The sequence below is a fragment of the Herpailurus yagouaroundi genome, unplaced genomic scaffold (assembly GCF_014898765.1).
Source record: "Herpailurus yagouaroundi ecotype Mexico unplaced genomic scaffold, PumYag 77, whole genome shotgun sequence".
Classification (NCBI taxonomy): Eukaryota; Metazoa; Chordata; class Mammalia; order Carnivora; family Felidae; genus Herpailurus; species Herpailurus yagouaroundi.
The window spans coordinates 44,336,528-44,473,039 of NW_024412388.1; the positions used below are offsets into that span (position 1 = coordinate 44,336,528).

Genomic DNA, 136,512 nt, shown 5'->3' on the forward strand with positions numbered 1-136,512 from the left:
AGAAAGAAAGAAAGAAAGAAAGAAAGAAAGAAAGAAAGAAAGAAAGAGAAATAAAGAAAAGAAAGAAAGAAAGAAAGAAAGAAAGAAAGAAAATTGTACAAAGAAAAGCAAAATACAACTACCTCAAGATTCTGGAAAGAGATAAAAAGCAGGAAGAGACAAGGGGAAACAACATTTGGAAAGAAGCTACCACATGCAAAAGTATGTGAAATCTCACAAATAGTATTCAACCAAAGAAGCTAGAAACAAAAGGGTATGCACTGTGTAATTCTACTTAATGGAGCACAGAAACAGGCAACTCTAAACAATGGTGTTAGAAGTTGGGACAGTGGGTGCCCTTGGTGGGGGATAGTGACTGGAAGGTCTCTGGGGTCCTGGTAATGTCCCATTTCCAGGTCAGGGTGCTGGTTACATGTGTTCACTCGCTGGACGAAAATTCATCAGAATGGGCATGATGCGTGCAGTTTCCTGTACGTATATTGTGTTCTAGCACGAATTAACAAAATCAAAAGGGAGCAGAAACACATAGGCAGGAGCAGACTGAGAAGGGGCCTCCACGCCAGACCCAAGAGCTTGGACATGACCTTGGGGGCGGTGGGAGACACTGAAGGCATGGGAATGAGTTGTCAGGGAGGCTGTAGGATGGTGGTGGCTGTAGCTCGTGGGAGAGCTTGCCCTATGTGACATGATTTAGAAGACTGGCCAAAATCTGGGCTTCCAATGATGAGGACCTGAGCCAGAGCAGGAGTGTGTGGGGTTGGCTTTGGAGACAGAATTGGAAGGACCTTTGGTTAACTGAGTGCCCGAGGAGAGAGGGACTCAGAGGTGGTTCTTGGCAGAGGCTTGTCACTGCAGCTGGAGAGCGGGTGAGGGGCTACTGGGGCAAGATGAGAGTTCCTGCCCGAGGAGGATTCTGCTGAGAAAGAAAACTTGGCCATGTGGGTTGGTAGGTCACGTGGAAGAGGCGGCAAGTGGGCGGGACCTCTAGAGGGCACAGGCCCCTGCAGCAGCAGGTGGGTGGGTGGCACAGGGCCCCGAGAGGGCAAGACAGCAGGATGCAAGGCAGCGGGGTAGGGGCAGAAAAGGAAGATCTGAGGTGGACGGGAGGGAATTCACCGTAGAGCGCTAAGGCACCCGAGGTGGGGACTTGGGGTGATGAGGCCAGATTTAATGACCTGGGTAAATGGGGATACAGCTTAGTGGATAGTTCTATTACAGCTTTTTAAGTGGAACCCAGTGAAGTTTTTCTATGTAGTCACTGGTAATCTTAATCAGCTTAGTTTTTGCTCGCTACAAAGCTTTTCTTTAGCAAGATAACGGTTGCTCTGTTTCCTTATCCTGGAATCTGGGTTTCATGGTCTGGGGCTCCTGACCCAGCCCTCATCCCTGCCCTACTCCAAACTATTATCTGTGCCTTAGGTGAGGAGGCAGGGTGGAGTAGGGCAAAGATAAGGGACTTGCACAGTGTCTTAGCTCTTGACCTTGGGCCAGGATTTTCCCTCTGTGGGTCTCAGTGTCCTCAACGTGGACTGCCTGATTCCAAAGCCCTTTGCATATGCCCCGCTACCCACAGGCTTCCCTCTCAGGTCTGCTGTGCCCCAGACCTGCAATGCTCCTCAGAACCAGGCTGTCACCCCAAGATAAACAAAGGCGTAAGATCATATGGTAAGGGGCTTTATGGGGAGGCTTGAATCCTGGGCAAGGGATTTGGCCTTCATTTGAGTGAGGTCATTTCTAGGCAGTGGTTGAAGGTCCTTCTTTGAAAGGATAGCTCCCTGCTTCTATCTACCGTGTAGCATGAGCAGGGGCCTCATTGGCTGGGAACTCCTGAGTCATGGTGACCTCACAAAGGCCACAACACGGGCCTGGGCTGGGGGGAGACTAGGTAAGCTGAAGGGTGGCTCTGGGAAAGTCCCAGGGGTGGGGGCATCCCCCACAGCCTGCACGAGGCAGTTACCACCTTGACCCCTCCCCCCTGGGGAAAGGTCTTTCCCTTCTGGCTGTAATTCCACAGTTAGAACTTCTTATCTTTGGCTTAAGGCTGAATTTTCTGTCGCCATGTGGATGCCCCAGGTGGAGGTAACACATCGAACTTTCCATCAGCTCAAGTCTCATGGAGAAAGAGTTTAGGCTTGTTCTGAGAGCATGGCTGGTGGCAGTTGGGGGAGGTGAGAGGGAAGAGGATGCGAAGATGAAGGAGGAATGCCATAGATGGGGTGGGGGGGTGGGGGGGGGCGGGGCATGAGGGCAGAGAACCTGGAAGCCAGACTTGGTCTTTATCTCAAGTCCCCCTACCGTATCCTCACCCAAGAGATGATAAGGATGAGGGTTCACGGAGGTACCGTTGGGGGCCAAGTGCTATGATGATCATTATGTCCATTATCCCTTTTATTCCCTCCACTAATCTTGTGCACTGAGTATTTAGATTGATACAGAGCATGTTGAGGTTACCTGCCCTTGCTTACACCACTGGTGAGAGACAGAGTGGGTTTCAAATTCAGGTCTAGCTGACCACAAAGCCCTGGATTTGTGCATTATAGCTGGGCATCAGGAGGTTGTGTTGTTTTCACTAGACTTTTCTTCTAGGGTTGGGGCCTAAGTGGCAGAGGGAATGGAGAATGGAAAACAGGAAGATGTGGCTTCACTGAGTGATTCATGCCTCAAAAATCTCTGGGGTGTTGTGGAAAAAGCTGTCAGTGGACAGGACCTGGGTTTGAATTCTGGCTGCCATTCTCTGGGGCTTTGCAAACATTACTTTGGATTCCTGAATAGTCTCACTTACCACGCCAGTAAGTGAAGATAATGATACCTATCTTGAAGAGTTGTCATCCACCCACCCATCCATCCATCCATCCATCCATTCCCTCACTCCATGAGCATTTCTAACCCTCCCCTGTGTGCTAGGTATTGTGCCATATGCTGGGGAAAAAAGAATAACAAGACAGCCAGAGATTGACCAAGCTCATTTTTTAGAGTAGAGACGTACGAGTGAACTGAGTGATACACTAGAACAGAGTGATCACAGGAGGAGGGCCCTTCACCCATATTTGAGCATCCCAGGAAGACTTCCTGGAGGAAGGGACACCTAAGCTGGGATCTAAAATGTTAAATGTTAGGGATGCCTGGGTGGCTCAGTCGGTTAAGTGTCTGACTTCGGCTCAGGTCATGATCTCGCGGTTTGTGAGTTTGAGCCCCACGTTGGGCTCTGTGCTGACAGCTCAGAGCCTGGAGCCTGCTTTGGATTCTGTGTCTCTCTCTCCCTCTGCCCCTCCCCACTCACACACTCTCTCTCTCTCTCTCTCTCTCTCTCTCAAAAACAAACATTAAAAAGAATTTTTTTTAATATTAGATGTTAGCCAGGGGAAGTGATAGAGGTTTGGTCGAGTAGTCTTGGAGAAGTTTGCAGGAAGTGGAAAGAATATTTACAAAGACCCTAAGTCAAGAAGGAAGCCAACATATTTGAGGCACTGGGAGAAGTTGAGAGTGGTTCAGGTATGGGGTGGGGAAGGGAATGTACGTAGCTAGAAAGGTGGAGGGGCCAGGCCTGTGGGCTGAGGGCCCTGGTAAAAGAAACACCGACCTCAGACTGTATATAAGGATGTCTCCACCCGTGGTCTGCACACCAGCTATGTGATAATCACAGAGGTGGTAGGGGGAGAGCTCAATAAAAGTCTAATTCCCCTCAGAGGTGCAAAGCAGAGGCCCAGAAATCTATCTTATAAAAAATGTAAGTTTTACCTACACCCCATCATGTGAAAGCCCGTGAGAAGTCACAGAGGGAACTTACAGGGGAATAACATGGTTTGATTTGCATGCACTTTTCCTTTGTCTGAGAATATCTATCTCCTCTTCATTCCTGAAGGATAATTTTGCCAGATACAGAATTTGCAGTTGACAGGGGTTTTTTTTTTCTTTTTCTTTCAGCGCTGGAAAAATGTGTGCAACTTCTTTCTGGCCTCCCTGGTTTCAGATGAGAAATCCTCTGTCATTTGAATTGGTGTTCTCTGATAGATAATGCTTTCTGGTTGCTTTTAAGTTGCTTTTCATTGTTTTTAGTTTTCAGAAGTTTAATCATGATGTGTTTGGTGTCAATTTCTTTGGGCTTATCCTGTTTGTGGCTTTCTCAGCTCCCTAAATCAGTATGTTTATTTCTTTCACTAAGTTTGGAAAGTTTTCAGCTATTACTTCTCTGAATATTTTCAGCATCTCTGGAACTCTGATGATAATAGCGTTAGACATTTTGTTTTGTACCAGGTCTGTTCATTTTTTTCAGTCCCTTATCTCTGTTGTTCAGGTGAAGTGAATTTCATTGATCTGTCCTCAAGTTCACTGATTCTATCCTTTGTCACCTCCACTCTCTTCTTGAGCTCATCCAGCAACTTAAAATGTTTTTAGTTGTGCCTTTAAAATAACTTGTTTTAATTTCAATTATTGTATTTTCATAACTTCTATTTCTTTGCTGAGATTTTCTAGTTTTTCACTTGCTTCAGGAGGATTGGTAATTGCCTGTTGAAACATTTTTTAATGGCATTTTTATTTTTAAAAATTTATTTTTTAATCAAAATTTTAAAATGTTTATTTATTTTTTGAGAAGGAGAGGGAGACAGAGCATGAGCAGGGGAGGGGCAGAGAGAGAGGGAGACAAAGAATCTGAAGCAGGCTCTGGGCTCTGAGATGTCAGTACAGAGCCCAACGCAGGGCTTGAACCCATGAGATCATGACCTGAGCCAAAATCAGACGCTCAAACTGACTGAGCCACCCAGGCGTCCCTTTAATGGCATTTTTAATGTTTATTTATTTTGAAAAAGAGAGAGAGAGAGAGAGAGAGAGAGAGTAGGGGAGGGGCAGAGAGACAGGGATAGACAATTCCAAGCAGGCTCCATGCTGTCAGCATAGAGCCCCACGTGGGGCTCAATTTCATGAACAGTGAGATCGTGACCTGAGCCAAAATCAAGAGTCGGATGCTCAACTGACTGAGCCACTCAGGTGCCCCGAAGCATTTTTATAACAACTGCTTTACTATCATGATCACAAATTCCAACATCAGATTCATCTCAGTGTTGGCATTAGTTATCTTTTTTCAAGATGAGATTTTTTAGTTTTTGGTATGATGAGTAATTTTTGACTGTGTCCTTGACATTTTGGATGTTATGTTAAAAGGCTTTTGATCCTACTTAAACCTTCCCTTTCAGCTGGCAATCAACCTGTTATGGCTTAGAATGTAGGTTCTGGCCTGCTTTTATGGACTGTAGTTCTAATGATAGTTTTCAGAGCCTTGGTATACTTTTTTCTGCTGGGCCTCTTGTTCATTCCTGGTGATGCTGCCTGCAGGGGCAAGAAGGTGCTTCCCTTGATGGCCACCTGTTGCCACTGGGATGCCAGGAGCTGTGGGACCTAGTATATTCTCTGCCACTGGGTGGAGAGCCCCGAGATCCAAGGCTCTGCTAACACTCCTCCTGCAGGTGAATTGGCTTGCCACTGTCCTGGATATGGAATGGGGATTAGGGATCCCCACTGGGGGCCCATCTCTGTTGGGCTTCCCCTTTCCTAGTCTTTTGGCCAATGGGAACAGGCTTTTCTTCCTCTGCATCTGTGTTGCAGTCCTCTCTGGTGCCCAGTTTGGGATATAAGGGAGAGAAAAAGAAAACCCTGGGGAACACACCCAGTGTCATCCCTCAAGTCCTGAGGTTCATAGCTAGTCCACTGCCTTCTTTCTAGCTTTCAAAGTCTTCTTATGGTTGTCAATTGAATCATTTCCAGGATATTTAGTTGTATTTGGAAAGGAGGAACAGGGAAAAATGAGTCTATACCCTCTTGCCTGTTACATGCATTAGAAAAAATTGTGGTACAATATACATAGCATAACACTATTAGTGACACTGAGTAACTTCATAATGTTGCACAACAACCATCACTGTCTAGTTCCAGAACATTTTTGTCACTCCAAAAAGTAAGCCTGTACCCAGTAAGCAGTCACTTTCAATTCTCCTCTTTCCTCGGTCCCTGGCAACCTCTTTCTGCTTTAATCTGCTTTCAGTCTCTCTAGATATGATTATTCTAGATATTTCACATAAGTGGAATCATACAATATGTGGCCTTTTTTCACTTTGTATAATATTTTCAGTTTATCCTTGTTTAGCAAGTACCAGCATGAGACTCTTTTATGGCTGAGTAATAGTCCGTTGTATAGATGTACCACTTTTGTCTATCCATTCACCAGTTCATGGACAGTTGGGTTGTTTCCACCTTTGGCTCTTGTGGGTATGCTACTATGAATATTTTTGCACAAATTTTCATTTGAACACCCATTGTCAATTCTTTTGCGTGTGTGGTAGGAGTGGAATTGCTGGATCAGATGGTAATTCTGTTTAACTTCTTGCAGTACCAACAAGTTGGTTTTTACAGAGGCTACACCATTTTATATTCCTAGCAGCAGTGTTTGAGAGTGTCAATTTTCTATGTCCTTGCCAACACTTGTTATTTTTTTTTAAATTTTTAAAACTTAAAAAAAACCCATAACCTCTATGCCCAACGTGAGGCTTGAACTCCCAACCCCGAGACTGAGAGTCACATGCTCCACTGACTGAGCCAGCCAGGCACCACTTCTTATTTTCCACTTAAAAAATTATAGTGGGTATAAACTGATATCGTGGTTTTGATTTGCATTTTCCTAATGACTAGTGATGTTGAGCATATTTTTGTGTGTTGTTAAATATTTGTATATCTTTGGAAAAGTGTCCTATTCAAGTTATTTGCCCATTTTTAAATTGGATTGCTTGTTTTTTTGTTGTCCAGTTATGAGAGTTCTTTATGTAGTCTGGATACTAGACTCATCAGAAATAGATCTTACAAATATTTTCTCCCGTTTTGTAGGTTGCCTTTTCACTTCTTGATGGTGTCTTTTAACATTTTTTTAAAGTTTATTTTATGTGTTTTGAGAGAAAAAGAGCACAAGCAGGGGTAGGGCAGAGAGAGAGAGAGAGAGGGAGAGAGAGAGAGAGAGAGAGAGAATCCCAAGCAGGCTCCGCAATGTCGCATGGACCCCAATGTGGGGCTTGAACTCACAAACCGAGAGATCATCCCCAAGCCAAAACCAAGAGTCAGATGCTTAACTGACTTAGTCACCCAGGTGCCCCAATACTGTCTTTTGATGCACAAGTTTTTAATTTTGTTAACGTCTAATTTACTCTTTTCTTTTGCTGCTTGTGCTTCTGGTGTCATATCTAAGAAACCATTGCCAGATCCAAGGTCGTGAAGATTTACCCCTATGATCTCTTCTAAGAACTTCATAATTTTAGCTTTTATGTTTAGGTCTTTAATCCTTTTGAGTTAATTTTTGTATATGGTGTGAAGTAAGGGTCCAATATTATTCTTTTGCATGTTGAACCTAGTTGTCCCACCACCATTTGTTGAGGAGACTATTCTACCTCTATTGAATGGAATTGGCATCATTGTCAAAAATTAATTGGCCATATGGGGCACCTGGGTGGCTCAGTCAGTTGAGCACCCAACTTCAGCTCAGGTCATGATCTCAAGGCTCGTGAGTTTGAACTCCGCATCAGTCTCTCTGCTGTCAGCATAGAGCCTGCTTTGGATCCTCTATTCCCCTCCCTCTGCCCCTCCCCCACTTGTTCTGTCTGTCTGTTTCTCTCTCTTTCAAAATAAATGAACAAACTTAAAAAAATTAATTGACCATAAATGCATGGATTTATTTCTGGACTCTCAATTCTATTCCATTTGTCTGTATGTCTATCCTTATGTCAGTACCACACTGTTGAATGAAGTTTTGTTTTTTGTTTTTTGGTTTTTTTACTTTTATTTGCATTTATTTTATGCAGAATTTACTTCCGGGCCGTAAGTTTTTGTTTCTTCAGTTTCTTCTGGGGTATCTTTTTCTTCTGTGCGACTTCCTCCTCTGGTTTAGGAATAATCTGCTCTTTTTCAGTCAGGATCATCTCAGGGCGGCAGGGAGCACTCATGTATGGATTAATCCAACAGTGAGCCCTGTAAGTTCTATGACATATCTTGGGGGCTTTGTTCACCTGGATGTGCTCAACGCTGAGAGAATCTGCATCTAAACCCTTAAGTTCAGCATTACTTTCTGCATTTTTAAGTGTGTGCAGTAAAAATTCAGCACCCTTTGGGCCACCGACCCTGTGTCCGGCCCCACTATTTGGCCTGGGCACACCTACTAATTCCACGACTGTAGTTACAGAATGGCACACATTGCTTCTACAAAGTGACATCTTTCAGATACTTGGTGGCTTTTTGGATATGCATACCTTGATGGTATGAGTAGTTTCATGCATGTTCTTAAAGTGAACACGATTTCAACCTCCTGATTTGTATGATTTTGTTGAGTTTTCTGGACCAAGTGAATAGTGAACCATTTTCAGAGATCACCTCAGGTCACTCTTGAGTGCACTTTTAAAGATAATTTAGCTCAGTTTGGATAATGGTTTGTTGGGAGCAGTCCTTAGGTACAGGAACCCTTGTTTCAAGTGCAATTCCAAGACCCAGACTTAAGCAATGGAAGCTGCACTAGGGTCTGGCAGTGGAGATGGAGATATGGGATGGTATTTGGGAACTTTTCTGGAGCCAGAATTGGCAGAACTCGGCCAAAATTGGGTACAGCAAATGAGAGAGTAGTGAAGGATGCTATCATTTCTGGCTGTGGTAGTGCCAGTTCCTGGAAATGGAAGAGAATAGGAAGGTCTGATTTAGGAGAAAGATAGCAAGCTCTGTTTTGTATTCTCTAGGCGTGAGGTGTCCCAATATCAGATGTGTGTGTGTGTGTGTGCACATGTATGTGTGTGAGTGCATACTCATGATTGCCTAACATATTCCAGGCCCATGCATCTAATAAACGTGTTCTGAATGAGGAAGTGGAAGATTCACTGGTAGTTACACCTCCTGAGGGCTCCACCAACCCCTGTTCAAGTCCTGGAAGGGTTCAGTGAGAAAGGATGGGAATCAGTCAATGATTCTCTCAGTCTTGGACAGGATTCGCTAGCTGTTTTATGGCTGTTCTCTGCACTCCCTCCTTGGGGCCCAAGGCTTGGAAGCAAAGGCCAATAGGTAGCCTGTGGCTGTTGAGTCAGTAGTGAGCTCCTTTGACTCCGTGTGTCCCATCAGAGCCCCAAAAATCCCACTCTTCCCAATGCACAACGTCCCTTTGGTGGAGGGTGAGGCATGAGATGCCCCAGTCACTGGGGCATCTGCTGTGTCAGGGAGGTAGAGGTTACTCTTTTCCACAGCCCAAACCACTCAGGCCTTCCAAAATCCTACTCACAGCGTCATAGGCTGCACTTGATGCATATTTTTCCAGGTTGAAAATGCCTGTCTTTGATAACTATGGTATGTGTGTGTGTGTGTTTGCAAGCACGCGTGTGTGCATACACACACACACAGCATGCACACAGGTGTGGGAGGGGTGACGAAGGGAAGATCTAGGGTTTTTGGAACCTGAAGATTTTTAAAAAAATGTTTTTTAATGTTTTTATTTATTTTTGAGACAGAGAGATACAGAACATGAGCAGGGGAGGGGCAGAGAGAGAGGGAGACACAGAATCCGAAACAGTCTCCAGGCTCTGAGCTGTCAGCACAGAGCCTGACGTGGGGCTCGAACTCACGGACTATGAGATCATGACCTGAGCTGAAGTCAGACGCTTAACTGACTGAGCCTCCCAGGTGTTCCAGAACCTGAAGATTTTTTTTAAGGCTCTTCTTTAAGTAAAAGAAGACAAAAGTGTGAACACAAACTTAAGTGCAGTACCCTTAGTAAAAGACTGTACAAGCAAGGAGTTCTGGATTTTTATATTTCAGGTAGTATGTTTCAGGCCATACGTTCTGTGTCAGGCACTGAAACTATAACCACTCTAGGTGGCAGGCTTTACACTTTCCATTTTAGAGAATAGCAGGATGAGGGCCAGAGGGGGAAAGTCTCTTGCCCAAGTTCACTCAGACTAGTAAGAAGATGAACCCAAAACCATCTGACTCCAAATCTCTGGTCTTTGCAAAGCCAAGCGATAGATGCACAGCAAAATTTGTAGAGTGAGTAAATGATTTTGTGAATGGGTTAGTGTATGAATGAATAAGAAATGAGTAAGTGACAAAATGAGCACGTGAAAGAATAAATGAGCGAGTGAAGAAGAAATAACGAGATGAAGTAACAAACTTATTCATTGAACAGTGACTGTGTGCCAGGGGCTGTGTTAGACTCTTAGAGATCTTGCTGCCTAGTGGGGAAACGTGTGTGATGGGGGAAGTGGACCAGATACCATGGGAACTTACAAGTGGACCTCACCTCTCTGGGGGACCTAGAAGGCTCTTAAGCTGAAATTTGAAGGGTGAAGCCATAGGTGCTGGCCAGGGGAAGGAGTCTGGAGAAGGGTACGCCCAACCTTTGGAAGGCCCAGACCTAACCCGGGAGCCTGGCTCTTTGGAGACACACAGAAGAGTTGAAGGGTGGTGGAATGGAATGGGGAAGGGAGTTGGAGGGGCAAGAAGGGTGAAAGGGGAGGTAAGGCCAGACAGAGAAGGGTCTTTTAGGTCCTGCTGAGGATTGGAGATGCTGTCCTGAAGACGATGGAAAGCCATGGAGGAGTTTAGGTAGATGGGTGGCATAAAGAGATGGTCTTGGCTTCCCTGAGGGCCAGTAGGATGGGTGGCCTTCCTCTCCTTGACCTCCACTTCCTTAAGTATGTAATGGAACAATAATATCTAACTTCCAGGACTCTGTGTGTGTGTTGAAGCGGGTGGGGGGGGCAGCATTTGGTTAGCAGGAGTGCATGCCTGGCTTGTAGACTTTGCTCAGTAAGCATTGAGAAAACATATTTCACCTGACTCAGTCTTCTTCTGTGTCTCCTCCCAGGGGCCCACTCCTGCTTAAGAACACCATGAATGCAGGTGAGCTGTCCCAGTGAGTCCCACAGGGAGAGGAGCCCAAGTGTGGAAGTGGGGTAGGGTGGGGGCACCGGGGAGCTCACCCGGCAGGCCGATTGCTGGGGTGAGGCAGGCTGTGGTTTTGAGGATTGTCTCGGGTTCTCCTCCATGTGGCCTGCCTCACCCAGAACAGGCAAACTGTCAATGGCAGTGGGCAGCTCTACCAGGGCCGTTTTGGGAATCTAGTGTCACAGCCATTTGCAGAGTAGTTCTAGAAATTTAGGCTGGAAGTAGGGTAACCTGTAAGGAGGCTCCTCCTTCCCCTTTTCTACCTTTGGTGGGTGAGGCCTCATTTGTCTAGTATTTGTGGACTTCTACTCTATACCTGGCACTGTGCTAGATGCTGGGGATGTCCCAGGGACTAAGGGAAGCACAGTCCTTGCCACCTCTAGCACAGGCTAGAACACTAAATGGGTCATTAGAATAAAGTAGGGTGAATATTTTGCTGGGAGGAGTGCGCTTGGCAAAGGACAGTGACACGAGGTTCCGAGCCAAGGGAACTGTATTTGTTAAGGGCCCATAGCTGAGAGGAAGCAGGGTGTGGTCAGAGAAACCCAGGGGATACAGCTGGCACTGACAGCACGAGGGGGAGAGCTGTGTAGATGGGGCTGTAAAGGTGGACTGGGCATGGTCACAAGGACCTGGGAAATCACACAAGGGCCTTCATCCTAAGGATAGTGGGGAGCCGTGGGAAGGTTTTAATCATGGCTTAAAAGGTGAAGTGTGGCTGAATTTGCTTTTCTTCCTCTCAGGAGCATTGTAGAGCGTTCAACAGTTGGCTTTTGGAGAGAAGGGGCAGTGGCATTGAGAGACCTCCAGACCAGGCATGGCTCTGAGCCCAGGGGCTAATCTGGTCCTCTGTGAAAGCTCGAACATGACTCCCAGTCTCGGCCTGGCAGAGGCCCCAGATTCAGGCTCCAGCACTATCTCTGGGCCCCACACAGACATGGGCCTTGTTCCTCTCTTGAACCCACCCTTGAATCCTGGCTCAGATCTTGTTCCAGATCTCAATTCAACTCTGAGTCCTGTCTCAGAGGAGGCCCCTGGCCTGGTGTCTGGTAACACCCCCAGGCCTGGTGACAGCCAGACTGTGCCCCCAGTCCCCCTCCAGATCACCACTTCCTACTCTGGTGAAGCCCTGGGCCTGAATTCAAATCACGTCTCAAGGCCTGACTCACAAGGGGTCCTGGGTCCAGCCCCAAACCTTGTGCTGAGCCCCAGCTCTACCGAGGCCCAAGATCTGAGCTCAGGGAAGCACTCTGGGCTCAGTTCTGAGGAGGCTTTCAACTCTCTCTCAAGCAAGATTTTTGATGTGTGTCAGAGTAACTCCAGTCCTTCCAGGACTGATGCAAACCCATTTCTAAGGCCCTGTTCAAGAGAAGCCCTGGTGGTGGGCCACTGTGTCTGTAGGTCAAGCTCAAAAGCTCTCCTTATTCCAACCTCAAATTCTTCTCTGGACTCTGACTCCAACCAGCTACACAGTGTGGGCTCAAGAAACACCTCCAAGCTGTACCTCAATGCGGGTCCAGGTTCTTGTGGGACCCTGATCCCAGATGTCAACGAGACCATCACTGTGGTTTCACATAACAGCTCTGGATGTGTCTCAAAAGGAGTTTTGGGTACAGCCTGGAACACGAGTTCCAAGGGAACCATCAATGTGGCTTCAAATAACAATCTCAGGTCTGACCTGAACATGACCATCACTCAAGCCTCATGCTTGACCCTGATTCCTGGCTCCAGCAATAGTATCAGCCTGCATTCCAGCACCCGTGGACCCAGCTCCACCCTTTCTCCACCCTCGTGTATGACTCTGATCTTGGGCTCCAATGAGACTCTCAGCCTGGGTTCCAGCCTCATCTTCAGTGACACCTCTACCCTGACACTGAGCGGCCAGCAGGATTATTTTGAGGACAATAGCATCCATGCCATACCCTTGGACAAGAATCTGGGGAGCTGGGATGAGATGGTTGGCACTGAGACAGGCCAGTTCTCGCTGGGGTTCCCCACCTATAATACCATGGACAAGGACACCACAGCCTTCCAAAGCATCCCAGAGGGTGAGTATGGCAAGGGTGATGGCCCCAGAGAGGGCAATTCCCTGGAAGAATTTTGTATTCAGTCTTGCAGGGCAGGGAGTTGGGGGGAGGAGAGGAGAGGAGAAGAGAAGGGAGAGGTAGGGAACAGCATACGATGGACAACATGCAATATATTAATTACCCACAAGAGATCCAGTGCTCAGACTCTGCTTGCTGTGTGACTTGGGACAAACTACTTTCTATGAGCGTCAATTTCCTTAACTGTAATATCCCCATGTCATAATATTTTTATTATGTCCAAATTATGTGTCCAATAACTAACAATACATTTCTTTTGAAATGTATGCCTCTTTCTTTCTAGTTAAATTTCAGACCTGGCTTCTCAGGTTGCTAAGTTTGACGAGTGGAGGGGCTCCTGGGTGGCTCAGTCGGTTGAGGGTCCAACCTCAACTCAGGTCATGATCTCATGGTTTGTGAGTTCGAGCCCTGTGCTGGGCTCTGTGCTGACAGCTCGGAGGCTGGAGCCCACTTCCGATTCTGTCCCCCTCACTCTTTGCCCCTCCCACGGTCACACACACTCTCTCTCTTTCTCTTTCAAAAATAAATAACATTAAAAAAAAGTTTGACCAGTGGCGCATGCGGACTCCGGGCTCAGCTCACTTCTGTTGAGTGTTTGATATTCCAACTTGAGCAACGACTTGAAATCCTGTCTGGAGCCTGTACCTCACCTGTGATATGCAGGAGTTCTATAAATTAGTCCTTTATCAATTTTTGATGTAAAGATCTTTTTCCAATTATTTATATCTCCAAATATTTTTGTTTGTTCATGAGCCAATTCCATATTGTGATTTTTTAAAAAATACCACGGCTTTGTAAATATGTCTTTATAAAGATATAGTATGTATCTGTTAGGGTGAGAATTCCTCTTTGAAGTTCTTCGCAAAATTATTCTGAGGACAACAGCATCCACACTGTGTCCTGGAGGTTATTAGTAGACCCTCTTTTTTCCATATACATTTCATTATTGTCTTTAATTATGTTATTTTTAAAAATTATTTATTTATTTATTTTTAAATTTTTATTTTCTAAATTTACATCTAAATTAGTTAGCATATAGTGCAATAATGATTTCAGGAGTAGATTCCTTAGTGCCCCTTACCCATTTAGCCCATCCCCCCTCCCACCACCCCTCCAGCAACCCTCAGTTTGTTCTCCATATTTAAGAGTTTTTATGTTTTGTCCCCCTCCCTATTCCTATATTATTTTTCCTTCCCTTTCCTTATGTTCATCTGTTTTGTCTCTTAAAGTCCTTATATGAGTGAAGTCATATGATATTTGTCTTTCTCTGACTGGCTAATTTTGCTTAGCATAATACCCTCCAGTTCCATCCACGTAGTTGCAAATGGCAAGATTTCATTCTTTTTGATTGCCGAGTAATACTCCATTGTATATATATACCACATCTTCTTTATCCATTCATCCATTGAGGGATATTTGGGTTCTTTCCATACTTTGACTATTGTTGATAGCGCTGCTATGAACATTGGGGTGCATGTGTCCCTTCGAAACAGCACACCTGTATCCCTTGGATAAATACCTAGTAGTGCAATTGCTGGGTTTTATTTTATTTTTTTAATGTTTATTTATTTTTGAGAGAGAGAGAGAGAGAGACAGAGACAGAGTGTGAGCAGGGGAGGGGAAGAGAGAAAGGGAGACACAGAATCCAAAGCAAGCTCCAGGCTCTGTGCTGACAGCTCAGCACAGCCCAGGCAGCAAGCTTAGCCCGATGCGGGGCTCAAACTGCGAACCTCAAGATCATGACCTGAGCCCAAGTCAGACACTTAACTGACTGAACTACCCAGGTGCCCTTATTTTTATTATTTTTTTAAGATTTTGTTTTTAAGTAGTCTCTACACCCAACATGGGACTTCAACTCATGACCCCTAGATCAAGAGTCATATGCTCCATTGACTGAGCCAGCCAGGCTTCCCTTCCGTATGCATTTTGTAGTATATTTGTCTAGGTCTTCAAAAAGCCTTTCTGGAATTTTTATTGGAATGTTATTAATTTATCCATTTATTCAAGTTCTTCTTTATGTTGGATATATCTTTTGCTAAAATTAAAAAAATTTCCATATAGATCTAATGCCTTTTTTTTTTTGATAGGTTAATTCCTAGGTACTTAAAATTTTTTTTTAACATTTATTCATTTTTGAGTGGCAGACAGAGACAGAGCATGAGTGGAGAAGGGACAGAGGGAGGGAGACACAGAGTCTGAAACAGGCTCCAGGCTCTGAGCTGTCAGCATAGAGTCCGACACGGGACTTGAACTCACAAGCTGTGAGATCATGACCTGAGCTGAAGTCAGACGCTTAACCGACTGAGCCCCCCCAGTGCCCTTACATATACCACATCTTCTTAATCCATTCAACTGTTGTTGGATATTTGGGCTCTTTCCATAATTTGGCTATTGTTGATATTGCTGCTATAAACATTGGGGTGCATGTGTCCCTTCAAATGAGCATTTTTGTATCCTTTGTATAAATTCCTAGTAGTACAATAGCTAGGCTGTAGGGTACTTCTATTTTTAATTTTTTTTTTTTTGAGGAACTTCCATACTGTTTTCCAGAGTGGCTGTGCCAGTTTGCATTCCCACCAACAGTGCAAAAGTGTTCCCCCTTCTCCACATCCTCACTGGTGTGTCCTGAGTTATTAATTTTAGCCATTCTGACCGGTGTGAGGTGGTATCTCATTGTTATTTTGATTTGTATTTTCCTGATGATGAGTGATGTTGAGCATTTTTTTGTGTGTCTGTTTGCCATCTGGATATCTTCTTTGGAAAAGTGTCTGTTCATGTCTTCTGCTCATTTCTTCACTGGGTTATTTATTCTTCAGGTGTTGAGTTTGGTAAGTTCTTTATAGATTTTGTATACTAACCCTTTATCTGATAGGTCATTTTCAGATATCTTCTCCCATTCTGTGTCAGTTGTCTTTTAGTTTTGTTGATTGTTTCCTTTGCTGTGCAGAAGCCTATCTTGGTGAGGTCCCAATAGTTCATTTTTGCTTTTATTTTCCTTGCCTCTGGAGACATATCAAGTTAAGAAGTTGCTGCAGTTGAGGCCAAACAGGTTGCTGCCTATTTTCTTCTGTAGGATTTTGATGGTTTCTTGCCTCATATTTAGGTCTTTCATTAATTTTTTAATTTATTTTTGTGTATGGTGTAAGAAAGTGGTATAGTTTCTCATTTTTCTGCATGTTGCTGTCCAGTTCTCCCTACACCATTTGCTAAAGAGACTGTCTTTTTTCCATTGGACACTCTTTCCTGCTTTATCAAAGATTAGTTGGCCATATATTTGTGGATCCATTTCTGGGTTCTCTATTCTATTCCACTGATCTATATATCTGTTTTTGTGCCGATACCCATACTGTCTTGATGATTACAGCTTTGTAATACAGCTTGAAGTCCCAAATTGTGATGCCACCAGCTTTGGTTTTCTTTTTCAACATTACTTTGGCTATTTAGAGTCTTTTTGTGGTTCCATACAAATTTTAAGATTGTTTTTTCTAGCTCTGTGAAGAATGCTGGTGTTATTTTGAGAGGGGTCTCATTGAATGTGTAGATTGCTTTGGGTAGTAACAATATTTTAACAATATTTGTTCTTCCAATGCATGAGCATGGAATGTTTTTTCCATTTCTTTGTGTCTTCCTCAATTTCTTTCATAAACTTTCAATAGTTTTCAGCATACAGATCTTTTACATCTTTGGTTAGGTTTATTCCTAGGTATTTTATGGGTTTTGGTGCAATTGTAAATGGGACCAATTCCTTGATATCTCTTTCTGTTGCTTCATTATTGGCGTATAGAAATGCAACTAATTTCTGCACGTTGATTTTATATCCGGCAACTTTGCTGAATTCATGTATCAGCTCTAGCAGTTTTTTTTTTCTTCTTGTGGAGTCTTTGGGTTTTCCATGTCGAACATCATATCATCTGTGAAGAGTGAAAGTTCGACTTCTTCTTTGCCAATTTGGTTGCCTTTTTTTTCATTTTGTTTTCTGATTGCTGAGGCTAGGACTTCCAACACTATGTTAAACAACAGTGGTGAGAGTGGACATCCCTGTTGTGTTCCTAATCCCAGGGGGAAAGCTCTCAGTTTTTCCCCATTGAGGATGGTATTAGCTGTGGGCCCTTCATATATGACTTTTATGATGTTAAGGTATGTTCCTTCTATCCCAACTTTCTTGAGGGTTTTTATCAAAAGCGATGTTGTATTTTGTCAAATGGTTTTTCTGCATCTATTGACAGGATGATATGGTTCTTATCCTTTCTTCTATTAATGTGATGTATTATGTTGATTGATTTGTGAATATTGAACCAGCCCTGCAGCCCAGGAATAGCCACTTGATCATGGTGAATACTTTTTTTAATGTACTGTTGAATTTGATTTGCTAGTATCTTGTTAAGAATTTTTGCATCCATATTCATCAAGGATATTGGCCTGTAATTCTCCTCTTTAGTGGAGTCTTTGTCTGGTTTTGGAATCAAAGTAATGCTGGCTTCATAGAATGAGTTTGGAAACTTTCCTTCCATTTATATTTTTTGGAACAGTTTGAGAAGAATAGATAGTAACTATACTTTAAATATCTGGTAGAATTCCTCTGGGAAGCCATCTGGCCCAGGACTCTTATTTGTTGGGAGATTTTTGATAACCAACTGAATTTCTTTGCTAGTTACAGGTCCGTTCAAATGTTCTATTTCTCTTTGTTTGAGTTTTGGTAGCGTGTGAGTGTCTAGAAATTTGTTATTTCTTCCAGATTATCCAGTTTGTTGCTATATAATTTTTCATAGTATTCTCTTATAATTGTATTTCTCAACTTTTTTTTTTTTTAATTTATTTTTGGGACAGAGAGAGACAGAGCATGAACGGGGGAGGGGCAGAGAGAGAGGGAGACACAGAATCGGAAACAGGCTCCAGGCTCTGAGCCATCAGGCCAGAGCCCGACGCGGGGCTCGAACTCACGGACCGCGAGATCGTGACCTGGCTGAAGTCGGACGCCCAACCGACTGCGCCACCCAGGCGCCCCTCTTATAATTGTATTTCTATGGCGTTGGTTGTGATCTCTCCTCTTTCATTTGTGATTTTATCTATTTGAGTCCTCTCTCTTTTCTTTTTGAGAAGTCTGTCTACGGGTTTATCGATTTTGTTTATTATTTCAAAAAACCAGCTCTTAGTTTAAAAACCAGCTCTACTGTTTTGTGTTTTTTTTTTTTTTTTTTTTTTTTGGATTCTATATCACTTATTTCTGCTCTAATCTTTTTTGTTGTTGTTGCTATTTAAAAATTTTTTTTAATGTTTATTTTTGAGAGAGAGACAGACAGACAGAACACAAGCGGGGAAGGGACAGAGAGAGGGAGACACAGAATCTGAAGCAGGTTCCAGGCTCTGAGCTGTTAGCATAGAACCCGGCACAGGACTCGAACTCATGGGCTGTGAGATCATGACCTGAGCTGAAGTTGGACACTTAACCAACTGAGCCACCCAGGTGCCCCAATTTCTGCTCTGATTTGTATTACTTCCCTTCTTCTGTTGGCTTTGGGCTTTACTTGCTGTTCCTTTTCTAGCTCCTTTAGGTCTAAGGTCAGGTTGTGTATTTGGGAACTTTCTTGCTTGAATCGTCCTCTTAGGACTGCTTTTGCTGCATCCCAAAGGGTTTGGACTGTCGTGTTTTCATTTTCATTTGCTTTTATGTATTTTTAAAATTTCTTCTTTAATTTCTTGATTAACCCATTCATTCTTTAGTAGGATGTTCTTTTTAAATTAGTTTTCTTTATTTTTGAGAGGCAGAGAGAAACAGAGCACGTATGGGGGAGGGGCAGAGAGAGAGGGAGACACAGAATCTGAAGCAGGCTCCAGGCTCTGAGCTGCCCGATGTGGGGCCCAAACTCATGGACCATGAGATCATGACCTGAGCGAAGTCGGATGCTCAACGGACTGAGCCACCCAAGCACCCCTTTAGTAGGATGTTCTTTAGCCTCAATGTATTGGGGGGCTTTTAAAAGTTTTTCTTGTGATTAATTTCAAGTTTCATAGTGTTGTGATCTTAAAATATGCATGGTATGATCTCAATCTTTTTGTACCTTTGGGGGCTGTTTTGTGACCTATTATGTGATCTATTTTGGAGACTGTTCCATGTGAACTCAAGAAGAATGTATATTCTGCTGCTTTAGAATGTTCATTTATTTATTTTTGAGAGAGAAGGAGAGAGAGAGGGGAGACAGAGGATCCGAAGCAGGTTCTGTGCTGACAGCAGAGATGTATTCTGTTGCTTTAGGATGAATGTTCTGAATATATCTGTTAAGTCCATCTGGTCCAATGTGTCATTCAGAGCTGTTGTTTCCTTTTTGATTTTCTGCCTAGATGATCTGTCCATTGTTGTAAGTGGAGTATTAAAGTCTCCTACAATTATGGTATTATTACCAATAGGTTTGCTTATGTTTGTGATTAACTGGTTTATATATTTGAGGCCTTTCATGTTGGGGGCATAAATATTTATAATTGTTGGCACTTCTTGATGGATAGACCCCTTCATTATGTTATGATGCCCTTCTTCATCTCTTGTTACAGTCTTTGTCCTAAAATCTAGTTTGTCTGCAGATAATATGGCTACTCTGGCTTTCTTTTGACAACCATTAGCATGATAGATGGTTCTCCATCTCCTTCCTTTTAATCTGCAGGTGTCCTCAGGTCTAAAATGAGTCTCTGGTAGGCAGCATAGAGATGGATCTTGTTGTTGTTGTTTTTTTTTAATCTATTCTGATACTCTATGTCTTTTGATTGAGACATTTAGTCCATTTACATTCAGACTGGTTATTGAAAGATACGAATTTAGCACTATTGTGTTATCTGTAGATTTCATGTTTGTTGTGAAGTTCTCTGGTCCTTTGTAGTCTTTGTTGCTTTCCACTCAGAGTCCCCCTTAGGATCTCTTGCAGGGCTGGTTTAGTGGTCATGAACTCCTTTAGTTTTTGTCTGTCTGGGAATGTCTTTATTTCTCCTTCTATTTTGAATGATAGCCTTGCTGGATAAAAAATTCTTGGCTGTATATTTTTTTCTATTCAGCACATTGAATATTTCCTGCCACTCCCTCTGGCCAGCCAAGTTTCAGTGGACAGGTCTGCTACTTACCTTATGTGTCTACTCTTGTAGGTTAAGGCCCGTTTGTCCCTAACTGCTTTCAGAATTCTCTCTTTATCTGTATTTTGCCAGTTTCACTATGATATGTCATGGTGTTGACTCGTTTTTTGCTGATTTTGAAGGGAGTTCTCTGTCCCTCTTGGACTGGATGCCTGTTTTCTTCCCCAGTTTAGGGAAATTCTTAACTATGATTTGTTCAAATAAACCTTCTGCCCCTTTCTCTCACTCTTCTTCTTCTGGAATTCTTATGATACAGATACTGTTTTGTTTCATGGAATCACTTAGTTCTCTAATTCTCCCCTAGTGAACTCGTAATTTTGTTTCCCTCTTTTTTTCAGCTTCATTATTTTCTATAATTTTTATCTTCTACTTCACCTATTCTTTCCTCTGCTTCTTCCATCCTTGCTGTCACCGTTTCTAGTTTATTTTGCATCTCAGTTATAACATTTTTAAATTCATTCTGACTAGATCTTAGGTCTTTGATTACTGCAGGAAGAGTTTCTCTGGTGTCTTCTATGTTTTTTTTCAAGCCCAGCTATTAGTCTTAGGACTATTATTATAAATTCTCGTTCAGATGTATTATTTACATCTGTTTTGAGCGATTTCCTGGCTGTGATTTCTTCTTGGCTTTTGGGGAGGATTCCTCAGTTTTGTCATTTTGGCTAAGTTTCTGGGTCTTGCATGTTTTGAAGGCTTCTTATGTTTCCTGCACCTGTAAGTACTACTGTATTAAAAAGGGGTCATACACTGTCCAGGGCCTGGTGCTTCAGGAGGTGTTTTTGATATATGTGGGATGCATTCTGTTGTTGCATTTTGGCTGCTCTATCCCACTGGTCAGTCCTCTGCAGAGCTCCTTGCTTGTAGTGGGGGTGGTGTGCTTTGATTTGTTCATGGAAGTAACCCTGGGGGGAAAAAAAGGAAAGCAATGGGGAGCCTGATCCCACAAAAAGAGAAACATGAAAAGAGAGAAAAGAAAACCAAAAAGAGAATGAAAAAACTATAAGGCTAAATCCAGAGAAAGAGACAGGAAAATAAAGAAGAAAGAGAATAGGTGGAAAAAGAAGAGAATAAAAATGGTCAAAAAGTTATATATTTATAATTTGATCAAAAACAAATCAAGGGCACCTGGGAGGCTGTCAGTTGAGAGTCCGACTTTGGCTCAGGTCGTGATCCCAGTTTGTGGGTTCAAGCCCCTTGTTGGGGTCTGTGCTGACAGCTCAGAGCCTGGAGCCTGCTTCGGATCCTGTGTCTCCCTCTCTCTCTGCTCACCCCTGCTTGCCCTTTGTGTCTCTGTCTCTCAAAAATAAATAAACATTAAAAAATTAAAAAAAAATCAGAAACTATGAGCCTGATTCCCAAAGAAAAAAAAAGAAGAGTGAAGAAAGAAAAAGAAAAGAAAAGAAAGAAAGGAAGAGAAAAGAAAAGAAAAGAAACAAACAGTTGTCTGTTGGTGCCTGGGACCTGTGGTTGTGCTGGTCTGGAGGAGAGGCTGGCTGCCTTGAGTCAGTAAGTCTGGCTCCAGTAGATAAACACTTACCAGGTGCGGAGGGGCGGGGTTTGGTGAAAGCGGGTCTGTCTCCACTGGGGGCTGCTGTGCTGCTCTCTGAAGTCCCACCATATTGGTGTTGGGGGGAAATGGCGACACCCCAATCTCTCCTCCACTGAACAGTTATCTCAAACCATGCTATTCAGGCAGCCCTCACTGGGGCAGGCGGCTTGCCCTGCTTCACACTTCTCCCTCACTTCCCAGGCGCTCAGCTGGGATTCAAAACCCCAAGCCTTAAAGGGCCCTGCACCGTGTGGCTCCTCTTCCCTGTTCCAGAGTAGAGGCGCTCCGCCCTTCTGATAAAAGGCCTTTGGGTGGCACCTGCAGAGTCTTTTATCCTTGTGGAGGCAATAAACTCTTCCCAAAGTACCTTGGAAGGGGACTGTTCTCTCCCAGTGCACCCCTGAGATCCCTACACTGTGCTCTGCACTCTAGGGCCTTCTCCCTCCTCCCCAGGAGCGTGCACCATGGCTCCAAGCTTTGCTTCGGAGAGAGTCGTGCACTTCTGAACCTCTGAGTTTCAGCTCATAAGGCTGTTTGCAAAAAAGAAAAGGGCACTCTCCATATTTCTCGTTCCCCAGTCCATGGTACAGAGAGGTTTTCCTCTTGTGCTAATCCAATGCTGCACTTTCACAACCCCTCTTTCTTTTTCTCCCTTTTGTCTCTCCACAGAAAGGGTTCCCTCCCCCTCTGTGCCTATACCATTATATCTCTCCCAATTCACACACACGCACCTCGATCCTGCCAGGCTGTTTCCCTCCAACTGTGGAGATCCTCCTACCACTCTACAGATCAACTTCCTGGATGTTCCAAGTGATCTGACCTCAATACAGCTGTGTTTGAGGGATGAGGAAAATCTTGGTCCCTCTACTTCTCTGCCATCTTAACTCGCTCTATCATATGTTATTGTCCAACACAATTTCTATTTTGAATATTGATGGTGCTGATGATATAGAGGAGCTTTAGGCAGGTTGGTTTTTTCTTTAACCAGCTTTATTGAGATATAATTTACATAAAATTTATCTACTTGATGTATACAACATAATGGTTTAAAAATATACACGGTGTTATTCAGCCATTACCACAATCAATTTTAGAACATTTTCATCATCCCAAAGAGAAACCTTAGACTCCTTAGATGTCATTCCCAACCCATGACCCCCAGCCCTAGTCAACCACCAATCTACTTCCTATCTCTATAGATTTGCCTCTTTCGAACATTTCATATAAATGGAATCATACAATATGTAGTCCTTTGTGATTGGCTTCTTCTACTTAGCCCAATGTTCTCAAGGGTCATTCATGTTGTAGCACGGATCAGTAGGACTTCATTCCTTTTTATGACTGAATAATATTCCACTGTATGGATATACCACATTTGTTTATCCATTCATCAGTTGATGGATATTTGGGTTGTTTCTGCCTTTTGGCTGTTTTGAATAATACTGCTCTGACCATTCATGTATAAACTTTTGTATGGATATGTTTTCATTGTTCTTTGGTATACACCTAAGAGTAGGATTGCTAGCTCATATGGCAACTCTGTGTTTAAGTGTATAATTCGACGGCATTAGTCCCATTCACAATTTGTACAACCATTACCACTATCTAGTTCCAAAACTTTTTATTACTCTAAACAGAAGCTCGTACTATAAAGCAATAGCCCCCTTGCCTCTCTCCCTAAGCTCTGGTGAACTCTAATCTATTTTCTTTCTCTGTGAATCTGCCTACTCTAGATATATCATGGAAGTGGAATCATGTAATATTTGTCCTTTTGTGTCTGGTGTATTTCACTCATCGTAATGTTCATCCATGCTGTAGCATGGATCAGTACTTCATTTCCTTTTATAGTTGAATAAAATTTCAAATGTGTATTACATTTTATTTGTCCATCTTTACCCATGGGTGGGCACTTGGGTGTTTCCACTTCTGGGCTATTGTGACTCAGGCTGCTGTTATATAAACACCAGTGTGCAAATATCTGTTTGAATCATTATTTTCAATTCCTTTAGATATACCTAGGAGTGGAATTGCTGGATCACATGGTTGTTCTATGTTTAGCTTTTTGAGGAACTGCTAAACTATTTCCCAGAGTAGCTGTACTGTTTTGCATTTCCCCCAGCAACGTACAAGGGTTCCAATTTCTGCACGACTAATCTCCCCTTGCCAACACTTGTTATTTTTCAGAAACATTTTTATAATAGACATCCTAAAGGCTGTAAAGTGGTATCTCATCATGACTTTGATTTGCATTTCCCTAATGACTACTGATTTTGAGCATCTTTTCATGTGCTTATCGGCCGTTTGTATATCCTCTCGAGAAAAACAGCTATTCAAATCCTTTGCCCATTTTCAAATTTGGTTGTTTTTTGTTGTTGAGTTTTAGAAGTTCTTGTATGTTGTGGCTATTACTTCCCTATCAGATGTGTCATTTGCAACTGTTCTCTCCCATCCTGTGAGTTGTCTTTTCTTGGTGGTGTCCTTTGATACACAAAAACTTTAAATTTTGACGAAGTCCGATGTGTTTGTTTTTCCTTTACTGTCTGTGCTTTTGGTGCCATAGTTATGAAATTATTGCCATATCCAGTGTCATAAAGTTTTCCTCCTATGCTTTCTTCAAAGCGTTTTGTAGTCTTAGCTTTTAAGCTTCGTCTCCGACTTAATGTTTGTATGTAGTGTGTGGTGGGGGTCCAACTTCGTTCTTTTGCATGTGGATATCCAATTTGACCAGAACTATTTCTTGAAAAGGCCACCCTTTCCACACCGAATGGTCTTGGCACCCTTGTCAAAAATCAATTGACCACACACATAAGGGTTTATTTCTGGGATCTCTATATAATTCCATTGGTCTATATGTCTGTCCTTATGCCCAAACCACACTGTCTGGATTCCTAGAGCTTTGTAGTAAGTTTTGAAATCAGGAAGTGTGAGTCCAGCACCTTTTTTTTTTTTTCCAAGATTGTTTTGGTCATTTAGAGTCAATCTTTGCTGTTTAATAGGAACGTTTCGCTCATTTGCATTTTAAAAGAAAATGTATTTTCAAATTGCATTAGCCTTTTAAAAACTTTTCCAAGATGGGGCGCCTGGGTGGCTCAGTCAGTTAAGCGTCCGACGTCAGCTCAGATCATGATCTCATGGTTCGTGAATTTGAGCCCCCTGTCAGGTTTTGTGCTGACGGTTCAGAGCCTGGAGCCTGCTTTGAATTCTTTGTCTCCCTCTCTCTCTGCCCCTCCCCCACTTCACATTCTGTCTCTCTCAAAAGTAAACATAAAAAAAAAAACTTTTCCAAGGTATATAACATGTATCAGTAAAATATGTAAAGTGTACTACGAATCTCAAGCGTACAGCTTGGTGAATATTTACATCTGTATGCATCTTGGTAACTATCACACAGATCAAGACATAGCTCTTGGGGCGCCTGGGTGGCTTAGTTGGTTGGGCGTCCGACTCCGGCTCAGGTCATGATCTTGTGGTTCGGGAGTTCAAGCCCCACTTCGGGCTCTGTGCTGACAGCTCGGAGCCTGGAGCCTGCTTCGGATTCTGTGTCTCCCTCTCTCTGCTCCTCCCCCCCACACACTGTCTCTCTCAAATGAATAAACGTTTAAAAAAAAAAAAGACAACCAATTTGACAATAAATTTCATATATATTTTTTTTAAAAAAAGACATAGATCTTTTCTGGCAGCCCAGAACCTCCCTTGTGACCTTTTCCATTCGATACCCCTTCTTCTGGGGCCGGGTTTCTCAACCCTGCTGTTATTGACGTTTTGTGTTAGAGAATTCTCTGTTGTGTGGATGTGGGTGTGGGTGTGGGAGGGCTGTTCTCTGTGTTGTAAGATATATCCCTGGACTCTACCCAGTAGATGCTATTATTGTGATGCTCATATTGCCCCCAGTTTGGCCAATGGGATCCCCTTTAAGCAAGCTTTTGTGTCTCTCTGACATGTCCCCATCATTCCTTAAGTAAGCTCTCTTCCTTGTTTTCGGGTACAAGATGTCTCAGCCTTGTTCTGTACTTTCCTGCCCAAGTCCCAGACTCAGCCATTTCTCCAAGGAGCCTTGTTCCTTTCAGTGGAAAATGGTACCTAGGAGACAAGATCTTGGAGGAAGCTGTGTTCACTATGCTTGGTGACTCTGCTTCTCCCTATCGGCTCCTCCAGAAGCCTCTAGTGGCCAAGGTGGCCCCGAATAAAGTTCCACGCACTTAAAGGTCCTCAGAAGGAGAGAGTCCATTCTCTTTTTGGGTTTTTTAAAGCTCACCATTTCTTTTTAATGTTTATTATTTTTGGGAGAGAGAGAGAGAGGGACAGAGAGCAAGCAGGGGAGGGGCAGAGAGAGAGGGAGACACAGAATCCGAAGCAGGCTCCAGGCTCTGAGCTGTCAGCACAGAGCTTGACGCAGGACTCGAACTCACAGACCGCGAGATCATGACCTGAGCTGAAGTTGGCCGCTTAACGGACTGAGCCACCCAGGTGCCCCCCCCCCCCCCCACAGTGTTCTTAAATAAAGGGCTCTAGTGGTCCTGTTCAGCTGAAAGCCCATCCCTGGGCCAATCACCATGGCTGGGGGCATGGGATGCTTTTACTGGCCAAGCTTGGGTTCCAGGCCCACCCCTATCTGAAGAGGGGATGAAGGGTGGGCTTGCATAATTCATCACCTGGCTACGTGGAAGGGGTAGCCCATGGGGGACAAGGGCCTCTTTCACCAGAAGAACGATGAGGAAATCCAGGGCTGACAAAACAGGGTATCTACTCTCACAAATCAGAGTTTAATTACACATTGTGATAACAGCCAAAAACAGAGAATAGGATGATGCAAAAGAGGACCATAGTGAGCCCTCCTTTACCCTGCAGGTCAGGGAGACCTCTCTGAAGAGCGGCAGGCCAGCAGGGATTTGAACAAGAGCCCTAGCTGGCCAATGGGTCACGGTAGTCGAGTGGCACCGCGTGGGGTGTGGGAGTAGAGTGACCACTGGGGCAAAGGCCCTGATGGGGAAGCTTTCCCTGGTCTGGAAGGAGGATAGTATGGCGAGAGCATGGCGAGCAAGGGGAGAGCAGCAGGAGGTGGGCTGGGGAGGCAGGACAACAGCGGACACTGAGGGCTTGGAGGCATTAACAAGCATGGCGGCTTCACTCTCAGTGGAATGGGTGCCCCTGAAGCCTTTTAGGGAAGGGAGCTCAGTCTGGCTGCTGGGGGACTAAAGATTGGAGGGCCCCAGCGGGGGACGGGAGACAGAACTGTGGCACCAGAACTGCACCATATCCTTACTCTCCCTCTTACCTCCTCATTGAAACTATGACGTTCAGGAGCCTTCAGTGAAGTGGCCTCATGCCTGGTGGACATGCCGGGGAAGAGAGACGATGGCACCAAGATGGCTCTGGTATGCTTCCTGCCCGCCCCCCAGATGACTTTCCTGGGATGCCCCTCCCTCACTCGTTAGCCCCAGCAGACCCCGTTTCTCTGCCTGGCTCTTCTTTTCTCCATGGGACTCATCACCATCTGATGTACAATATGCTTTGCTAGTTCATCTTACTTTTTGTTAGCCTATCACTCTGGAATGTATCCTCCATAAATCGGGGATTTTTGTCTCCTGGTCACAGCTCTATCCCCCAAATCTAGACCAGTGCCGGGCACATCGTAGGTGCTCAATAAATGTTTTTTGGACAACTGAACCAACTGTGAGAGGGTCTCTAAAAGGGGAAGAAAGGCTAGAAATGGCCATTTTCAGGCCACATTCCCAACCCAGGTCTGAGCGTTGGGAGGCCAGAGAAAGCCAGCATCTGCAGGACTTGGTGAGGGCCAGTGGAGGCAGACTGGACAGGTTGGTGGACACGAGCGTGAACACATGCAGTGTGGGGGAGGGGGAGACTGGCTGGCAGACAGAACCTGGAGGTGGGGGATCCACCCAGGCCGGGCCATGGAAGAGGGAGGCCCTGCCCTCAGGCTGCTTCAGAGGCAAGCTCCAATCCCTGGGGTGGCACAGGGTGGGGGATGGAGAGAGGGTGACAGGACTAAGAAAAGGTCTTGCATTTTGGGAGCATTGGTCTTCATCACATGGCATTCTTCCAGTTGTCTACCTTACCACACTGGCCCTTCTTTCTTTCTCATTCTTGCCACACTCAATCCTGCCCCAGGGCCTTTGCACTTGTTTCTGCTGCCAAGAAGTTTCTTCTAATCTACAAAATGGGTGTAATGATTTTTTTTTTTTTTTTGAGAGAGAGAGAGAGCATGAGCAGGGGAAGGGGGGAAGGGGCAGAGAGAGAAAGGAAGACGCAGAATCTGAAACAAGCTCCAGGCTCCGAGCTATCAGCACAGAGCCCGATGTGGGGCTTGAACCCACAAACAGTGAGATCGTGACCAGAGCTGAAGTAGGATGCTCAACCAACTGAGCCACCCAGGCGCCCCAAAACAGGCATGATAAAGTTGAAGTGAGTGCACAGCACTGAGCATGGTGTCTGCAACGAATAGGGTTGATTATTGCAGTCATTCAACAAATCTTGTTGAGTCCCTACTATGTGCAAGGCATTGTTTCAGGCATTAGAGATGCTACAGCGAAGTAACATTCTAGTTTGGGGAAGCAGGTGATAAACCTAGCTACCCCCTGTCACCACACAAAGTTGTTACCATATTATTAGCTATTGCCTAGGCCGTACATTGCATCCCTGTGTCGTAATTATTTTAGAATGGGAAGTTTGTGCTTTTTAGTCTCCTTCTCCTGTTTTGCCCATCCCCCCAGCTCCCTCCCCTCTGGCGGCCACCAGCATGTTTTCTGTATCTGTGAATCTGTTTCTGTTCTCTTTCATTGGTTCATCTGCTTTGTCTTTTAGATTCCACATCTAAGGGAAATCATACAGTGTTTTCCTTTCTCTGACTTCTTTCACTTAGCATGTTGCCCCTTAGGCCCATCCGTGTTGTCGCAAATGGCAAGATCTCATTCTTTTTGATGGCTGAATAATATTCCTGTGTGTGTGTGTGTGTGTGTGTGTGTGTGTGTGTGTGTAAATCCCACACATCTCCTTTATCCATTCACCTCTCGATGGACACTCAGGCTGCTTCTATATCTTGGCTGTTGTAAATAACGCTACAATGAACACGGTGTTGGCACATCTTTTAGAATTAGTGTTTTTGATTTCTTCAGCTAAATACCCGGAGGTGGAACTGCTGGCTTGTATGACAATTCTGAGATTGTCTGGGCTCAGTGAGGTGGCCCTTCTTCTCTGAGTGGTGTAGACTGAGGTCACTCGGGAGCAGGGGCCCTAACATCCAAGGTGACCCTCATCTTCCAGGGTCTCTCTCCACACAGTGTGCTCATTCCATATCTAGCCAGGCTTGCTTATAGCATGGCAGCTGGCTTCTGGAAGGAACAGGCTGCCAGTTCCCTTAAGGGCTAGGCCAGGAACTGGCACGTCCTCACTGCCATGGCATTCTATTGGTCCAAGCAAGCAGTAAGATGAGCCCAGATTCAAGGGCTATCTGTCCTCTTGACTGCAGTGGGAAGAACTTGTGGCATCTTTCACCCACCACACCACCCATCACGTTCCCTTGTTTCGCTTTCTTACTACGTGAAGGTATTTTATCTATTTCGCGTCTTTTTTTCTTCTTCTACCTGAAAAGAATGAGAACGAACAGATTAATTGGACACTGGTAAAGGTATTCCCTCTCTCAGGTGGCAGAATGCCTTGATCTGACTAGGATGTGCCCTTAAGAGTGGATACTAAAGGGGCGCCTGGGTGGCGCAGTCGGTTAAGCGTCCGACTTCAGCCAGGTCACGATCTCGCGGTCCGTGAGTTCGAGCCCCGCGTCGGGCTCTGGGCTGATGGCTCAGAGCCTGGAGCCTGTTTCCGATTCTGTGTCTCCCTCTCTCTCTGCCCCTCCCCCGTTCATGCTCTGTCTCTCTCTGTCCCAAAAATAAATAATAAACATTGAAAAAAAAATTTTAATAACAATAAAAAAAAAGAGTGGATACTAAAGGGGGCACCTGGGCGGCTCCATCAGTTAAGCGTCTGACTTCCGCTCAGGTCATGATCTCACGGTTTGTGAGTTCGAGCCCCGCAGCAGGCTCTGTGCCGACAGCTCGGAGCCTGGAACTTGCCTCGGATTGTGTCTCCCTCTCTCTCTGCTCTTCCCCGCTCACACTCTGTCACTGTCTCTCTCTCAAAAATAAATAAACATTAAAAAAAAAAAAAAAGAGTGGATACTAAAAAGCCCTTAAAAGGTTTTAATAATCGTGGGATTTCAGCCGGAAGGTCTCCGCACCTCTTCTGTTCCATCAACTCCTGCCTCTTCTCCCTCAGTTGACTGGACAGGGGGAGTGCTTTGCACTGAATTCTGGTTCTCCTCCAAATGCTGCCCTTCAGGGATTATCCAACCCCCTAGTCCTCACTCTCATGGTCTTCTCAAATCTGCACCCCCACCGTGATTTCTCATTCCTCTGGAGCCCGTGCTTAGGGGCTGGGGGCTGGGGCTGGGGTGGCGGTGGCTGGTGGGAGTGCACAGTGGTCCCTGAGGGCAGGGGTCAGCGTGCCTCTCACCCTGTGGCTTTGCCCTCTGCTGCCTCCGAGGTGGAGAATGTCATCACCCTCCAGGAGAGCCAGGATGCGCTCGAAGTGGACGTAGAGAAGAGGACCTTGATGAAGCAGATGATGGTGTGGGAACCTCGTGCGGGTCTGGAGAGCTGGGTGGGGAGGAGGTGGACGTCCCCGTCTACCCACTGATGAGACACGGCTTGAGGTGGGAGGAGGACAGTGGAGGAGGCAGGACGCTTGGCCTCGAGCCTCAGTCCACCTCTAACTGCCCTCCGCCACCCTGAGGAGCTTGATGGGCCATTTCTCTTCTCTGAGCCCTGTGAGCCTTCTCACCTCATAAGTACCTGTGGTAATGCCTGCCTCACTGGCTTGTTTGTGGTGAGGACACAACCAGTGGTGAGTTCCCTGGAGAGCCTCGGGTGCCTGGGGCAGTCATTATTATTTAATACATTCTTTCCCCAGAAATTCCTCCTGGTGGGAAACTTCCAAGAGCTTCTTATCATCTTGCTAAATACAGTCCCTTCTCAGTTGTCCACCAGACTGGTTTAGGCCACTGAAGTCCCCGAAATCATGTTTAGCTTTGGGTCCTTTACATAAAATCCTCGCCCTTGATAACTTCATTTAACTAACGTTAATTGAGCACCTACTGTGTGCAGATGCTAGATCCAAAGTGAGGAGTCATTAGGACGTTTTTAAAGGAATCCACCTCGATCCCCCCAACCCCCAAGAGCCATTCATGGTATTTTTTGCTTTGGGCCGGTCGGCGGCCCAAATATACCTCCTTACCACAAGGCTGCCAAAGCAGTTCTTGCTGACCTGCTGAGCGCCACGCGTGAGGTGTGGCTGGTTAGGGTGCGGGGTGTTTTTGGTGGCCTTGACCTGAGAGCTCAGGACAGGGTTTGAGCAATGAGCTGGCTCTCCCTGCCGGAGGCCCTGTGCGGCATGGAGGTGGGGAGTTCTGTCTAGGCTCAGGGGCTCCTGCGGCCTGAGCCCCGGGAGGAGTGGTGGCCTCGGTCCTGGGGGCCTGCAGTGGCCTTGCCCCCCTCATTGGCCCCTCTGTGGTCTCCTGTCCAGAGGCAGATCCAGGAGGAGCCACTGGATTCCCTCTCGAGCACCGTCCGCTGGCGGGCCATGGAGACGCTGACCCAGCTGAGGTGTCCACAGCCCTCTCCCCGACCCCCAGCCCTTTCCTCACTTCTCTGGGCTCCGTCCGTCTCTCCCGAGGCCTGTCCTTGGTGCCCGCCCGGTCCTGTGACCTTCCCTCCCGCCTCCCCGAGGCCCTCCCCTTTCCCTCCTCCCCACCTCACCGTGCTCAGGCCAGGCCCAAGCCCCCAGCTAGGCGCCCTCCTCCCAGCCCTGCAGCCTTAGCTTCCGGTCTCCCGCCCAGGGGCCCCTCCCTCACTCCGCGCCCTGGTTTTCTGTCTCTCCCCCACCCCCCAGTCACACCCAGCCCGTGCTGGGTGTGCGAGAAAGGTCAGAGCTGGTGGGCACATGCGTGAAGAGTGTGTTCTCCCTGCCCTCTGTGCAGGCCATGCAGGAGAAGGACAAGGCCAAGGCGGAGGCCATACAGGTGAGCCCTCCGGGCTATCAGTTTCCTTCCAGCGAGGCGCATTTCGGAACTCCCAGCGGGGAGAGAAAGGGCATTCCAGAAGGCAGATAGGACTCTTCACACTCCTACTGAAGCTGCCTGACCTTGGGCAGTGTACCTCACCTCTCCTGGCCCGAGCAGGCCCTTGATAACTGTTTGGTGAATAAGGGATCGCTCACCGGGAGCGCTCTGTCCACTTCCGGGCCCTGCCCTACGAGGGGGATGTGAGCATGTGTTGCCATGGCCAGAGGAGGTGGCCACAATCGGGAGGAGGGGGGCTGAGGACGGGGTGAGCTGGGGTGAGGTCTAGAGAAGTAGAGAACCTCGAGGGGGGCTCGTGTGAGCGTCTTCCAACCTCGGCAGGGTTGTCCCAGGAGGAGTGGGTGGAGGTGACCCTTAGGGTAGGCGATAGGGTCAGTGGGTGGGGTTCAGGGGGAGGAGTGTTAGCCCAGAGGGAGGCAGCCCATTTAGCCTTTCATTCAGCAAATACGAACAATGCCCACTCCCAAAGTACCACGGGGTGGGGGACGCAGTACAGGGGGGCGGGGGGGGCCCCGGGGGGGGATGGACCTTGTCAAAGAAGCACATACATAAATGCAAACTAGCAACAGTGGTAAGTGTTGCAGACCAGGCCTCGCTGGCAGCATGAGGGCTCTGGGTCCTGGGAGGTGGGGCACTGAGAGAAGACCCAAAGGAGAGGTGGGGAATCCCTGCTGCCCGGGTAGAGAGCAAGCAGCCCTCTTGCAGTACCAGGCTCAGCCAGCAGAGGTCAGTGCTGCACAGGGATGGGCTGCAGATGGGAGGGAAGGAGGAGGTAGTGGGCAAGTGAGGCTGGCCTGGTGGTTGTGGTGTAACCCGGCTGTGCACAGACTGGGGAAGCCTGGACAGTGGCAACCTGGGAGGCAAATGTGAGGAGCTGGCAGAAGGAAAGGAGGCAGGGGACAGAGGGTCTTCCCAGAGTGGCTCAAACCCACTACTCAGCCTTGTGTATGTGTGATGCCTGCACCTTCCTAGGACAATCCTGGGACTGTGGCGCGGCCAAGGGAAGAGGAACCTGGGGAGAGGTGGCTCCCTGAAGGGGCAGCCTGGAAAATCTATGTGGGTCTAGGAGTAGCGCAGAAAGGCTGGCCCTCCTGGTTACCTGGCTCCTACTGTCCTAGTGCCATTTTCCTACCCAGCCTCTCATTTGCTCCTCATGACTTGAAACTGCCTTGTTGTGTGACGTTGGACAAGTGTTTTGTCATTTGTAAAATGAGAAAACCGCTTTGAGGACAAAGTGATATGGTGGTTCAAATCACCGGGCACTGACTTGGCCCATGGTAGAGTCTCAGTAATGGTGGGGAGTTCTCTGCTTCCTCCTTGAAGGTAGGAGTACATGCTAATAATTATTGATTTGTTGGTAAGGAAATCATAACCCATGCGGGGGTGGGGGGAGTAATTCCTCCCATATCGCACCTCAAGTTAGTCTCAGAGGTGGGACCAGAAAGCGGCTCTCATGGGTCCAAATGCCCCTCCACCCCTCACCCACAGGAGGGGTTGCCAGGGCCGGGGTCTGCTCCAGAGACCCCCTAGTGGCTTGGTCCTCCTCCTGTCCACAGACACTTTACCGACAGACCCTGGATGCCCTGCAGACACTGCTCAACGCCCTCTTTGTCGAGGACCCCACTCCTGCTGGGCTGAAGAGCATCTTGGAGGTGTGGGGGCAGGGAGGAGAGGAAGGACAGAGAGGAAAGGAGACCTGGCTGGGGGGCGGTGGGGAGGCTGTGCCCAGAAGGAGGGGTTTGAGTTCTGGGTGTCATCTCGTGCCAGTGTTCTGCCTCCCTGTCGCTGGTGCAGACCCTTTTCCAAACCCCTTCTCTGTCACTCTCTCCCTATCCCCCGTGTTCCTGTTCTAGCTGCCCCTATCGCTTTGCCTTCTCTACTCTCGTCCCTGTCTCTCTCTTTATCGTGACTCCCCACCGTTCATCTCTCTCCCCACTGGCCTTCGTCCTCCCTCTCGTCTTCCAGTCCTGGGCCCCGTGTCTCCCTATGCTCCAGGAGGAGGAGGAGGAGGAGGGCTGTGGACAGTTGCCTTTATGCCCTCCCTGCAAGCTTCCTGCTGATAGGTGAAGGTCGACCTGCCCACCCAGGCAGGAGAGGCTGGCCTCCAACCTGTGGCTCTGAGTCTCGTCCTTGTCCTCACAGCCCCTGGGGCCCTGGATGAACTCCGGGAAGACCCATGAGCGAGCACGGGCTGTGAACAGCAACGTCTCTGTGTTGAACCACATGTTTCTGACCCTGCCTTTCTTTGTGAGTGGCCCCTGGGAGGGGAGGACACTCATAGGGAGAATCTTCCTGGCTCCAAGGGAGCCCATGCATCTGTCCAGAGATTGCCAGGTGACCCTTGTCATCCTCAGAGGACTCTGCTATCAGGGCCAGACCATCCAGCTCTGGTCACTATTTACTGTATAGTATTATTGAACCTTTAAGACCCAGTCCCTAAAGTTATGACACAAACAGATGTCCTCGGGGTTTCCGGCACTGGGGCTTCTGCTGGGGAGGCTCATCCTTCGCATTGGAGATCCTGATGAGGAGATTGGCCGGAAGGCTCTGGACGGCATCATCATCCTCTACACTATCCTGGAGCTCCAAAAACGTAAGCCCTTTGGCGTGCCTCTGAGGCGAGGCTTCTGGGCAGGTGCTCAGCCTGGGAATCTGCTGGAGCCTCCAGTGGGGTCTGCAGAAGCTGGTAGGAAGTCTCAGTCCCCACAGAACCAGAGGAGAAGGGCTACAAACAAACCTATTTCGATTTAAGCAATCCTTCTCTCCGAGCCCCTCCTCGCCTTCCAGTGTCATTTTTAACAATTATTTTTATTTACGAAAAAATTTTTTGAGAGAGAGAAAATGAATGAGTGGGGGAGGGGCAGAGGGAGAGAAAGAGAATCTTAAGCAGGTCTCACTCTCAGCGCAGAACCCGATGCGGGGCTCCATCCCACAGCTCTGAAATCACGACCTGAGCTGAAATCAAGAGTCAGGCACTCAAGCGACCGAGCCACCCAGGCGCCCAAGTGTAATTTGTGACTCCCATTTGCACAGCCCTACGACCGCACCATATGCCCGCCCGGGCACGGTAGCCCTCATGTGCTGAGAGCCGGGCAAGGCTGTGTCTTAATTCACCACCGCATTCCGAAGGCCCGGCCCTGGGCCTGGGCACGGGGTGGGTGCTCGGTGAATCTTCTATTGAACGAATGAACAAAGAACAGGTCCCACGTTAGCGTCTGGAGTAGCTAAGACCTGCAGGTGGGAGAACAATGCTGGATCCAGCTTTAGGGAGCCGGTGACATGAAATGAGCTGACACAGGCACCCAGCTGGCACTGAACCTAGGGGCACAGAGTCTCCGCTGTTACCTGCCTCCTCCCTTTCTCCACAGTCCCGACCTTGCCCAAGGGACTTCGGCATGTTGTTTCAACTTTCCTGGCTCTGGAGGCAGAGTGACCGGGCAATCTGAAATCACATTTAACTGGGTATCTTGTATTTTCTCTGGTGACCCCCAGACCCGCACTGTTAGATTCTCAAGGGTGACGTGGTTTGTCCACGCCCACTGAGTGTAGCCAGCAGCAAAGCTTGGCTTTGAACCTGGGTCTGTCTGATTCCAGGTGTCAAGCTTCCTCCCTTTACAGACAACCCACACATCTGGTCCATATAGTCCCTCTGCCTCGACGGCCCTTTCTTCTGTTTATGTCTTGCATACCCTGGGGGGGATCCAGGTAGGACCCAGGCTGGGCCACAATAAGGCCTTAGGAAACGAGCCTGAAATATGTTTCCTTCAGCAAAAAACATGCCAGGTCTATTCTAGACACCAAAAATACAGCAACGAAGTTAAATAATCCTCCCTATTGAACTTAGCTTCTTGTCGTCAGGAGACAACCAAATAAACAAGTAATACATAAAGTCAGATGATGGGCACTGAAGGGAAAAAAGGCAGAAAAGGGAGTGTGGGAAGGCCAGGGTAGTGTAGAGGTATCACTACACACGCACCAGGACAGCAAACGGGAAACGCGCAGCTCGCTTCATGGGATGTGCAGCCACGGGGGCCCTTGTGCCCCGCCCATGGACGCATGTCTGGTCCCCACCGGAACACCATTTGTCAGCATCCCCTGAAGCTGAGCCTAGATCCACCCTAGGGCCCAGCAGGTACACCCCTAGCTACGTACCTAACAAATGTGTGCCTGACATTCCCCAAAAGGCACGGACTAGGCATACCAGAATGTTCGAGCAGCACTACCGCTGGAGACGACCCAAATGTCCGTCGGAAGTAGGAGAGAGAAATAAATGCTGGTGTCTTCACACCGTGGAAAGTGACACGGCACCAAGACATCTAACCTGTGGGTTTAGGAGCCAGGACAGTGGTCACCCCGGGTAGGGGAGGGGACAGAGGACTGAAAGGGAGCCAAGAGGTGCTTCTGGGGCGCTGACCACATTCTGTTTCTTGGCCTGGGTGCCGGCTTACATGAACATATTCACTACGTAACAATGGGCCAAGCTGGTTACCTACGATTTGTGTACTTCCTACATCTATGTTTAATAAAAAGTTAAAGAAAAAGGGTGGGGCGGGGGGGGTCGGGCCTTACGGAGCAGGCTTTCTTCTTGCAGGAGCCAGAGATAAGGAAGAGACCAATAAGAAGGAGCTGTATGAGAGCAACAAGCGATTCCTGGGGCCCTACAACCCTGTCTGCCCATGCCAGAATATTCTGCGTGTGATCGCGGTGACCGCCTGCTGCCCATCAGCCCCGGGGCCTTCCTGGGAACAGCCTGCCCCAGTGCCTGCTCCCCGCCTTCCCTCTTTCCAAGCTCAAGTCCCCTTTAAGGAAGCCTTCCCCAACCACATGGGCCCCACCCCGAGTGCCCCGACCTCCCCTGGTCTGTGCCCAGAAGCATACCCCCTCTTCTGGGAGCAGGGGCCATGTCGCCCCTTCTTTTGTAGCTCCTCCCCAAAGGGTTGGACACCCACAGATGAACGGAGTATGCGTGGCCTGCCTGCTGACTTCTGCGTGCGTCGCTAGGGGTCTGTCCATGGGTGTCAGTGCCTCTGTGCCTGTTTCAGGAATTTGGAGACTTCCTGGGACCCCAGCAGGTGAAGGACCTGCTGTTAGCAGCCCTGGAAGGCTTGAAAGGCAGCTCAGAAGCCCGGGAGAAGGACTTGGGGGAGATGATGCAGCTGGCCTCGGAGGTCGCCATCAGCTCGGTGCTGGAGTGGTACCACCACAGGGTGGTGGAGGTGGTAAGGCCCCCTGCGGGCAGGGGCTGGGCAGGGAGACCCCGCAGGGCCTGCTCATCCCTTGGGACCGGCCATCTGGCAGTGGCAGGATGGCGGGTGCCGGAACCCCAAGGCACCAGGGCGGGGCAGGGGTGGTGGTGGTGGTGAGTTCTAGGTGCCTCGACTTGCAGGTGAGAAAGAACTCACTTGATCCGGTGGGGGTGGGGAGGGCAGCGAGGACCCCTGGCTGTCTCCCAGGGAAGGAACAGGCGTGCCGCTCCCCCCTCTCTCCCCCTCTCTCTCCTGGGGCCCTCCTCTCTCTCTCTCTCCTCTCCCCTGCCACTCTATCCTGTCACCCCCACTTCCTGCCTTCTCTCATCTCCATGATCTCCCCATGCCTGCCTCGGGCCTTCTCCAACCGGCCACCCGCCTGCTCACGGCCGCTCCCGGGGTGTGCCCCAGATCCCGGAAATCATGCAGGCCATCCACATGCAGCTGAACCACATCCAGGAGCCACGGGCCCGCGAGGTGGCCCTGCTGCCCGTCTCCCTCCTGGCCAGCTCCTTCATGACCGAGGTGGTGGTGGCCCTGCTCACGTGTCCCCTCCCGCTGGACAGGTACTGACTGAGGGGTTCCCCCCACCACTGCTCGGAGGGTTGGAGCAGCCCCCATCCTGGGCTAGGAACCTGTCCTTCCACCCAGAGAAGGCCCTTGTCCTCCCAGCTGGTCGCTTTTCCGTAAGATCTGTGGTGCTTCTGACAGCCATTCAGCATTTCCAAAGCACTGGATACGTCCGTGCAGGGCGCTAATACCTTCTCTCCTTGGTACAACAACCCCATTCTACAGATGGGCAAACTAAGGGGAAGTCTCTTGTCCTCGGCACCCAGTGAGCAAGCAACAGGATGAGGACCTGAACTCAGATTTGACCAACTCCGAGCCCAGAGCGCTAGGGGTGCCGTAGAAAGGAGGCTTGAGTGTTGGTCCTGACCCTGCCTCCACCTGCTGTGTGGTCTTGGGTGGTGTACTTGCCCGCGCTGGGCTTCAGTTTTTTCCCCTAGAGGCGGAAGGGGAACTACTCCCTGCAGAGTTCCCACCCCAGATGGCTGCTTGTGACAAATAATGCAGCCAGCTGAGCTAAGTGCCTGCCCAGGGCTGGACGCTGCCAGGGGCCGGATGGGCAGAGGGGACTGTGGCCAGAGAGGCCAGACTGACTGCTCCAGCCTCCCAGTCCAGGAAACACTCCCACACGTTTCTGAATGAACAGAACAAGGCAGCAAGTTGTGGGACCCACGCCTTAAGATGGTTGTTTGAGCATGAGGGCAGAATTGTGCAGGGCTGTGTGACGAGGTGTGTCTAGTAGGGACAGCTGGTACCATTCACAGAGGCCAGGGAGATCAGTTAGGAAGGTGAGGGCCAGGGTGATGCATCCCCCTCCTCCCACCCAGAAGAATTTAACCCTTTTTGGCCACCCCACCCCCACCCCAGAGGGTTTCTTCTTGGAATCACTAAACCTTCAGACTCATAAGACCGGCGGAGGTGGGGGGGGGGGGGAGGGCACACCTGACATCAGAGTCACTCAGGATATAGGACAAAGCAATGACAGGGGCTCCTCTTCCCAGGAGTCCTTGCAGCAGCCCATGCAGCAGGCCAGACAGCACTGGGACAAAATTGAAGGCGGCCTGGCTCTCAGGGGCCACACCTCCACTTGCATGAGCCCCAGAGAGAGGGTCTCCTTACATCTTGTGCCCTGGAGGCCTCACATTCCCCACTCGGAGCTTAAGAGCTGGTCTCTTGGGCCTCTCAGGTGAAAGGTATAGGAGCTGCCCTGGCTTAGATGGCTCAGGCCTCCTGGGAACCGCTGTCTCTCACAAAAGCTCTATAGACTTGGCTTCTGGGGTCCCCACGGGGGGGCGAGCCCCGTCCCAAGAGCCACCGCACCCCGGGAAGCTCAATGCTACAGCGTCCTCATCGGTTCTTAGAGTTAATTTATAGTTCCTCCCAGCCCAGATGCAATTTACCAATTGGGTCATTTTTACTATAAGCGATGTTGCCTAGCAACATAGTTGACATACTATCTTTATCATGTTTCCAGGGGAACAGAGCTGGAAAGTTAATGGAAGGTTCACATGCTCATGCAGAAGGGGGAAAGGGTTCTGTTAACCCGTTAGTGCACTGGCTGGTCAGTGCTTTCAGCTCCCCGTGACAGAAGTGCTCACAGGCTGGCCCAGATGCTCCCCCCTGCCTGGAGTACTGACTTCTAGGGGACAGGAGCAGGCACTCCTTGAGATTGTGTGACCAATGCAAGGTCCAGGTCCTAAGGAGCCCTCCTGGCATAGAGGAATGATCACAGGTTTTGAAGGCTGGTCACTTCCTGACTCTAGCTCATTAGCTGTGTAGTCTCGGACTGGTGATTTCACCTCTCTGAGCCTCAACTCCCATCTGTAAGATGAGAATAACAACCCACCTCGAGGGTCATTTGAGAATTCAGTGACCTTGAATGTCTTGAATATCTCGTTCACGGCTATATGCCCAGAGGTTTGCTTAGTGCCTGGCGTATAGCAGGTGCTCCATATTTGCTGAATAAGTCGTGTAGAAAGCACCTGATATGATATGGGAAATAGGGTTTTCAATAATTGTTAGCCCCCTGCCTCTTAGAGAGTGTTTTCTGGACCATTCCTTGCTGACTCACCCATGGGTGCCATTTCGAGGGCATCTTGTCTTCTTCCCAAAACTGCTGGGAGGCTGGGTGGGGCTAGTGCCCTGGTCCCCACTAACCATCTCCCAACCCCTGACCTCCCAGCAACGGCGCAGATATGTGGAGGCAGCTAATACTGTGCAAGCCCAGCTGTGATATCCGAGACCTCCTGGATCTGCTCCTGACGAGCCTGAAGGAGAAGCCCTTCACCAAGAAGGGCCGGGCCTCGATCGTGCCCTTAGCGGTGAGGACCCACCTCGCCTACCCCATGACTGCCTGGTCCTAGGCTCCTCCCTCTTCCCTGCCTGCCGAGCTGAGCTCAGCACACCCAGCTTCTAGGGCCCTGCTCTGCCAGGAACTAGTTGTGCACCTTGGGCACACTTGTCCATCTCTGGGCTCTTGTTTGCGACCCACTGGATGGCCCAGTACTGCTGCTTACAGGGACAGCAGCAGCCTGGGAGGAGGAGACCAAATGACCTGGGACACACAGACCTGAGTCTGAGATCTGGCTTTGCTGAGTTAGTATTTTGTGACCTAAGGAAGTCACTTCACCTCCTTGAGGCTCCGTCTCTGCATCTGTAAATGGAAATGATAAAGTCTGCTCCCTATGGTGGCTGAGAAGGTGGCTGCCAGACTCAGAGGTCAGCCCTGAGAACACAGGAGGCAATGCGACTGCAGGAAGGTGACTGGGTGGGAGGATAGATTTCTCTCCGCTTCTATCATTGGCACCTTGGTCCTAGCCAGCTAGACAATACCCCTGCTCATTTCCCTGCTTCCACTCCAGCTCCTCCTACAATCTGTACCACAGCCAAAAAATCTTTGAAAATGCACCTCTGCTCTTCTCAATACCCTCAATGCCTTCCCATCGCCCTTGAGAATAGCACGGTGTCCCTACCTGTGCTTAAGGCCGTGCACCCTTTGCCAGCCTCACCACACTCCGTGGTCCCTCTTACTTAAGCCCAGCCTTGTTGTTCTTCGTCAGAAGTTCATACACACTATGCAATCTCCGTCACAGGGCCTTTGCACATGCTGTCTCTCTCCTGAACTTCTCTCCACTAACCTAAATCCTACTCATCCCCCAGCTCTCAAGTCAAGCATCACCTCCTCAGGGAAGCCCGCCCTTATCTCCCTGACATGATCAAATCCGTGCATCTTATACTTTGCTTCACATACTTTATCTTGGGAGAGTTTACCCCAGTTGTGACTTGACAATAGTGTGTGGAGTCCTTTGAGTAATCTGTGAGATGCACGAATTCAGTGCCTGAACCTGTTTTGCCCACCGGGGTATCCCTAATGTCTAGCGTATACAGGTACATAGCAGACATTAAAAAAAAAAAAATTGTTGAACTGATTCATTTAGTCAACAACAGTAATTGAGCACCTACTGTGTGCCGGGCACACATAATTTCTGGGGATTCAGCAGAGAACAAGGCATGCTGGTGGAGAGAAGCAAAGACATGGTGGGTGGAGGGGTGGGTGATGTTACCCCTTAACAGAGGAGGACAGTGTTGCTCGGTGACATCCCAGGTCTTAGCCAAGGTCACAGAGCTAGTGAGTGGTGGGGCCAGGGCTCGGACCCTGATCTCCTAGCTCTGAATCCTGCGTTTTGCCACCGTGTGCCTTTGCCCCTCTCCCCCAGCACTGAGTTCTACGAATAAGGCATGGGCACCCGCTCCTTCCCTGATTTGGTCACTCATCGTTTCCTCTCTCAGCTGTTGTGTGTTAGTGTATCCTTGAGTCACCCGTTTGTGCTTTTTGTTCAAGCGTAGTCCGAGCACGGATACAGTGCGGACTCATTGTTATCTTACGGTGTCGACAAACCATTTGAGCAAGACTGAGCCAAGAGCAGAGCCCTGCAGCACATCACTAGAGACTTCTCTTTATCCTGCTGACCGTGTTCTTTGGATACAAGCATTATCTTTGGTCTACTGAAAAATGTAAAGGCTCTGAGTCCCAAAAGCTTAGCTTAGCTTGCCGCTCCCTCACTATATAACCATCTCTAGCCTTGGTATTTAGATCTGTAAAATGGGCAGTAATAGCTCCTGCCTTGTCTATCTTACCTGTTCGGAAAAGTGAAATAGTGTGTGCGGAAGGGCTTCCCGAGCTGTAAAGTACAAACTGCCATTCGTGGTCCCCACCCAGCCCTCCTTGTGTGACTTGTTTCCCTGGGAACATGCCAACTTCACAATCCAAGGCTTTTCCCTTGGGCCGGCTGCCTGGGGGCACGGATCTTGGCCATTTCTTCGTAAAGAAGGCTTCTTTCCCACCCCTCCCCTCATTCACCCTCCATCGCCTGTGGGGCTGGCGGGAAGAGGACCAGAGACCCCAGTTTACAGAGGATGAATGAATCTGAGGCCCAAAGAGGGCTAGGGAGTGATGGACCAGAATGAGCCATCCAATCTTGTGACCCCCGCCTGTCACCTCCCCCTGCCCCTGCACTCTCCTCCTGCCAGTGAGGCCTTAGTGGGCCGAGTGGGAGGCGGGCCCAGGCCAGGACAGACTGCATAGCAGGTGGAGAAGTTGGAAGGTGAGCACCCGTCAGGTCCCAGGGAGCATCGTGGGTCAAATACCAACAAAACCAAGCTTCCGGGACTTTGGAGGGCTGGTGTGGGGAGTCATGGATGGAAGGGGCAGGGGGGTGATCAGTAGGCGTGGAGTGACAGAGTCCAGGTCTGGGCCTCCCTGGCTCCCACTCAAGGCTGGGGTTAATTTCTCTTGGTTGCTGGGCACCAGGGGATCCAGTGACGGTGGCCTGGTTTAATGGGCCAAATTGAAGGGGCAATGGGTGCCCCCTCACGGTCTCTGTGCCTGTGTTATGAATGAGGAAGAGGCAGGGCATCCTGTACCTGGTGTCTGAGTCCCAGACACCTGGGACTTGAGTCCCAGCCCTGCTCCCAAGGGCTGGGTGACCATGGGTGTCTTCTCCCTTCTGAGTTTGTCTCCCCACCTTCACAACGGGATCAAGACCCCGCCTGACAGGGGCACCTGGGCGGGGCTCAGGCGGTTAAGCATCTTAACTTCGGCTCAGGTCATGATCTCAGGGTTCATGAGTTTGAGCCCCGAGTCCGGCTCTGAGCTGACAGCTCAGAGCCTCGCATATACTTCTCGGGTTATGTCTCTCTCTCTCTCTCTCTCTCTCTCTCTCTCAAAGATAAACAAACATTAAAAAAATTTTTTAAAAGACTCCACCTGACAAAAGGTGGGAGAGGATCCCTCTACCATGATTGTTCCAGGGTTGTGTCAACATCAAGGAGGCAGGCTATTGTTCTCGTGTAGGGCTCACCCAGACAGCCAGGAGTTGGGGTGCGGTAGGGGGCGTAGAGAGCTGGGCTCTCCCAATTAAAAAAAATTTTTTTTTAATATAATTAATTTGAGAGAGAGACAGAGCAAGCAGGGGAGGGACAGAGAGAGAGAGAGAGGGAGAGAGACAATCCCAAGCAGGCTCCACACTGTCAGCACAGAGCCTCATGCGGGGCTAGAACTCAGGAACTGTGAGATCACGACCTGAGCCGAAACCCAGCGTCGGAGGCTTAACTGAGCCACCAGGCGCCTCTGGTCTCTCCCAATCCGAGCCCGAGAAGAGCAAAGGTCCACGTCCAGCTTGCTAGCGAAGCGACCCGGGCCCCTACCGGAGCCTGCAGCCAGCCTCCCCTCCGCCCCCAGGCAGCCAGCGGGCTGTGCGAGCTCCTGTCGGTCAGCAGCTGCGTGGGCTTCGTGAGGCGCGTCTACCCCCAGCTGCTCCTGGCCCTGCTCATTCAGGTCCATTACCACATCGGCCTCAACCTGCCTGGCCGCGTGGCTTTGCGCAAGGACGCCAAGAAGGACGCCCAGCCCTCCGTCTTCGTACCGGTGCGGTATGTCCACTGGGGGGGAGCCACCCAGCGAGGGTCCTTTTGAGCGTCGTCAGGGCGATCGATCAGTAGAAATTAGCTTTGGGACTAAAGGAGAAAACAGAAGCACACTTTTACGAGAGCCAGTACATTTCTTCAACAACTGTTTGGGAGCACCTGCTGTGATGTGTGGGCCAGGCTCTGGCTGACACTGGACAATGGCAAGCAATCAGCTCACAATTTCGTTTCTCCCCCGGGCTCTCTAGAGATATTGTTTGTATTAGAGTTGTATCCACGGCCCACCATTTTATTTTCTATTTTTTAATAGAGTACCTTTTCAAATGTTTATTTTTGATAGAGCAAGCCCACGTGCAAGTGGGGGAGGGGCGGAGCGAGTGGGGGACAGAGGATCCCAAGCAGGCTCTGGGCTGACGGCAGAGAGCCCGATGCGGGACTTGAACTCATGAACCGTGAAACCATGACCTGAGCCGAAGTCAGACGCTTAACCGACTGAGGCCCCCAGGAACCCGCCCCCCACCGTTTTATTTTTAATTATTAACCGGTGTAGGTAATATACGCACATGGGTAAAAGTCTCAAAAGACGTTGGAGGTGAGTCTCTTTTCCTCTCCTTACCCAGTGACCCTCCCCAGAAAAACCGGGTTCTTTCATACCCTTCCCCAGCTGGTTTATGCAGAGATAAGCACACATTTAGATTTCTGTTTTTATACCAACGGTAGCGGACTTTACAGTTAGACATTTTTGCTTTGAGCAGCTACTATATCTTGGAGATCATACATGTAGAGCTGCCTCATTATTTTTAACAGCTGCATAATATCCCCGTAAGTGCAGTTTCAAGGTACCATAGTCTATTTAACCAGGATCCTCTCGATTTAGGTACTTTGCAGCCCTTGACACTTACAGATGGTGCTGCAGTGAGCTCGTGTGTATGTCTCTAGGCGTGACTGTACATGTAGGACGAATTCTTGAAAGTAGAATGGGCGTGTCCAAGGGTCCCTGCATCGAAATCTCGAGCTGGGACAGGCATGCGCAGTGGAAAGTGCTGGTGAGCCGTGAGTGATGAAGGGGAACGCGGCAGCACCCCCTGCGGCACCCAGTTTGCCGAAGCGCCCTCCCCAGAGGGCACAGAGTGCAGCCGTGTGTGAGAATGACTGTCCCACGGCTTTGCCGGCACAAGGGAACAGACACGTTTGTCTCTGCGGATCTGAAAGTTGGAAAAAACGCTGTGATTTTCATTCGCGCCCCTGTTATTTTGAATGAGGTGGAAGGTGAAATGCCGTTTGTGTTTCCTGTTCTGTGAGCAGTGTTTGCCCCGTTTTATACGGGACTGCTGGGGATTTTTCTGGTGAGAGCGTTTTCTGTGCTGAGGACGTTAAGTCTTTGTCACTCGTGTTCCAGTTTGTCACTTAACCTGCAACATTTCATGGTCGTTTGCCATCCAGAAGGTTTACGTTTGTGTGTAGTTGAGTTTATCAGTCTTTTTGTTTTTAATGTTCATTAAAAAAAAGTTTTGTTTTTTTTTTTTTTTTGAGAGAGAGAGGATGCAAGTGAGCAAGGGGCAGAGAGAGAGAGAGAGAGAGAGGAAGGGGCGGGGCGGGGAGAGAGAGGGAGAGAGAGAATCCCAAGCAGGCTCCACATTGTCACGTTGGGCTCGAGCTCATGAACCGTGAGATCATGACCTGAGTGGAAATCAAGAGTTGGACGCTTAACCTATTGAGCCACCCAAGTGCCCCTGTCAGTATATTCTTTTTTGGCTTCTGTTGTGTAATGCTCAGAGGGGTACACGTTGAGGGGCGGAGGGCGAGCCCTTGTGTGGCGGGGCTTGAAGTTAGAGCACCTTGGATTTGAGTGCTGGTTCCATCATTTAGGCTGTGTCCACTGGGTAAACTGCTTTAGCCTCTTGGCGGCCTGGTGTTCTTGCCTACGAAATGGGGGCAGTCTTCCTGCCCCACAGGTGTGCTGGAAGGACAAACAGGACCGCATCCCAGCGCGACACCACGTGCCAAGGCCGGGCCACCCATGCTGACTCCGCCAGCACTCGTGAGGCCGGCACCCCTGACTCAGAAAGCCGGCGGGCTCCGGGGCAAACAGAATCAGAGGAAAGCAGAGGAGGCGCTGGGTGGGGGAGGGAAGGGGAGCACGTGGCGGAGAAGTTCTCGACTGTCTAGCGATGAAGAGCGTGGCCTCCCTGAGCCAGGCTGTCCGGGGAGCGTCCCCCGCCCTGCGTAGTGATGTCCACTTCTGCGCCCTGCGGCAGCCCCGCACTTGGACGCAGCTCCGCGTTGGGTCGTTGGCCCCCCCATCCCGCTGTAGGGTCAGGGGCAACACATGCTCCGCTTTGCTGGGAAAAGCTGAGAACCTTCCAGGGAGGTGACGCTCCCGGAGTGGGTGTTTCGGGGAGACAAAGGAGCCGCGCCACCATCCCCAGACTTCCTCTTAGGGTCGCCTCCCCCTTTTTGCAAAGCAGCACAGACCTCACTTGGGGGCTCCTAGCGCTGTATCTTTGGGAGGGGGGTGGGGAGGAAGGAGGAAGGGTAGCGGCATTTTTGTTAAAATTTGGAGGCTGTTGGAGGAAACGGTGGAAGCGTGGAGAGGCCGGACCAGGCCTGACGTGCCGCTGCGTCCGGGTCAGGGGAGGGGTCCTTCAGTGCCTCCAGGTTGGCGAATCACTCCTTACGTGCCCTGAGGGGGTGAAGGACTCGGGGCCAGCGCAGGTGACTGTACAAGTGAGCAGAGAGGACTGTCCTGCAGGGCGCTGCCCGGTCATGGGCGTGAAGGAGTGGGGACGAGTGAGGCAGGACCCCGGGGGCTCAGCTGGGGAGGCCTGGCCCCCACCTCTCCCTCTAGGGAAGAGGCTCAGGAGAAACGGGAAGATAAAGCAGCATTTCTGAAAGGAAGGAAGTTCTGCTTCTGTTTACTCTCTTTCTCAAAGCTAACAATCATTTTTAAAAAGCCTCTTTGTCTGGAGACACCAATTATCGCTATCTAACAATCAGCATGGCCGAGAGATGCGAGTCTGGCCAGATGGGAGCTGCTGGGAGGGAGTCCCGGCCTGTGGGAGCAGGTGGCGGGAGATCTCAGCCCCCTTGTCTTGGCAGCTGGGTGGTCAAAGTGGTGAAAACCCTGCTGCTGAGGATGGGCTGCTCATACGAGGTCACCTTTCTGGAGGACCAGGGCGGCTGGGAGCTCATGGGGCAGGCCGAGAACCACCACCGCGGAGTGTCCCTGCTGGCAAGGTGAGGCTGGGGCTCCCTGGGGCAGGGGGTGCAGGGAGGCAGAGACCCCAGCATCTTCACACACACGTGGCTTCGCGTCTGTCTCTGGGCCAGACCCTTCCCTCGGTCCATCACCTGTTTTCTGAATGGCGGGGTATCGCCTATCTTGGCGGGTGGATGCCACACACATGAATAATGGCACACGGTCCGTGGAGGCTGTGGCTATGACAGTGCCCGGCAGTTGTGGAGCACTTAGCATACTTACAAAGCACCTTTTCTCGCGGTCTTGGGACTTCGGTGCCCACGCTAATACAGAAATGGTGGGGTGGTCTAGTATTTCAGTGTCGGGCCTTGGCGTCGGTCTGCCTGCGTCTGAGTCCCAGCTCATCCCCTCCCCGCTGTGTGTCTCAGGGCAAGTTCCTTCCCCTCTCTGTGTCTCAGTGTGCCCATCAGTAGTGTGGAAATAGGAATAGGACCCATCGCCAGGGTTTGGGATGAGGGTTGAATAGAGTACTTTGAACAGCCCCTGGTAATGGCAAGAGCTCAACACAGGTTAGCTTTCGCGATCATTATGCTGACCAGTGGGCAGGGATTATCAACGCACATTTTGCAGAGCAGGATGCCAGGGTGCAGAGAGGGACAGTTAATGCACCAAAGGTCACACAGCTAGGAAGTGGCAACGCTGGGAGATGACCTCCTGATCCAGACCAGGCTCTTCCCTTGCAACCATACCCAGCCTCGCATAAGGTTGGGAAGGCGTACCTCGATTTTGGTGATGTGGCTCCTACAGTCTGTTCTTTAACCCTGCGCCCTGAGTGCCCAGGATGGTGCGGTCCCCGGGGGTCTCGTGATACAATTGCATTTATTGAGCACCTCCTGTGTTCTAGGCATCATGCAAAGGGCTGTATGCTCTGTGCTCTTGGGCGAGCTTTCTCACTCTGAGCCTCGGTTTCCCCATCTGTAAAACAAAGCAGTTAAACCAGGTGGCCTCTGAGAGCCTGTCGGGGTGGGAAATCCTGGGAACACAGGCCCCCAGGTGCCCCTGACTTGCCCAGAGTTTAGATTGCCAGGCCAGACCCCACCCAGCAGGCCCCCGGGGCTGGAGAGCCTGAGAGGACTGCTCGCCCCTCCTCACCCCCAGGGCCATGGTGCATTACTCCTGCCAGGAGCTCTGCCGCATCCTCTACCTGCTCATCCCGCTCCTGGAGAGAGGCGACGAGAAGCACAAGATCACTGCCACCGCCTTCTTCGTGGAGGTACCGAGGGGCAGCGGGCACCGGGTGAGGCTCCCCTGGGCCTCCCGGAGCACAGACCTCAGTTCACGTGACCAGTCATTTCTCCTGTGCAAACAGTACTTAACAACTGAGAGTTTCATGAGCATGATTGCTCTAGAATACAAAGGCCTCATAGAATTTCCCTTTGGTCCTCCTCTTTCCACCCCTTCACCCCATTCTACTCTCCCCAGACTCCCCTCATGCCCAGGCAACCCCAACCTTTGCTGGGCAGTGCCATGTGCTGGGCACCAGACCTGCAGGGTTGGAGGTACAAATATGAAATTGACTCTGCCTAGCCCTCAAGGAATTTTCAATGCGGTAGGGAAGCTGGAGGACACCGTAATTATAACATGGGGTGCCATGGAGTGACCTGTGCTATGATGGCGGAAGTCCAGGCTGTGGCGGAAGAAAGGAGACTGGAGGTGGTGGTGGTGGTGGGAGCATCAGGGAGGACTTCCTGGAGGAAGTAACATCTAAGCTGAGTTGAATGTGTGGAGGGTACCAGGGGGTGCTGGGGGAGGTGAATCAGGAGGTTGGTTAGGGTCAGATCCAGAAGAGGACACCCACCAACAATTATAGCTAACATTTGCTTACTTATTTGAGGATAGATGGTTTTATTTCTTTTTTTAATAGGTAACATTTATTGAGCACTTACTATCCTCCAGGCACGTTCTTAGTGTTTTACACATATATTTGATCCTCATGATAATCCTGTGGTGCAGATGCTATTTCATCCCCCAGTTTAGAAGGGGAAACTGAGGCACAGATTTAAGTTAAGTTTTCCGAGGCCACACAGCTCGTAAGTGGCAGATCCAGGATTCAAACCCAGACACAAACCCACTCTCTCACTCCCTCCCTCTCTTTAGTTTAAAAAAAATTGCGGTAAAATATACATAACATAAAAGTTACCCTTTTAGCCATGTTTCAGTGTAGATCCCAGGGGCATTAGGTGCAGTCACATTCTTGTGCAGCTGTCAGCACCGTCCACAGAACTGCTCGTCGTCCTTCCTAAATGCAGCCTCTGTCCAAGACTGAAACTGTATTCGTTAAACACTATGCTGCCGTTCTGCCTCCCCAGCCCCTGGCACCCAGCACTCTGCTCTCTGTCTATGAACTTGGCATTGTAGGTTTCACATAAGTGGAATCATACAATGTCCTTTTGTGTCTGGCTTTTTTCACTCAACCTTATGTCTTCAAGGTTCATCCATGTTGTTAAAGGGGCTCAGAATTTCATTCTTTTTTAAGGCTGAGTAATATTCCCTTGGGTGTATATACCACCCTTTGTCTATCCATTCATCTGTCGATGGGGCTCTAGGCTTACCCTTTCCTTAACATTCCCCTGGAGCACTGAACAGTGGCTCTCCACCCTGGGGCAAGTGTCCTCAGCCTGGTCCCGGCCTTCTCCTCCTCCCCAGAAGACGTGGGCTGCTCTCGGCCAGAGCCGGGCCCAACACGTTCACTGTGGCACCTTGATGTAGCTCACGTGTCCCTCCCCGGCTTCCCCAGCCACTTCTGCTGTGACTGTCTATGTGCGTGCTTGCTTCTTCCAATGGCAGGTGAACTCAGGGGAGCCGTGTGACCCTGGCAAGTCCCGGAACCCCCCCGTGCCTCGGCTTCCTCGCTTATAGTATGGGGATAATAAATTGCCCACCTCATAAGGTTTTGCTGAGGATTAAATGAGTTCACGTGAAGCTCTGAGAATAGTGCTTGCACCTGGGAAGCACCGTCTGTGAGTCAGCTGTATTACTGCTGTTATTATTATCATCACCATCATCCTCATCAATATGCTTCCCTGCATCTCTAGCGTGTAGCCCAGAACCTGGTACAGAGCAGGTCTGAGCATCAGTTGGGTGGATGGGTGGAGGGGTGGGTGGAGCCTTTCCTGCCTCCTCCCCCTCTGATCCACGGCCCTGCCCCTCTCCCCAGCTCTCTCTTTTCATCATACAGACACAGGGCCTCAATAGTCACAGTGGAGGTAAGGCCAGGGAACGGATGGGAGAAGCATTCCTGAGGCTGACCAGGCAGGGGGCTGCCGTGGGTGGGAGGGTGGTGGAGAGAAGAAGGAGATGAGGGTGATGCCCAGTTTAGGGTTGGAGAGTGGAGGGCGGTGGTGCTAACCCCTGCCACGGGAACAAAGGGGAAGGGTAGTTCTAAGGAGGAAAGGAACCGAATTTCGTGTTGGACCTGAACTCATGCACCGAAAGTGTGCTCTAAGCACATACTCTACCCCAGAGCTTGTGTTAGGTAACAGGGACCCAAGGAGAGGCACTCAGTTTGTGTTCTCAAGGAAGCTCCAGAGGGCAGAGGGGTGGCAGGAGGCAGACGCATAAGTAGATAGGGGCACTGGGGTTTCCCTGTTCAGGGCTCCCAGAGAAGGGGGCAGTCCACCCAGACGAGGCCTGGGCACATTGTCAACCATGGCTTTGAGGGGGAGCCGAGTTTTAGACGGAGCCATGCAAGGTGCTTGAGTGGAAATGGGCGCCCTTGCAGAGGGGCATCCTGCCAGCACAGAAAGGACAAAAAGCCTGGGTCCTTCCACAGACAACGGACAGCTTAGTTAGCAGCTGGTTGGCGGTCAGAGTGTGAGGATGGGCATGGCGTGAATGAGGCCCCGGGGCAAGTAGGGCCCGATGGTGAAAGTCAGTGGGGGGCACAGGGGCTCTGAGCTGGAGAGTGACACGTTCAGCCTCTGGCAAACTGTTTTCCAAGTCAGGAGCTCTGGATGGCACCATAGACTAGAGACGGTGCCTTGAGTGTGATATGCCTAGGGCTGGCAGTTAAAATCCTGAGCTGAGGGGCTCACTGAGGACGGTGGGCAGAGGGAAGCCAGGCAGAGAGGACAGAGTCTGGCGTCACCAACACTGATGGCTGGGTGGGGACAGGAGCCAGTGGCTGGTACTAACTAGACCAGCACTGTCCAATATGATAGCCACCAGCCACATTGGGGCCTAGTCAGCCCCTGAAATGTGTCTGTCTGAATCGAAATGTGTTGTGAGTTTGAAATTGACACCGCATTTCAGACTTGATTCAAAAAAGTCTTAGAGACTAAAATATGTCAATAATCTCTTTATTGATTACATGCTGAAATGATAAGACTTTGGGTATATTGGGTCAAATAAGATGTATTACTAAAATTGACTGCATCGATTTCTCCTTTGCTTTTTTAATGCGGCTTCTAGAAAATTTAAATTTACGCACGTGGCTTGCTTCGGACAGCGCTGACCAGATAGCAATCGTTCATGCCCCACACTTAGCCCCTGGTCATCCAGGGTGTACTCCCCGTGCGTGGGGAGACGGATGGCTGCACTGGCCCTCGGCCCAGGGAGTAATTACCATCACCCCTGCAGCTTCTCCAGATGGAACAGGTGCGGCGGATCCCTGAGGAGTACTCTCTGGGGAGGATGGCTGAAGGCCTGAACCACCAGGACCCCATCATGAAGGTGCTGTCCATCCGAGGCCTGATCATCCTGGCCCGCAGGACTGAGAAGGTGAGCAGAGGACAGAGGAGAGCTCGGCCAGCCAGGCCCCGAGCTCAGGGAAGGGTGGAGCTTGGCCATCACGGACTCTCAGATGCTGGAACCCATTTCTGCCCCTGCCTCAGTTGCCCCATCTGTAAAGTGGGTAGATAGCCTTTAAAGATTCCCCATACATTTTATTCTTTCTGAAATAGTTTCCTTTTAAAAAAATGTTCACTTATTTATTTATTTTTGAGAGAGAGGGCACGTGAGTAGGCGGGGCACAGAGACGGAGAGAGGGAGAGAGAGAATCCCAAGCAGGCTCCTCGCTGTTAGCACGGAGCCCGATGGTGGGGCTCGATCCCATGAACTTAGAGGCCATGACCTGAGCTGAAATCAAGAGTCAGATTCTGAATCGACTGAGCCACTCAGGCACCCCTGAAATCGTTTCTAATCCAGATTTTTCACAATGACCCTGAAGGGAGTGTGTATAGGAGGGGTTGGGGATGACAGTAATCATTCTCGTTTTACAAATTAGGAAACTGAGTCCCAGATTGTTGGTGCATCTTAGCATTTTTTAAAGAAATGTTGGTTCATTTTTGGCAGAGAGAGAGAGAAAGAGGGTGTTCACACATAAGCACAAGTGCGGGAGGGGCAGAGAGAGAGAGAGAGGAAGAGAGGGAGACACAGAATCCAAAGCAGACTCTGGGCTCCCAGCTGTCAGCACAGAGCCCGACACAGGGCTCGAACTCACGAACCAGGAGATCGTGACCTGAGCAGAACTCGGATGCTCAACCGACTGAGGCCCCCCCCCCCCCCCCCGGCGCCCCCATCTTAGCATTTTAAAAAGTGCTTTGTTTTCTTCTGCCTGGTGCCGTTGCAGCTCAGGGTCTAGAGGGCCGAAGGGACAGGATGTAGACTGCAAGCTAACTAGCAACACAGGCCATCTACCTAGTGCCAACAAGGGGGTGGCCACAAAGGGCCTCAGGTCTCCAGGAAGGAGTGAGTGAGGACACAGAGGACTTTGGGGACGGGAAGAGCTTGAGTGAGGGCATTCCAGGCCGGTGGGATGGCATAACCAAAAACCTGGAGGGGTATCGTCTCCACCAAGTTTATCTCAGTGAATCAGAGGCTGGGGCTCTCACCTGTCAGCCCAGGTAGGATCCCCCATCCCAGATGGTCCTGCCCCACAGACTGCCAAGGTCCAGGCCCTCCTGCCCTCTATGGTGAAGGGCCTGAAGAGTATGGACGGGCTGCTGGTGGTGGAGGCGGCCCACAACCTCAAGACCATCTTCAGGGGGCAGGACCGGAAGCTGATGGACAGTTCGGTCTATGTGGAGATGCTTCAGGTCCTGCTCCCACACTTCAGTGATGTAAGGGATCCCACGGGGGTGGAGGGTGAGAGGGTTGGGGGGGGCTCTTTACTAGTCTGGGGGATGCAGTAGCTGCCACGGCCTTCTGGGGGCAGGGCAGACCGGAGTCAGCCCAGGGGGAGGGGCCCCTCGTTCCAACTGGCACACTGTTTGTGAGTGGTTTGCATGGAGAAAGTTCCTTCTCTAATTGGTTCCCACAGGGAGAGCTCTTTTGTAATGAAGCCTCCCCAGACATGTGCCTCCTTGCAATTGGCCCACCTCGCGAGGGCGCATTTTTTAATTGGTTCCAGCAGAGGGGGACGTTCTTTTCCACTTGGCACTAAGGCACCTTTTAGGTTAGTGGGGGGCCCTGGCTGGGGAGAGAGGGCAGAACTCTGGACCTAGGCTCCAGTGAGGGGGATGCTGGCCCCAGATCAGCCCCACCAGGTGGCCTCTGCTTTTCTCCGTCCATCTCCGTGCTTCTTGTGCCTGGAGGCCCCCCCCCCCCCCACCCAGAGTGAGTGGAAGGAAGGCTGATGCCTCCGCGTGGGGCTCAGAGGCCCAGGCAGCCTCTGGGAGGAGGGAGCACGCCTGAGCTTCCGGGTCTGCCCCAGTCACGACAGGACGTACGCTCCTCCTGCATCAGCCTGTACGGCAAGGTGGTCCAGAAGCTGCGGTCGCCTCGCACCCCAGCCGTAGAGGAGCAGCTGATGGGCACCTTGGTGCCCCTGCTGCTGACCATGCAAGACGGCGATGCCAAGGTGAGCCAGGTGAGTGTGCGTAGGCCCTGGGCCCTGCAGCCAATCCTCCCGTTAGGGAAACCAGGCCAGAGTCGCTAACCATCTGTCTTGGACAAGCCTGTTTCCCAAAGGCACCGTGGTGGAAGTCCTCCTCAAAAGGAACAACTGCACTTGTGCATTTCAGAGTGTTGTTTTTTTTTTAATTTTTTATTGATTAAAAAAATTTTTTTTGAGTTTATTTATTTGAGAGAGAGAGAGAGAGAGAGAGAGAGAGAGAGACAGAGACAGAGAGCATGAGTGGGGGAGGGGCAGAGAGAGAGGAAGACACAGCATCCGAGGCACCTTTTAGGTTAGTGGGGGGCCTTGGCTGGGGAGGGCTCTGGCTGGCTCCAGGCTCTGAGCTGTCAGCACAGATGCGGGGCTTGAACCCACAAACCACGAGGTCATGACCTGAGCTGAAGTCAGCCGCTTAGCCCACTGAGCCACCCAGGCGCCTCAGGCACTTGTGCATTTCAAACAGGCTTTGATTTTCCAAAAGTCAGTTTCACAAAACTGTTTTTCTGGAGTATGTTCTGGCTGTCGTGGAGTTCCCCAGCGCTGGCATTGTCCTCCTCTTGGTCCCCAGAAATGTGTGAAGACCCTGTTCCGCTGTTCCTGCTTCATGGCCTGGGAACTGCCAAAAAGAGCTTATAGCCGGAAGTCGTGGGACAACCAGCAGCAGACGGTGGCCAAAATTTGCAAGTACCTTGTGAGTGCTTTCGAGACTGAGTGGTTCCTGATGAGTGTGCTGGAGGGGGCCAACTCTTCCCTTTTCTCTTCCTTCTGTTCGCCCAAGCATCCTGCCTGGCAATTCCACGACCGCCCACAAGTTGTCGGCTTCTGAACGTGCATCTGTATTTCTGGCTTCTCGCTTCTAGTGTCCCTCTCCGGTGGCTTACCGGACACCTCCCTGGTGAACCACACGCACTTCAAGCTCAGCAGGCCTCTCTGAGCTTATGGCCTTCCTTCCCATTTCAATTCTGTTCCGTCCCTCTGGATCCCCAAAGTAGACACCTAGAATTATCCTCGACTCCATATCCGTCACCTTCCACATTTGACCAGTCTTTAATATCCTAAATATCTCTGCATCTGGTTTTCCCCTCCCCATCCCCACTGTCCTTGCCCTTAGTTCAAGACACAGATGTCTCCCAGCTGGGCTCTGGATCCAGCCATCGCCTGGCTCTTTCAGCCTTGAATCTCATCTCTTCTGATCCCATCCCCACTCGGGCCACCAGAGCGGTCTGGTTCAAACACGAGTCTGTCTGTATTATACCCCTGCTTTGAGAGCTTCAGCGGCTCCCTTTTCTGCATCAGCAATTGCCAGGGTGTATTCTCTGTGACACATTCCCACGAGAAATACCCCCGAGGGGACAAAAGAGGTTCTAAGATAAGTTTGGGAAACACTACCTTGTCATCTTCCTCTTGGAGGGTTGTCGTGTCATCAGGTCATTAAAGGCTCTGAGATGTTCGGTGCTGAGATTTTTCATGGTTGTTGAATCCGTGGATTCCCCAAGTTATTTATTTATTTGTTTTATTTATTAATTTATTTGTTTAAGGTCCTCTGCCCCACATGGAGCTTGAACTCACAACTCTGAGATCAAGAGTTGGCTGCTCTACTGACTGAGCCACCCAGGCACCCCTTCCCAAACTTATTTAACCACAGAACCCCCTTTCTAGGTAACACCTGACGGCATCCTGAATTAGGAGCAGGCCACAAACACCCAGTAGAACGGTAGAACGCGTCCTGCAGGATGCAGCCCTGTCCCTCCTCATAACATTTGGGAAGCTTTGCCATCTAGTCCCATCTACCTCCCCTGTTGTCACAGGCCAGGCTCCCCAGGACGCAGACTCAGAGACAGAGATTAGCACGCAGGAGGTTTATTAGGGTGCACCCTTGGGTTCAACACCTGCGGAAGGGAGGGCAGGGGGCAGGAGGAGAGGTCAAGCTGGTCAAGCTGCAGCGTAGCTTTGGGGGAGATCTCAGCCAACACTGCAGTGAGATTCCCCAAACTGGGGCCAGGGGTCAGGGCTCTACACCCCTGTGTCCGTTTGTTACTGGAAGCCAGCACCCTGGGAAGGGACGTGACCTTGGGCCAGCAGTTCTCTTCTGCGGAGGCGTTGTTGGGGCAATAAATGCTTCACACCAATGTGGGCGGGGCAGGCCAGCACCCTCCACACCACTCTAGTGAAACGTGCAGAGTAACAGATTCCAGGATTACGAAAAGGGCTGGATACGACCCTTATCGGTAATATTCAAAGCCTCCATGATGCAGTGCCTGATATTATTACTATCATTTCCCAGAAGGAAAAAGAGGTCTGGAGGAGGCGTTTGGCCAGGGTGCTGGTTCAGATACCTACAGCGACCAGAGAATGAGCATGCGCAGGAGTGGTGGGGGCTGGGGGCAACCCGGAGGGCCCGGGCCCTCTTGAAAGCACGAGTGGGTGCTCCGCTTCACTGTGCAGGCCGTTCTTGCCAGGTCCTCCGGCTTCACGAGAAAAGCTAGAAGCCCAGATTTTTATAAGACATTAATTAGCCATCAATTTAGCTTGTTTAAAACACTGCTGGTCACTGTTCTGCCAATGACTGTGGTTTGTGGCTTGTGACCTCTGTGTTAGACCCCTCTGGATTCTGTTTTGTTTTGTTCGTAGATTTTATTTATTTATTTATTTATTTATTTATTTATTTATTTATTTAATGGCGGGGGGCGGAGAGAGAGGGACAGAGAGAATCTTTAGCAGGCTCTGCGCTCAGTGCGGAGCCTAAAGCAGGGCTCGATCCCACGACCCTGGGATCGTGACCTGAGCTGAAATCAAGAGTCAGACGCTCAACCAACCGAGCCACCCAGGCTCCTCTAGATTCTGTTTTTGTTCTTTCAGCATCAACAGCGTCGCTCGTGTGAAGGTCAACTTCTAGCCCTAGCTTTGAGAAAGGACCAGTAACCCATTCATTCATTCATTCATTCATCCATTCATCCAATGCTTTCTGGGATCTATGCCACACCAACCTTTGTCCAGGGTGCTGAGGACCCTGAGCTGAGTGAGCTGGCCCCTTCTCTTGAGGGAACTCTGGACCCAGTGGGGGAGACATTGATATAAATAATTACAGCACGCTGTCATAGGTTGCAGAAGCTTGAAGAGTGGCGAGAGCAGCTCTGTCTGAGGGTTGTGGAAGGCTTCAGGGAGGAGGTGGCTCCTGAGATGAGCCTCAAGGGATGAGAAAGATGCATGAGATGAAGAAGAGAGGGAAGGGCACTCCAATCAGGAGCAACTGCTAGTACCAGGCACAGATCCGGGGACAGCAGGGGCACTGAAGCAGAGTGTGCATAGCCGGGGGAGGGGGCGGTGGTGGAAACTGAGGCAGAGGAGCATGATCACGAAGGCTTTGATGCCAGGCCCAGAGCAGACTGTCAACAGGAGAGTAATCATATTAGATTTTTCTTCATGTTTCTCAGCAGCCCCTTAGCAGGATGCCTGCCCCCCATGCCCCCTAGTTTCTACTTGATCGAACTCGTCCTGAACACCACCCTCAGACTATTTTGCCCAAAACATTGCTTTGTCATTGCTCTATCAAGAATAGATGTTGGCTTCCTATTTTCTAATGCATAGGTAAGTCTTATTCCTGTCCGGCTTTAAGACCTTCCTAACTCTCCAGTTTATTCTTCACTGCTCTGTAACTCGAATCCTTCACGCTGATCAGACCTGTCTTTTTATCTATCATGTCCCTTGCATGCCGTGTCCATTCTCACTAGGCTGGACTTTTATCTTTAGAACTTTCCTTTGAGCTGTAGCAGGGGGTGGACTGGAAGAGGATATACCCAAGGCAGGAAGACCATGGAAACGATCATTGCAGTCTGTTAAGAACAGATGAGGCCCGGTCTCTGGGGGTCTCAGACAGAGGCCAGGATGGTGGCAGAGACATTTAGGAGGCAAGCTTCCAGGGCTTGGCTGCCTGATAGGGTCACCATCCCTAGCTTTGGGAGGACTGGATGGGTAATTAGTGCCTCTGAGGCCCCAGCACTCTTGGGCTTTCTCTTCGTCCCAGGTGACTACCCACCAAGACAGCGCCTTCACATTCCTCAGCCAGAGCCTGGAGTATGCCAAGAATCCCCGGGCCTCCCTCCGGAAGTCCTCAGTCATGTTCATAGGTAACCTGGCAGGGCTAGACTTGCACCTGGGGTGCTGCCTGCCCTCTATTTTGCTTCCTCCCCTTGGAAGGAAGCCACCAGCCCTCCTGGCACCTGGGAAATGCCTCTCCTTGTGTGCAAACCTTGGCCAGCAGATGGTCATGGTGCGAATTAGAAAGGTGTTTCTTCCTCTAGATCCCTGCTTGGGAAGTGGGCCACAGGGTGGATCCGGCCTGGAGTCCTTGTGCAGGTCACAACCTTGGCAACTGCACAGCGGAACTGCTGTTTCCCCCCTCCCTTCCCCAGTACAGCACGGGTCCGGGCCCGGCAGGAGCCTACCATTGACTGTGGCAAGAGAGGCGAAGCTGTGCGGTAGAAAGTGTGAAGTAGAATCTCAGCTCCATGATCCCCTTTCTGTGTGACCCCAACTGAGTCATCTACTCCCACGGAGCCTCAGTTTCCTCACCTGTAAAATGGGGATTAACTCCTGTTTCACAGATTAGATGAGAATATTTTTTAATAATGTGAAGACTGGCTAGTCACGGTGCTCCCTCAACATCAGCTCACTCTTCACTTCCCCGAAACAACTCGATTCCCCTCATTCAGAATCCCCTTCAGACCCTTCCGATGGCAGGTGGGAATGTCTCCTCCCAGCCACGCCCCTCCCCTCCCTCAAATATCCACACACTCCTTCACCAGGACCAAGAGACCCTGGTGCATAGGAGCTTGGACAGGATGATGTTCCCAGCCCTCACTTTGCAACATTTCTTTTAGTTCTTTCCCCCAAGTCACTTGTGGTTTTCATCCGTCCAGTCGTCCATGCACCCATTCACTGGCTCACTTAGCAAACGTTGTATGATGCGCCCCTCTGCATCAGGTACCATCCAGGCTTAGTCTAGAGAAACAGAGAACCCTTCTGGAGGCGATGTGGATGGCAGGGATGGGGGTGTGCCGTGAACCTGCTCTGTGCAGGGACAGAGGAGCCAAGCCCAGGACTGGGGGCATCCCTCAGAACGTGGGGGCCTGCTCCGAGGCAGCTTCTCACACAGAGTGACATTATTTGCCAGATGCTGACTTCCCTAACTCTTGCTCCAAATTAACCACATCTAAAAGTGTTGGTGTTCAACAGCCTCAGGGGTGTTCTCTGTGCCAGGGCTCTGTGCTGGGGAACCAAAGCAGGGTAGAGGCTGCATCTGCCGCAGACGACCTCTGGCCTGGTACAGGGGTCCCTAACTTCTTGCGGGTTTGGGAAACCCTGAAAAAAGTTATGAACACTTGCCCCTAGAAAAAATGCATTCACACGTACAATTGTGCGTGTGATTTAAGATCCTCAGAGACCGCCCTTCCCACTTCCCCACCCCGAGCGGATCTAAGCTTGAGACCCCTGGTCTGGTGGGCGATATTCATGAGTCACAAAATTCATCACAGTGTGTGCAGATGAGAGAAACTCAGATACTCTGGGAGCCCAGAGAGGCACGTAACCTAGCGTGGGCGCAGGGTCAGGAAGGATTTCCTGGAGAAGTAACCATGTTAAGCTGAATATTCAGTGATAAATAGGAATGAGCCAGGCAGGGAAATGTGGGGCGGGCCCAACAAGAGGTGAGAGGTACAGCCTGACCCATTCGAGGACCTGCAGGTACTCTGGGGACCAGGCATGTAGGCTGGGAGCCGGGGAGGGCTGAACAACGTGGCTGAGGAGCGGGGTCTCATTCCCTCCACGACCCCACACCTGCCTGAAAGGGGTGCAAGGCGCTCTGTGTCCTTTACATTATTACCACTCAAGCACCCCGGGGAAGGGGCCAGCTGAGGCAGCAACCTCCCTGAGTCTCAGGTGAGGACACTAAGGGCCAACCTGGGTAAGGGACCACCTAGGGCCACACTGTCAGCATCAGCTCTAGCCCAGATCCTGTCCCTGTCCCGGTGCCATTCCTGCCCTCCAGACCTGCTGTCTCTCCCAGGACTCCTCTTGGGGAATCTGTTCCAGGGTCAAAATGAAGTTCTCTGTTTATGTCCTCCTTTGTGGGACTCAAGGAGGGCAGGAGAGCTTCAGGAGGTCTGGTCTGAGGGCGGGGGCCCTTGTCAGGAGTTGGATGCACTCACCTCTTGGCTTACACTCAAGGGTCCCTGGTCCCCTGCATGGAGAGCATGATGACAGAAGACCGGCTGAATGAAGTTAAAGCGGGTAAGTCCTGCCCTGCGTCTTTGAGATCTCGGGGGCCAGGGAGAGAATGAGTGGGCTCGCAGTGGGTGACAGAAAACAGAAGGACTAGGTCCCAAAGCAGGGGGCATCAGCTCAGTCCAGCTGTGCTAGTCTTCATCCCTGGCGAGCAGTGTTAAGTACCACGGGGTCACCAGGACACGGAACACACAGCCCCACCCTAGGGGAGTTTACAGTCTAGGAACCCCGGCTAGAAAACAAGCCCCAAACCATTTAGTACAGAGCAAGTGGTTCAGGCTCTTCATGGGGGCGGGTTAATTTTGTAACTGGGGAAACTGATGAGGTTGGGGCAATCCAGGAAGGCTTCCTGAAGGAGGCAGATTTTAATTCAGGCTTCGAAAGGCAGGCACAGTTTGAAAGGCTGGGAGGAAGATGAAATGAAGGGATGTTAAACAAAATCCTAAGCCGAGACACGGGGGTGAGAAGGGAGGATCCGCTTTGAGACCTTTGTGGGGGACCTGGTCTTAACAAGCGGCCTTTCTCCTCCCCCTGACCCAGCTCTGGAAAACCTGAGACACGACCCAGAAGCATCAGTGTGCATCTACGCGGCCCAGGCCCAGGACCACATCCTAGCCAGCTGCTGCTGGAACTCCTGGCCGCTGCCACACGGGGACTCGTGGGTGTGCGACCCAGCCACCACGCACCGCTGGAGCCCTAGCTGCAAGAGCCTGCCCGCTTCTCACCAGCGGTGCTCCTGGATCGTGCAGGCACTGGGCTCCTGGAAGATGGCCTTGAAGCAGTGATGTGCCTGAGCCCCCGGCCCTCCCCAGAGGCGGCCGCGGCCACAGCCATGCCCACTATAAATGCCACGTGGCTTACCTCTCCCCCTGCGTGTTTCCTCCTGGAAGACGCCCCGTGCCCTGGGGCAGCCATTGCTCCATGTGGCACATTTGTGAGATGAGCGTGGCCTTCATTGAAGACTCAAGGCCATGGAAAAAGTCCACCTTGTGCCTCGATGTCCCCTCCCCCACAGAGAGGGAGGAAGAACAACAGGAGATGATGATTGGGGTGCCTTTAGGGGAAGGAAAAGGACAGACTCCCCTCCCCCATGACGTCATGCACTTCCTGGAACTCTGACCTCTGAGTCCCACCCTCCGGTCCTTGCCCAGAGATCTGCTGGCTGTCTTTCATTTGGGTAGCATTTACTGAGCACCTAACCCGGGCCAGGCCTGCTCTGGGTGCTGGAGGAGAACAAGGCCCAGTCCCTGGCCTTAGTAATGCATAGTCTGATGCAGTGGTTCTCAAAATGGGTGATTTTGATGTGCAGGGAATATCTGACAATATCTGGAGACATTTTTGTTTGTTACAACTTGCGGAAGGGGATGCTATTGTCATCTGGCGATTAGAGCCCAGAGACGCTGCTAAACATCCTACAGTGCACAGCACGGCCCCCCACAGTGAGGAACTATCCATCCCAAATGGTTAAAAGTGCTGAGGTTGAGAAACTTTGGTCTAACGGAAGTATCAGGGACATGTAAAGACATCCGTGCCCAGCAGGGTGGTGCTGTGATGAAGGGGCTCATGGGAGCTTGTGAAGTTCAGGGGACGTATGTAGGCCAGCCAGGAGTAGGGGTGTCAGGGGCAAGACCCCCCACTAGAAGGCTTGGAAATAGGACCATATGGTGGGCGTGAATGGAGGAGAGCAGGGCACACGGGACTGAGGACCAGCTGCTGATATGTAGGTTCAAAGGATCCTAGAGAGAGAGAGAGAGAGAGAGAGAGAGAGAGAGAGTGTGTGTGTGTGTGTGTGTGTGTGTGTGTGTAGATCAGGGCCAGGGCCAGCTTGCCATGGTGGTGGAGGCCGTGTTAAGGCAGCAGCGGGAAGGCGTGGTGGGGTGTTAAGCAGGGGAGAGATGTGGACAGATGTCGGCTTTAGAAAGCTCCTTCCTCTAGAAGATACAGGAACCCCGCAGGCATTGCTGGTGGGAGGGCACATGGGTGCAGCCATTCCAGACACAAATCCATCACTATTCATTCATATTAAGCTTATGCATGCCATGACCCGGCAGTTTCACTCATGGGCACACATCTCGGAGCTCTTCCCAGAGGTCCACAAGAAAAGATGTATGAGGAAGTCCATTGCAGCATTATTTGTGGTGCCTGGGAGAGGAAGCCGCCTGGGTATCCGTCCTCAGGGAGTGAACGGGCGCCACGGAGTCCCATGCAGCACTTAGGGGCAGTGGGGGTACGTGTAGCACCTTGGATGGGACCTAAAACCTTGTGCTGAGGGAAAGAGGATGTAAAAAAATGTCTGCACAAAAGAAGTCACACTTTGCAAGAACACTTACAAGCTGAAAATACACATTAAAACACAGGCCGGTGGGAGGGAGGAAGGAGGAGGGCTCTGAGGCCTAAAAGGGAAAAAATGATAAAAGGGAGGGGAAGAAAGCTCATTCTGTGGTGGAAGGAAAGAAGGGTGGTGAACAAAAGCACAGGCAGGGAGACTTGGCTGGCAGCTCGTGGGGAGGAATGGAAGCCTGGATGGCAGGGCAGGGTGGTGAGGGAGGACTGGACCCTGGGGAGACAGAGGAAGGGGAATTGTCAGAACCCGGTGGTTGGCAGAATGGAGGAAGGGGAGGGAGAGCAAGGCGCTGAGGGTGGTGCCTGCGTTTCTGGGTGGATGACCTGGGTCAATGGTGTCCCCCACACTGGTTGGTCCCTTAGGATCAGAGGCAGCTTCACAGAGACAGGAGTTGAGGCTGGATGTGGTGAGCTTGAGAGGCTTGGTGTCGTGACAGTAGAGACATCTGCCAGGTGGCTGGCTGGCTGCACAGTGGGGAGTTTGGCAGAAGGACCCGGGATGGAAGCATGTTCGGGATTCCTCGAAGACAGGGCTGAGGTGAGATTCCCCAGGGCGAGAGTGTAGAGTACATTTAAGCTGCTGCTGGGATGAGGAACCCAGGATGCTGACCACACAATTCTCTGCCAATAAATGGTAGGCCAGGGCCATCAGGATTCTGGGCCTAAGAGAGAGCAGGAAATGGGAGTGCTCCTTGTGCATAACCTCTTCCATTGCCAAGAATGCTCACAAGCATGGCCTCCTTGGAGTGTTGCGGTAGCCACATGGAGTTGTGGTGAAGGCAGGCTGGCTTCACTGCCCTCATTCTACAGATGAGGACAGGGCTCCAAGATGAGTGGGCCTTGTGCAAGGTCACCCAAGAGAATCAGTAGAAGTGTGGGTCCCAAACGTCTCCCAACTCCCGTGGCTCAGCCCTTTCTACCCAAAGACACTGCTGCTTTCATTGGCCAGAACCCAGGTCTGGGCTGGCCTTGACAAACGACAGCTGCCACATTCTGGTCTGGGTGGCTTCGAAGCACAACAGAGGCCGACAGGGGCTCAGTGATTGGCCAGTGCCCCCAAGTCATCTGGAGTCAGAAGGATCAGAGAGCGCTCGGCAAGTCACTTCCCTTTTCTGAGCCTCCCCCAACATCACCTGTAAAATGAATTCTCACGTCACAGAGTTTTATAGGAATCAAATAAAAAAATGGAAGCCACAGGATCTGTAGGCTCTGTACCCAAGAAGGGAAAAGATAACGAGGAGGAAGGTGAGAATGGGAACCATTAGGGAGCAGGCTGGAGGATGAAGGTGGAAAAGGAGGTGCCGAATTGGAGGAGAGGAGGCACTTGGACCAGGTGTCCTGCCGGGCATGGGCGGCAGCTAGAAGGGAAAAGGCACAGGCCCGGTCCTGGAAGCCACAGCCCTCCGTGCATCCAGCCTTAGCCCTGCTATCTCTTTCGCCTGAGTATGAGATAATGGCTAAGCCTTCCAGCTCCACTGCTGTGCCTCCAATCTCTTCTCTTCCCTAGTCTCTCACCAGCATCTCCTCTCTTAATCCAGCCTCCTCCCATCAATTCTTCACCTGGCAACCCAGGCCTTCCTAAAACAAATCTGTCCTTAGGTCTATCACTGGCTCACTATCCTCTGCCAGATAAAGGCCTGACTGCCCTCTGGCCCCCATCCACCTTGCTGGCCTTTCCTCCTGATTCGTGGCATGTACCCAGCATGCCAGGCTCTTACACACCTCCATGCCTCTCTGCACAGGGGCTCCCACTGCCTAAGATGCTCCCCTCCAGAGCCCATCCATCTGTGGAGACCTTCCTCTTCTGAATCCCCGAGGTAACACCCACTCTTCTAGGCCTCCACTGTGCAGACTTGTAATCGGCCCTGGTTTAGGTCTGCAGCCTGTCCATGTTTCCTTCCAGACCAGTCTGTGGGCTTCCTGAGGCTGTAGCACCCAATGCAGGGCCTGGGTAGCCATCTATTGGGTAACCCTGTGGCTGAAGGAAGGCACACCTCCCCTGGAGATCCTGTTTCCATCTCAGCTGGGGCGGGTAGGGAGGTGGTTGACCTCAGAAATAGGCATGTCTGATCACATAGCCCCTTTTCTCAAAACTCTCCAGAAGCTACCACCGCACGCTGAGGAAGACCCAAGTCAGAATCACTACTCATCATCCCTCTCACTTCACCTACTCACCCTACTTCTCATTCTGCACCAGCACCCCCTTCCCCCAACTCCCCTCCCTGCGGCTGGGCCCTGCCAATCCCCTCCATGGAGAGTGCTCTCCCCGCGCCCTCACCCCCCAACAGGCCCTGGCCACTTCTGGCCTCCTCCTTTGCTTGCATGCCTGTACACCCAGTTTGAAACTTTCCCCTGATAGCTCTTGCTAGCACCTGACAACCTCTTACAAAGTATATGTTTACCGTCTGTCTCCCCGCACTACCTGATCAGCTCCTGGAGAGCAAGGGTTTTATCTGCTTTTTATCTGCTTTCCCCACCACTGTATACCCAGCCACCACAATAGGCCTGAACACACAAGGAGCTTGGGGAACACGTGTTAACTGGCTGAACAAACGAGTTAACGGAGTGATAATGGGGCACTGCGGGGCGCTGGGTTTATCCACCATCCCAAACACTGGGGGGGCGGGGCTGCGGCCAGCTGAGGGGAGGGCGGGGCGGGGGTGGTGCCGGCCGGGAAGGGGTGGAGCCGGGCCGGCTGTGTCCTGAGTAGGGCGGAACCCGAGGCGCGCCGGCGGGCGCGGGCCCGGAGGACTGAGGGAAGAGCACCCGCGCTGCCGGAAGTGGCCGCGCGTTTTTAGCCGCTGCGACCGTGGCGCGAGAGCCGAGGGGTCGCCATGGAGCAATGGGAGCCGGACGCCGACGTTGACGCCGACGATGCCATGGACGCGTTCCTGGAAAAGTTCCAGAACGAGCCTTACAGTGGCGGCTTCCACGAGGACCAGTGGGAGGAGGTAGGCGGCTCGGGGCCCCGCACGTGGTGTGTGTGTGTGTGTGTGTGTGTGTGTATGTGTGTGTATGTGTGTCGGGTTGGGGGGGGTCGTCGCGACACCTGGGGCTCCCGGGCACGGAGACGCCTCCCTCATCCCCGGGCCTGGCGCTGCCAGCGGATAGGTGGTTTCCACTTGGGAATGATAGAAAATCGGCCTCGAGGTTTTGAGGGCCTTCTTTAGCTGTCAGTACATTTAGGCGCCAGACCCACCTGTGACTCTACCACTTACTGGCTCGGCTACTTAATGTCTCTGAGCCCGTGGCCTCGTTTGTAAAATTTCCTAAACTGTAGCCCACAGTCTCGTAGGATTGCGGCGAAGATGAAGGGATATGGTGGGTACAGTGACGGGGACGCAAGAGCGCTCAATTAGTGGTGATTACCGCGGCCCTTGTAAAAACGCGAGAACCGAAAGAATCTTTAGAGGTCGTTACCCTGCGCTATCATTTTACAGATGGGAAACTGAGGCCTGAATAGGGAGAGAGATAGCTAATCCTGATTTGCAAATCATGATGAGGAAGAAAACTCTGACGTAGAGATACGGAATTGGATCTGCCCAGTGGAAAATCTTATTCCTACAGTTCTTTCTTGTCTTAATCTCCAGGAATTTGAAAAGGTCCCCCTATTTATGAGGAAAGCGCCATCCGAAATTGATCCCAACGAAAATCCTGACTTGGCTTGCCTCCAGTCAATTATTTTTGATGAAGAACGATCTCCAGAAGGTATCTGACATGAGTCTAATATTTGTTTTGTGTCTCCGTTGGATTCAGGTAAAGAGCGAGTCAGAAAGGTTCTGATTGATAACAAGTAGTTAACCTGGTCTAACTTGTCACTATTTATTCCACGCATACCCCCCCCTTTTTTTAAATTTTTGATACGTACTAAATGCTAGGCATTGGGAAATACAGGGGTGAGTGAGATGGCCCTCAAGGGTTATGCTCCCGTGGATGGCCAGATTGTCCTATGTGTATCTGGTAAGTGCCAACACGTAGCTATATACTATGTGTTGCTGGAACACTGAAGAGGGGGAGGTAGGAATGGGCTCACAATGGATTGGAAATTTGAACTGATTCTTAACGATTTTGTAGGCTCTTACTAGGGTGAGGAGGGGAATTTGCATTCCTGGGATTAAAACATAAGCAAAAACAAAAGTAGAATTTCCCCCCATTTCTTCAATAATTAAAAAAAAAGTCCATTCTTCAAGAGGTAGGATAAGTATACTTTTTTTGTAAGTACCTAATAATCTACCTCGTAAGATATTTGGAATTGACTGTAGCATTAAGTATGCATGACTTATGTCTCTCCATGTTGATACCCAGTTTTATAGCATTAATTTTTGAGTTTTCTTTTTCTATTGGTTTCTTCTATTTGATTTATCATATGTTACATTATTGTATGGTTTGGAATCTATTTTTAATGAGCCTTTAAAAAAACAGGAAATAGTGATTATTTATTCTCTTCTTTGCAGAACAGGCCAAGACCTACAAGAATGAGGGCAATGATTACTTTAAAGAAAAAGACTATAAAAAAGCTGTGATTTCATACTCTGAAGGATTAAAGAAGAAATGCACAGACCCTGATTTGAATGCTGTCCTTTATACCAACCGGGCAGCAGCACAGTACTATCTTGGTAATTTATTCTATTATTTAGTGCTTTCTAAAGAATTAACTTATGGTAAAAGCCATTATGTTGGCTAGTGCAGAGTTTGAGAGTGTCAGAAGCAGAGCTGCTTATCTCAGAAAGCTAGGCAAGTTTAACTGAACTCCGGTCTTCCAGGTGGACTTGGTGAAAAGGGAAACCAGATAGATTGTGTAATTCTTACCATCTGCTTTAATTTTTTTTTAAGCTTATTCATTTTTGAGAGACAGAGAATGAATGGGGGAGGGGCAGAGAGAGAGGGAGACACAGAATCGGAAGCAAGCTCCAGGCTCTGAGCTGTCAGCACAGAGCCTGATGTGTGTCTTGAACCCACAAGTAGTGAGATCGTGACCTGAGTTAAAGTCGGACGCTTAATCACCCAAGTGCCCCATCTTACTATCTGAACCAAACAAGTGACCTGCCTTAATAAATGAGTTGGTATGATCTGAGATTTGTTTTAGTCCAAATGCTTCTCTCTCAAAAAAAAAAAAAAAAAAGTGTTTTTGTTTTTGGCCTTTTATCCTATTCTTAAGGATGCTAGAAGGATTCAAGAAATAGAGATTTTTTAAGTGACAGAACTATATAAATCAAAGGGAGAATTTTTCAAAGCATTCTGTGGGACCTTTGATGTGACAAATACTCTTTAGGCAAGGAAATTTGGAACTTGCTGCTGCTTTGTTTTAGATTTGCAGTTCACATTAGTATGTTCAGGATGCTGGGATGACCTACAGCAAAGAACCCTACCTTACGATTCTTATGTTTTTGTAAGCTCCTTTTCAAGTAATGCTTATTACCATGCAGGACTGTTGAGCAGATGTGACTTTGGGAAACACTGGTTATTCGGTAACATTATTGCTGGTGACTAGTCTTGGTCATGTTAGACCCATGTTTCTTATCACAGAGTTGAAAGACGACCTGGGGCCTTGGGCATTTCTGAGGGACTGGTAGAGCATAAGCCTTGCAGTCTAGCTGGGATGAGTCAGGTGGGACCATTTGAGCAGTTTCTCCCCAGTCATAGTCTGCTCCAACTGTTGTCTCCTTTAGTGTGTTTCATTATACAATCCTAAATAGTAAAAGTGGTATAGAACTTAAGAGATTATTTGGGCCAACCAACCCCTCGTTTTACATAGACCCAGAGAGGGACCCTCTGGTTGGTGTCAGAACCAGGACTGGAAACCCATTTTTCTAACTTCTGGAGGAATACGTTTTCTTCTTCAACGGACAAACTTGAGTTCTTGTTCTGTGTTAGGCATGGGCATTGCAGAGATGGGTAAGACCTGGCCTTTCCCTGAGGAGTTTCATTCATTTCCTTAGTCAGTAAATACACATAAAGCATTTACTGTGTGCTATGCATTTCACTGTGATCAATAGCTACATGTTCTTTGGGCAACTTTAAGACTATCCTGTATAGGGCCAATAAGACCAGAAGAAGCACCTTGCAAGAAGAAAACCGTGTGTGTGTGTGATGCTAGAGGAGTAGAGGCTTGATAATCCCTGCTGTTCCTTAAATGATACCTCACTGGTACAGCTCACAGAGCACTTCCACATTTGTCATCTCTCTTGACCTCATAGCAACTATGTAACATAGGTGAGCTTGACTGCTTTTTCCCTAGTCAGAGTAAAATTGTCATAAAATACAGTAAATGTAGTAAAATGAATTGTGTAAGGGTACACAGTGCTAGGATTAGTATGCAGAATCAGGTTTGATTCAAAGCGCACTAAATGGAAGACCCCTTTACCCACACTTCCAGAAGTACCTGGTGCTGTCAGTTCCTTAGTCCTGAGTACTTTTAGGTTCTGCAGTACCACTCACTAGCTTTGGGGCTTTCCCTTTGCTGGCTTAGAATTCAGTTTTCTTAGGCCTGATTAGTCATTTAGCCCTTGTCCCTTTGTTTTCCGGCTTTAAAATGTGTTCTGTATTCTTACTCTTTTTGTCTCTGTGGGTTTATGGCATTTTTGGGGGAAAGGGGAAAAGTAGTGGAGGTTGAGTTAAATCCTTATCTACCTTATCTAAAGGTTCAATCTACCACCTTTAACCAGAAGTCTTTGGATCTCTTATATATATATATTTTTTTGTGTAGTTAATATGCTGTTCTTCCAATATTGTATTCCGTTCTTTTCACTTAATTTTATAACATATAAACAGTTTTACCTGTCATTAAAATGATTTGTGAATATTATTTTAATAGCTACATAAAGCTGCATCATTTGGACACACCAGTGTTTACACTATTGGCTTCACTGTTTGCTATTATTAAATATACAGCTGCTTTTAGGTGTTTTAAAATAATGCAATAATGAACACAGTGGTAAAGTTTTCCACTAATTCTGATTCATCTTAAGGCTAAAGCAGGATTTGGCAGACTATGGCTCACATGCCACATCTGGATCCTTGGCTTCTTATGAGCTAAAAATGTTTTTTATATTTTAAAGAATTATAAAACAAGCAAAGACGAATATGTAACAGATCATATTTGGCCTAAAATATTTACTATATCTATATGGCCCTTCAGAAGAGGGTCAGAAAAATTTTGCTGACCCCTGTGCTAGAATTTTTAGAAGTGAAAATAATAGGTAAATACCAAACTGTTAAGTAAACTAGAAAGTGAAAATCTACTTCATGCCCTCCTAGTTTGGATAACCAGTGTGTGTGTGATTGCAGACCGTTTTTTTTTTTTTAATACATTTATAAATACATATGTGTGTGTACATATGACTGTATATTTAGATTGGTTAGTTTTACAAAATCATATTTGCATTTTATACATTGACATTATACACATAGAACAACCACTTAAAACTACGTAGTACAGGCATCCTATCATGTGCAGATCCTTTTTTTTTTTTTTTCAACGTTTATTTATTTTGGGGACAGAGAGAGACAGAGCATGAACGGGGGAGGGGCAGAGAGAGAGGGAGACACAGAATCAGAAACAGGCTCCAGGCTCTGAGCCATCAGCCCAGAGCCTGACGCGGGGCTCGAACTCACGGACCGCGAGATCGTGACCTGGCCGAAGTCGGACGCTTAACCGACTGCACCACCCAGGCGCCCCATCATGTGCAGATCCTTTCACATGCAGATCTATCTTACTCTTTTTTTTAATGGCCGCATACTATGTAATAGTATGGATTAACCATAGTTTGTTTCCCAAATTTTTATTTAAATTCTAGTTAGTTAACATATAATGTAATATGGGTTTCAAGAGTAGAATTTATTGGTTCATCGCTTACAATACCCAGTGCTCAACACAAGTGCCCTCCTTAATGCCCATCACCCTTTTAGCCCATCCCTCCAACAGCCTTCAGTTTGTTCTCTATATATAGTTAAGAGTCTCTCATGGTTTGTTTCCATCTCTTTTTTTTTCCCTTCCCCCATGTTCATCTGTTTTGTTTCTTAAATTCCACATGTGAATGAAATCTCATGGATTTGTCTTCCTCTGCCTGCCTTATTTCCCTTAACGTAATGCATTCTAGCTCCATCCACATTGTTGCAAATGGCAACGTTTTATTCCTTTTTAAAAATTTTTTTTTTATGTTTATTTATTTTTGAAAGAGACAGAGCACAAGCAGGGGAGGGGCAGAGAGAGAGGGAGACACAGAATCTGAAGAAGGCTCCAGGCTCTAAGCTGTCAGCACAGAGCCCGATGTGGGGGTCGAACCTACGAACCATAGGATCATGACCTGAGCTGAAGTCGGACACTTAACCGACTGAGCCACCCAGGCGCCCCAACATTTTATTCTTTTCGATGGCTGAGTAATATCTATGTGTGTGTGTGTGTGTGTGTCTTCTTTATCCATTCATTAGTCATTGGACACTTGGGCTCTTTGCATAGTCTGGCTATTATTGATAATGCTCTTATAAACATTAGGGTGCATGTGTCCCTTCACATCTGTATTTTTGTATCCTCTGGATAAATACCAAGTAGTGCAATTGCTAGGTCGTAGGGTAGTTCTATTTTTAACTTTTTGAGGAATCTTCATACTATTTTCCAGAGTGGCTGCACCAGTTTGCATTCCCACCAACAGGCAAACCCTTTCTCCACATCCTCACCAATATCTGTTGTTTCCTGAGTTGTTAATTTTAGCCATTCTGACTGGTGACATGGTATCTCCTAGTGGTTTTGATTTGTGTTTCCCTGATGATGTGATGTTGAGCATCTTTTCATGTGTCTGTTAGCCATCTGGGTGTCTTCTTTGGAAAAGTGTCTATTCATGTCTTCTGCCCATTTCTTAAGTGGATTATTTGTTTTTTGGCTGCTGAGTTTGATAAATTCTTTATAGAATTTTGGATACTAATCCTGTATCTGATATATTATTTGCAAATATCTTCTCCCTTTCCGTAGGCTGCCTTTTAGTCTTGTTGACTGTTTCTTTCGCTTTTCAGAAACTTTTTATCTTGATCAAGTCGCAATAGTTCCTATTTGCTTTTGAGACGTATCTAGTCAGAAGTTGCCCTAGCTGAAGTCAGAGAGGTTGTTGCCTGTTTTCCCCTCTAGGATTTTGATGGTTTCCTGTCTCATATTCAGATCTTTCTTCCATTTTGAGTTTGTATGGTGTGAGAAAGTGGTCCAGTTTCATTCTTCTGCATGTTGCTGTCCAGTTTTCCCAACACCGTTTGTTGAAAAGACTGTCTTTTTTCCATTGGGTATTCTTTCCTGCTTTGTCAAAGATTAGTTGACCATATATTTGTGGGCATAACCATAGTTTATTTAGTCATTACCATATCAAGGATAGTTAGGGTATCACCAGCATTTCACAATTAAAAGTAATACTGCAGTTAACATGCGTTTACATTTATCCTTGCACATTTGTCCAAGTATTGTTTTTTAATGTTTTTATTTTTGAGAGGGAGCGGAGGGGCAGAGACAGAATCTCAAGCAGGCTCTGTGCTGTCAGTGAAGAGCCCAGTGTGGGGCTTAATCCCACAAACTGTGAGATCGTGACCTGAGCCAGAATCAAGAGTTGATGCACACTTAACTGACTGAGCCACCCAGGTGCCCCTGCCCAAGTATTTTTAAGGATAAATTCCCAGAAGAATATTGTTGGGTGAGAGTATACACCCAAAGTACATGCTAATTTGCTCTCTAATTTATCCTTACACGAGTGCCCTTTTTCCATGTCTTCACCGATACGGGATATTATCTGTCTTTAATTTTTACCAGTTCCATGTTAATTTCAATTTCTTCAGTCATTGGTGATGTTGAGCATCTTTTCATGGGCTTGCTAGCCATTTAGTTGTTCTGTGAGCTTCCAGTGGTAGAAATATTGCTAAGACTCTTGATGAGCTCAACTATATTTTTTTCTAAAAACCATTGCTCTTTTTTATATTCCTCCAAGACTGTATAAGAATATGTCTCTACACACAAATTTTTGCAAATATTCTGATCTCAATCTTGTTTTCTCTTTTACTAAATGGTGACTATTAGGCAATTTTCGTTCTGCTCTCAATGATGTGACAGCTGCCAAAAAGCTAAAACCCTGCCACCTCAAAGCAATAATAAGAGGTAAGTATCATAGAACCACAGTATGATTGTCATCATGGAAAAGTTGGCACTTACTGCACCAAGAGTTGAGGAATTTTTAGCTTTAATATTAAGAGTCTGATATACTAATGAAGTCACCTTATTTTTGCATTCTTGATATTAAGTTCCTGGTTATTATCAATAGCAGCATGCCATTTTTAAAAGAATTTTCCAGAGAATAATATAACCCTTTATGGTTTAAGAATTTGTAGAGAAATTGAAACTCCTCGTTTTAAATTAATAATAAAATTAATTAAAATAAAGCAGTTCCAGAAGCTGCATTCTAATTTTTTTTCCAAATTAGCTGATTGAAAGGTGAGATTTTCAAATGCCATGTTAATTAAAAGGTAAGTTATTGGACCTTTGCTGAGAACTCTTGATGCTGAGATGTTCCCAGATTATATTTTCTTTTGTGGTCTGACCTTTCTATGTAATAATAGTGCTATATTACTTTTATATTTTACCTTTTCTTTGAGAAGCTCAAAAGTGCTTTGTAAACTTTAATTTATTCATCACATATTAATCTTCCCTATATCCCCATGGACCAACTGCTTTATCCTAAGCCAAATGCTTTATCAAAGTTCTGCCTCTTTAGATATGTGTAGTTAGGGGGTGGTAGGTAGATCCGTGTTCCTCAGCTGTTGGGAAAGAAGGTATTGTTCAAAGATTAGCAAGTAAATTCACTCTAGTCCTGTGGAATTGGCTCCAAGCTGGAGTCTAATCCTTGACTGAATTCAGTTTTACCTCAGCATGTGACCATGGCAAGACATCCACTCTTAGTTTGCCTATCTCTGGAAGATGAGGTTAGATTCTGTGGACATCGAAGCCCTCACAGTTCTGATATTTTGAAATTCTGTGGAAAGTCTAAAGGGGCTAACTGGAGAAGAACAAACATGGCGAGAGGAGAGGCAGCTGCCTTTGGGCACCATTTTAGGAGAGATCATTGTCTTTGGTCTTGCCACTGCTTTGATGAATGGCTAATGTCAATTCTGCTTTCTGTCTCCGTTTAAAATATCATCTGAGATGGGCATTACTTTGATTTGCAGATGAGGAACCTGAAGCTCGGAGGTGCTCAGTACTTTGTCTAATGTCTAGTTGGTAAATGACAGAGCCCGATTTCTAGCCCATATCTGTCTGATTCCAAAGTCTGTGCTCTTTGCCATTAAGCTGTAGCTTTCCCTACTTTAAAAGCCCTTAATACCAGGGATGCTTACAGGAGTTTTGAGCTGAATGGGCCCTAGAGATCTTTCTGATCTAATATACACAAAATATTCTTCCTTGTCTGGAGAATGCAGTACAAGGGGCTTTAATCATGTTTTCCCTTCAGAATGCTGGCTGGTGGAGGTGGGGGTTCTTGTTTAAGGAGGCCTCTTTCCATGCATATTGTCCACGTATATTAAGGGTTCTGGGTTCTACAGGTGCCTTATGCCATTTGGAACTGAAAAATTTTGCTGAGGCTGTGAACTGGTGTGATGAAGGGTTGCAGATAGATGCCAGAGAGAAGAAGCTTCTGGAAATGAGGGCTAAAGCAGACAAACTGAAGGTAGGTGGCAGAATCAGTAGCCAGTTGGCATTTGTTACTTTGCATTAATTATTTAGTATTTCCCAGATTGTATCTTTTGGGTTGTTGTAAACTTTTTCTTATTATTTTTTAAATGTTTATATTTTTTTTGAGAGAGAGAGAGAGAGTGTATGCGCTTGCAAGTGTGCATGAGCAGGGGAGATGTAGAGAGAGAGGGAGAGAGAGAATCCCAAGCAGTCTCCTTGCTGTCAGTGCAGAGCCCAACATGGGTCTTGAACTCCTGAACTTCAAGATCATGACCTGAGCTGAAATCAAGAGTTGGATGCTTAACTGACTGAGCCACCCAGGTACCTCAACTTTTCTTCTTGAAAAACAAAACCCAGGGTGCCTGGGTGGCTCAGTCGGCTAAGCATCCGACTTTGGCTCAGGTCATGAGCTCCTGGTTTGTGAGTTCGAGCCCCACATGGGGCTCTGTACTGAGAGTTCAGAGCCTGGAGCCTGCTTCAGATTCTGTGTCTCCGTCTCTCTCTGCCTCTCCGCTTGCGCTCTGTCTCTCTGTCAAAAATAAATAAACATATAAAAACAAAAACAAAAACCAAAGCCAGAACTATTCCCTATCTTTGGAACTCTGGAGAACACAAATAAGTTTATTGTTTATAGTTATAATGTGTTTATAGTTATAATGTGACAGAGGCAAGCAAGAATATATATTATATAGAGTAGTAGTATCTCACTCTGCCCTGGGTGAGAGCAGGGCAGCAATGGGGATGGCAGAGAAGACTGGCTGAAAGAGGTGATGCTTCTGTCTAATCTCTTGAAGATTGAGCAAAAGTTTACTCAGCTGGAGGGTGGGGTGTGGGGAGTGGAGAGCATTCCAGACAAGAGAGAGCATAACTATGGGCAAGTTCTTGATATTTCTGAAACTCCATCCCCTCTCTGAAAATTGTGGACATAACATATGCCTCAGGTTTTTATGAGGGTTGAATGAGAATATGTGTGTTAGTACATTCTAGACTTATAAGGAGTTGATAAGTTTGTGGCTATTATGATTTGAATAAGAAATGGCATAAGACTGCCATAATGTAGTCTGCACACTGGGTAAAGCTCTTGAAAGAGCTTTTGTTGAACATTAAACAAAACCTTAAGCTTCTGCCAGCATTGTATAACTCCCAGCTTTAAGACACCTATAACTTGCTGATGAAATGCTATTTCTGGCACATAGTAGCAACAGTGATGATAAAACAGTAATACTGGCAGAATACCATCAGTATGAAAAATAACGTCCAGCATCTAGATAGCATTTACTGGCTGTATCTTCCAGGTGCTATTTAAATATTTTTACTTAAATGAATTCATTTAAACCACACAACAACCCTACAAGGTAGGAACTATTCTGATTCACCTTTCAGGAGTAGGTAGCTAAAGCATAGAGATTAGGAACCTGCCTAAGTCACGTAGCTGTGGTGAAGCTGGGCGTCAGAGTCAGGCAGTCTGGGTCTAGAGTCCACGTGCTTAGTCCCTATGCGTCACTGCCTCGCATGTCTATTAATACAAAGCCGGAACTGGACTTCAAGTCTCCTGATTATTGTTCTAGGTCTGTCTGCACTGCTTATACTATGGAGGGGGAATTCTCAGTGCTATGGGAGCCTTCAGCTGGCCCTACAAAGGGGTAGGTTTTAGTCAAAGGTCATTCTGGACATATAAAATGATAGAAAAAGTAGATATCTGTTGACTCACATGGCTCAGTGACAGAATTCTGAACCTAGGTAACTGAGAGAATGTCTCGCAGGCTACTGTGTAAGGCCATAGCCAAGCTAATCCACAAAAAAACCCATAGTGGACCTAAATGAAAGCTGTAGGTTCTGTAGCACAGGCACAGTTGAAGGAAGATTTCAGGGCTCCAAAGCCTGATATTGGGTATAGGTAACACTGCTTGCTGAGTATCAGGATTATTCTATATCTGAGTATAAACTAATTCTGGATTCCTATGTGCTTGGTGTGTGTACGCAACAGACCTCATATGGTGATGGTAAAATCAGACAAAACAGCCATCAATACCATCTGGTATTTATTACCAGAAATAAAGTATGGAATTTTTTAAATGATAAAAGCTTATCAAGAACATTTAACAGTTCTAAATATGTATGTAAAGTAAGAAGAGCACTTCAAGATGCATGAAGCAAAAAAATTGATAAACGAGACAAATCTACAAATAGGTGTAGATGTCAACATCACTCAGTAATTGATAGAACAAGTAGATAAATTGGCAGAGAGAAGTGACATCAGCAAAAATGGCCAAATAAAGACCTGCTAAAATTCTTTACTTGATAAAAATGTATGGAAAACTGGCAAAATGGTCCGTCAACTTTTTCAGAACTCTGAAATGAGTCAAAGGCTTGCAGCAATCAGGGAGTGTTTATTCAGGAAAAGTGTCTGAACCTCCAATAAGCAGAGCAAGCTTTGTGACATTTTTACTTACCCTGTTCCCATCTCCTATTCCCTATTTCCATTTCCCTACTACCACAGTAGCCTTGAAAGAATCATGGTGAAAATGAGCAGCTTGGCAGCCACCAGAGGAGGCAGATAGGATTAGAGCCCTTTCAAAGCCCCATTCCTAGAGAATTGTCATTATTTGACCATCTGGGTGGTTTCCAAGAACACCCCACTCACCAGGCTGATTTAATTTAACTCATCTTCGAGCTATCCCAGTATGAAAAGCTTTTGGGGGTGGGGGAGCTGGGTGGGAAGAAGGGGTGTGTCAGAAATAATTAGAAGGAATTAGTTAAGATTGCCACTGCCTGAGATAGTGCATAACAGGGCAAACAGTAGGCTTACCAGAATACTTAAAAGGAAAAGCTGGGAAATGAGATTCTGCAGGGGCTTTGAAAAGCTCCAACATATTCCTGAAGATCTACAAGGTCACATGTGTGTCCAGGGCTATGCATGTGCTCAGGAAAGATCTAAGAAGGCCCTTAGCTTTTACCTCTGGCTGACTTGGAGGCTCTGTGAAAGCTGTAAGGGAAGGCTAAGGCTGCATTGTAAACAGTGGGTGAGTGTTGAAGGTGTGCCACAATATGCACAGAGAGCCCTCCAGCAAAGAGTGGGAGACTTTTTGCCTTCAGGCGTTTAGGGAAATCTGTCCAATCATTAGCTGACCACTAAACTAACTATTCAGGGACTTTCATGTCACATAAAACAGAATACACGCTTTATAGAATTAGTTCAGGAAAGTAATTAAAACAATAGGAGAAGCAATATCAAAAACTGGAGGGGAAAGAGAGAGGAGAATGCGATTTCCAGAGTTGCCATATTGTATTATTTTAAATGTCTGGTTTTCAATACAAAATTACAAGACATGCAAAGAAATAAGAAAGTATGATCCACACACAGGAAAAAAATCAATAGAAAATGTCCCTGAGGAAGCCCAGACATGAGACTTATAAAGACTTTAAACCAGCTCTTTCCAGTATGTTCTAGAACAAAAGAACTAAAGAATTAAAAAAAAAAAAAAATGAGAACAATGTCTTACCAAATAGAGACTATCAATAAATTATAAAAAAGAATCAAATAGAAATTCTGTAGTTGAAAAGTATAACTGAAATGAAAAGTTCACTAAAGGGCTTAACAGCAGAACTGTGAAGATAGGTCAGTTGTGATCACCCAGCGTGAGGAACAGAAAGAAGAATAAAGAAACATGAAGAGAGACTGAGCGGCGTGTTGGATGCCATCAAGTATATCATCATAGACGTGGGAGTCCCAGGACAGGAGAAAGTAAAAGAGACAAAAGAATACTTGAAGAGATAAAGCCAAAACTTCCCAGATTTGATAAAAAGCAGTTATCTACCCTTCTAAGAAGCTTAACAAACTCCAAGTAGGATCAACTTAAAGAAATCTGTACCTGGACATATCATAATCAAACTGTTGAAAATCAAACACAAGAATGTTAAAAGCATCAAGGGAGAAGTGACTCTTCACGTATAAGAGAGCCTCAATAAAAGTAACAGCTGATTTCTCATCAGAAGCCACGGAAGCGAAAGGGTTCCATGGATTGTCATTCAAAGTGCTGAAAGAAAGACTGTCAACTAAGAACTCTATATCCAGCAAACCTATCCTTCAAAAAAGAAGGAACACTCTTGATTTACAAATGATACAATCTTATATATAAAAAATCCTAAGGAATCCACTAAAAATCTATTGGAACTAATAAATTAGTTTAGCAAGCTGTTGGTGAACATTCCAAATAGGAAATTAAGAAAACAATTCCATCTATAATAGCATCAGAAAGAATAAAATATTTAGGAATAAATAAAGTAGCATAAAACTTATAATCCGAAAATAGAGAACATTGTTTAAAGAAATTAAATATAAGAAAATAGGAAGACATTCATAAATCAGATCTTTTCTTTTTTTAATTTTTTTGTTTATTTTTGAGAGAGAAGAGTGTGAGAGTGGGAGGGACAGAGAGAGAGGGGGACACAGAACCCGAAGCAGGCTCCAGGCTCTGAGCTGTAGGCACAGAGCCTGATGTGGGGCTCAAACTCAACTAACCGTGAGATCATGACCTGAGCGGCAGTCAGATGCTTAACCGACTGAGACACCCAGGCGCCCCTGAATCATCTTAATATTGTTAAGACGACAGTGCTCCCCAAATTGGTGTATAGATTCAACCCAGTGTGTATCAAATTTCTAACTGGCTGCTTTGCAGAATATTGACAGACTGATTCTGATATTCATCTGTAAATTCGAGGTACCCAGAATAGCCAAAAACAATCCTAAAAAGCATTAAGTTAGAGCACTGACACTTCCCAATTTCAAATCTTACTAAAATTTCAAATCTTACTACTGTAGTAATCAAGACATTGTGGTACTGGCAGAAGGACAGACCTATAGGTGTAACAGAATTGAGAGCTCAGAAGTAAACCCTCACATTCATGGACAGTTAATGTTCATCAAGGGTACCTAAACTATTCAATGGGGAAGGAACAGTCTTGTCAATAAACAATGCTGGAACAACTGTATATCCCCATGCAAAGCATGAATTTGGACTCCTACCTCATTTCGTATGCAACATGGATCAAAGACCTAAATGGAAGAGCAAAGCTACAAAACTCTTTTTTTTTTTTTTTTTTTTTTTTTAGAGAGGGCATGGGGAAGGGATGGGAGGTGGGGGACAGGGAGGTGGGAGAGAATCTCAAGGAGGCTTGGAGCTGTCAGCACTGAGCCTGATGTGGGGCTCAGTCTCATGAACTGAGAGATCACAACCTAGTTGAAATCAGGAGTCAGACACTTAACCAACTGAGCCACCCAGGCACCCCAAAGCTATAGAACTCTTAAAATGTTGGCATTAATCTTCATGACCTTGGATTAGGCAATGGTTTCTTAGATATGACACAAAAAGCACAAGAAACAACAAAATAGATAAACTGGACGTCATCAAAGGTAAAAACTATTGTGCTTCAGAGGCTACCATTGAGAAAGTGAAAAGACAGCCCACAGAATGGGAGAATATTTGTAAATCATGTATCTGTTAAGGGTTGTTTTTTTTTTTTTTTTTAAGTTTTATCTGTTTTATTTTTGAGAGAGAGAGCAAGCAGGGGAAGGGCAGAGAAAGAGGGGGAGAGAGAGAATCCCAAGCAGCCTCCACACTGTCAGCACAGAGTCCGATGTGGTCTCAAACATATGAACCATGAGATCATGACCTGAGCTGAAATGAAGATTTGGATCCTTAACCAACTGAGTCACCCAAGCACCTCCTGTTAAGGGACATTATCTGGAATATATAAGGAACTCTTAACATCTCAACAATTAAAAGACAATCCAACTTTTTAAATGGGCAAAGGATCTGAACAGACATTTCTCCAAAGAGGGTACGTAATGGCCAAAAAGCATATGAAAGATGTTTAACATTGTTAATCATTAGGCAAATGTAAATCAAAACCACAATGAGATTCTATTTCACACTGGGATGGTTATCATTTTTTAATTAGTTAATCAATTTTGAGAGAGAGCACAAATGGGAGAAGGGAAGACGGAGAGAGGGAGAGAATTCCAAGCAGGCTCCACACTGTAAGTGTGGAGCCCAGTGTGAGACTCAAACTCATGAACTACAAGATCATGACCTGAGCTGAAGTCAGACACTTAACTGACTGAGCCACCCAGGTACCCCTGGTTATGATTTTTTTTAATTTTTTTTTTTAACTTTTTATTTTTGAGACAGAGAGACAGAGCGTGAACGGGGAGGGGCAGAGAGAGAGGGAGACACAGAATCCGAAGCAGGCTCCAGGCTCTGAGCGGTCAGCACAGAGCCCGACGCAGGGCTCGAACTCACGGACCATGAGATCGTGACCTGAGCTGAAGTCGGATGCTCAACCGACTGAGCCACCTAGGCGCCCCATGATTTTTTTTTTTAAGGAAAATAAATGTTGAGAAGTATGAGAAGAAACTGAAACCTTTGTGTGTTGCTGGTAAGAATGTAAAATGACAGCCATTATGGAAAACCGCTTGGCAGTTCCTCAGAAAATTAACCACAAAATTAACGTATGAACCAGCATTTGTATTACTAGGCATATACCCAAAGAATTTGAAACAAATATTAAAATAAATACTTGTACATGTGCCACAACACTCCATTGTATTCCTGTAAATCAGAGTAAAAACAACAGGGGACAGAGTCTACATCATCCTTAATCATTCTCTGATGTGGACCAGACACTGTGATTGGGTGTAGCTCAACTGTAAAGGCACTGAATTGGACAGTTTTTAGTGGTATCAGTGGGGTGGGGTACTCTGGATAGTGTAACCAAACTTCCTAACAGCAGAAAGGAGTTTTGCAGCTCTGTTGGCAGACTGGATTGGAGAAGGAATGGACAAGAGTTACCAGCCATTGTTAGCCTTTGTGGGGCTTTTGTGGGGAGGCTGAGGTATGGTTGGTACTATATTTTAGGTCAGAGGTCAGCAAACTAGCCAAATCCAGCCTTTGGCCTGTTCTTATACATTCTGTGAACTAAGGATGTTTTCACATTTTTAAAGAATTCTAAGCACCCAGACATGTGCTTTTAAAGTTTGTTTAATTAATTAGCTAATTAATTAATTTAGAGAGGGAGAGAGAATCCTAAGCAGGCTCCACACTATCAGTGCAGAGCCCAGTGTGGCGCTCGAACTCATGAACTGTGAGATATGACCTGAGCTGAAATCCAGGAGTCAGATGCTTAACTGAGCCAGCCAGGCACCCCAGATGTGTGCTTGTGAAATGTTTACTGAACTGAATCAGGCCGCTGGTATTGCTTGACACAGGAGCCTGGGTTGGATACATACCAAAGATCATAATTAAGAAGCAGGCTGGGGTAATGGAAGAGGAAGCAAGTTCCCTAAGATGATGGATCTCAATTTCATTTTTAGAGAACTGAACAGAGGGATATAAGAAAAGCAAAGATGAAAGAAAAGAAGGAGCAGAATCACAATAAGGCTTTACTCCAGGCCGTCAAGGTGAGTGCTCAAACGTCAGGCCCGTATGGTCTTGCTAAATCCACTGATCCTCAAGCTTATTGGGAACCTTTCTTGGGATACTTTACCTGAATTCGTTCATTTTCTTTCTGCTTTGGTGAAGCAGTGTGGTGAAGGGGCTCTGGAGTCCCATCCCCCGAGGTCAGTCAGCTCTCCTGCTTGTGTACATGTGTTGATCTCAGGTAATCTATACTGAATAGTTGCTATGGGTTAAGCAGTATTTAATCTTCACAGTAGCCTTTTGAGAGAGATCTTCCATCTGCTGCTTTGCTAGATGATGATCTTGTCTCAGAGGTGAAGAAACCTTGCACAGCTGATGTGTATCAGAGCCAGGTCCTTGCTCTGAGCCATTGCATCCTGAGAGAGTCTGAATTTTTAGGAAGCTGCTCCTTTATAACAAAAAGATTTGACCCTGTCCTTTCTTCCCTGCATTTTAAATGGATGTAGTCTGAGCCAAACCATGTTTTCACCTGGATACCTAGCAAGGCACCTGTAGAGGTTTGGCTTGCTTGGTCTTCACAAGGGAGAGGATACCCACCATGAGATTGTGGAGTAGGCCCTTGGTTTCATTTTTTGTTGAGTTAAATTATGCACCATTAAAGTTACTTACTTGGGGCGCCTGGGTGGCTCAGTCTGTTGAGCGTCCAACTTCGGCTCAGGTCATGATCTCGTGGTTCGTGAGTTTGAGCCTGAGCCCCACGTCGGGCTCTGTGCTGACAGCTCAGAGCCTGGAGCCTGCTTCGAATTCTGTGTCTCCCTCTCTCTCTGCCCCTCCCCTACTCATGCTCTGTCTCTCTCTGTCTCTCAAAAATAAATAAATGTTAAAAAAAAAAAAATAAAGTTACTTACTGACTTTGAGACCCTCATACTAAGATGCACTCCACTAGTCCCTCCCCCACAACAAGCAATCTGCTAATACCTGTTAACAGAATGTAATACTCTAGATTCTCCAGCTAATCATCCATAGTGAGGGATGTGGTCATATTCTAAAATAAAATGTAGAATATTGCAATGCCCAGACATTTGTATACAGACCTGATTTCGACTCTCTCCTTTAGTCTGACCCTGCATCTTAAGCTTCAGTGTTCATAAGAATTGCTCTAACAGTTGTATACACAGAACCCTATTTTACCAATGGTTTAAAACTGGGGTCGGCAGACTGCAGCCAGTGGATCACATCCCTGCCTATTTGTTTATGTGTCACATATGGCTGTTTTCACACTACAGTGGCAGAGTTGAGTAGTTAATTTCAACAGAGACCATTTGGCTCAGAAAGCCTAAAATATTTCTGTCTGATCCTTTAAGGAAAAGTTTGCCAACCCCTGATGTAGGAGATACTAAAAGTAACTTGGATCGCATGTAACTTTCCCTGCGTGTGCGAGCCTCCACACACATACATAAAGAGGCAACTCTTCTGTTCAGACCTTTGATTTATCTTTATTTCCACGAGACAGCCAAGATTAAGTCAGTGTGCATTATTTTTAGTATTCTATGTCCTAGCTAAACCAACACACTTACCATTTTTGTATATGCCCGCTCTTGATCTTTTCTGTGCCTTTACATATGCTGTTCCTTGGGGTGGAATGACCTATCCTCCCCGCAGCCCCTGCCCAACTTCTCTGCCTTTCATAGTCATTGCTCAGGACCCAGCATACCCCAGTCATCTCCAGCCCCCAGGCTAAATTAATTATTGATGGTCTGCATTTCTGCAACTCCACTTCTTACCTTATATTGTACTTATTTCCATAGCTCTGTGTCCACTAGACCACGAGCAGGGTCTTGAGGGCAGGAACCATATCTAGCTTGTCTCTGTGACACAGGGTCCAGCATGTGGTCCAGCACCTGGTCAAGGTGAGTTCTCCCTGCTGTGCCAAGCCTCAGGGGTAATGAAGATGAATCCTGTGTAGAGCTGGCCCTCAGGAAGCTCACAGTTTGATGGTTTCCCTGTTATTGAAATGGTCTTGGATCCTTCCACACGATAAGGTTTGTGTGTGTGTTTTTATGTTTTTAATCCAGGCTAGGAACATCAAGCTAGTCTCTGAAGCTGCCAGTGAGGATGAAGATTCAGACTCAGAAGATCTAGGTGAGCTTTCCCTGGATCGGCTCAGCTCGGAGAACCGCTATGGAGCCAGGCTGAGTGTAGATGAGCAGGGCAGGTTAAGCTGGCCTGTGCTCTTTCTGTACCCAGAGCACACCCAGTCGGACTTCATCGCTGCTTTTCATGAGGACTCCAGGTATTTACTTGCCCAAGAGCCCTTTGTTCTTGCTTGCATGCTCTTTCCCTGCTGTCTCGGCAGAGGAAATTTTTGGTTGAGGAGGTCCGAGTATAGTTTAGAAGGTTAACAGTCTGGTTTGTCATAATCTCTCTATCCTGGAGCTCATTTCTCCCTTCACTAACTATAACTAGCTTTGTAGTGACAGACACAGGTCGCACTGTTGTCTGGACTGGGCTAACAAGCAGAGCACCACAGTAGAGTTTGCCAAGCCCTAATACAGATCTCTGGTGAGATAGGAAGTCATTGTAGATAGTATATGCATGGTAACTGAAGTGTGTTGTATTAGGAAAAATATAACTAGCAGTTTTAACATGTGGTTTCATAGGGTTAATGCTTAGAATGCAGCTAAATGTAAGGTATGTTGTTAACCCTGAGTTAGTTTAAAGAAAATTACTGTCATCTAATTTACGGTTGGTTCGTGGGTTCAAGCCCCAAGTCAGGCTCCGTGCTGACAGCATGGAGTCTGCTTGGGATTCTCTCTCTCCCTCTTTCTCTTTCCCTCCTTCACGTACTCGTTTTTTCTCAAAAATGAATGAATAAACTTGGGGGGAAAAAAAAAAAGGACGACTGATACACATACACATTTTGGCTTAAGCCAGATGGCTTTGGATCAGAATGGCTTGGGCCTGCATTTCATGTTTTATACATTTTTGATACCTCTATGTATGGGTGTCCAGGGCCTGTGATGTAGGAAAATAGATCATGAGTTACTGATACCCAGAAAGTACATGTTATATCCTTAGGTTTATTGATCATCTGATGGTGATGTTTGGTGAAACACCCTCTTGGGACTTAGAGCAAAAATACTGCCCTAATAATTTAGAGGTAAGAGATGTTTTACCTTGTTCCTATATGGGATTTTGGGGGGGGGGGGGGTAGGTTTTTACTGCCTTTAGAAAAAATTGTGTCAAATTATACAGAACATAAAATTCATTATTTGAACCAATGCATACTTTTGTAGCATGAAGTACATTTAATTTACATGGTTGTGCAACCATCCCCACCATCCATCTTCATTTCATCATCCCAAACTGAAACACTGGACCTGTTAAACAGTAACTATTTTCTCCTCCAGCCCCTGGCAACCACCATTCTACTTTCTCTTTCTATGAATGTGACTACTCTAGGAACCTTCTATAAGTAGAACCATACACTATTTGTCTTTTTGTGTCTGGCTTATTTCATTAGCATAATGTCTTCAGGGTTCATCCATATTGTACCCTGTGTCAGAATTTCTTTCCTTTTTAAGGCTGAATAATACTCCATTGTTGAGACCTTTTTATTATTATTTTTTGTTTTATTTTTTTATTATTTTTTGAGTGTGTATATGTGTATTTTTTAATTTATTTTTTTAATTTACATCCAAGTTAGCTAGCATATAGTGCAACAATGATTCCTAGAGTAGATTCCTTAATGCCCCTTACCCATTTAGCCCATCCCCCCTCCGACAACCCCTCCAACAACCCTCAGTTCTCCATATTTATGAGTCTCTTCTGTTTTGTCCCCCTCCCTGTTTTTATATTATTTTTGTTTCCCTTCCCTTATGTTCATCTGTTTTGTCTCTTAAAGTCCTCATATGAGTGAAGTCATATGATATTTGTCTTTCTCTGACTCGCTAATTTCACTTAGCATAATACCCTCTAGTTCCGTCCACATAGTTGCAAATGGCAAGATTTCATTCTTTTTGATTGCCGAGTAATACTGCCAGGGTACTGCATGCATACACACACACACACACACACACACACACACACACACACACACACACCACACTTTATCCATTCATCCATCGATGGACATTTGGGCTCTTTCCATACTTTGGCTATTGTTGATAGTGCTGCTATAAACACTGGCCAACTAATATAAATATAAAGGGTGCACATGTAAAGGGGTGCATGTGTCCCTTCAAAACAGCATACCTGTAGCCCTTGGATAAATACCTTGTAGTGCGATTGCTGGGTCGTAACCTAGTTCTATTTTTAATTTTTTTGAGGAACCTCCATATTGTTTTCCAGAGTAGCTGCACCAGTTTGCATTCCCACCAGCAGTGCAAAAGAGATCCTCTCTCTCTGCATCCTCTCCGACATCTGTTGTTGCCTGAGTTGTTAATGTTAGCCATTCTGACAGGTGTGAGGTAGTATCTCATTGTGGTTTTGATTTGTATTTCCCTGATGATGAGTGATGTGGAGCATTTTTTCATATGTTGATTGGCCATCTGGATGTCCTCTTTGGAGAAGTGTCTATTCATGTCTCTTGCCCATTTCTTCATTGGATTATTTGTTTTTTGGGTGTTGAGTTTGATAAGTTCTTTATAGATTTTGGATACTAACCCTTTATCTGATATGTCATTTGCAAATATCTTCTCCCATTCTGTCGGTTGCCTTTTAGTTTTGCTGATTGTTTGCTTCGCTGTGCAGAAGCTTTTTATTTTGATGAGGTGCCAATAGTTCATTTTCGCTTTTGTTTCCCTTGCCTCCGGAGACGCGTTGAGTAAGAAATTGCTGCGGCCAAGGTCAAAGAAGTTTTTGCCTGCTTTCTCCTTGAGGATTTTTATGGCTTCCTGTCTTATATTTAGGTCCTTGATCCATTTTGAGTTTATTTCTGTGTATGGTGTGAGAAAGTGGTCCAGGTTCATTTTTCTGCATGTCGCTGTCCAGTTTTCCCAGCACTACTTGCTGAAGAGACTGTCATTATTCCATTGGATTTTCTTTCCTCCTTGGTCAAAGATTAGTTGGCCATACATTTGTGGGTCCATTTCTGGTTTCTCTATTCCATTGATCTGTGTGTCTGTTTTTGTGCCAGTACTGTACTATCTTGATGATTACAACTTTGTAATACAGCTTGAAGTCCAGGATTGTGATGCCTCCTGCTTTAGTTTTCTTTTTCAAGATTGCTTTGGCTGTTCGGGGTATTTTCTGGTTCCATACACATTTTAGGATTGTTTGTCCTAGCTCTGTGAAGAATGCTAGTATTATTTTGGTAGGTATTGCATTGAATATGTAGATTGCTTTGGGTATTGACATTTTAACATATTTGTTCTTCCTATCCAGGAACATGGAATATTTTTCCATTTTTTTATGTCTTCTTCAATTTCTTTCATAAGCTTTCTATAGTTTTCAGTGTATAGATTTTTTACCTCTTTGGTGTTAGATTTATTCCTAGGTATTTTATGGGTTTTGGTGCAATTGTAAATGGGATCGATTCCTTGATTTCTCTTTCTGTTGCTTCATTGTTGGTGTATAGAAATGCAACCCATTTCTATGCATTGATTTTATAGCCTGCAACTGTTGAATTCATGAATCAGTTCTAGCAGTTTTTTTGGTGGAATCTTTTGGGATTTCCATATAGAGTGTCATGTCATCTGCAAAGAGTGAAAGTTTGACCTCCTCCTGGCCAATTTGGATGCCTTTTATTTCTTTGTGTTGTCTGATTGCTGAGGCTAAGACTTCTGATACTATGTTGAATAACAGTGGCAAGATTGGATATCCCTGTCTTGTTCCTGATCTCAGGGGGAAAGCTCTCAGTTTTTCCCCACTGAGAATGATATTGGTGTTGGGTCTCTCATATTATGGCTTTTATGATCTCAAGGTATGATCCTTCTATCCCTGCTTTCTTGAGGGATTTTAATTAAAAAAGAATGCTGTATTTTGTCAAATGCTTTTTCTGCATCTATTGAGAGGATCATGTGGTTCTTGTCCTTTCTTTTATTGATGTGATGAGTCACATTGATTGTTTTGTGGATATTGAACCAGCGCTACATCCCAGGTATAAATCCCACTTGGTCGTGGTGAATAATTTTTTTAATGTATTGTTGGATCCAACTGGCTAATATCTTGTTGAGGATTTTTGCATCCATGTTCATCAGGGAAATTGGTTTATAGTTCTCCTTTTTAGTGGGGTCTTTGTCTGGTTTTGGAATCAAGGTAATGTTGGCTTCATAGAAAGAGTTTGGAAGTTTTCCTTCCATTTCTATTTTTTGGAGCAGCTTCAAGAGAATAGGTGTTAACTCTTCCTTAAATGTTTGGTAGAATACCCCTGGAAAGCCATCTGGCCCTGGACTTGCTTTTTGGGTGATTTTTGATTACTAATTTAATTTCTTTACTGGTTATGGGTCTGTTCAGATTTTCTATTTCTTCCTGTTTCAGTTTTGTTAGTGTATATGTTTCTGGGAATTTGTCCATTTCTTCCAGATTGCCCATTTTATTGGCATATAATTGCTCATAATATTCTCTTATTATTGTTTTTATTTCTCCTGTGTTGGTTATGATCTCTCCTCTTTCATTCTTGATTTTATTTATTTGGGGCCTTTTTCTCTTTGATCAGACTGGCTAGTGGTTTATCAGTTTTGTTAATTCTTTCAAAGAAACAGCTTCTGGTTTCATTGATCAGTTCTGTTTTTGGTTTTGATAGCATTAATTTCTGCTCTAATCTTTATTATTTCCTGTTTTCTGCTGGCTTTGGGTTTTATTTGCTGTTCTTTTTCTAGCTCTTTAAGGTGTAATGTTAGGTTGTGTAACTGAGACCTTTCTTCCTTCTCTAGGAAGGCCTGGATTGCTATACACTTCCCTCATATGACTGCCATTGTTGCATCCCAGAGGTTTTGGGCTGTGGTGTTTTCATTTTCATTGGTTTCCATGTACTTTTTAATTTCCTCTTTAACTTCTTGGTTAGCCCATTCATTCTTTAGTAGGATGTTCTTTAGTCTCCAATATTTGTTATCTCTCCAAAATTTTTTTTGTGGTTGATTTCGAGTTTCACAGCGTTGTGGTCTAAAAATGTGCACGGTATGATCTCAGTCTTTTTGTACTTGTTGAGGGCTGATTTGTGTCCCAGAATGTGATCCGTTCTGGAGAATTCCATGTGCACTGGAGAAGAATGTGTAGTCCACTGCTTTAAGATAAAATATTCTGAATATATCTGTTAGGTCCATCTGGTCCAGTGTGTCACTCAATGACATTGTTTCCTTGTTGATTTTCTGTTTAGATGATCTACTGCTGTAGGTGGGGTGTTGAAGTCCCCCACTATTATGGTATTATTATCAGTGCATTTATGTTTGTGATTGATTTATATATTTGGGTGCTTCTACATTTGGCACAAATGTTTACAATTGTTGGGTCTTTTTGGTGGAAGAACCCTTAATTATGATAGAATGCCCTTCTTCATCTCTTGTTACAGTCTTTTTTTTAAAGTGTAGATCGTCTGATGTATGTATGGGTACTTCTTTTGTCGACCATTAGCATGATAGATGGTTCTCCATCCCTTTACTTTCAATCTGAAGGTATCTTTAGGTCTAAAGTGGGTCTCTTGTAAACAGCATATAGACGGTTCTTGTTTTCTTATCCATTCTTTTACCCTATGTCTTTTGATTGGAGCATTTAGTCCATTGACATTTATTTTATTTTTTCCTGGTGGAGAAGGGAGACAGGCCCATTGACATTTAGAGTGAGTACTGAAAGGTATGAATGTATTGCCATTATGTTTCTTGTAGAGTGGGAGTTTCTGGTGATGTTCTCTGGTCCCTTCTAGTCTTTGTTGCTTTTGGTCTCCCCCCCCCCACCCCCACCCATCTTTTCTCCCCTCAGAGAGTTCCCCTTAAAATTTCTTGCAGGGATGGTTTAGTGGTCATAAACTCATTTAATTTTTGTCTGGGAAACTTTTAATCTCTCCTTCTATTTGGAATGACAGCCTCGGTGGATAAAGAGTTCTTGGCTGCATATTTTTCTGATTCAGCACCTTGAACATATCCTGCCACTCCTTTCTGGACTGCCAAGTTTCTCTGGATAGGTCTGTTGCAAACCTGATCTGTCTTCCCTTGTAGGTTAAGGACTGTTTTTTCCTTGCTGCTTTCATGATTCTTCTCTTGCCTGAGTATTTTGTGAATTTGACTGTGATATGCCAGTTGATGGTTGGTTTTTGTTGAATCTAATGGGAGTCCTCTGTGCTTCCTGGATTTTGATGTCTGTGTCTTTCCCCGTGTTAAGGAAGTTTACTGCTATGATTTGTTCACATAACCCTTCTACCCCTATTTCTCTCTCTTCCTCTTCTGGGAGCCCTATGATTGTGATGTTGTTCCTTTTTAATGAGTCACTGATTTCTCTAATTCTTAAATCATGCACTTTTGCCTTAGTCTCCCACTTTTTTTCTGCTTCATTGTCCATAAATTTGTCCTCTGTATCACTAATTCACTGCTCTGCCTCATCCATCCTTGCCACCGTGGCATCGATTTGAGATTGCAGCTCAGTTACAACATTTTTTATTTCATCCTGACTGGCTTTTACTTCTTTTATCACCCCAGAAAGGGATTCTAATCTATTTTCGATCCCTAGTATTCTTATTATCATGATTCTAAATTCTGGTTCAGACATCTTGCTTATATCTGTGTTAAGTCCCTGGCTGTCGTTTCTTCCTCCTCTTTCTTTTGGGGTGAATTCCTTCTTTTTGTCATTTTGATGGCAGAAAAGGAATTAATAAGGTCAAAAAAATTATAATTAAAAAATTAAAAACAACACACACACACAAATTCAAATAAATGATGCTAGATCCTAGGTGTGTTTCAGTCTGGTTGTTGAAAGATAGATTACAGAAAAAAGGGAAAAAGGGGAAAAAAGAAAAAAAAAGGAAACCTTTGAAAATTTGAAAAAAATGAATACAGTGAAATAGAAAAATATGAAATAAGTAAAATAGAATTTTAAAAATTTACAAAAACGTGAAAAATATAGTAGAAAAAATTAAAGGAAAATATTTTCAATAAAAATTGAAAATAATAAATTTTTTCTCTTTCTGTATTCAAGAAAAAGAAACAAAGAGGAAAAAAGAAAATTGAATAGATGGACCAATGAACAGACTGAAATACTATTGAAATTACATCATTTTCCCCTAGAAATCAAACTATGAAGCAATTTATAGTCCATAAACTAAGCAGGCAGAGACACTTGTAGTGTTCCTGAAGAGTAAGGTTGGCCCAGTTGGGCGGGGCTTAGGGTAATGGTTCTGTTCCCCACTAGATGTCGCTGTTTAGCTTACTGGGGTGGATTGTTGTGGTGCTTGTAGGTATGTGCATGTGTGGGAGGGGTGAAAGGCAGCTACCCTGTCTCTAGTATCGGAACTCTGTTCTCCCCAATCATCAATTGTGCACCTGACCTTTGTCATCGGCTTCCGTCCACTCCCTGCTTTTATACTGTCCATGACCAAGCCCCAGGCAACACCTCCCTCCTGAGTTTTATCTCAGATGCAGCTGTTTTCCCTGACCCCTTATTTCTGAGGGACTGCGGCTTTGACCTGTTCTGCCCCTCTGCAAGAGGGTCTTACTGAGCAAGGGCCAGGTGCCCGCCCCCAGGAATGTTCATGGGACTGTGCTGCTAATGCTAAGAGACTGCATCTGGGTGCCAGCCCGCCCCAGAAAATGTTCATGCAATCATGTAGCAGCAGCATTTCAGGGATTATGGAAAATCGCAATACATATCTGGCACCGGGCTTCACCCTTAATGACTTTGTTCCAGCACCAGCAAATGTGGTTGTTCTCCGGGGTCTGCTGGCCCAAGGACCCCCGGGCCTCACTCTGCCTCTGGGGATTTGCCCTTCCCACCAGAGCACTGTCAGGTATCAAGCTGCGGAGTTTGAGACTCTGTGCTCCCCCTGTTTATATAGAGTCTTAGTGGAATTTAAACCCCCTCCTTTTTTCTCTTTTTAGTTCAGTCCCTGCAGCTCTTTCCACTTTCTCTCCAGCTGCTTTTTTGGGGGGTGGGGAGTGGGAGGTGCTTTTCCCATACTCTCCCTCTGTCTCCGTCCTCTTACCACAAGCAAAAATAGCTCCCTGTCCTCCGTGGCTTCTCTCTCCCTCAGTTAACCTTTCTGTGCCATGTACCTGCTGAGTTCTGTGGTTCAGGTTGTGCAGATTGTTGTGTTAATCCTAAAATCAGTTTTCTAGGTGTACAGGATGCTTTAGTGTTGATCTGGCTGTATTTCATGGATGCGAGATGCAAAAACAACTTCCATGTTCTTCTGCCGTCTTGGCTCATTTTTTTAAATCACAGCTTAGGGTACAAAGATTTTGTCTTCTAACCATTTGAGAGTAAGATGCCAGCTGATGCCCCATTGCCCCTAAATACTTAAGCATCATTTCCCTACAGACAAGGATATTTTCCTTCATAATCCCAACCAACCACCAATATCAGGAAATTAGTTTGATACATTAGTTCTGATTGTGACACCCCATCTCAGCTGTCCCCAGGACACCCTTCTCATCCCACATGGGCTCTGACACCTCATCTTGGACAGCTGTCCTAAAAGGTAGCCCTTATCACCTGGGTTAGGCTGGCCAGCTCCCAGCAAGCTTGCCCTCCACTGGCTGGGCTCACTCCCGGCCAGCCCGTCACTCCCTCACTCCCTCACTCCCTGCCAGCCCTCCTATGCAGACATCTTCCTGACCCTCTGTGGGCTTTGACACCTGCACAGGGCCGTCCCATGTGGACATCCTTCTCATCCTCCTTGGCTTGTTCCCCTGCTTTGGGCTACTGTGACTTTTTTCCCCCTTATCTAAGAGGTCTAGGACTGATTGCTAGGGAAGCGAAGGCTCACAGGCCTGGCCTTGAATCTTGGTTTCTTTGTTTACTAGCTGAGTGTTGTTAATGAATCATTTTTCTCCCCTGATCCTTGGTTCTGTCTTTGGAAAAAAGTGGATCCGGTAATATCTGTCTCGGTGTTATGGGCAAAGACTGAGTGCTTTACATTCCACAACTCTATAGAAGAGTCATTCAACTAATAACAGTTGACTTCTCTTTAGCTTTTCACTAGACTTGGCCTCAACATGTCTAGTGCTGCTGAGGCCCTCTGTGTCTGATTCCTGCACCTTTATTCTTCTTGCAGATCTACTTTGAGGATGATGGTGGGACAGAACTCTACCGGGTGCCTCTCAAGAGCACCCTGTTGCACGTGCTGCAGCACCCCAGGTGAGCCATCTTCATGAGGCTGAGTAGACCAGGGAAGGTTAGGCACCATCCCAGGGATACAGCCAGGTTCTCATTGCACTGCTAATTGCCTTGTACTGCTTTCCCTACTGCCCTGGACATGAAACTGAGATGGCAGCCATGGAGACTGGTTCAGGTCATTGGCCAAATAGGCTTCAGTGTGACTCTGCTCATTACACCACAGCCAGGACATCCTCAGACTGGGAGAAGCGAATGGTGCTGGTCTGAGAAGGGACAAGCTGCCTGGCTTTTGTACCTGAAAACAGCAGGGTTGGCGCTCTTTTCCTAATTGTGCCCGTGTCCCTTGATACTGTTATATGGAAAAGAACATTGGTTCTTCAAGTCAAGACACCATCATTTACGAGCTGTGGGACTGTAAGCACATACTTCCTCCCTGAGGTTTCCTCATCTTTAGACTGGGGCTGATAATTCTCACCTACATTTGTCTCAGGTACTTGAGAGCCAGCAAGAGAGTAGGAGTCACAGTAGTTTTGTAAACTGTAAAGGGCAGTCTTGTTGTAAGTGCGTCTGTTAGTAGCTGTGGCAGCCAGTTGGATTTGGTTTCTGTTTGTTCAGCTTTAGGGTGTTCTGGACTATGAGGGAATCCCCTGGGTAGATTTGAGAATTGACTCTTGGACTATTTTTCCCTAAGCTTTGAGCAAAGCAAATGTCTTGCATTTAGGCTAAAGAAGCCCACTGTGTTGGACATGAGGGTGGTTGGGTGTGCTGAGAAAGAGGCTGGAAAGCTGGATTGGAGCCATGCATGAAGGCCTTGAATGCTCTGTTCCAGAGCATACTTTATCCTGATCGTGGTGCATGGAGCCACAGGGGCTGTTTAGGTAAAACAGAGTAGCGTACAGATCATATGTACTATTTGATGGTGAGGCAGGAGGTAAGGGGTGGATTGTAGAGAGATTTCAGAGGCAAACTGGGTAAGAATTGGTAATGTGGTGACTAACTCAGGAGTGGGGATCTGGCTGGTCTTGATGTTTCTGCTTTGGGTTGGCAGGTGAAGATTTCTTCAGATAATGATATGACTTCTCTTGGCAAGTGGTGTTTTTGTTTTTATTTTTGTTTTTTGGTGTTAAATCTCTCTTCCAGTCCATAGACAATTTTTGAGCTATTCCTTTTTTCCATTATTAGCAAATTACTACCACAAATTTCTTTAAACGGGCTTCACACTTAGCATGGAGTGCGGGGCTTGAACTCACGACCCTGAGATCAAGACCAGAGCTGAGGTAGAGTTGGATGCTTAAATGACTGAGCTTCCCAGGTGCCCATTACCACATTTCTTTAAAGGCCTGAGGTCCGCTCTCTCCCCATCTCCAAAAAAGCTAAACAAAGCAGATCTGTAAAGGAAAGCCAATCTCATGCTTCTTAGAAAATGTAAATGCTGTTGGAAATGTTTACTTTTTAAATGCTTGGCATAGGCAAGAGGCTACCCAGGATAGGTTTTGAGTAATTTCAGACGTTGAACCGGGTGAGCCAAAATATATAGACCTCTCTGTCCAGATCCAAGCACATTGGGTAATGCTAATACCCTTCAGTCTGGGAGGCTGAGGCCTTGCCCACCTCTCTAACCTGCCCCACTCTGCTTGCTTTATGCTCCAACAACAGCAAATGCTGTGGTGACCTGCACCTCCTGACGTTTGCTCCCCCATGTCCCATCACGACTACCCCTTTTCTAAATTAAAGTACACATGGACACAGCATCTTCCAGGAAGCTTTTCCTGATTCCCCTTTCCTATAGAGGGCATCATGCCCTTTGGGCTAATGCTGTATCTCACAAATGCTTCTGCGATTGTCTTGCTGTCATTAATTCTCTCTCTCCCTTCAGAACTTGAGCATGGGATGGTTTTTGTTTTTGACTATTTCGAGACAGAGAGCATGAGGCTGGGCAGGGAGAGAGAGAATCCCAAGCAGGCTCTGTGCTGTTAGTGCAGAGCCTGATGCGGGGCTCGATCCCACAAACTGTGAGATGATGCCCTGAGATGAAATCAACAGACGCTCAACTGACTGAGCCACCTAGGCGCCCCTTGTTTTCTAATCTCATTTCAGCACAGAGCCCAACTTACCCTGGGCGCACACTGTTGAGTGAGTGCATGAATGAATTTGAATGAATGAAAGTTAGCTCTTATAGTCTTATTTGATGTTTAGCCACAGGCATGCATGATGCTAGAGGACTGGTCCAAAGGTTCTGGCTAGGTTGTAAGAGGGTCATGCTAATTTGCCAGATATGTAAACAACCAAACGAATAAATGTGCTAAACTTGCATTTTAATGTTGACTCACACCCAAAGGTTCACCTTGAATGTTGTTGGGAAGGTGCATGGGTGATTTAAGATTGCAGTTCAATTAACCCCTCTCTTCTGTTGTGTTCACTGCAGGTACTTTGTAAAAGCCCTGATACCAGCATTTTTGGTCTGTGTAGGAGCCTCTGGTTTTTGTAAGAATTATGTCCGGGGGAAAAAGGTGCATCAGGTAAAGTGACTGAGCCAGGCCCCTGGATCTCATCCCTCACTCTCCTCTGCCTGGAATCATCTGAACCCAACACTTTATTTCTGCCACCCTGGGGACAGTCCTTCCATGCATCATGGTGGGGGAAGAGCTGCTGACTTCCCTGAACTACATCCTCTTTGCTCAGTGCCAAGTTCCAGCTGGTCTCTACTCTCCTCTGTTGATACAAAATTGTACCTTGGTCATGGCATCCTTGGAGTCATTGTGAGCTGTGTTACCATCAGCCTTCATTCCCTGACGGGACCATCTTACCATTACCACAGGAACTGACCTGAGGAGTGCCATGGTTCTGGACCTTAGTGGTGTTGGCAGCCTCAGAGAAGCTCTCTCTCTAACCACGCGAGCAATTTTAAGGTAGAGACTCCAGCCTGCAGGTATTTCATGAGCAGAGAGGCTTGCTGTATGGGAACGGTAGACCCTTGGAGTGAGATGGGGTCAGGAAAGCCAGTTCCTGTTTCTGCACCTGTAAAGACCTATAAATGGGTCCAAAACCCCTAAAAAGTTGACCAGTTTTTCTGACCTGTATGGTAGGGAGAACTGTGACAGACTTGTTCCCCTTCAGTGTTCAGATTTTAGGATTTTGCGCCTCTTAAAAATCTTTGCAGTTGAGTCATTTTCATAGGTTGTATTTTTGTCTATAGCCATTTGCCTCCTGCTCCCTAGAGGGTAGTACATGGCCTCACCTGCAGCCCTGTGATGTCTTGCAGTACCTACTCCACCCACCAGGGGATGCAGAGGGATGTGGGTGGACGTGTCCAGACAGAAGGTTGGTAAGTTCATGTGCTTTTCCTTCTGTCGTGAACATATTTCCCAGGTAGGGGCTCTTCCATCAGCCTGGGTACCAGAATGGCAAGACACGTGGAGCAGAGCTGAAGCAACTGGCCTGTAGAGTCGATCGTAACGTGAACTAGAAATAAACGTTGTTGTAGTAGTAAGCAGTTTGTTACTATAGCAAAGCTAAATAATACATCATTAAACTGAAACCTGCTGCTGTCCTCAAAATCGAGTAATTTGAGGTTTTGTGCCGTGCGCTTCATCATCTTTGAAGGGCAATTATTTACAAAGAACCACGCAGCTTTCCTTCCAGTTGCAGGTGACTGCTTGTGGCTGGGAAGCAGAAGTCCAGTCTCCACCCTAAGCCTAGCTCAGGCCACACGGAAGCCATTCTCTCCCCCGCTGCCTGTCTCTAAGTCAGCACTGTGCAAGAGGCCTAACAGCAACCCTAGCGGGCATTGCAGGCTTCTGTGGAGCAGCAACCTCCCTGTCCTGGGGTAGAACAGGCCCCCGTGTGCCACCTCACTCATCTTCACTCATCTGTGAAACAGACTGCTTTCCCTGCTCCCTTCTGGACACTCCTGAGAAACGAAGTTCCATGACTGTCATCCCCACCACCCAGCCCTTTCTTCAGGCTCCTGGTGGGCCCAGTTATCAGCCAGCTTCTGGCTGCCTTCTCTTTAGGCCCTGCCCCTCCATCCAGCTAGGGTGAGTGGGAGAAGCAGAAAAGGGAGGAAAGCGACTTAGCTTGGCAGACAGACCACAGCTAGGGTCCTGGTGGCTGCTGACTTGCTGTGCCTGGGAGGAAGGGATTGTGCTTGGAGCCTCCATCTGTAACATGAGTCACTGTACCCACCTCACAGGCTTATCTGTGCCACCTGTGTGCAGATTGGTAGCATTAGACCAGTGATTCTCAGCAGGGGTGACCTGCACCCCAGGGGTACCTGCCAATGTCTAGAGACAGTTTTGGTTGTCACAACTTGGTGAGATACTGCTAAAAACATTCTATGGTACATAGGACAGCCCCCACAACAAAAGTTATCTGGCCCAAACCATCAATAATGCCGAGTTTGAGAAGCACTGCACTAAAACTTTCAGAAGGCACACTCTCAATGGGCAGAGGCCAGATGGGGATTTGTCTTAGTGCCCAGGCCTGACACACAGTGAGTGTGACACACCAAGAGCTCCATGTGCGTGAAGTGGATAAATAAACGAGTGAAGGAAATGATGAGCAAAAAAATAAAACCAGTGTCCTGTTCTGAGGCCCCATCTCTACATACGCAAACATCGGCATTCCCAGGCTCAAGCCCATGTGCACACCTTACACCCCCTCCAAGAAGGCTTCTGGCCTCCCCAGCCCGTGGGCTCTGCCCCTTCTGACCTCTGCCATCCTCTTTGGTCTCCAGGGAGTGGATAGAGCACCCCAACTTAGGAATGGAGCATGGAGGCTAGGACTAGAGTTGGCTATGGTTAGGAGCAGGGGCCCCACTGGCCTGGCATGAGCCCAAACCCCTCCTCCACTCATGCAGCTGGGTCCCACGGGACATGTGGCCTGGCCCTCATCCTCCGCCTCACGGCCGCCTGTCCCTACCTGGGACTCCATCCCAGTCAGAGCTCCCTCAAAGACTCAACCATGGGACCACCTTATTTTACAGATGAAGAGGCCCAGAGGGAAGGAATGGGCAAGGCCAAGGCATCAGCATTCTTCACATCCCTGATTTGAGGCAGAGCCTTTCCCACCACCCAGGGGCACCACCTCATCACAGGACCAGGGACACAGGTGGGACCGCCAGACTTCTGAGTGGTTACCTCTGTTGATTTGGGGTGGCAGCTGGAGAACCTGGGGGTGGGGCAAGGCCCCTTTAAGCCACCCCTGAAACACTGCTGGCAGGTACACAAGGGCAGGCAGGGAATGGGGAGGAATTGTGGCTGTCAACAGCGTTCTGGCTCTGTGCAAACCTGCTTTCTCTTCATGATGACAGCCACACCCTCAGGTCTCGATTTTGTAAATGATATAAAATGATCCCAAGTTTATAAAACAGGTGGGGGCACATGGTCTCACTACTAGTGAGTGTCAGAGCCAGGATCTGAACACAAGCATCTCACTCCAGAGCCCACCTGCCTCCTCTTCCTTGTCCCTTTTATTCTGTTTACAAACACTGAACCTAACTGGCACCAACCAAGGACAGGGCATCAAGGCCCAAGTGCATCAGGCAGCCTCTGCCCTCGAGATCACGCTGTTGAGTAGATGTTACAAGTCTAACCCTGGACTGGAAACTGCTCCAAGGAAGAGAAATACAGCCACAACAAGCAAGTCCTCACCCCTGCTCAGAGCCCTCAGCAGCTCCCCATTCCCTCATAAACACTCTTGGTGTAGCACTCAGTGCTCTTCAGAGTCTGGCCCCAACCACTTCTGTGGCTTCCTCTTTCCAACTGCCTTAGCCCAGTCATCCTGGACACAGTTAAGCTATGGGGCAGGACAGTGCCGTGGCTTAAGTATTACCTCTGGACCCAGGCTGCCTGCCTGCCAATTCCAGCCCTGCAACACACTAGCTGATGGCCTCAGGCACCTCCTTGGGCACTGTGCCTCAGTTTCCTCACGTGCAACATGTATAGCATAATAGCACCTACCTCACACAGGAGCTGTAAGGATTATGTGAATTATTCTATGTGATGCACATGAACAGAGCTTGCCTCAAACTAAGTGCTCAATCTGTGCCACTTATTTCTTTTATTCTCTAATCATGCCACGCTCTTAGCTTTGGACCTTTGCACATTCTGCTCCCTCTGCCTGGAGAATTCTTACTCTCACTTATACCCTTGCCTCCACCCCCAATTGTTCCTTTTCTGTCTTTTCTAATCTTTACTCAGGCCTGGCTGCCTCCTCCAGGAAGCCCTCCTGGCCCCCTATCTCACATGTCCCACGGCACCTGTACTATCACCACACTTGTCACACTACATTGTAATTAACCACTTACTGGATAGTTCCTCCCACGTCTTTGTAAACTGAGTCCGGGGCCCTGAACTGTACACTTCTGTACCGCCAGCACCTAGCACAGCACACAGCAGGTACACAACAAATAGTTACTGACTGATGGCACAGAGGAAGGGGTGATAAATTCTAAACAGACTGGGGGGGAAGCCACCACACAAGATGGATATGGGCCATGAGGTTGGGGAAGGGACAGGGAAGGGTGGGGAGTGTGAGTTGGAAGGACCCCTCAAGCAATCCTGGCATATTCCAGGGGGAGTGCATAAGTGGCCTGGCTCACTAGTAACAGCTGCCATCTACCGAGCACTTAGGATATGCCAGACAGTGTTCTAGGGTGCTTCGTGTGGGCTGACTTGCTCACTCCTGACACTTCAGGAGGCAAGTAGTTTACAGAACCATTTTACTGTCAAGAAAACCGGCACAGAGAGGGTAACCTGCCCAGTGTTAGCTAGCGAGTGAGAAGTAGAGCCATAACTTGAATTCACAACTCCCCTAGGCCCTTCAGGATACATCCGCAGCAGTAAGACTGGGCCTCTGCCTTTCGGGAGTTGGCATTAGACCCAGCAGCCCTTTGCCTGTTCACTCCAATGTTGTCACAAAGTCTTGGCATTCACTGTCCTGCAATGTCCCCAGCCTGTCTGCCTGGGCAAAAGAGTCCAGTCTCCAGAGCCAGACTGCCAGAGCCCACAGCTGACTCCCCACAACACCTGACACCCTGCCAGTAGGGCTCCGGTCAGCCCTCGAGCTTTCTGAGGGAGGCTGGGCCACAAATTCTTCCCTTGCAAACGGCTGTCCTCAGTCACCATTAACAAGTGCTTCCTCTCGCTCTCCTAGCCCTACAGAGTTCTATTTAGCCAAGGGCAATTAGGCTTTTAACTATGGAAGCTCATCACCCTTCAGAGCTGCTGGCTTAACAGGAGTGAACACCGACCATCCCTGCACCAAAGCGGTGCCTGATCAGGGGGACCCTAAAGGTGCCACCCCACTCTGTTGGCTCACGTGCACCATCCACCCACCTGCTACATGCAGAGGGCTAACTGGCCAAGTGTAAAGGCCGCTGCCACTTACCCAGCACCTGCTGTGAGCCAGGCACTGCTGTCCCTGTTTTACTGCAGAAGCACAGGAAGCACCTTGCACAGGGTCATATAGCTATCAAGTGGCCTAGGCAGTCTAACTCCACAGTCTCTAGTGTGGGTCACTATGATGTAAGTCATTATTTTAAATTAAGAGCAATACCTTGATTTTTTTCAAGTATACCCTAAGTTTGCACTAACATCAAAAAAAAGTTTCCCATTTTCCACATTATCAAACTTTTCCTAACTCTAAAACAAAGCCTTACACACGCCCTTGGATGCATAACAATCCATTCTAAAAAGCATTCTGGAATCTTGGTGTAGAAACGGATGGTGGGAACTCTGTGAAGTTCTTTGGCACTCAGGTGGTTAAAGAAATGAGTTTCAACAGATTTCTACAAAGCATCTTTATTGATAGCCCAGCAGGTGTTTCTTCCATGAAAACAGTATTAATGGGGCCCTTGATTTACATTCTAAGCTTGATTTACACAATGGTTTTGTTATGCACCAGCTTTTGTCCCCAAGTATTCTGCTAAGTATTTCCCAGCCAGTTGCTTCTAGATCTCCCCAAGGAATGAACAATGATAATACATCCCGTACCTGTTATTTTGCCAGCATCCCCATTTCATCAGTTTATGGCAAGAAGTAACACTGGCAAGTTCAGAAAAGAGACAGTAAGGTACACAGTGTGAGAATATTGGTCTTTTCTCTAAGGAGATGGAGTCATTCCCCAGGCATCACTGAACTCCTGCCCGTGGCACTCCCCAGGAAGGTTGTAAAGCATCAGATCAAGAAAACAAGATGCAGGTCTTGAGACAAGTTAAGAGCAGAACTTGAGCTCCCAATGGTGGCATTTCCTAAGTTGTCTGGAGTGAAGGAAGTGCTTGCTGAGAGCACAGGGTTAAGCATTTCATGTAAGTAATACGCTCAGCCAACCTCAGGCCACCCTGAGAGGGGCGTGGCCATGAGCACATCTTATGGATGAAGAAGCTGAGAAGCAGAAAAGGCGAGTAATTTGTCTTCAGGTCACATCCCTGGTAAGTGCTGGATCTAGGATTATGTCTCTTCAAGGTTCTGATCTTCCCCCCATATCATACCGCCCCTGGCTTCTTCCAAGACATGGTGGCTTAGTAATCAGGACACCTAGGTGTCAGTTCAGCTTGCCCTTGAGCAAATCACTGTTCTCCCTGGATTCATCTCCCTTGGAAAACAGAGGACGGTACCTGTTTCGCAGCTACAAGGCTTCTTTCTATAGCTCAAACGGTGATCCAGCCAGACCATTCTTGATGCAACAAGATCGACTGGAGGTAGCCTAATTCAGGGGACACAGCACTTGGCCTGCAATCAGGTGTCCTGCTGTCAGATGGTGTGTGACAGGTGAACTCCCAGTCTGGGCCTGCTTCCCTTCTGTGAAATGAGAGGTGGACAGGCAGGCTCCAAGTCCTCCTGTTCGAAACTTCCATGATTCTGTGTCCTCCTCAAATAACTCGAACATTTATGAAGAATTTAAAAGTTAATTGGTTCTCTCCTCCTGGACTCTGGTTTTTAAGAGTGCTTATATTAGGCTAGCCTTACATAAACCAGCTTATGGAGCACAAATTTAAATTAAAAAAAGGAGTGGGAGGTACAGGCTTCTAGTTGCGGAATGAATAAGACACAGGGATGAAAGGTACGGCACAGGGAATACAGTCAGTGGTATTGTAACAGTGTTGTATGGTGACAGACGGTAGCTACACTTGTGAGCACAGCTTAATGTGTAGTTACTGAATCACTATGCTGTTCACTTCAAACCAATGTCACATTGTGCATCAACGGTACTTCAATAAGAAATTTTAAAAAATCAAGCACCAATTCACACAGATTCTAATTTCTCATCTATTTGAGGCTAACTGGATTAGAAAGGCATAAATAATTCAGTTTTATTTACTGAAATCACTTTCGTCTAGGCAGAAGCCATGCAGTTATAGCAGGAATGGCATAGGTTCTGGTCAATACTCAGATTCTAGCTCTGACACTTAAAAGATGAAGCTTCAGGTTCATCATCGGTAAAAGGAGAACAGCATCCACCCCGCACAGTTTTTGGTGTGAAGATGGTACATAAAAGTGCCTCACAGCACACCGGTGCATGGCAGGCCCTTAACAAATAAATGACCAGACCAATAAAAGCAGAGTCAGTCTGATAGCGCACACAGGAAATTACTCTAAGAAATGCTCGGCTACAAAGTGGCTCAGAGATGGTGGCTGCCCGTAAGTACACTGGGAACCCTGAATCGACTTCGTGCATCTATGGAGCTCATCTATGGAGCTTTCAAATGCAGGATGCCCAGGCCGTACCCCAGACTCTAACCAGAACTTTTCCGGGTGGGACCTAGGTAATTCCAAAGTGCAGCCAAGGGTAAAGTCCCCTGACTTCTAATCCAGCCTTTCTAGGTCTGCTCTCAGAATACACATCTCCTGGCCTGGAGGTCATCAGGGCTTGGCATGAATGTTAACGAGGAGACCTGATGGTGTGTGCTGGGGCGTGGGTTACTTGAGCAGTGACAGCAGCAGCAGGAACACACTGCTGGGGAGCTGTTTGGCAGGTGGGACAACTGGCCAAGAAGTGTGGTACACTGGGAATCAGCCCAGGACCATGACTTTGGGGAGGTGACTGTCAACCGAGAGAGGGGGGTGCACAAACAATGAGCTGTGTGTGCTCCAAACAAGAATCAACGTCATCAGTGCTGAATGGGAGAGCGTGGGGGAGGCAGAGGGCAAAATGCTTCCAGAGGTGGTGGCCCTGAGCTTCACTGTGACAGAATTTTGTTAGCTTTGGACGTGTCGAGACCATAATCTGATGAGCAGGAGAAGTGAAAGCAGGTGGCACTGCTCTGTGGCTCAAGCCTGCTCCCAGTTTCCACAGATTATGGGCAGAGACCTTAATATGCACCCCTGGTGCGGCTCTAGGACCCAACTCTGGACCCAAGACAAGTTCACCGTGGTACCTGAAGCCTGCTACCCCTACATTTGGGGGAGAAATGGTTTAAAACATATTCCCAGCCTTCGGAGGTGGGTTTTGTTTGTTTTTGAATGAACTGTAGAAATAGTAGGATAAAAAAGGAAAGAAGAAGCTGCTGCTGTTAAAACGGCAGGCATTACCACTGTTCCAAGTTACTATGCAAGGCTCATCCCAGTAGCTTACTTTATTCAATCAATACAACACCAACTCCACACTAAGCCACCCCAAAAGAGCCAGGTCTCTGGAGGTGGTTTTGGGCCATTGGTTAATTCTATCAATTCTCTGTGTAGCTTAGACTACAGGGGATCAGAGGACCCAGATTTGCCCATCATGAACCTCTTTGGAACCACCCAGTGACAGCTTAAGAATTTTACAGATCTAGGGGCGCCTGGGTGGCGCAGTCGGTTAAGCGTCCGACTTCAACCAGGTCACGATCTCGCGGTCCGGGAGTTCGAGCCCCGCGTTGGGCTCTGGGCTGATGGCTCAGAGCCTGGAGCCTGTTTCCGATTCTGTGTCTCCCTCTCTCTCTGCCCCTCCCCCGTTCATGCTCTGTCTCTCTCTGTCCCAAAAATAAATAAACGTTGAAAAAAAAATAAAAAAAAATAAAAAAAAAAAGAATTTTACAGATCTAGTTCCATTTTCTCACGTCACAGATGGGGAAACTGAGGCCCCAGCGGGGAAGGGGACATGACCAAGTGGGGGAGGGCCAGTGGGACTGCTCTCCAGACCAAACGTGGCAAGAGGCGCCAGGAGGGGTCAGACTGCTGGAGCCAGGAGGGCCTTGGCCACAGGCCACTCGCATCCTCCACACGGGAAACTCGGCAGAGAAGGGAAGCCACTCGCCTGAGGGTCAGGATGAGCGGCTCTCTCTTGCCCCTCTGCCCCCTAACCCACAAGCCTCCACAATGGAATATAAGAGGAATGCTATGTGGCAACACTGCCAGCCCAGAGAATGGAATCACCAACTTCAAATACAAAGAATAGGAACAAAGGACTGGATAAAAGTCGGTTTCCCTAACATGCTCCCCCTTCCATGAGCTGCCTTGTACCTGGAGAGGCCGGCCCTGGGAAGGAGTGCAGGAAAAGACCGTCCGAATGAACACTAAGGCTGCAAGATGGGGTGGGGGTGGCTCGGGGTATTCAGATGACCTGCACTTGGCTCAGAAATTCCGTGACTCCTTCTCTGGTGAGGAACACCACCTCCCCGGTGTTCTGGCACCGGACTTCAAAATGGGCAGGGTCCTCCAGGGCCCTCTTGCCGGCGATGATCACGAAGGGGTACCCAAGCTTGTTGGCATCTTTCAGTCTGTTTCCGATGGTCAGATGGGTCCTGTCATCGAGCAGGACCTCACCACGGAGCTGCGGCACTGCCTCCGTGATGAGGTCGTACAGGCCGCCCGTGAGCTCGGTGGCCGCCTCCTCCCTACTGCCCTTCTTCGGGGGGATGAGGCACACGTGGTAAGGCGCGAGGAGGCTGGGCCAGCGAACACAGTCTTCGGTGGACAGCACCTCAATGCCAGCAGCCAGTATCCGCGTCACACCCAGGCCATAGCAGCCCATCTCGGCCAGGCACGGTTTGCCGTGGGCGTTGGTAAACTGGGCACTGAAAATGGAGGAGTACTTGGTGCCCAGGTAAAACGTGTGCCCCACCTCGATGCCTCTGCTTTCGGTCAGTGGTCCCCGGCAAGCAGGGCAGCTGGTTTGCGACGAGTGCAGCGTCTCCATGTTGGCCGAGAAGCCGCAGCCGGGACAGACCGCAAACCGGTCCTCCCCGACCTCGGCTGGCAGCTGGAACTCGTGAGACGTGGTGCCCCCGATGCTGCCCACGTCCGCCTGGACCCTGACGCACTGTAGCCCCAGCCTGTGGAACAGGCTGCTGTAGGCCCCGCACACCAGGCCGTAGGTCTCCAGGGCGGCCTCTGGGGAGGAGTCGAAGGTGTACATGTCCTTCATGTAAAACTCTCGGCCGCGAAGAAGACCAAATCGGGGCCTGGGCTCGTCCCGAAACTTCCTTGTCACCTGGTACAGCAGGAACGGAAGCTGCTTGTAGGACAGTGTCTGCTGGGAGGCAACCAGGGCCGTGATGGCTTCCTCGTGAGTTGGTCCTAAGCAGTATTCCTTGCCATGTCTGTCTCTAAGTCTTAGTAGCTCCTTGCCCATCAAGTCCCACCGCTTGGTGGCACGCCAGAGCTCTGCTGGGCTGAGGCTGGGCATGTTGACCTTCTGTCCCCCGATGGCCTGCATCTCCTGGTCTATCACCCGCTCGAGCTTCTCTATGGCACGCACGGTATAAGGCAGGAGGTGGTAACAGCCGGGGCTTGCCGGGTGGATCAGACCCACCTGCAGCATCAGCCGCTGGCTCTTACAGCTCAGGTCGCCAGATCTGCCCTCAGGAGAGAGCACCTGGTCTTCCCGAAGGTTCTGGGGCTGGAACATGCGGGACAGCACCAAGCGCTTCCCTCTCTCTGGGCCACAGTGGTAAAACCTGTGAGGAACGTACCCAGAGAGCTGGCGGCCGCAGGTGGTCAGAGCGGGCAGTGCCCTGCATCTCGACAGCAGCCCTTCCATGACACCCCGTGAGGGGAAGCACTTGTGCCTGGAGGAAAACGAGCCGTGCAGAAATAAGCGTTAACTGTGCTCCGATGCCACGACAGAGCCAGCTCGGTCTGGTCTCCCACAGACTTCTCAGCCAGCCACTGACTTTGCAGGTGCAAACCCTTTCACCTCTAATTTTCTAGCAGATTCAAGTCCTACTTCTCTTACCTCTACTGCTATTTTAAAAAAACACAATTATTTTCCCATTTATAAAAATACAACAGCATAGTGTGGAGAGACCCCACTGCATGGGGAGTGCACAGCCGTGGAACCAGGCAGCCTGGATTCCAGGCAGGCTGCTTGCTGACGGCACCCTGTGTAGCTCGGGACATGTGACTTAACCCCTCTGTGCTCAGTTTCTTCATCTGTACGATGGGAATACAGTAAGACCTGTCTTGTAGGTTTCTTGTGGGAATTTAGAAGAGTTATAAAAAGTTACTAGGACAGTATCTGGCACATTCTATGAGTGCAATCAATATTTACTATAGTTATAATAGAGAACTGGGAAAAAACAGAAACAAAAAAGTAAAGGAAATCAAGTCTAATCCCTCAGCCCAGAGACAACTGCTGCTGACAAGCCCTCGTCCCTTTTGCCAGCCTTGCTCTTTTGCCCACATCCCCACCCGGCTCCTGCCTTCGGTGTCTTGTGCCTCTCCCCGCCATAGCACTCTCTGGTCAGGCCTCACGCTCACGACTCTGAGTCGACACCTGTACCCCGTCTGTCTCTCTCACACTTCAGACCTCCCTATCCAACAGTCTCCTGGAGAAGCAGCTGCATGGATACTCTAAACTCAGCACCCCAGAGGGAACCCCGCATTCCCCCCCACCCCAACGGCCCTGCTGCTGAAACTGCTCCCCCTTCAGTGCGGCCTATCGCTCACAATGGCACCAAAAGCCACCTTTGCCCAAACCGGAAACCTGGGTTCATCCACTCTGTCCCCTCAGGGCCCACACGCACCAAACCTCTCGGCCTTGTCATTCCTGTCTCTTCGCTTGCTGTTCCATCTGCCCCTTCTCCCCACCTCCACAGCCTCCATCCAGGCCACCACCATCTCTCCCCTGGGCCTCCGCAGCAGCCTCTGCACCCGGCCCCCCGCTTCCATGCCCGCCTTCCTCCAATCCATGCTCCATGCTGCAGCCACAGGGAACACGTCCCAGCACGTACGGTAACAGTCTTTCTTTCCTAAAGCCCTCCAACGACTTCCTGCTGCTCTCAGAATCAGGTGCAAGCTTTTGACCTTCTGGGCACACCTGTGAGCTGGCTGCTGGCCCCCTGGAGCTTAGCCTCCCCAGTCGCCCTGTGTTCCAGCCGCACCACGCCCACTCTTAAACACACTGTGCCCTTTGCGTCCCAACACCTACTCATCCTCCCAGCCTCGGGATCACCATCCTGTCTTCTGGGATGCCTTCCACGTCCCACTCCCATGTCCCAAAGGCCAGCGTCTCCCACGGCAGTCCCAACTGATCACCAATCCCTCTCAGGAGTGACTGCTGTCTTCCTCCCAGGCACTCCGATCCATGCGGCCAAGGACCAAATCTAACTGGCTCACCACTCAGCACGGAGCAGGGCTTTACCAGACACTGTCTACTAACTGAGCACATGTGTTCCTCTACGATGTTACAAAATACTCACATTCCTGATGGCAGTCCAACATTCCACCGAGTAGATCAGAAACGATTCTCCTGCTATCAGGGAGCTGTCATCTTCTCTGTTATGTACAATCTACAATGAACAGAAGGCTTTTGTTTGTTTGTTGTACATTTGGGAGAGATTCTCAGGAAAGGAATTACTGAGTCAACACACAGAACTCTTTCAAGGTTCTTTTTTTTTTTTTTTTAATGTTTTTATTTATTTTTGAAGGAGAGAGAGACCAAGCGTGAGCAGGGGAGGAGCAGACAGAGAAGGAGACACAGAATGTGAAGCAGGCTCCAGGCTCCGAGCTGTCAGCACAGAGCCCGACGCGGGACTCGAACTCACAAACTGTGAGATCATGACCTGAGCCGAAGTCGGGCGCTTAGCCGACTGAGCCACCCAGGCGCCCCTCAGGGTTCTCGATTTATGTTGCCAAGTCCAGGGACGCCCCTACCTTTCGGCATCTCCCGTGAAGCAGAGCTGCCCTGTGGTATGCTGACAATGGGCTGCCGGCTCCTCTCAGCTCTGGGAGCCTGGAACCCCTGGGTGGCCCCTTCCAGGTCCTAGTGGCCTCAAGTCCTCCAGCTGGTCTCCTGCCACCCCAAGCAGCCTCATCCATGTCCCCCATGCACAGTACAAATATTATCATCTCCCCCATGGCCCGTGGCCTGAGACAGGTTGGCAGGCACTGCCGCAGAGCCCTAATGCGACTGAATGGAAAAGTGTGGGCTCTGGAGGCAAGTACACATGGTTCTCATCTGGTAAACCGCGAGCCAGTGGCCCACACCAGACACTCCTTCATCCTTAACTCCTCTGAAAGCAGAGGAGTCCGTCTCTGACCTCCCTCTCAAGTCTACCCTCTCCTTTCTGGCTCTTGCTGCCTCTACCCTGGGTTGGCCTCTCAAAACCGCTTGGTCCATTACGGTAGCCAGGTGGTTGTGAAACTTAAGTTGGGCGTTAGAATCACCTGGAGGGCTTGTTAAAACATTGACCGTGGGGCCTCAGCCCCAGACTTTCTGATTCAGTAGGCTCGGGGTGTGCGCAGAGAAACCGCCGTTCTAACAAGTTTCCAGGTGATGCTGATGCTGTTAGACCAGGGACCACACTGGGAAAAGCACAATAAACTCCATGCGGGCAGTGACCATGTCTGTCTTATTCCAAGCTGTATCCGTAGCATCCAGCACGGTGCCTGGACACAGTGGATACTCAATAAATGTCCACCAATGACTGAACTGAGTGACTCCTGACCCCTGTCTGTCTGGTCTCCATATTACAGCTAAAAAGATAATTGATCCAATCATGTCCCGGCTTATAATCCATTAATGGTTCCTCGTCATCATTTTCTTGGAATGGTACGTCCATTTACACGAAGCCTCTTTGTATTTTGATCCCAACACACCTCTTCCCAGCTTTTTACCCTACCACTCCCCCAACATGCCCCAGACTGCTCAGCATTCCTGGAATTGGCCAGCTTCACCCCAGCAACTCCATCATTCAAGGTTCACCTATTACAAGAAGCTTCCCAAACCCTCAAACAGAGATGACCACTTCCTTCTCTGCACTCCCACTGCACACAAGGCTTTACAGTTTACTGGACTGGAATAATTTTCAAAGCTATTTCTGAGAAACTGCTGTGTGCCAGGCACTGGGAGTTGAGCAATATTTCATGTCCTATTCCTCCATTAAACGAGGAGTTTGTGATGTTTTCTATATTGTCAGGCTTCAGGGCCTAGCATCACACTGAAGAGTTAATTATGTGTACTAATCAAATATATTAGTAAATGAAAAGCTAAGTGACAGGTGCAACAAAACAATTATCTGGATAGTTTAAATAAGAGCCTTAAACCCTCTGCCCTCACTCCCATCGTGTGCCTGTCCTCAGACCCCTCAGCTTACGCAGATGGGAGAATAATTATTTATCATCTCAAAATTTCAGCGTTATCTACAGACAGTACCTCTAAAGCAGTACAGTAATTAATGTATTCTGCACCTCAGACTCTAGCAAAGGGCCTCTGAGTCCTTCAGTCATTCACCAAATTTTTACAGAGGGGCGCGGCTCAATCTTTGGAGCACAGGCCTCTTTTAAGGTTAACTCACAATGGCCCCGCAATCCAATCAGGAAAGCTGGGCCTCAAGTGCTGCCGACAGTGCCTGGTATATAATAGTTTTGCCATTATTATCGTTATGTCCAACTCACAGAAGAGGTGAGCTCAGAGATGTGAGGCCACCTGACAAGCGACACAGCAGAGGAGTGCAGGGCACACCCGGAATGCTTAGGTTCCCGCCTCCAATCTCCAGTCTCCGTCTCGGACCGTGCTGCATAAAGCAGCAATGGAACCCCAGGGACAGTCCTACGTGCTGGCTCGGCCTTCACTGGCTGGGGGACCTCGGTCAAACGACTTCACTCTCCGGGCCTCACTTTCCCCATACGTAAAATGGGAAGGCTGGCTGGGCCACCAGGTGACCCCAGAGGGTCTCTCCAGGGCTGGCACTTCTAGGAACGTCAGGGCACTCACAAGACCCGAGGTAGACAAAGGAGGAAGTCCTGCCCTCATTTTACAACAGAGGAAACACACTATCCCTGAGTTCAGGTGAAAGCGACCCCTCCCCAAATCAAGGACGGGATGCACGTGGAAGCACGGCCACCAAGGTCCAAAAACCGAGACCCAGCCCTCTCACCGCCCGCCCCGCCCAACCCCTGTCACCCACACTCACCAACCGAAGTCCCAGCCGAGAGCAGAACCGCGCAGAAACAACTGAAGTCCCAGCCGAGACCGCCGGCCCGACCGCCACGCCGGCCCAACGCGCCTGCGCCCGGGGCACGTCTGCCCGAAGCCCCGCCTCCTGCCCCACCTGCCAATCACAAAGCCGCTCTCACGGGGACTGCCCCACCCCCCCAACCCCCGCCCCAGATGCACGTGGAGGTTTTCCGGAAGTTTAGCCTAGGAGAAAGAGTCCGGCTCTCCTCCACAATCATAGATTGGTTTGGGCAGCAAAGAATAAACTGCTGTTCCGGAAGTGCCCTCTAGGAGGTAGGGAGGTGTAACTCTATGGTAAAAGCCTGGGCTTTGAGCTTGGTGTTCCCTCCCACTGCCAGGGGCCACCCGACTCTGAAAGGAAAGGCTAGCGAAAGTGTAACCATGACAACAGTGGGACTTGCCGTTAGGGATATACCCGAGGATTTTTACAGGCTTTCAATTTAAATACATTAAAATTTTTAATAGAAAAAAAAAAAACCTTTATCACAAAGCGCAACACAGTCTTTAAGACACTAGATCAAACTTTCATTCACAAAATATTTTTTTGAGAAGCTACCATGTACCAACCACTGGGAGAAACTGGGAATAGTGAACAAAGCAAATTTCCCTGCCCTCAAGGTAGCTTGCATTCCCATGAAAAGAGTCAGTAAGTCAATATGAAATTTGGAAGGGGAGCAGGAACTTAGTAACCAAAGTAGTATTTTTATGCGATTAATTAAAAAAAAATAAATGCCAAAAAAAACCCATGGTGAACAAAATACCGAAGTTTTTAATAAAGACTGGATCCCTCGGTATCCACCCACAGAGAAAAGAATAAACTGTGAAAAGGAAATGCGTTGGAGGAAGAGTGGTTGCGATTCAAAATAGGATGATCAAGGAAACCCTCATCTAGAAAGTGACATTTTGGCAAAGACCCGAGGTTGAGAGAGTTGCAGATATCTGGAGGAAGAATGTTCTAGGCACAGGGAACAAATGACGTATCCTGAGGAGGGGGCTGTATATCATGGAACTGCAGCTAACTAATAACAGCTATAGTTCATTGAGCGCCTAAAATGTACTAGACCCAATGCAAGACACTGGCCCCAAGAAGCCCTCAGCCCCAAGATCTGCCAGGAATGACATCGTATGATCAGTGGTTTAATAGGGGCTGAAGAAAGTCCTGTGGGAGTGCAGGGGAGGAGGGCTTCATTGAGGAGGTGTGCTTTGAGCTGAGCCTGAAGAATGAGTGGGGTTTACCAGGACAGGAATGGTGGTGGGAGTGGCCAGGCTGAGGGAGCAGGACATTCCAGCAGGGAAGCAGGAAATGATGAGCTGGTGTCAGGGAATCACGGAATGTCATAGGGTTTCCATCTCCATCTCCCTCTTCTCCTGAAATAGTGCTTGACACACAGGTCAAAGCAGTGGTTCTCAACCTGCAGTGCACTGGACTCACCATGTGCCCCAGCCCCCCAACCCTGCAGTGCTGGGTATCACGTTCCCTGGGGTTGGCCTGAGCATCAGTTGTCCCCCTGATGATCCTAATGTACAGCCTGGGCTAGATCCGCTGGTCTAGAGGAAAGGCACTGGACACTCTGTTGGGCCATTGGCTGGACCCGCAGGCATCGGACAGTCTGTTGGGCCAGTGGAGGAAAATAAAGCGTGGGTGGACCCCACGACTGACATCTCGCCCACCCCCAGCTAGGAGGCCAGGCAGAGCTGGACTGGGCCTGAGCTCCTTTGCTCTAAGAACGTCGCTGGGCTTCTGCAGCCCAGCTCTGTAGTCCAAGCTTTTCCTAAGGAGTGCAGTCCTAAAGATTTTCCTGAGGCAATATTCCCCACGCCTCCTCTCTGGGGACAGGAGGTGAATAATCTTCAATATCGGGATCCACAGTAGCCTTATATTCCTCCCTGCTCCCATGCACGCTATTACATCCCTCCCAATCCTGGAAAAGCCAGGAATCCGGCCTCTGCACCCTGAGGTGTTAATTATTTCTCAATTAGCAGTTCCCAGGCTGTAGAGCATAGTGGCGTGGAGAGGCCTAATGACTTGCCGTGTTTATACACCCCCACATCTTCAGAGCACTTTACCAATGGTAACTAATTAATGCTCACGACCCCCTTGGGAGGCAGGCAGAGAACTGCATTTTACTGTGAGTTTGCAGCAGGCTCTGCAGCCTGGAGCCAGCCATGGTCAGAGTAGATGTGCTTCCCATTGAGAAAGTCCAGGGGTGGTGGAGGCCCAGAATCTAGCCCTATCGCCACAGCAACTTCCAGTGTGACAGTTCTATCGATCACTTGATCGGTCATTTGCTGGGTGTCCTGATTTACGGAGTTCATTCATGATTAGAACCCTGCACGTTCCCTAAAACAGAAAAAAGAACCCACAGAAAAAGTCAGTCATTCATTGTCATCAAAAAAAAAAAAAAAAAAAAGCAAAAGGACCCCATACCCCACACCTGCCTTGGTGTCCCCGCAGCTCTGGGGGCACACCATGCACTTAGAACTTTGTTTCCACTGGCCATTGGTCAGACATGCTCTTTTCCATATCCTTTTTTGTTTGTTTGTTTAATGTTTATTTTCAAGAGAGAGAGAGAGAAGGGGGGGAGGAGGGGCAGAGAGAGGGGGAGACACAGAATTCAAAGCAAGCTCCAGGCTCCCAGCTGTCAGCACAGAGCCTGACGCGGGGCTTGAACTCAAGAACTGTGAGATCATGAGCTGAGCTGAAGTTGGACGCTTATCCGACTGAGCCACCCAGGTGCCCCTGTATCCTTAACCCTAACCTTAACCTTAACCAGAGGGCCTGCCCCAGCTGGGGATTAGCAAAGTGTTTTGCTTTTTGTTTGTTATTTTAATATATGAATGAATGAATGAATGAATGGTTTGTCTCTCCCTCAGGTTGGAGTTCTCCAAGGACACACTAAGTCATTCCCTCATCCAGAGCCCATGGCCCTGGTACGGAGGGGCTCTGAGTATGTGCTGAATGAACAAGTGAAGTCAGAGTTCATAGTAGGCTCCCTGATCTCAAGTTGCTCATAATCTCTGGGAGAGGCTGCCTCTCAAAGTGAAGGTCCCAGCATCCTGTGGGGAGAAGCTGTGAAGAGGGGAGAGCAAGACCTGTGCTGCAAGGAGTGGGGAGTGGGATCAGGGAGGGCTTCTCGGAAGAGGGGATGCAGAAATGGACCTGAAAAGATAATTAGGAGTTCCCCAAGCTGACAAGGAGGGATAGAAAGATACCGTAGTCAGAGCACAAGCAAGTGACCACTGGCTGTGAGGAAGAAGGCTGAAATAGTCGGGCAGGAGCAAGAGCACACCCGGGCACCCCGGAAGTGTTAGGCTGGGAGTTTCTGTTCGTCTTTGAGGCCAGTGACATTTTTTTTCCTGAAGAGCGATACTCCTCTTCCCAACACACACATGTCTATTTTGAGGCTTAGCCCCAGACAACTCCTCCTCTGAGAAAATCCCTGGGCATTTTGCATTCCGCTCTACAGTGTGTATTTGTTTTGAAATAGACAAGTATGACTGTCACTCCAAGAAGATGGCTGTTTCCTTTGCGGAAGACGCGGGCCAGCGGGAGGACCCGGCCTGTGGGAAAGGGCCGCCGGGATTTACACCGGGGCAGGACACGGTCAGTTGTGTTTCTTTGCCTGAGTGGGGTGTGAACTCAGACGGGGGAAAGAGGGTGGTGAGGGAGGCAGGGTGGGTGACTCCTACGGGGGCCCAGACTGGGATAGTGCGTGGGACAGACTCCAGAGACCCCCTGAGACAGGCCACCTGATGAATTCCTGAGCCCGCCCCACCCCGTTAGCCCAGCCGGACCCAGACAGACTGGACAGAGGGTAGGAGGGCAGCCTTGACTTGGAATCCTGCCAGCCACTTCCAGCCACGTGCTTCTGGGGCCTTGTGCTTCTGGGCTCTTCATCAGTAACACAGGAACCGTAACATACATGTAGGGCCGTTGTGAAGATGCGATGAGAGATGTAGTTGAAAGCATCTGGCTCATCACTCCATCCTTCCCAACTCAGGAGACCCCGTGGCTCCCCTCGCCCACCATACAGAACCATCATTCTGCTGCCACCTGTTCCCTTCAGAATCCCTACTCCTGCCACCATGCGCGACACCAATTCCTTCTGTCTTCAGGGACCTCTTCTCCTTGGGCCTGGAGTGCATCACTCGTTCGCTTGTTTAGTGCCAAATCTCGGGTCATTGGAGACCAGGACGGGGCTGGGAAGGTGGGCATCTTTTTTTATCCAGGTTCCTCAGACTTGATGAGTGTGCTCATCATTATCGTCGTTCACGTTTATAGAGTCTTTGCTATGTGCCAGGGGCAATATTGAACACTTTACGCCATATCTGATTAAATCCTCACCATAGTCCCAACAGGTATAAATAATCACTGTTCTATCCATACAGCGGACATCCAGTTTACCTTGGAAAGGTTGCTTAGCGTTAGCTCGTCCATGGTCAACAAAACGAGTAAAAAGGAGAGAAAGAATCATCTCCAGGTCTGTTGGATGCAAAGCCTGATCTCCATGCTCACAACCAGCAATGGCAACTTCTTTCTTTCCTTTTTTTAATTTTGAGAGAGCACAAAGAGAGAGAGAGAGTCTCAAGCAGGCTCTGCACTGTCAGTGTGGAGCCAGATGCAGGGCTCAAACTCACAAACAGTGAGATCATGACCTGAGCTGAGACCAAGAGTCAGGCGCTCGACTGACTGAGCCACTCAGGCTCAGTCACTTTGCCGCCCACTAACCACATGCCTATGGGGGATACTCAACCTCCCTGAGCCTCACATGCCGCAGGCTTAAAATAGTAGTGACATCTTCCCTGTGGAGTTGCGATGGAGATGTAACTCAGCATAGCGCCTGGCACGGAGTCAGGGTTCAGTAGTGTTTGCTATTATTATTCTTACTGATGATGAAAGTGCCCTGGCCGGCGTGACGGCTGGCACGCAGTAGGTCAGCGGCACATCCAAAAACTCCATCTCTCCACCCAGACTAGACTGAGGGCTCCCAGAGGGGCGGGCCCGTATCCTGTTCATTTCTAGCCCCACCACAGTAAAGCTGTTCACTGTGTAAAAAGGTGCTGCTCTTTTCTGCACGTGGTAAATCTCAATACATATTCGCCGATTTAATGTCTTTCTAACTAATTCCCTCAATTCCTGGGAATGCCTTGCTAAAACTGCAATGAAAAAAAAATCACAGCAATAGTTCGTCTGTCAACCAGTCAGTCATCTTTGAGCACCTGCTTCGGGTGGGCTTGGCAGAGCACTGGGCGCAGCCTCAAGTGTGGGGCACAGAGCGGCTGCCCCAGGACAGGGCGAATCATCACAGCCCTGTGAGTGTGGGCATGATTCCAGCACTTTACCGGGTCACCGTCATCTGGGAGGATGAAGGAATTGGGTTCCTTCCAACAGGCCTTTACCCTTTCTCTCTGGTGCACTGTTTGGGTTAAGGGTGAGTGGGGTGAGGGGAAGTGTGTGCCTTCTGAAGCTGATGGCTTCGAGGGAGGGAGGCAGCGTCCGGATCCGGATCCGAACAGACCTGGGTTTGCTTTCTAGCTCCCTGACCTACTGGCTACGTGACCTGGGGCAAAGGACTCGACCTTTCTGGTCTTTGGCTGTAATACAACGGGGTCAATAACGTCTTCCAAGTGCTGCGTTAGTGCAAGCAAACAACGTTACAAAACAACCTTGCAAACTGAAAGCACTGTATGAATGTTAGCAATAGAAATATATTCAGATCGTTGTTTTGTAAGATTAACTGTGTAATGAGACTTTTAAGTAATTAAATGAGATTATGCATGTAAAGCACTGGAAGGCTGTCTAGTACACGGTACTCAATACAGGATTAACTATTGTTAATACCTCCGCGTGGCCCTCACACCTGCTGTTCCTCCAGCCCGGCAGCTCTTTCCTGCCACATCCACGTGGCTCACCCCTGACCTCCCCAGGTCTTTGCTCCAATGTCACTCTTACAGCCAGCCAGGACTTCCTGACACCCGGGTTTTCACTGCAATCCCCACCCTTTCCCCCATCACTCCTGACACTCCCTCTCCCTGCTTTTTTTCTTCAAAGCATTTGTCACCATTTAACATAGTAAATATCTTACCAAGGTTTTTTTGTTTATTTGCCTAGAGCAGTGGACACCAAACTTCTTCTGTAAAGGCCCAGACAGTAAATATTTTATGCTCTGTGGGCCATACGGTCTCTGTCACAGCTACTCGGCTCTGTTGTTGCAACATGAAAGCAGCCTTACATACTTGTGAACAAATGAACATGGCTGTGTTCCAATAAAACTTTATTTACAAAAACGGGCAGTAGGCTGAATCTGGCCTGTGGACCATATTTTGCCAAGCTCTGGCCTAGATCATTGGTAATAAGCACATTGCAAATGCTTAATAAATATTTGTTGAACGAATGAATTAGTGAATAAATGCATGAATGGAGGAGCACAGGACACCTGGTACGGTGATTGGTACACAGATGATACTTCCTATTTTATACTTAATAAACACAACGAGATGGGCCATGGTGTTATTATATCAGAGGTACCAAAAAAGTGCGCTGGGAGCATAGAGGTGGCAGGATCTTTCCCTCGGGATGAGGCAGGACTCCGAATGTATTTAAAGCTGGGCTCCCCAGAAGCAGACCCCGAGTCAAAGATGCCGGGGCAAGGAGTTTATTCGGGAGGTGATCCAGGAAACACCGGAAGGGAGGTGGGGAAGCGAGAGCAGGAGGGGCCGGAAGTGAATACAGGATGTGGTAACAAACTAGCAGTTTCCTGCTGTGGGCAATGGGGCATCGATCCCAACGAGGCCACGGGGAGACTGTGGCACACGCTTCAGAATGATCCTGTCCCCCCTCCCACCCCACCCCTGCTTCTGAGGCTGGGTATTTATCCTCCGGTTGCCACTCCCCACTGGTTGAAGGCTGCTCCCAGAGGCGTCGAGTCCCCAGTGCTTCCAGTCAGGTGGGGAGTGGCGGGTGCATGTGGTGGGACGACCTTAGCAGGTGCCTGGTGGGTGAGGGGAGAAGGGAGCCTGGGCGGGCACTGAGGTGATGTCTGAGCTAGCCTGGCAAGGTAAATATGCACCATCTTGTTTAAGATGCTGTTTTCATGCCACGGCTAAGCCTAATCCTAATGGGGACACTTGCTAATGGCTGTTCCAGCAGACAGAGAATGCCTTCTGTCCCTTGCACTACGATGGAAAACTCTGTGGGAAGGACTCTGATTGGCCTAACTTGGGTCAAGTCAGTGTTTGTGGGCAGGGGGGCAGGATATTATGATTGGCACCCCCCTGCCACCGCTCAGAGTGGGAAAGGAGCCCAGGAAGAAGGGGTGTGAGGTCCCCAGCAGGGCAGGCTGCTGGGCAGACGAAAACAATAGATCTATCTCCGCCACAGTAGGGATGTTCTTGTTTGTTTCTTTTACTTCGCGGATGACAAATAAAACCTACAGAGGAGCTGCCGTTTAATGAAACAATTTACACGCCAAAATAGAACCAGCCCCATCACAGAGCTATTGACTGTTCGGGAAACGTAAACAGGAAAAAAATGCCTTCAGATCGGGTAAGTGTTCCGTTTGTAGAACAACATAAGTGATAGAGGAGAGAGTAATCCGAACCCCCAAATAATTAAAAAGCCATTCAGCTGCCATTCCAGGTGAGGCAGAGGGACCTCAGGAAAGTTATTTAGCGTCGCGGAGCCTCAGTTTCCTCATCTGTAAAATGGCGACACTGCTGATGGGCTCGTGTGGCTTAAATGGGGGTGAGGCGTGTGAGTTGTCCGCCAGGGCGACTGGCCCACGGCAAGTTCTCAATAAGCAGTTTCGATGGCGATGATGACTTTCTTCGATTTCCCTGTGGGAACGTCCCCTGCTCCAAATTGTTCTCCTGTGGCCACGTAGAGGCCAGGTGGAGCCTTTCCACATCTCCACAGCAGTGTTTGCTCACCTCTGTCTCACCGAGAACATCTCCCGTCTCTCCTCCTCATCACAACCCTAGAGGGGTAGGCGAGGTGCTCCCGGTGAGTGGACGTAAGATGACCGGCAGCAGGCTCACCCCTGTGCGGCCTGGAGCGGCTCCCTGTGGGCGAGGAGCTGGGGCAGCAAGGGGCTGGCCGGACTCGCTAAGTCCACCAGCAAGCCTTGCCAGTGACGTGGCCCCACGGAGCAAAGCCGGAGCCGGAGGGGGAGGGTTTCTCCCTGGAAGCACGCCTGCAATGCTGGGGATCTGTTTCCATCTGCTCATTTTCCTGCTGAGTTGTAAAGTGCTAAATGTCATTATCCTCCCCTTCCTTAAACAAGAAAAAAAGTTAACAGCCTGCGCAAAGGAGATATTTCACTTCATTTGGCACCCAGCCACCGTCATCGGCACAGGGTGCTCCCTCGGGGCCTGGTTCGGGACGAGGAAGAGTCCTGTTCTGTTCTGCTTTCAGCTGCTAGCACCCACTCGGTGTAGGCCCGAGGCTGGGCGCCAGCAGCTGGAGGCTGGGGCAGAGCTCGGGCCTGCCCCCTGGCCGAGGAGCCACCCGCCCTCTGAACATCTCAAACGCTGCCGTGGGTGCCACAATAGGGAGAATGGGGGCCAGGGGAAAGTCAAGTTCATCTGCGTGGCCCCTGCAGGTGAACCTGACAGAAAAGAAGATTTCACCTCAACAGCAGGACAGACTCAGAAGACTTAGGTCCGCTGAAAATGGAAATGCTTCCTTCACGGTCGTGAGCTGCCTGTCTTCCAGGGCCGTGCATACGGTTTAGACAGAACACTCACTGTTGAGAGGAGTTCTGATCTAGAAGGAGAGGCTGGAAGAGGGGATGACTAATGTTCTTTCCAACACTGAGATTCTAGGAACCTGCAACTGCAAAGGCTCACCCGTTTTCACCATCTTTAACGTGCCTGGCTCACATTGGCTAAACGGGAGTTTCTGGCTGCCTGATGCTGGCTGCTAGACCCGGAGGAAGGAGTGGGCAGGCAGCACGAGGTGTGACTCATCTTCATTATTCCGATTATGGGGCCGTTAAGGCTTTTACTCTGCAATGCTCCCCTAAGGAACCCCTGCGGCTTCAGCTATAGGACAGTTGTCCTCCTGGCCACCTAGTGGACAGAGGTGTTCTGCAGTGTTCAAAGCTGTAATTAAATAAAGATCACCCACCCACTAGCCTCTTCCTGGGGGACTTCCTTACCTACAGCCTTAGCAGTGACTTGTTGAACAGGTGGAGACAAGGGCCAGGTTCCAAGTCCCAGGGGCTGCCATCTTGGGGAAAGGTCACAACGGAGGCGGAGTATGACTGGTGTAGAGGGGGAGGGGTGGGCCAGCACTGCCAGCTAAAACCTTTGAGAGCTTTCCATTGGTCTTCCAAAGTCCCCAGTGTGGCCCACAAAGGCCCTGCATAGCCTGCCCTGCCTGGTCTAGACTGTGAGCTCCCTGAAGGCAAAGGCAGGGTCTATTTTGGTCTCCACTGTAGCCCCAGAACTTGGCACTGTGCTTGGCATTTGGCCAGTGCTTGGTAAATATTTGTTGAGTGAATGAATGGAAGGCCTGTGGTCTTCCTGGACTTAACAGAAATAAACTTGACAGAGGAGGCAGCTAGCTCTGAAAGGGCAGACAGCACTGGCCAAAGAGTCTGGAGGTGGGGTTCGAGTGTGTACCTGCCATCAATTTGTTGCTTGACCATAGTCAAGTCCTGCTCTCTCTCTTTTTATTTTTTAAATGTTTATTTATTTGGGGGGGGGGGCATGAGCAGGGGAGGGGCAGAGAGAGAGGGAGGCACAGAATCCGAAGCAGGCTCCAGGCTCCAAGCCGTCAGCACAGAGCCCGACACAGGGCCCGAACCCACAAACCGTGAGATCGTGACTCGAGCTGAAGTCAGACATTTAACCAACTGAGCCACCCAGGCACCCCTCAAGTCCTGCTCTCTTGCCTTGGTTTCCCAATCACAGAATTGGGGAATTGACAGAAGGTGGCAAGGAGGCGGCAAGAAAGCCCACGCTTTCTAGTTGAGCTCGAAGCCTCAAAGTTCTCTGGGCCGCAGACCCGGCCCTAACCTCAGCCCTCATGGACGTGGTGATGGAGTCACCTGTTTGGGGACTGAGGCAGCCATGTCACTGCTGAGACTTTACTCATTTCAGTGACTAACCTGAGCCTACCTTGTGTGCTAAGCTCAGTGCAGGGCCATGGGGTTGAATCAGAGGTGGTTACTGCTGTAAAGATTCCAGAGTTGAGTGGGGTGGGGGTGGGGGGGGCCGACAAACGTGTTGAGATACTTATGACCCATGGAGAGAGGAAAAAAGGCAATGCAGTGGGGGGCACAATACCCCAAAAGCAATCCGTGCGTAAAAGAGAGTGATTAATGAGAACTGGGAGGATTTGACAAGACCCCCTGGAGGAGGCACCTTTGAGCCAAAGACTTGGGATAGAAATTACAGGAAAAAAGCCAGCAGAGGAATAGTATATGCAAAGGCACAGAGGTGAGGCAGTCTGGGGAGGGAGACCAGGACCCGGCATGGAGGGAGCAGGGCTGAAATGATGGGATGTGTTGGCGATCACAAGCCCAACTCTAGACCACAGATGACACATCCTCCAGGAAGGGCTTTGTCCCAGGAGGCAGCACACAACAGGACAGGTCTGGTCCCAATCCTGCCTGGCTCTTCCCATTTTTATCTGTGACCTCGTTCAGTGGCTCAGTGTCCTCATCTATAAAATGAGGATTATGGTGCCTACTCTTCAGGGCTGGTGACGATTGCATGGTCAATGAGGTTGCATGTGTGAACAGCCTTGCCCATAAGGAGGCAACCCCCAGAAATGGGGTTTCCTTTCTCTTTTTGGCTTCTGGCCAGAAGGCGGATACCCTTGCAAGAAGCTCTCGTGTGTGTATGTCAGTCGTTTACAGAGTTAGCTACGAATGAGAGTGGCAGAAAGAAAGTTTATTGAAAAGGCTTGACAGGGGGCGCCTGGGTGGCGCAGTCGGTTAAATGTCCGACTTCAGCCAGGTCACGATCTCACGGTCCGTGAGTTCGAGCCCCGCGTCAGGCTCCGGGCTGATGGCTCGGAGCCTGGAGCCTGTTTCCGATTCTGTGTCTCCCTTTCTCTCTGCCCCTCCCCTGTTCATGCTCTGGCTCTGTCTGTCCCATAAATAAATAAAAACGTGGAAAAAAAAAAAAAAACAAAGAAAAGGCTTGACAGGAGTGGGAGGCAATGGAGGGAGAAAGCCACGACCCGGAGGTCAGGAAAAGTAAGGTAAAGCAGCAAACTGGAAAGCCTGGGGATGCAGACAAACTTCACCAACGTCCCAGTTTTGCCCACAAACTGCCTTGAATTCAGTTTGTGTGTTTAGGGAAGCAGAAGAAACAGTTGGTTTTCTGTTCTAGGGAAGGTTCCGGGTCACGGTTGTGGGTGGAGAAGGGAGTGGGGGAGAAGAGGACAGGGCTGTGGAGTCACCTGCTGGACTCTGCTGCAGTGGAGGGGAGAGGAAGGCAGGAGGGAGAGAAGGTCACCACCCAGAGCGGGGAGCCATGAAGAGCCATGAGGTGGAATTTGGGGGCCCTGGTCATGATCTCATGGTTCGTGAGTTCAAGCCCTACGTCCAGCTCGGAGTCTCCTTGAGATTCTCTCTCCCTTGCTCTCTGCCCCTCCCCTGCTCGCATGCACTCTCTCTCAAAATAAATAAATAAACTTAAAAAAAAAAAAAAAAGGAACATTATCCTGATGGATATCAGAGTGCCCCATGTGACAGGTGACACATAAACCCTTAACACATAAACACATAATGCTTTAGTGTTCATCAGTTTATTGGGATTTTTCCAAACCTGAACATGCTGCCAGTAGGTTTGAAGTACAGGGGTGGGAGGCTAGGAGGCGTGACTTTGGGCAAGCCACCTCCTTTCCAGGGCTGTCAGTATTGTCAGCTACACACGGGATTGGAGTGCGTGATCTCTAAGGACGGCCCTTCTCAGTCTGTCCTCCATCTGTCATGAGAGACCTGAGAAGCAGTGCAGGGGTGCTGGCCTATCCCTGGTGAAGTTTGAGGATCAGGGATATGAACAAAGCAATGAGTATCACTCACTCTAAAGAAAGGGAAAAATGCAGAATAAATCACAAACCATTATGGGGGTCTTGCCATTGCCGTTACGAACAGTCAGCATTCCCGGAGTCTGGAATTTTAGGTGAAATTGGCTCTTACACGTGGGACCACAAGAATCCAGCACGGCCGTTCTAAGATTTACTGGCAATCAGAGCTTACGTCTTTGACAGTAAACTTCTGCATCTAAGATTCTGTGACTACAAGTCCAAGAGCGTAAAATTCCAAGACTTTTTTCAGTCTCTTGTGGAGGGTTCAAACCTCGGAGCAGGTGGTGCCTCCTGATGGGCGGGGACCCTCGGTTCTCCTAAGCACAGGGAAGTCAAGCAAAGATTCCATTTGATGGGCTCTATTTCAGGGAGTTTGGGGGCCTTTCAGACCAAGTTCACCAAGGGGGAGGCCTGCTGGAAGACTGCTAGGCAGGTGGGGAAAAGCCCTGAGCAGCCGGGTGTAGACCTGCTCTTACCTGCCCGTTATCTCACTGCGCAGTTTTGCCCTCTGCTCTGACATGGCTTTTCTGGCTGCAGGACCTGAGACCCACTCCAGTCAATGTATGTACAGGGGGCTTTATTACAAGGATAGAGTGAGGCTCACGGCACCCCAAAGACAGGAACTCAGTCCTCAAGGATTGCGCACGGGGACTAAAGAGCCGCCAAAACGGGGGCAATTACCTTCGGTATCTTGCATCCATCTTACTTTTTTCGCATATTTGCACAATTCGGCCCTTCATCAGGCAGTTTCCCAGGGGCCTTACCTACCTCCCTGCGGTCCTTAATCGGCCCTCTGTGCCTCGATGGGCATGCCAAACCACCCCGGTTTCTCAACGTCCCTCCCAGTACCCGAAAGAGAATCTAATTGGCTCGGCTCAGCAGCCAGCCTATGGCAGGGCGGGCCCGTTTTGAGCGCCCAGACCCGGCCCAATCAGCTGGAGGTGGGCCTCAGCAGGGCGGGGCCTCGAGGGCCCTTAGAGGGAGAAGGCGCGGCGGCCCCGCGGCACGCCGGAGCCCTCGCCGTCCTGCTCCATGGTCTCGAAGAGCAGTCGCACCAGCGCCGGCCGTCCCTGGGCCACCAAGGCTCGGGCCAGTCCCAGCACCTCGCCCGTGTGGCCGCGCCACAAGCGCTGCAGCTCCTGGCGCAGGCGCGCCGCGGGGTACTTGCCCTGGGCACGGCGCAGCCACGCGTCCACCTCGCGGCCCAGCTCGGCGTCGCTCAGCTGCTCCTGGCTCCACTGCGCCAGCAGCGCCTCGAGCAGGCAGCCGAAGCCCTCGGTGTGGCTGGAGCCCGCGTCGTCCAGCTCCACGGCGCGCTTGAAGCAGGCCGCCGCGTTGGCATCCTCGCCCTTGATGCGCAGGCACTTGCCCCGCAGCAGCTGCAGCTCGGGCAGCGTGGCGCCCAGCTCCGACTCGCCGGCCTTGGCCAGGAAGACGAGCGCCTGGTTCAGCGCCGCCTCGTCCACTGCCAGCAGCTCCTGCACGGCGTCCACGCCCATGTAGTAGTACACCTAGGTGGATGGAGGTGGGGGGCGAGGGCAGGGCGAGCCTTTCTCTCTGCTCCTTCAGGGCCCAGGCTTGCTTTTTTAAAAAGTCCTTTCATGCATTCATTCCCACCCCTCCCTCCCCCACAATTCTTTGGCAAATTTCGGCCCCGCCCAGGGAAAAGGAGAGGAAGCGCTCATTCCGGTTCCAGCCCACAACTTTTGGTCATATAATCTTGAGCGAGGCAATCTCTGGGCCTCGGTTTTCTCATCTGTAAAATTATGATACTGTCACCTCTTGGAAATCGTCCGTTGTGCCCAGAAGGCATCTCTGGATAGAGTAATGGCCCGAGTGCTTTAGAAAGAGGTTGGTCCTGTTCTAAATGCCCTATGTGCATTTTCTCACACAATCCTCACCACGGCTGTAGGAGGTGGGTAGGTTATCAGGCTGGGGGATAGCTTCATTTCTCCCTGTGTCCTCAGTGCTCAGGCCTAACTTGGCAGAGAGCAAATAGATTTGCAGTAAGCCATTGGCTACTCAAGCCAAGAGGTTGCCTTACCTGGCCAATGTCCAGGTAGGTCTTGAGGCCTGGGCACACCTTGACCACTTCCTCCAGGTCGGCCTTGGCACAGGCCAGGTGGTTCCTGTCAGGCATGCCCCCGAGCCCCATCTTGGCTCGCTCCAGGTCGTGCAGGTAGGCTCTGAGGTGGATCTGTCCATAGAGTCAGCTCAGGGACAATGCTCCAAGCAAGGACCTCTGCCCTCCCTTCTGCCCTTTTTCTCAGCAGCAACTCAGGGGAGTTCTGTGGTGCAGTAGAAGGTCCCTGAGACTGGGACCCCAGAGTCCTACGTCCTGGTTCTGTGCCAGCTGTGCTCATCACACCCTTTCTGGGCCTTAGTTTCCCTATCTGTACAACGAGGGGGCGTTGGATGAAGCTAAGAGCCCCTCATTCATTCAACAAATACGTATTGAGTGCCCACCATATGCCGGGCCAGTGCTAGGTACTAGGGGTGCAGTGGTGACAAGTGGCCGGGGAAAAATAAACAGGGTGATAGGCTACAGGTGACTGGGGGAGGGGGCTATTTTAGATAAGATGCAGAACCGAACTTGTGAGAGTTCACATAAGCAGTTTGGAAGGAATGGCAGGTAGCCCCAACTTAAAAGCATCAAATTACAAATAATTCCAGACTCTCGCTTTCATCCCCACTTCCTCCTTTCCCCCACCCTTGGGACATTAAAAAAAAAATCTAGAGGTTCTGAAGGGACTCTAGGGATCTAGAGGGAGGCATGAGAAGGAGGAAGTAGGGAAAAGGGGTGATTGTTGTTGAAGGTATTAACGCTCTGGTTCTAGGAAAGCATCGCGAGGTGGGGGAGGAGGGAGCTCGGGCTTTGGAGCCATTTGGACTTAGCTGAATTCCAGCCCCCCACTTCTTAGCACGTGAGCTGGGGAGGATGTTGTTCAACCTCTGTGAGCCTTATTTTCCACATTCGAACAATTAGTACACTAGTATCTTCCTTGGAGAGTCCCCATGACGGTTGAGAGAACATATTCTAGCCAAGATCTAGCATGGTAGGTGCTCAGTTCATTCATCCATTCGCTCACTCATCCATTCGTTCATTCATTCACAAATATTTGGCAAGAGCCTGTTATGTGCCAAGTTCTGTTCTACCAAGAGCCTGTTCTACACACCCAGGATACAGTAGAGAGCAACACAACAAAAATTCCCTGTCCCCACGGAGCATGTATTTTAGTGTGAGGGAGAGAAAGACAACATATATGGTAAATAAATAGTATGTTGGGGAGTAATGCGTCCTAGGAAGAAGAAGTAAATTAAGAAAAGAGGAAACAAAATGTTGGTAAGAGGTTGGCATTTCAGTAAGATGGTGCTGGAAGCTTCCTTTTCGTCAAGACTTCCAGGAAGTGAGGAAGGAAGCCAGTCAGGGAGAAGAACATCCCAGGCAGAGGTCATTATCCATACCTCACAGTTTGGGGAATGGCGTTTTAGAGAAGTGGCTGGCCCCCAGTCCCAGAGTGATAGGTGGACAGGCCAGATTTCAACCCAGGTCAGTCAGACTATATTGAGGGCTAACCAAGAAGAGGCTGGACGTCATTGACCAGGTCATTTTGGAGGGATGCCCGCAGCGGGTAGGAGTCTCCTTCATTCTTTCACGCAACAACCTTACGGAATATAAACCTTGTGTCTTGATGACACCTCAGCTCCTTTCTACCATGACGGCTCTGTGACCTTTGGGCTCCGGCAACACAGCCTTAACCCCGGGCCCTTGTTCTCTGATTCCTGATGGCAGGATGAGGCGAAGCTTGCAGGCTGACTCACCTTGGCCCTTGTGCAGTATGCCTGCCAGTTGAGCTCCGGATCCCGTAGGACATCTAGAGCCATGTTGCAGGTGCCAATGGCCATATCCTGCTTCCCTAGGAAGTGGAAGATTTTGGCCAGGCGATTCAGGATGGGGGGTTGGTCCTTGGCTATCTCAATGGCCTAGGGAGGGGAGAAGGGTAAGAGCAAACTACTTGTCTGGTTATTTGCAGGAACCCCATCTCTGGGTAGAGCCATGTCACTTCAATGTTCTTGTTCCCTAAATCCACCTGCCACTAGGTTTGGTCATATGGAACCTAACACCTTAGGGTATGACTCCCTGGCACCCAGCTCCCGAGAGTCAGACTCTCATGCTCCCCACCACGTTCATGTGTCCCATCTGGTGAATCCCCCCCATACCCTAGGCAAACCTCTCTTCCTCAGACACATCCAGTGCAGGCTCCCCAATTTCCCAGGGCAGATGGAAGGAGGTGCCAGAATCGGCCTCTACCTCCCCCATACTTACACAGTGCAGTGTTTCTCTCCGGACCACAGCACTTGCCCCCTATATTGTTACTGACCACTGCCTGTCCTGTGTGGGTCGCTGTCTCTGAGATAGTGGAACCTGCAGGGACTTCCTCACTGTGCCCGGGCACAGAGTAGGTCCTCCAGGAGGGGTGGAGGCAGTGTGTTTGTTAACTCAGATAAAAGCTCTCAGAATCCTCATGAACCAGCTTTTATGTTCTGTTCTACCATCTCTCATCAAGGACTTGCTCATTAATCCACCCACCAGCAAACATTAGGGATGTGCCCCGTGCAGGGCTCTGTGCTGAGGGCACAGGTTAATGAATACTATCCTGGGGTCTTGGGACTTGCCTTAGGGTCACATGGCCCAGGGACAGAGCTGGCACAAGACCCCAGCCAAGCCCAGCTGCTTTCCACTATGTCACTGGGTGCAGGGAGGGACAGTGAGAACCACAGCCTGACCGGGAGAAGTCTGAGGCGATATCTGAGACATGGAGAATAGCTTAGAAGACAAGGCTGGAGAAGTGGGCTTGGGGTGGACGTGGGATTCCGGAAGAGGAGGCTGGGGGGGGGGGGGGGGGGGCGCCCCCGCGGGGCGGGTGGGGGGGGGGGGGGGGGGGGGGGGGGCCAGGCTCCATCCCGGTTTGACAGGTGGGTGTGGCCAGGGGCCGTACCTTGCCAAAGCAGTCCAGGGGGTCGGTTCCCGAGTACCCGCAGTCGTGGACACCCATGGGGGTGGTGGAGAAGGTGTCCTTCCTCTCCAGCAGCATCCCGAGGTAGCACCAGGCCAGAGCTGGGGGTGAAGTGTGGGAGAGGGGTGTCTAGGAAGCAGCAGGGTGGAGACAGGGAGGAAGCCCAGGACGAGGGAGGGGGCCGGCTCCACGCAAGGTGTCAGCCCCGAGGAAAATGAAGGGAGCGTCTGTGGCCTGGAATCACCAAGCGAGGTGCAAGGTACCTGAGTTCTGTGAGATGAATCAACAAGTATATGGGACAGAGGTGGCAGAGAGAGAGAAGCAGGATCCCCAGAGGGAGATGATGCCAGAGGTGGGGACAGTGATGGTGACCGGCAGGGCTAGTGACTGGAAAAGGGAGAGCCAGGCAGAGGCTGCTCTAGCACCTGTCCCCGTGGGCCCTACCTTGGTGGTGGGGGTCCGAGGACTTGAGCACTTGCCGGAGCAGGGCCAGCGTGCGGTTGAAGGCAGGCAGCCTCTTCTGCTCCTCACTGCCCAGCTCCAGGAAGATGCCATCTAGCCTGTGGCCAAGAAGGGGATGCGGGTGGCTGGCACCCCCTCCCACTGTCCCTGGGGTGCTGTGAGTACTCCCCAGGCCAGTGGCAGGGAGGGGAACTTGGGGAGCCCTTGCCATGGAAATGGGCTCAGCCGCCTCTTCCCCGGGTTCCAGGCCATGCCCCCCGCCCCCACCATCCAGTCCCCTGCTCCCCAGCCTGACCTGATGAAGAGCGTGGCCATGGTGAAGTACCAGCCCCTTTTCTCCTCCGCTGGGATCTAGGAAAGCAGAGAATGGCCCGTGGTGCTATTATTGAGGTACTCGAGCCATTATTGTTCATAGATTCCCACACTCGCCCCGAACCCCGAAAAGCAGGAGAGGACACCTTTGATCATGGTCCTGGATCTGCCACTGCTGGCCGAGTGACCTTGGGTGAATCACTTTCCTTCTCTGACTATGGAGGCTTTGACAAGATAACCTGTGTGAATGTCCTGAGTACGGTGTGCATCGAGGAGCAGGAGTGGCATACGTTTCTTCCCCTCCATCTTGCTTTTCAAGCTAAGCTTCCCTCCCCCTGACTCCCCTCCCTGTGCTCTGGAGTCCCCCATTCCAGGGCCCACATGCCACTGGTCACCTTCTTGTCCTCCCCCCCACCCCCGCAATGTCCACTCGCTTCTCCCCTTTGGCGCTTTCCCTCAGCTTCCCCCTTCCTGAGAAAGCCCCTTTGGGCTTGTTTTTAGAGTTCAGCTGAAGCCCAGGACCCCCCCGAACTGTTTTCCCATTGTTATTCTTGCCAACCTTGCCATGCATTTAGACCGACTTGGGCACCGGATAAAATATTTATGCTGTTATTTATGGGAGTAGCTGCTGCTGCCTCGGGAAGGAATTTTAATGAAAACCAATAAAACCCCTAGTGCATATCAGCAGCTCCGCTTCGGGCTCTGGTCCCTCCCTCCACTTTCGTCTCCTGGTGTGGGTCTCCGGGCTGGATTCTGCGCTCACCACCCCCCACCTACCATGGCCTCCTCAGCTCAGGATCCCCATCCTCTCTCCACCCCGACTCCTAGCAGCAGTGAATGCATTCGGTCCAGCCAGCATTTCTGGGCATCTGTGTCGTGAGCCCCTGTGTTGAGTGCTATAGGGATGTGGCCCTGAACCGGGCCTACACCCTGGCCCAAATCGGTTCCCGATCTAGCTCGGAAAACAGACCCAGGCATCAATAACAGGGCTTGACTGAGCGCCTGCCATGTGCCACGATTCTGACACCCAATCTCTCAATCTCACCATAACTTATCAGGTACGTATCATCTGCCTCTTACAGAGGACCATACTGAGGCTCAGAGAGGTAAAGTGACTTGCCTGAGGTCACACAGCATGTGAGTGTCAGAGCTGGAACTTGTACTCCCTTTGTTAGGCTCCAAAGCCCAGGCTCCCCTTACACACCAGGTTGCCAGTGACACTAGTATGAGGCGGAGTTTGAACAACAAGGCCATGAAAATGATGTGGACAAGCGCACCGGGATGAGGAGGCCGCTCCCAGCTGAAAGACTCTGAGAAGGTCTTGCAGAGGATGGACTGTAAGGTGAGGCTTGAATAGCAGTGGTGTCTCAGAGGCTGGAATGGGGAGCCTCTGGGGAGGCTGTGGATGAGCTTAGAGGGAGAAGAGAGAAAGAGGGGCCCTGTGAGTCAGATCCCACTGAGTGGAGTGATGTGACGGCCCACTGAAGCAGGGGTCTTCACCCAGCGCCCAGGCCAGATCACCTAGAGGCGGCCCCGCTAATCACACTTCTTAGCCATGATTCACCAAGTATCTTCTCTGTTCGGCTCAGGCTGGGTGATGCAGACAAGAGAGGAAAGGCAGGTCCCACCTTTAGAAGCTCCCAGTGTGGCGTGAAAGCCAGATGGTCTCACAATCAGGGTGGAAGGAACGCCAGGGGTTACGAGCAGAAGTATCCTACACGATACAGGAGTGCCCACAGAGCGAGGGGAGGGCTTGCCGGAGCAGGGTTCTCCAGGACAAGTAGGAACCACCCAAATGGACACCAGGAGAGAAGGCATCAGATGGAGGGGACATCGTGTCCCCTCAGAGGTGAGGGGCCGTGGTGTGTTGTAAGGGGCGGGGGGATGAGCCAGCAGGAGGGGCCCCTGATTGCCTGGCTCAGGACCTGGAGTTTGTGTGCAGGGCAGTGGGGAGCCACAGAAAGGGGAGTGCCAGGATCCAGTGCGTTTTTACATTCACATCACCTGGGAGGGTGATCCTGGCACTTAGGTGCGAATATGTATATGGGGCTTTAGCTGAGAATAGGGCTGTCCAGAGGGGAGAGCGCAGTTGCCAAGGGTTAAAGGGCATCCTCGAGGGCTCAGGGGGGAAACGTTTGCCACAGCGGAAGGCCAGGATGGGCTTTAAGCCTTTGGCTTAGGACCGAAGGCATAAGTTCCTCAGGCGTCCTGGCTATCTAAAGTATGATCTCATGACCTCTGGCCCCATGCCCACTTGGAGGTCGGCCAAACTGAGTCACGGTGGGGAGACACAGGATCTGCTCCCTTGTCCAGGCTTCTGACAAGCAGGTATGGCCCCAAGCGAGAGCAGAGGCTCGGGTGGCTGATGGGCCTGGCCATATGAGGTGGGTGACCCTGGACGGATGAGTTGCCTCTCAGACGCTGTGTCCTTATGTGCAGAAGAGGATAATAATATAGGCCTCACAGGCATTGTGAGGGCAGTGGCCAGCTCAGAGTACATGCTCCATAAACATTTGATCCCTTTTCTTCTGGCGTGGGTTAGAGTTGAGCTGGGCTAGGGGTATCTAGGAGGCTGCTCTGTCCATGGGACCTATTTCAGTTCCCTGTGTGGCAACGAGGTCTCGGGCCCTGGAGTCCACAGGTGTCCTGGCCCACCCTGCTGTCTACCACCCTGCCCCACCCCATCACAGTGCAACGAGGGCCTCAGATCCCCCTTGGGGTCCCAAGCACCTTTCTCCCCAGTGTCGGAGAGTAATGTGGTATCCTCAGGGCTCTCCCTGGTTCCTCTTGTTTGGCACTCAAGCCGCAAGAAAGTAAGTTATGTGCCCAAACCACAGTTAGTACCTGGCAGAGCGGCACTTAAATTCATGCCTTCACAATCCTAGCCTGAAGCATTGTCCACAGCACTGTTACCTTGATTACTCTCCTCTCTCTGAGGATACTGAGACCACGGAAGTGAAGCAACGTAACCACGGTCACACACGAGTTAGTATCCGGACTTAAAACCCATTGGTTTCACCACCACTCTTGATATCCTGGAGTAATTCAAGAGCCTGGTTATGGTTTGCACTACGCAGGCAATACCACCACCTGGCGGCGGTATGCCTGAATTGCAGGGCTAACTCCTCATTCCCTTCAACTTGAAGGTTAAAACAGATTTTCAGAAAAGAAACTAGCTGAGCGACATCTCTACCACAAATCCCAAACATAGTCCCTCCTCAGAGTCCGTTGAAGAGTGACACTTGCAGGAGAGCTTATGGGGTTGCAGATTTGGAATGGGGTTATTGACATAAACAGATCTAGTCTGAGGCCTCATCTGTCCGAGCTTTCATCTTCTATCCCCGTGATGAAGCTGGTGGACTCTGTTCACTCTGCTATGCAATCCTGGCCTGAAAATGGGCTGTCTCTTTAAAAATCCTTCTGGTTGTAACTGAAGCAGCAGCTGAGGCTGTTGCCAGGGGCAACCTGGCAAGCCACAGTGCGTTAAATTAAATTAAACAGGCCTCTGGCTGCCCCCCTCCCCTCCTGGAGAAGGGAGGGCTGCTCCACCTCTCTCCTGGAGAATAAAATTGCTGTGAAACCTCTCAGGGCTGCAAGGCATTCATTTCCAGAGTTATAGCTCCCAGGGGCAAGGTGTTTGGAGGCAGCCCGGGAGTCCCTGAAAGGGCTTCTGCCAGAGGAGGAGTCTTCACTGGGGGGTCTGCCCAGCCTGGGCTCTGGGCAGCACAACACGCTTTCTCTTGTTTGGTCCTCGTCACAGACCTGGGAGCTGGGGGTTCCAGGTCTGTAGAGGGGGCCAGCCCAGGCTTCACGCTGGAGGGGTCTCACATTAGGCTGCCCCTCGTGGCAGATCTGTGGGAGGGAACTGGGCAATGCCCAGGCACCAGCGCCAACCCTAAAGTGAAATCCTTAGATCCTGGGACCAAGTGAGGCACTGCTCTCAGGCAAGGGGTCCGCAGGACATTTCCCTACTCCCCAGAGGCTCGCACTGTTATTTCCCTCATTTTAGAGAGGCAGAAACAGAGGCTCGAAGAGGCAGAGGCTTGCCTACTTGACCCGGCTCCTCTGACTTCAAGTTCATGTTCTTCCCACAACATCGAGCTGCAAGGGTTTGCGCGGTGCTTACCACTTACAGAGTGGACTCACACAGATTCCATTCGATCCTCAGACCCTCCCGTGTGGAATGTAAAATGTGTCACCATTACTCTCTTAGCACAGACGGGAAAACTGAGATGGGCCCATGTCCTCAAGGTCACACGCCGGCCGTGTAAAAGCCCAGACTGAAACCTGGAAACGGTGCTTTTGTCGCTATCCTGATAACAGCAAATTTTTTGGAGCACTTGCTAGGCGCCAGGCACATAGTTTGCGTGTTAACCCATTCCACCCCCAGGGTGACCTATGAGGTGGTGACGACGATTGGCCCAATGTTACGGAAGAGGCAACTGTGGCCCAGAGTGGCACAGCTAGAAGGCAGCAGAGCTGGGAACCCAGCAGCCCAACCCCACCACCTTTGCATCTAATGACTCCAGACGAGTGGTTCTCAAAGTGTGGTCCCCGACCAACAGCAGCAGCGGCACCTGGCAATTTGATAGAAATGAGAGTTCTCGACTCGCTGAATCAGGAACTCTGCAAGAGGGGGGCGTGTGGGGGGGACAACCTGGGTTTCAGTAGGCCCTCTGGTGTACTAGGTCCTCCCGTACTGCACCGCAGGGAGCTCAGTGGTTGGTGGATCTCTTTTTTAAATTGGCCCAGAGGGTCAGAATTGTGATCCTCAGGGAAGCCTGAAGATCCAAGGTCCTGCAGCCGCATGGGTGAGTGACAAAGGTAGGTGATCTGGCAGAACCGACAAAGAATAGTGTCAGCACAAGCCACTTAGCATCAGGACAAGCCATTACAGAGCTGGTCTGGGTTAGCTCGGCGGGTACGAGGATGGAACTTGGCCATTCCATTTACTTCAAAAGGTGGCCCCCGGAGAAGGAAATGTTGGGGTGGGGGGGCTTGGCTGTTTTAAAGGATTTCAGTAGAAGTAATATACGAAGGACCTACCAATCTATATGCGTCTGAATAGGCTCTCAGAGACCTTGTTGGTTCTTCGGGAAAATAATTGCCTTGCCATCTGAACTTTGCCCCTTTATGACATTGTACTCTACATTTCGGATTCCTTTCTGACTAGTTCTCCTTCGGGAGAGGGGGAGTGTGAAGGACCAAAAAGAAGGAGCATTTCCGAGCATCAAGTCTCCACTGGGCAATTCAGGGCCTCTGAGGACTGGATCCTCACGGCAGCCTGCGAAGGTGGAAGGCATCCTCCTCCCCTTCTGAATGAGGAGACAGAGGCTAATAAAAAAGCCACTGCCCAGCCCCACAGCCTGGGGTGGAAGTGCCAGGATTCAAGTTCAGATCTGCTTCCCTCCAACGCCCCTGTTCTTTCCACCTCATCACGCCGACCCTGTGAAGGCTGATGCTGCAGAAATAAAAGTCACAAGGTGGCAGGCTTCAGGAATGTGTTCTTGCACAACTGGAACGTCCTCTGTGAGAACACAGAGCAGGCTCCCTGCTCTGTGCCCAGAGCCCTGCCTCCACCCCAGCCCACCTGTGGGACACACTCCAGAAAGGCAAGGGCAGGAGTCCTTCTTCCCCTCACCTAGCTCCTGCTGCGGGGGGTGTGGAGAATACACAGAGGGTTGGGATTGGAGTCCCATTCCTGCCTCTGCCTCCCCCAGGGATCCTGGAAAGGCCCCTGGCCCAGCCCAGCCTTCAGCTTCTGCATCTGGATGATCCCACTCGGCCTGAACGTGTCACAGGCCTGTTGGGTGGGGTCCATGTGAGGGGTGGAGGGGATTTGAAGGAGGGGTGCTATGCCATGAGAATAAGTCACCTATGCCTCCCTGGCCTGGCTTCCCTGGACGGTCTTCATGGATTTTAAGATTTGAGCAGATTGCCCTCAGCTTCCCACTATCACCCCTAGGTCTGGCACGGCACCTAGATGGGCCATCCTGGCCTCCACTGATTCCCTAGACTTGCGGGACCGTGTTGAGCACTTCTCTGTCCCACTGTTTACAGAAAAGGGACCCTGTCTAGTCCTGAGTCCCAACCCAGCTCTAGCACCAGAAGAGACTGGGTGGGTCTGAGGAAGTCTCCTGCCTTCTGCGGTAATAACAGTGACGCCCGAATGTTCTCTGTCAGCTCCTCCCATGGGTCTGTGCTGTGTGCGCCTTAGCATTCTTTTCCCCTGTAGAAGAGGTAGCTGGGCCAGATGATGCTAAGGGCAGGTTTGACTCTGGGGTCCTGTATCAATGAGGGGGAAGCCAGTTTCCCAAACTTGCTAGGTATGAAGGGAGATAAGCCAGCAGCAAACTCAGAAGGCACTAGATAGGCAAATTTGAATGGCTCCAAGGCCAGCAGAAGGTTGGAGCTAGAGCCCAAGAAAGCTGTGCCTCGGCCTGGGCTTTAAGTCCAAGAGACCGGAGTTCAGTTCCTGCCAGTCACTCATGGCTGTGCGCCCTTGGGCAAGTCACTACATCTCTCTAGCCTCAGTTTGCTCATCTGTAAATGGACTGATACCAGGTCTGGCTTCCCAGCATCTCTGCGAGGACCCCTGACTTAGAGTGGGGTCCTCCCCAGTGCTATTGTTCTTTTCCTAAGACCGGCTGGGGCTGGGGCGAGGGAGACCTCAGGAAGGGCACGGAGGAGTGGGGGTGCTTGCTGAGGAGAGACCTGGGGGCTCCCTTGTGTCCTGGGTCCTAGCAGCCCCGTCAGGGGATGAGGATGGGAAGCCTGTGGCCACTGATGTCGCTGGGGCTAGGCCTTCCTCTGTGAGCACAGTTACACTTCCCACAACACCGTCAGGCAGGCATCTCGGACACTTGGCGCAGTTAAGCAGCTGGCCCGGGTCACCCAGGACATGGCCGGCAGGGCAGGGACTCCCTGAAGCCTGTGGACTCTCGCGCTGACACGCTGACCATAGTCACACCAGGGCACCCCCCCCCCCCCGCCCCCCAAGGGCCCAGGGTCTCAGAGCAGCTCTGGTCCTGGAAGAGAAGGGGAGAGTGAGGAAGGAAGGCTGAGGGGGAGGGGGACCACGTGGGAGGCCAAAGCTCTGTCAGGGGGGGTGTTCGTGAATTCTAGGTCTGCAGCCGGCTTTCCTGGTGGTGGCTGCAGAGGTAGGTGTGTGTGTGTGTGTGTGTGTGTGTGTGTGCATGTGCGAGCGTGCAGGGGACCCTGGAGCTACTGACCAACTGTGCCCTCTTGGCCCTTCCTACCAGGTCCCCACCCCTCTGGGTGTGGTGACTGATTGGAATGACCACACCTTTGTTTGTGAGGCTGTGGGCCAGGCCTCTAAGCTCTGCCTCCCTCTCTGCCCGCCCGAGCCGGCAGGTGCAGTCTGGGCAGCCGCAGTGCACTAGGTCACCTCGGGCGAGCCACTTCCCTCCCTGACCCTCTTGTGTCCTTGGTGTGATGGGAAGTCACAACACTCAACTGGCAGTGTGTCGAAAGTTTGAATAAAAATCAAATGCAGTCATGGGGGTGCCCGGGGGGCTCAGGTGGTTGAGCACCTGACTCTCGATTTTGGCTCAGGTCATGATCCCAGGGTTTGGGATGGAGCCCTATGTCGGGGCCCCTCCCCTGCTTGTGATCACACACCCTCTTTCTCTCTCTGTCTCTCAAAATAACTAAATAAACGTTAAAAAAAAAGATTCTTTCCCTCTGCCCCTCTCCCTCGTTTGCACGAGCTCTGTCTCTGCAAAGAAATAAGAATAAAAAAATCAATCAAAGGCACTAATGAGTGTAAAATTCTTTGCTGCGGGCCTGGCACCCATGGCGGTGGAGGCCCTCATCATCACCCCGGGGCCATGAGCAGGTGTAAAGGACCTGCATGTGTGGGGGTGGGGCAGGTGTGTGTTTAGCCACCAGTATTTGGGTAGAGGGGAAGAAAATCAAATAACTCAGCTAGCTTGGGACAGGGATATTTCTTAGAGAAAGGTTTAAGTTACCTTCTTTTAAAAAATTAGGGGTCTTGGGGCGCCTGGGTGGCTCAGTCGGTTAAGCATCTGACTTCAGCTCAGGTCACGATCTCACGGTCCGTGAGTTTGAGCCCCGCGTCGGGCTCTGGGCTGATGGCTCGGAGCCTGGAGCCTGCTTCCGATTCTGTGTCTCCCTCTCTCGCTGCCCCTCCCCCGTTCATGCTCTGTCTCTCTCTGTCTCAAAAATAAATAAATGTTAAAAAAAATTTAAAAAAAAATTAGGGGTCTTATCCAGATGACCAACAGACACATGAAAAAATGCTCCACATCACTCATCATCAGGGAAATACAAATCACAACCACAATGAGATACCACCTTATACCTGTCAGAATGGCTAACATGAACAACTCAGGCAACAACAGATGTTGGAGAGGATGCAGAGAGAGAGGAACACTTAGGCACTGTTGATGGGAGTGCAAACTGGTGCAGCCACTCCGGAAAACACTGTGGAGGTTCCTCAAAAAATTAAAAATAGATCTACCCTATGACCCAGCAATAGCACTGCTAGGAATTTACCCAAGGGATACAGGAGTGCTGATGCATAGGGGCACTTGTACCCCAATGTTTACAG

At 48.9% G+C, this 136,512-nt stretch overlaps 4 protein-coding genes and 1 pseudogene across 5 annotated transcripts in view; 2 read left to right on the top strand and 3 right to left on the bottom strand.

Moving 5' to 3' along the window:
• The first annotated feature begins 1,843 nt into the window (after positions 1–1,843).
• Positions 1,844–60,853, top strand: MROH7 (maestro heat like repeat family member 7). 2 transcript variants are annotated; one of them, XM_040470358.1, is made up of 24 exons: positions 1,844–1,885; positions 10,874–10,908; positions 11,697–13,001; positions 27,025–27,098; positions 30,280–30,363; positions 31,318–31,397; positions 31,684–31,813; positions 33,430–33,525; positions 34,016–34,120; positions 34,331–34,466; positions 36,465–36,577; positions 36,916–37,092; positions 37,531–37,685; positions 39,869–40,007; positions 43,427–43,617; positions 46,711–46,848; positions 47,969–48,083; positions 51,449–51,589; positions 52,750–52,929; positions 53,523–53,678; positions 54,274–54,396; positions 57,730–57,832; positions 59,931–59,993; positions 60,528–60,853. In XM_040470358.1, exons 3-24 carry the CDS (start codon positions 11,771–11,773, stop codon positions 60,770–60,772), a joined length of 3,975 nt encoding a protein of 1,324 aa, XP_040326292.1. In that variant the 5' UTR covers positions 1,844–1,885; positions 10,874–10,908; positions 11,697–11,770; the 3' UTR covers positions 60,773–60,853. The 2 variants fall into 2 exon arrangements, with proteins under 2 accessions (XP_040326292.1, XP_040326293.1); XM_040470359.1 differs by having other exon boundaries at positions 43,523–43,617.
• LOC121027177 (60S ribosomal protein L17-like) lies at positions 7,842–8,361 on the bottom strand (annotated as a pseudogene).
• A 4,238-nt stretch (positions 60,854–65,091) lies between the features above and the next one.
• On the top strand, positions 65,092–96,262 carry TTC4 (tetratricopeptide repeat domain 4). Its single transcript, XM_040470361.1, has 10 exons — positions 65,092–65,281; positions 65,921–66,038; positions 66,785–66,946; positions 72,382–72,459; positions 73,896–74,020; positions 81,398–81,484; positions 83,519–83,736; positions 84,522–84,603; positions 92,644–92,726; positions 95,131–96,262. The coding sequence occupies exons 1-10, from the start codon at positions 65,165–65,167 to the stop codon at positions 95,231–95,233; spliced, it is 1,173 nt and encodes a 390-aa protein (XP_040326295.1). The 5' UTR covers positions 65,092–65,164; the 3' UTR covers positions 95,234–96,262.
• A 7,463-nt stretch (positions 96,263–103,725) lies between these two features.
• PARS2 (prolyl-tRNA synthetase 2, mitochondrial) lies at positions 103,726–110,143 on the bottom strand. Its single transcript, XM_040470360.1, has 3 exons — positions 110,041–110,143; positions 107,326–107,415; positions 103,726–105,693 (listed from the first exon to the last, which is right to left on the bottom strand). Coding segments are annotated over exons 2-3 (1,458 nt in total). The 5' UTR covers positions 107,328–107,415; positions 110,041–110,143; the 3' UTR covers positions 103,726–104,237.
• Positions 110,144–121,826: 11,683 nt separating this feature from the next.
• Positions 121,827–136,512, bottom strand: part of TTC22 (tetratricopeptide repeat domain 22) — a 20,099-nt gene continuing 5,413 nt past the window's right edge. Inside the window, exons 2-7 of the mRNA XM_040470362.1 lie at positions 127,903–127,958; positions 127,590–127,705; positions 127,128–127,246; positions 125,950–126,111; positions 124,172–124,324; positions 121,827–123,638 (exon numbers count right to left, since the gene is read on the bottom strand). Coding sequence (XP_040326296.1) covers positions 123,102–123,638; positions 124,172–124,324; positions 125,950–126,111; positions 127,128–127,246; positions 127,590–127,705; positions 127,903–127,958 — 1,143 coding nt within the window. The 3' untranslated portion in view covers positions 121,827–123,101. The remainder of the gene's footprint in view (positions 123,639–124,171; positions 124,325–125,949; positions 126,112–127,127; positions 127,247–127,589; positions 127,706–127,902; positions 127,959–136,512) is intronic.

Excerpts from the sequence above, each read along its gene's own strand:
- MROH7 (XM_040470358.1), top strand. The coding sequence starts at position 11,771 with ATGGCTCTGAGCCCAGGGGCTAATCTGGTCCTCTGTGAAAGCTCGAAC. Across the intron at positions 13,002-27,024 it reads CTTCCAAAGCATCCCAGAGG|GAGCCTTCAGTGAAGTGGCC; the intron begins GTGAGTATGGCA and ends TATGACGTTCAG. Across the intron at positions 31,398-31,683 it reads GAGACGCTGACCCAGCTGAG|TCACACCCAGCCCGTGCTGG; the intron begins GTGTCCACAGCC and ends CCCACCCCCCAG.
- TTC4 (XM_040470361.1), top strand. The coding sequence starts at position 65,165 with ATGGAGCAATGGGAGCCGGACGCCGACGTTGACGCCGACGATGCCATG. Across the intron at positions 65,282-65,920 it reads ACGAGGACCAGTGGGAGGAG|GAATTTGAAAAGGTCCCCCT; the intron begins GTAGGCGGCTCG and ends CTTAATCTCCAG. Across the intron at positions 74,021-81,397 it reads CTAAAGCAGACAAACTGAAG|AGAACTGAACAGAGGGATAT; the intron begins GTAGGTGGCAGA and ends TTTCATTTTTAG.